General features: G+C 35.4%; 7 protein-coding genes across 7 annotated transcripts in view; 4 read left to right on the forward strand and 3 right to left on the reverse strand.

The window, feature by feature from the left end:
• Positions 1 to 2,020: 2,020 nt before the first annotated feature.
• On the reverse strand, positions 2,021 to 7,170 carry LOC123545767 (3-oxo-5-alpha-steroid 4-dehydrogenase 1-like). Its single transcript, XM_045332077.2, has 5 exons — positions 6,799 to 7,170; positions 5,277 to 5,443; positions 4,785 to 4,886; positions 2,758 to 2,908; positions 2,021 to 2,306 (listed from the first exon to the last, which is right to left on the reverse strand). Exons 1-5 carry the CDS (start codon positions 7,125 to 7,127, stop codon positions 2,240 to 2,242), a joined length of 816 nt encoding a protein of 271 aa, XP_045188012.1. The 5' UTR covers positions 7,128 to 7,170; the 3' UTR covers positions 2,021 to 2,239.
• LOC123545766 (uncharacterized) lies at positions 3,136 to 4,772 on the forward strand. The gene is made up of 2 exons (XM_045332076.2): positions 3,136 to 3,422; positions 3,841 to 4,772. The coding sequence occupies exons 1-2, from the start codon at positions 3,263 to 3,265 to the stop codon at positions 4,737 to 4,739; spliced, it is 1,059 nt and encodes a 352-aa protein (XP_045188011.2). The 5' UTR covers positions 3,136 to 3,262; the 3' UTR covers positions 4,740 to 4,772.
• Positions 7,171 to 10,548: 3,378 nt separating the features above from the next.
• LOC123544892 (actin, cytoplasmic-like) lies at positions 10,549 to 15,445 on the reverse strand. Its single transcript, XM_045331019.2, has 8 exons — positions 15,284 to 15,445; positions 14,783 to 14,922; positions 14,389 to 14,628; positions 13,891 to 14,029; positions 13,449 to 13,556; positions 12,996 to 13,187; positions 12,161 to 12,280; positions 10,549 to 11,812 (listed from the first exon to the last, which is right to left on the reverse strand). The coding sequence occupies exons 2-8, from the start codon at positions 14,915 to 14,917 to the stop codon at positions 11,607 to 11,609; spliced, it is 1,140 nt and encodes a 379-aa protein (XP_045186954.1). The 5' UTR covers positions 14,918 to 14,922; positions 15,284 to 15,445; the 3' UTR covers positions 10,549 to 11,606.
• Positions 15,446 to 22,852: 7,407 nt separating this feature from the next.
• On the reverse strand, positions 22,853 to 69,056 carry LOC123544891 (uncharacterized). Its single transcript, XM_045331018.2, has 15 exons — positions 69,025 to 69,056; positions 63,496 to 63,639; positions 63,165 to 63,273; positions 52,327 to 52,365; positions 47,521 to 47,732; positions 44,054 to 44,137; positions 43,043 to 43,098; positions 42,044 to 42,112; positions 40,357 to 40,528; positions 39,996 to 40,122; positions 36,950 to 37,072; positions 36,241 to 36,359; positions 33,675 to 33,785; positions 31,235 to 31,351; positions 22,853 to 29,451 (listed from the first exon to the last, which is right to left on the reverse strand). Exons 2-15 carry the CDS (start codon positions 63,568 to 63,570, stop codon positions 28,042 to 28,044), a joined length of 2,823 nt encoding a protein of 940 aa, XP_045186953.2. The 5' UTR covers positions 63,571 to 63,639; positions 69,025 to 69,056; the 3' UTR covers positions 22,853 to 28,041.
• Positions 69,057 to 75,471: 6,415 nt separating this feature from the next.
• Positions 75,472 to 115,555, forward strand: LOC123524296 (sulfide:quinone oxidoreductase, mitochondrial-like). The gene is made up of 10 exons (XM_053540846.1): positions 75,472 to 75,776; positions 77,382 to 77,552; positions 83,179 to 83,232; positions 85,031 to 85,228; positions 96,097 to 96,200; positions 98,525 to 98,633; positions 99,342 to 99,531; positions 104,066 to 104,133; positions 111,537 to 111,715; positions 112,395 to 115,555. Exons 1-10 carry the CDS (start codon positions 75,591 to 75,593, stop codon positions 112,453 to 112,455), a joined length of 1,320 nt encoding a protein of 439 aa, XP_053396821.1. The 5' UTR covers positions 75,472 to 75,590; the 3' UTR covers positions 112,456 to 115,555.
• A 6,193-nt stretch (positions 115,556 to 121,748) lies between these two features.
• LOC123524292 (putative inactive carboxylesterase 4) lies at positions 121,749 to 126,671 on the forward strand. Its single transcript, XM_053540855.1, has 2 exons — positions 121,749 to 123,681; positions 125,700 to 126,671. Exon 1 carries the CDS (start codon positions 122,149 to 122,151, stop codon positions 123,421 to 123,423), a length of 1,275 nt encoding a protein of 424 aa, XP_053396830.1. The 5' UTR covers positions 121,749 to 122,148; the 3' UTR covers positions 123,424 to 123,681; positions 125,700 to 126,671.
• A 6,259-nt stretch (positions 126,672 to 132,930) lies between these two features.
• Positions 132,931 to 144,179, forward strand: part of LOC128557951 (nephrocystin-1-like) — a 13,495-nt gene continuing 2,246 nt past the window's right edge. Inside the window, exons 1-4 of the mRNA XM_053546840.1 lie at positions 132,931 to 133,107; positions 135,757 to 135,845; positions 141,571 to 141,631; positions 143,412 to 143,486. Of these exons, the coding sequence (XP_053402815.1) occupies positions 133,045 to 133,107; positions 135,757 to 135,845; positions 141,571 to 141,631; positions 143,412 to 143,486 (288 nt within the window). The 5' untranslated portion in view covers positions 132,931 to 133,044. The remainder of the gene's footprint in view (positions 133,108 to 135,756; positions 135,846 to 141,570; positions 141,632 to 143,411; positions 143,487 to 144,179) is intronic.

The raw sequence follows: 144,179 nt of genomic DNA on the forward strand, positions 1-144,179 counted from the left end.
GTCGAAACAGCAGGATCTTGGGGTAGATACAGGTCTAGTTTCCAGTTTGGCGGACCCCACTGACTTCAATTGTTGTTGTAGCAGGGTCGGTCTTTTGTACAAACATTTTTAACAAGGTAGTGGAGTTTAAAGACAACAACCCATGAATTAAAGAAGTAGGGTTGCAACATTTTTAATGTTTTGGTGTCACGATTACTTAAGTCGTGACATCAGTACATTTTATTTCTAGGCTCGGCTAAACAAGAAGTTGATTTTGCAGAAATGTGTAGAATTATACAACCCTTTCTCCAAGAATTGTGAAAGTTGGTGTATTTGTAGGTGGTTCCAATACTCCCGCTTTCATAGCCTTGGGTATTGTTTAATCACCCCTTGGATATGGTGCCTGCTTTTTAATTTTGTCTTTTGACTGTTCCTGTGATACGCAGGCTCCATAACCTCAGATCCCCTTCCTAAATTCCAGTTTGTTTAGTTCTGTCCATTGTTTTCTCGTTTGGGGCAAACCCTTTATTTTATCTGCGGACCAAACGCCGCTCTTCGTGGAATTACACGCCTCAACACGTGTATCATTGAATGTTCCATGTTCATCATCGTTTGAATACATCTGCGGATGTCTCTAAATTGCTTTTTGTACTTTTAGCATGTGTAAATGTTGAGTTCTGCTCAACCCGGGGCTAGAGGGCGTGGACGGTAGCATGCATTTCCACTACTATCCATGAACAGGCTCAATCAAACCGAGCCTGCAACATTTTCGTTTTTGTTGTGTTGAGCGACCTGTGGAGTTTCCACTATTTCTATTTTAACATGTAATATCGTGTTAAATTTTGGGGAAAAATAAGATTTTTCTATTCTACTCAATACTTTGAACACAGCTACATAGAAATACTTTTTAAAGCATATCTTCTAGCTTATAGACTGAGTTAAGAATAAGATTCTTATTTGTCAAAACATTATTCTATATATCTGAAAATAGTGTTTATGATTTGTGGAAGTCGACAAAATGGCTCTTCTTAATAAGTAGCATTATTTTTAATACATAACGATTTGTCAAGAAAACATTCACTCAAACATTATATGTACAACAGACTTGTGAACATATAAAATAGTATTGATTAGGTCAAAAATGTGTATTATTTGTTGTTGCCTGCTGCCAACTGTATATTTGTTCTTTAGTTTTCGAAACGCTATAACATACTTTAATCCAAAGACCGACACGCAGAGGTACATCCAAGATGGTATACATGTGTAGCTTTTGAATTCTTAACCTTTCTAGAAAAGCTCTCACTTATATGCCAATCCTACTAGAACAAATCATAATTCTCGTTTAATTATCTATTACGCCTCACAATTTAGCAACTGTACCAAAAAAAAAGGCATATAACGTACTTTAAAACATCATTTGACTTCACTTATATAACGGTTCTTTGATGTTTTCCTATAGTTTTGACAAGAAGTAGAATGATCTACTATTGGTAAACATCCAATGACCGCTTGTAGAGAAGTGCGACTCCATAGACGATATTACTGTAAAAAATGACTTGCCGTCTTAGCGGACTTGCCGTCTTAGCGTATTTTGGATTTTTAAAAAGTTTTTAAAAAATTCTGCTACATTTTTGTCAATTAAGGCCTCCCACAGAGCCGGCATTAAATTCCTGTGAATCGGTAATACGTGCGACACCTCTGATGTGTACAATCATCCGTTTTTCTGTCAAAAAAGGCTCTTGCTTGCCGTCTTACCATGCTCATTTTCTCTAAACAAAACAGTTTTCCCGTTTTCAGGCCAAAACTGTTCATCTGTTGATAAAACCGTTTACTTGTGAGTGAAGTACTCACTTTTTTCCTTAGCCTGCGCTTTATTTGGTCATATTTGATCAAGAAATAAAGAACTTACGCCACTTTGAAGAATCGAATCGACGGAATTTGGCTTGCCGTCTTAGCCATAAAATGACGTCAAAGTCACGTGGTATGGGCACACTGTATCAAATATTTGATAATGTTAAAAAAAAAACATCGACGCAGTACGACGACTTTGTTAAAACATTTTATTGCAAAACAAATCCTAGGTATGAGACTGGCTTGTAAAGAACAACGAAAAACAGAAAAATAATTACAAGTAATTGAGGATCACAAAGCGTGTCAGACTAAAAGAAACTTCAGTGGAGATATTATGTAATATCAGACAGTCCAAGTTCCAACGAGAGATCACAAACATGAATACACAGTATGACAGTTGACTATATGTTCATAAAATAAATGGAATCACAGCTTTACGATCTTTGGGATAATCTTCAAACTTCTGTAGGTAATACCTGCAAGAATAAATGCATGTCTAATTATCTGTATGCGTTTTCTCAAATTACCTTTTAGAAAAAAAAGAGATTCAAGCTTAACTTATACTTACATTTCACCATTTAAAATATGATATTGACATGATTACTTTGAAAGGGATAGTTTAATAAGAAAATCAAATATATTTATAATCATTTTTAAATGGACATTTCAGGCTTTAAAAATTGATTTCATTTCTAATGTACAGGCTGTCAGTCAAGCTGAATATTTCTTTTTATTTCAATATTGTTTCTAGTTTTATATTTGCATTAGAAAGATATTGAGATATTTTTACAATCTGAACCAAAACGCAAGTTTAAAATTGTGTGTAGCTTCCGAATTTATTCAGCACAAATAAACCGTTCGGCTAAGGGAGGTACTAAGAAACTGGCATTTCTAATAAATTTCTCCTAAATATATATCTACACTCACTTATGATGTTGCCATGCACGTGGGCCAATGTTACAGCACGTGAAGAATGAGAACGCTAACGCTGGAATAGACCACGTGGCTACTGCAAATCCCGCCCACTCTAACATTTCACCGAAAAAATTTGCTCCGGAGACGTAGTTAAACATTCCTCCTGAAAAAAAAACCGTTACAATTAGCCCTTTTCAGATAAATGTTATTAAATGGTAACTCCTTAACTTAAAACTTTATCATAACAATACTATTTTGTATTAATCTTGGCAACTTCACCGTATAAAATTGTTTGAACTATTTGTGTACACTGTTCTTATAATATACGTGCACAATTACAATTAAACAAGAAAAGGAGTAAAGCATTAATATTGTTAAACCCAGGAGACGGGGGAGGTGCGAGGCTGTGGGTGCTGCAGTACTAATACCCTAACACAGTTTGTGGACAAACTTGTTTTTCTCCCGTACTATAAAGAGCGTTTGTTTGGACTTTCCAAATTGGAATTAATCTTATCTGATGATAAGAACACCGACATTATACAGAGGATATTTCAGAAATATGGTAGACATAAAACTTTCTGTAGCAGTGTTTCTGTTACAAATATGCTGCTCTTTCGCAGTAGACGATAGTTGGTTCACTGAACTTCAACGACGGATGGACACTTTGGAAAAACAAGGTTTATTTTCATAATTTTGCAAGTTGTATATACATTGTAAATTATGTAACATAAATTTACAATTTTTAAAAATCAAAGTCGGGTCTTGGGATTTGTGTCTGTAAAATAACCTTGCAAAGATGGATCTTTGTTACGAAACAATGCCATTTTCATCATCTAATTAATAAAAATTTCATCATTTAGCTCGATCTGCATTTGCCCTTCATTCACTCGAATTTTGAATTGATTTTTTCTCATGCTATCCATGACTTTTTCATATTTGCTCAGTTAAGTTTGATATTTGCCCAATCTGTTTGATAATATATTTAATATACAATGTACGTATTTTCTAAAAACTTATCTATAAGATCCCCATAAAATATTTGCACCCTAAACGCTGCACAACTTTAACCTAGGAGATGTGACTGTACTGTTTCAGGTGTCGAGCAGAGAGCAATAAATCTCCAACAACAAGAAATGCTTCATGAGCAGGATCGACAACTTGCACATACAAATAATCTGGTTATTGAATTAAAAGAATTTATAGCAGCTCAAACGTTAGAGTTGGAAAAGCAAAGAAACGCGACTGAAAATCTCAACGAACATATGAATAAACTGTCAACACTGGTGGTAGAACGTGACGCGGAGGTTAAAGTCCTTACGGCTGGTATAGCTGATCTGAGAGCTGAACTTGAAGTTACCAAGGTCACAAATGTGAAATTATCTGAAAATGCTTCCAACAAACTAAAACCTGACGTTTCACCATTTGATGAAACACCTAGTGAGATCTTAAAAACCCTGAATAAAGACACACCAGTTCAAAGTAATTCTAAACAGACTACTGTTAAAATTAAAGCTAGTCGAGAAGATACACTAAGTTTCAACAGCAGCTTGATGAATCGTCAGAATCGGTTAGTTTTGAATCAAGAAGGACCATTTGCATTTCATGCAGTCAGTGACAAACACGAAATCCCACACTTACAAATAGACCAGAGCATTCTGTTCGAAACAGTCTTGTTAAACATCGGCGGGGCATACCACTCGAATCACTCCTTGTTTATAGCAGAAACACCAGGCGTGTACTTATTTTCTGTATCAATTTTAAGCTTTGTAAACGACCGCTCAGAATACACGGCTGCGTTAGTGAAGAATGGCGGGAACCTCGCACTGATCTACGGGCACGGCGACAGTGGGCGCCACGACCAGGGCAGTGTCACCGTGGTTACACAATTAAAAGCTGGTGACGAGGTTTGGGTAAAACTTTTGTCGTCGGCTGATGACTCGATATACGGTGGCAGATATACAACCTTCAGCGGTGTGATGTTGTATTATCTGTAAATGACTGTAAGTAAATCTTGAAATAAATTTGAAGACAAACGTTACCTTTCGGTATTTTGTATCCAGTTTCTCCGGGCTTTCTGAGATTCCTTAGAATATGATCAGAATGTATATTGACAGCCATTCCAAACACAAACATCGCTGTCCCTAAAAAGCAGATAAACGTTGAAAAATTAAAAAATATCTTAAGAAATTCTAGTAATAAAGTGCCAAGTTACAAATTTCTACATGCTCTCCGAATCATACGTATGTTTGCATCAGTAACTTCACCTCTTATGTTTTTCTTTAAAGCAGTTTCATGTCTATTTTATATTGCTTCACTCGGCACCAGGACTTATCTCGGTCAGCTAGTCAGCAAAAGCACTGAATAATCAAAGGAAGTGCTCCACGACAACTGACTAAAGACATTAAATCTAAAATGGCGCATCCCTCGTTTCAATGCCATACAGAGTAACTCGTATCGGTTGGTACGAAATCTAAACAATCTGGTAAACTCGCTGAATGTTAAAAATCCCAACAGACAAAAACATACATTACCAAACCAGAGATGAGGCCTGGTCAACCAATCTGGACCGTAATCAGCGTGGTAGAGAAGGGAGGCACTTTGGAGGTATCCGTTAACAAGACAAAACACTAGAGCCATAATGAATGGAACGAATGGTGTCGGCTTCCCCCCTTTTATCAGAAAAGGAAAGATACATGCTCTGAAAATGATATAGTGATATAAGATATAAACATATATATCTGCAAGTAATTTACAAATCATTTTCTTTATAACCAATACATATACTTTTCTGAAACATAAATCATTTAAACAAAGTTAGTTCATGTTTTGTGAAATAAAATCGTTTTAAGTTAAAAGTTGTGGGCGGGTTTTGCAATATGCTGAAATCTCACTCCCAAAGTTGAGGACCATGTCCCATTATTCTAGTCTAATCTATGGGTGCCATTTCAATATTTATTCACTATTTCAATGTTTCCTAAATTCATTTATAGATATAACAAATTCATTTATGGATATCCTTAATTCATTTATGGACATCCCAAATTCATTTTGTAATATCATTACTATAATTACGCATTTATGGATATTAAAAAATTCTATATATATAATTCAATTGTATTTTTAATTTAATCAGTTTTATTCTGTGATATCTTAATTTCAATTTAATGATATCTTTAATTCTACTTTTTGACAAAAAGAATTTAAGATATCGTAAAAAACAGGCTGATTTTGTGGTATCATTAACTCGATTTTAGGATATCGTTGAAATAATTCTGATTATCTTAAATTTTGCATTACTGGTATTCAAAAATAAAGACTATTTTTGGACAATGTAAAATCAATTTATGATATCATTAAATAAAGTCGTACAATATAATACTTTTGTTACATTGTTTATGCACTATTGATAATTGGATATTAATAAACCGCATAAATTTAAGAAATCATAAAATCAAACATATTTTGAGAAATCGTTAAATGATTTATTGATATCATTAAATTATATTGTGATATCCTAAAATGATGTTTGAATATCATTAAATCATATTACGAATACGTGAAACTATTCATATTTAGAGATATTCATTCAATATTCTAGTTTGTTATAAATATCCTTAAATCATTTTATGGTAGATCTAGGGCTATCTTAAATTATCTTAGGATATAGCATTTTGTGATACCATTAAATGCACTCTATTTTAAGGCATTAAAAATGCTTTCAATGACATTATAAAGTGTAGCCTTGTTCTCTTAAAGATCTTCAATTTGATTGAGTTCGTATGTGGTATAAATACTTTTACTTTACCCTGTACTGAGCTATTTATAACGTTGTAAACATTACGAAACAGTTATTTGGCACATAACATGTATGAGAATATGTCTATCTATCTGTCTATCTATCGCTACCGCTGGATACTGCCAACCCCTCTCGCGAGTGAGTTTTGTGTTCCTTGCTAAATCACATAATTTTGTCTGTAGTTATTAAGTTACCACAAAATACACAAAAATATTTGTAAATTTTTATCAATTTATAAAACACATTGTTCGACTTACCTTTGGAAATAATGAATGGAAAACAGCATGAACAGGAACATATTCGGCATCATGTTAAACTTGGGCGCATGTTGATCATATATCAGGAACGCTACTGGGATTGCGAATGATGGTATTTCCTGTATAAACCACGCAAACTTCCCATTAACGAAAATACCCCACCCGCCGCGTGCATACCTTCCGTACGGTGCAGTTATCCCATATAATAGAATGAAAAACACAATAATTGCCATAACAACATATATACTTGAAAAAATATATAATAATGTTAAATCCCTGCTAGAAACCATTTCAATCATGTCTTTGTATAAACTTTCAGTCCACTCCATTTTAATTAACGTACGAGCATGTAATAGTACGATGTGTGCTACAGGTTAGTTCAAAACTATTGATCGCTTTAATACAGCACAGTATAACTTAGCGCATGAGGAGCGTCTAGGGGTATTGAAATTACGGGCCCGAATGAATGATTTTAATCGGCAAGTTAGTTTACTTTAAACATGATTTCTAAAAAGGGGGGGTGGGGAAGAGAGAATGAACCGGTTTTAGGCATAAATAGTAATGTTCTTAATGTTTTTAAGACAGAATCAGTTCTAGATGTATATGATCCAGGATTTCGCTCCTAAATACTCGAGTTGTTAAGCCTTTAAGAAATAAAATGAACTCAACCCTATCATACTGGACACGATTGATTCTGCCTTTGCGACCAGTGTAGATCATAATCAGTCTGCACGTCCATACAATCTGGTCATGATCTGAACTGTTCGCTTTTCAGCCTGTATCTTTTTTGTAAACACCCCTTCTTAACAGTTAATGGTACTGTCGAAATTGAAAGATGGACATGTTCATTAAAGAAATCAAGTTAGAAGGGTAAGGGTTAAGTAGAAGTGGTATTATTGTACAGATAAATGCAAAACTATCGGGATTCCGATGATTTCGTTCGTATCTGATTCGTATGTGGGGAAATTATCAGTTACTTTGTGATATCCAGAAACGCTGCTTAATTTAGGTTACCTGACCGCCGTTACATTACTTAAATACTTGTTAAAATGGCATTAAACCCCCATCATACCTGAAGAAACGTATAAGGATTATACTCCTGTGATATTTTAATTTACTTACTATGGTGGCTGATTTAGGACATTTCGTTATGTCGCGTTTGGGTGCGCCCGGTTTATGTAGCACATTTTGTTGTGTCGTCCTGGCGCGGGTGCCAACATCACAACGAAATTTTGATTTTTTTTTTTGGCGAGAGTTCGTTTTTTGTTGCTATTTTTTTTTACTAAATATTGACTGATTTTAATCAAAATTGAACACAATGTTGAATTATTGCGATCTGATAATAAAACATTTAACTACAATAACATTCGTAGGCAAATCTCTCGTAAGACACATAATCGCTAAACCACTGTATTACATTAGACAGATTTCAGGCTTTGTATCGAGTTATAACTTGAGCATTCTCCTAAATAAATCGGATAACCTCCTAACGGACACTTACGAAATAGATTCCCATGTCCTCTTTATAACCTCTTTTAGCTTTTGATAGGTGTAAGTTTGCTGCAAAATTATTTGATAATGTAGACGGCGTTTGTTTCCACATAGCGGCTAAGATGTTCTCATTTCGTGTCTTTTTTATTTTAGAATTACCCTATTTAACTGTCGTGTTCATTAAATTAACTTCCAATAGTTATCGTTATTATGTTTTATATAAATGAAATGTTTGTTAAATAATGTGTCCAGTTTTCATCAGCTGGTTATTTGAACATTTGCTTTGCAACACTGGCCTCTTTATCGCGTGATAAGTTTATCAGTTTTGTGTTCTAGAGTTTGACGAATGCAGTAGGGCCTCGCGATCGGATGATATTTTTATCACTAAATACACTGATTCTGATTGCATAACAACAATAATTTAAATTGAAATTTTTTGATCCAGTTTACGATGACCGCATTTTCCCATTCGTGTCACTCATTAACTAAGCATAACGGATAATGGAGATCATTCCATTTACTTTCTTTTCTTTTCTGGACACTGGTATGCACTAAAAAGGAAAAAAATATCGATCTTATTAATAAATATAAATCGTGTGAACAAAAATGCATTTAAATGCGACTTCGTTTTATTCTGTATGTACTAAGGTGTCCCTATACATTATTCCTCAGATCTTGTTTCTTTACTTCATTTACTGCATGCGTCGTTTGGTTATTTTAGTGTGCTTGCGGCTCTTGACATTTTTCATACAGATGAGTGGCCTCCGTCGCCGAGTGGTTAACTTTGCTCCCAGTGATGGGTGGGTTCGAAACCTCGACTGGAGTGTAGAAATTTTCTTGCGAGGAAGCTATCTACCTAGCTGCCCGCCTATGCCTGTAACAGTTCATATAAAGAAATATATCGTTTTTCAGTACTGATAATCAAAATACAAGGTTCGCATTAAACAACGTTTTACTTTTACCGCTCATATTTATACGGATATGTCATAGCCGCATGATAGTAGTAGTTAATATTCCATACACTTTGTACTCAAAAAGAGTGCTTCAGAATTTAAATTCAAAACGATAAAGATGCTCGAAAAAAATGACCAGTCAGTATCTGTAATAAATGCACGGATTCCCCAGGAAGCACAGACGGGCCCTATTTCCTGCCAACCACAACTGATTCATATAGAAAACCATGCGATCCTTAAATGGAATAAAGTTAACAAATATAGACACCTGTCTTTAAGATGGAACATACTTGAGTCTATTGACTTTGATTGATTTTACAGGTGTTATCTTCAGGATAAATACAGAGCACTCCCCGACAGTCCCTGTGTGCTTAAAATTACTTTGTTGCTAATGATAATTGAATAGTTGATCCTAAGAAAAACCATTAACGTTTGTCATGATTTTATGAAGGAAAATGATCCAGTATAATGAACGGCTTATGACATGACTTATTCAAACATCCGTATATTCTGCAATGAAAGATATGAAAATAGTGTAAAGAAGTATCTTGTATCTGTCTCACGCGAATAGCAATTCGGCAATCACTCTTTATTTTTCGTATCCAAAGTTTGTTTTTAGTCATACACTTTTTCAGAAACTGTCGCTAATGTCTCAAATGAGTTTCATTGCAGCGGCATTATTTCTTTTTTGAGCGGATGTTGTAACATAGCCATTCAAGAAAATGCTTGTTACTAGGGTGTCAGAGATCAAAGGACTTGAGAAGGTCGGATGACTGACATATGGTCAATTAAGGACCTCTTTGATTCTGTACGAAGGAAGGACTCGAGTCGAATCTCTCTCAGAGTTCCCATAGTGTCATCAGGAGAAAGACGTATTTCTGATAACATCATATCTTAGTTTTTACCTTATATTTTGGACATTTCTGATAAAGGTGACATACTTAATAAATTAAGAAAAACTATATATGAGCCCCACCATAAGAAAACCAACATAGTGCATTTGCGACCAGCCTGCGCATCCGCGCAGTGTGGTCAGGATCCATGCTGTTCGCTTTCAAAGCCTACTGCAATTAGAGAAACCATTAGCAAACAACATGGATCCTGACCACACTGCGCGGATGCACAGGCTGGTCTGGATCCATGCTGGTCGCAAATGCACTAGGTTGGCTTTCTCATTGTGCGGCTCATATATTATACGACACTTCATTACCTCTCACTTACGAACTATAGAGTGTTCAATTTCATGCTCGTTCCTATAATAATCATCTGTAAACTAAACAACTACCCATAAACTCCAAACACAGTCTGTTTTATATAATCATATTTACATACTGTCGTATTTTTATATAATCATATTTACATACATATAATATTATTTCAAAAAGTAAACACATAAATTAACCTTACAATTATGAAGATGGCATCATGACGAAAGTACGTTATAATGAATGAAAAACTATATATATATATATATATATATACATGTACAAAACAATTCAAACATTTTGGATGATTTCCTGTTAATATTTTTCTATACAATATACATTCAAAGGAAAACACAACATTTAACCAAACACTGTACTTTCGGATATTTAGGCCCTGCTTGATATTTGACTTTATTCACCGCCCTAACTGAACTACGAAAAAAAACGCGGAAAAATAGAGATTTTACTAGGGTACAATACTGAAATGAAAGACCTTTATAAGCTTTATAGCTTTCGGATCTGATCACACATTTATCTTCTGTATTGTATAATGTTAACTTGTATATTTCGTAAAAGTTGTTTGAAATAAATAATGTTTAAACTAAACAAGTTAAATGCCGAATATAACACAAACCATTTAGTAAAATTATAAAAAATCCTCCGAAGAGCAAAAATCAGATAACAAAAATATTGCCACAAAATTATTCACAGGAATTTACTTTGTAGAGAAAACAATGAAAAGAAAAAATGAAAAAGGCTGATATTTACACTTATTTGTGTTCAATTACGATTTTCACTGGTGATGATTTTAAAATGTATTTTTCTTTTCCTTGTTGCCTAACCAGTTTTATACCTGCGTGTATGTTAAAAAAATAGGTGTAAATAGTACGTAACCATGTTTAAGTGCACAGTGTATAAACAGTGAAGAAGAAAACGTTTCAAAAATAAAGATAAGCCATAGTCAAGCGGCGCAAATTACCACCACAGCCGTTGGTAACGCCTCACGCCAACCACATTCCTAACAGAATATAGAAAAGTGGAAAATGTCATAAACTGTCGCCTAAATGTGGATGACCACTTTCAGTTTTTACTGTTACCAGCGCTGTACAGTCACAGAATCTTTTATCTTTCCAAATGTTGCTTATAGACGCTCTTAGTTTTAGAAACACTTCCTATGCACAATTGAAGGTCCGCACTCATCATATTCCTGTTTGCTGATCCACATCTGTGAGAAGGTTGACAAGGACGCTAAAATCGAGCCCCCAATCCACACTGAGTACTTCCGTTCGGGTGGTGCAATAACCTTCACCTTCATTGTATTAGGTACAAGGTTGTCCAAATCTTTCTTCATTCTGTCAGCAAGTCCTGATGGGAAACAACAAGAGATAGATAAATACGAAGAAAGACTTGATCTTGACTTCTTTTCTACATTATCGCATTTATACCAATAAATGTATATATTAAAGTAAAATAAACTAAAACGGAATTTTATATTATCGTAAGTTGAAAGAGTCCAAAATGACAACTTTAAAGAGATAAATCCAAAATACATGCTGTAAATTGTTGTCGTAAAACACTGGTGTTTTTGGCTGTCGAATTACAATTAGTAAAAACCTAACATTAAAACGTAAGAAGTTGTCGCATGTCATGCGGTTATAAACTAAATGTTAAAGAAAACAGCAAAAAAGGAACTTAAAACCGTAATGTGTGTACCTGGAAACATGGTGGAGCCACCTGAGAGGACACAGTTTGCATACAGGTCCTTCCTGATGTCAATGTCTGACATCATAACTGAATTGTAGACCAGTTCACTTATACCTGGCTGTTCCAAACCTGAAATACACAACGCAGTCAGTAATATGAAACGCCATTTTATGCTTCGAGTCAGACTTCGGGTCGAAGGTTTGAATCCAGATTAGTTCACGAGTCATGACTATACTTCCATATGCGATATCAATACATGTTTCCCCACAGAGAAAACTTTACAAAGACTAAATTAGTACCAATGTTCGGAAGCTCAGACGTTACAAGTGTGCGTTTTTTTTTACTCGTTCCATCGATGGAGATACTTAACTCGTGGCCAGTCACGATATTAAAAAAAGACCCGCACACCTGTCACCTGTTTTAAAGCTCGTGGCCACGAGACACTTGATATTATCTCATGGCCACAAGATCCAGGATACTTACTTGTTTGAACGAAACAGGTATCTCGTGGTCATGAGATAACTAACTCATACGAAACTTCGGAGATAATATATCTAGTGGCCATGAGATACTAACTCGCAGGAAAGAGATGGTTTCTCCTTATCACAAGTTAAGATTTCGTGACCACGCGACAAAAAGCATACGTGTCACCTCGGAACTTCCGTACCAATGCTTCAGATGGTCCAAAAGAAATAAAACGGATAAACAAGGCTGGCGTTTTATGAGGGGATTCCATCTACAAATAGTCCGGCAATTATGTGTTAATTAAGACACGCATAATGAAACAACGGACTTTCACGCAAAGGACTGAACATCATCTGTTTAAGAATGAAAATTAACATACCCAAGAAAGATGGCTGAAACAAACTCTCCGCACACCGGAACCTTTCGTTACCAATGGTGATAACTTGCCCATCCGGAAGCTCATATGACTTTTCAATCTGTGAAGAGTTGACAGCCGTGTTCATTTCCTGTTCAAAATCTAGAGCTACGTATGCCAGCTTCTCCTTGATGTCCCGGACAATCTCCATTTCAGCTGAAAACAATGGATCTGTTGATATATTTTTGCCTTTTTCAAGTTAAACAATGCAATATGTGCATTACCTTGCTATGTAACGACGGTTTTTATTTTTCTTCCGAAATGAAATAATTTTAGCCGCCATGGCTAGTTCGATTAAATTTTAAACAGCTATAGTCAGTCACAAAGGTTATCATATACATGATACGAAGCTCTGAATTCTAATGAAATTGTACATAATCTTGTTCCTCGTTAGATTTATAAATACAAAGTTTTTACCCGAGTTAGTGAAGTTATAGCCACGTTCATGAAGAATTCTACACATATATTTGGTGAGATCTCTTCCAGCAAGGTCCGCCCGTTTGATAGCATGCGGCAGTGCATAACCTGTAAACAATACATAAACAAAACCTTACTCCACAACACTTTAAAACATTCAGTACACTTATTAACATTAGAACCGACTCGGCTCACTTTATTATTACTACTAGTATATACAAAATGATATATATTTGCATGTGCTCGATTGTTTTTTTTGGTAGTTTTTTTTCCCGAAATATGTCGATATAATGTAAGATCCCGTTTTTTCTGTATACAAATGTAGTAGAGCCTACGAAAGATAAAAATGATTTAAATTGTTAAAACATAATTTTTGTTTTGTATACATAAGAGTCTGGTACAAAAAACAACACGTCATTCTATACGTAAATCAGATACATACCCTCGTAGATAGGTACAACGTGCGATACACCGTCGCCAGAGTCGAATACAACACCTGTGGTTCGCCCGGATGCATAGAGGGATAGTACAGCTTGGATAGATACATAGAATGCCGGAGTGCTGAAGGTCTCGAACATTATCTAAAAGAAAAAAGCTCATTAGTAATATTTGATTAATCGGGACGTCAGCGCGTTCTGACGTATAGCAACGTCATAATGGCGGGTGAAAGGTGGTTGAAAGGTTTACAGATCAATTTTCAACTATTGATGACATTAGCAATTCAAATGATACTTGTACGTTTGTAGGAAATATGAACAACGAAAGTACCAAGAGAAGAATTAAGAGACGACATATAATAAAAATGTGAATAAACGACTCTGGTTTCATAAAGGACCGCGGGCAATTATGGGACCAGGAGTGCCACTATAGCAAGAAGGCATAACTTTCATCGTGACATCCGTGTTAAATTTGTGCAGAAAAAAAAACACATAGAAAATACCTGTGTCATCTTTTCCCTGTTTGCTTTGGGGTTCATTGGAGCCTCTGTTAACAGCACCGGGTGTTCCTCTGGAGCAACACGGAGTTCATTGTAGAACGTATGGTGCCAGATTTTCTCCATATCATCCCAGTTTGTAACGATACCATGTTCAACAGGGTACCGAAGAGATAGAATGCCTCGTTTGGCTTGAGCTTCGTCGCCAACATAGGAATCTTTGCCGCCCATACCGGCCATCACAATCTGTAATAATTCATTTAAACGGTTACTCGGTCAGTCCTCAAATTACACACAACGCTGTCAAAAACGTATAAATGAATCTTATTTTGGCACAGGTTACAGTGTGCATTAGGCATTTTTCTTTACACGAGACGATCAATTCAAAGAAATGACTTACGTCGTATCTAGGTCGTCCTGTAACCGCCGGAAATACGGCTCTGGGAGCATCGTCGCCTGCAAAGCCTGCTTTGCACATGCCGGACCCATTGTCTACCACGACGGCGGCAATTTCGTCTTCAGTGTAACTCGTCATTGTTGCTGAATATAACGCAAGAAATCCGACTTTAAACACACATACATATGTAAATATAAATTGCCCTGGATGTTTAAAATGAAATACTGGATTAAACTGATGAACATGATAAATTAAAACGAAGTTAGAAACAAATTATTACCAATTCATTAAAAGTATTTTAGTTTTTTTTATATCTTTGCTGGATTCTGTATTCAGAATGCAAAAGCAAATTCGATGCATAGACCTTTGTTCGGACAGCAGTTAAATAATTTCTGTATTTATATACAATTGTGTGCACAATATGCGTTTCTTATGCATATGCTTACATAAAATTATGCGTTGTTAAAGTTGAAAAAATATTTTTCAAACAAATTATATACTTACGTTATTAGTGGATAATTCCGCCTTACTTCGATCAGTTTTACTTTATATTTGGTTTTGGTCAGGCAATCCCTCAACGTTCTGTATTTATAGAATTCACACTGGTGCTTTTCCATGAAACTGAACTCTATTTCTACGAAAAATCTACAAATATGGACATGTACTGCTATCACAACCGTATTTCGTATTGTAAATAGTACCCGTAAATTAGTCATGAATATTCATGACTATAAATAATTTATACACATTTATGTAAGGGCAAACAAAATAACTCGGTATCCATTGGATTCATGTGTCGCGATCAGTTTTTTAAGGCAACAATATTTCGGCAAACACCCTTATCCGCCCCTTTTTCTTCTCATCCAACCGTGACTAAAACTGCAGTTTTAAAGAATAATATAAAATGTACATTTTATACTTTTACTAAAACAAATATTTCACTATTACTTTCTTAAATTCTGGCGAGGATCGGGCTGTCAGTAATACATTCTGCCAGGATTTGCAGGACCAGAAATAAATGCATCAGATAGATCAGTTAGTCTGGATAACTTGAAGACTGCTGACAAACCGCTAAACATCTGGACCTTTGACAACGGGTTACGAATTTGACCTACAGTTGATCCGTTTTGTCTGCCCAAATAAGCTCAGCCGTTAAAGCTCAATTTTACTACGTGTGGATCGGCCGTCAACCGTGGTGACTATAGACACGAGTCTGATTCATGTGGTTAAGAATCTAGGATTACTGTCTGTACGAGAGAACTGATATGCTGTTGGAAAAATATATAAAAATGAAATATTTTTATTAAAAAATGTTCCCCCACCCCTCCCCCACTTTTCTATTCTTTATCCGTTTTTGCGCTGCAACATTCAAACATATACGGTGGCAATACGATTTGGCCTAGAACAAATGCATATACTATAGTAGTCTATTATGTGAAAAAACTATTGACCTGAATTCATTTCCTTTTAAGGAAATTATACCTTTTATTCTAAATGTAGTGCTAGTTTGTCCATAAATGGAAATGTAAACATTTTTTTCTATTTATAGACATTACAGACAGCCGTAATATCTAAATCAATACTAATAAACTTTGATAATGTGGCAGTTGACCTCAATACAATTGACACTGTTTATTTTCCAATACAGGTAAATCCAATACTTGCTTTATAATGGATCTATGACGGATTATCTTTGAACACCCCTGGACTTATTGGACTCAACTGCCACGTTATCAAAGCTTATTAGTACCTCAAATGATAGGCCGATATACATTACAATATTTAGACGCAGTAAACTAAAACATACAGCACGATATAACGTTATGTATTATTTTAATACATGTATCATATAGCACCGATAAACTGTAATGATATGCTACTTTGTAAAAATTATTTATAGTATTGTGACCATACAATATTTTGCTAGGCAAATATATTCTTCAATAATGTTCTTCAAAATCAATTAAAGGTATTATTTTCTATTTTTTTCTAAACTATACTAAACACACTTTTCAGGTGTTTAAATCATAGAGCGCGATTTTGTAAAAATAAATGAATAAATAAATAAATAAAAAATAAAATGAAAATAAGATAAAGTGATACCTTAAATTTTGGCTACATTTTAAAATTATATATCTTTAATGGATGAATAAATAAATAAAAAAATAAAAAAATAAAATGAATATAAGACAAAGCGATACCTTAAATTTTGGCGACATTTTAAAATTATATATCTTTAATGGATAAATATCTCCCCGACGATATAATTATGAAAAAGCATACATGTCATAAAAACTTGCCTAGATGAGGAATTCACATATAAATTGGAGGTGGCGGACTCGAATCCTGGTTGTCACTTGTTTACAGATTTTTTCTTGAAAAAAAAATACAAGCAGCTAAACACAATGGAAAGTGCTTTTTAAGAAGTTTTTATAACCAGATGTTGATCCACCCTCATGTGCCTGTCCGAGTCTGAAATTATTCACGAAGGGACACCTGGGGTCTTTCTCAACCATGAAGAACTGGAAAGTCACTAATGACCTATAAATGTGTGGGTGTGATGTTCAACTCAACCAAAAACAAAAAAACAAGAGGGCCATAATGGCCCTATATCGTTATCATTGCACTTAAGGACAAGAAGGTCAAACAAGAGAGCCATGAATGCCCTGTATCGCTCACCTGACCTATTGGCCTAAAGATCATCAAGATTAACATTCTGACCAAGTTTCATTAAGATATAGTCATAAATGTGGCCTCTAGGGTGCTAACTAGTTTTTCCTTTAATCTGACCTAGTGACCTACTTTTTGACCCCACATGATCCAGAATCGAACTTGATCTACATATCATCAAGATTAACATGAAGATACAGTCATAAATGTGGCTTCTAGATTGTTAACAAGCTTTACTTTTGTTTTGACCTGGTGACCAAGTTTTTGACCCCACCTGACCCAGATTAGAACTTAATCTTATGATCATTAGATTAACATTCTGACCAAGTTTCATAAAGATATGGTCATAAATGTGTTCTCTAGAGTGTTCACTAGCTTTTTCTTTTATTTGACCTGGTGACCTAGTTGACCACATATGATCCAGATTCCAACTTGGCCTAAAGACCATCAAGATTAACATTCTGACCATGTTTCATGAAGATACAGTCATAAATTTGACATCTAGATTATCAACAAGCTTAACCTTTGATTTGACCTGGTGACCTAGTTTTTGACCCCACATGACCCAGATTTGAACCTGACCTAGAGGTCATCAAGACAAACATTCTGATCAATTCCCATGAGTTTCAAACTTAAAATTAGGTCTCCAGAGTGTTAACAAGCTTTACCTTTGATTTGACCTGGTGACCTAGCTGATGACCCCACCTGACCCAGATTAAAACCTGACCCAAAGATCTTCAAGATTAACATTCTGATCAAGTTTCATTAAGATATGGTCATAAATGTGGCCTCTAGAAAGTTAACAAGCTTTTCCTTTGATTTGACCTGGTGACCTTGTTTTTGAACCCACCTGACCCAGATTTAAACTTGACCTAAAGATCATCAAGATTAACATTCTGACCAAGTTTCATTAAGATACGGTCATAATGTGGCTTATAGTGTGTTAACTAGCTTTTCTTTTGATTTGACCTGGTGACCTAGTTTTTGACCCTACCTAATCCAGATTTAAACGTGACCTAAAGATCATCAAAATTAACATTCTGACAAAGTTTCAAGATATGGTCATAAATGTGGCCTCTAGAGTGTTAACAAGCTTTTCCTTTGATTTGACCTGGTGACCTAGTTTTTGAAACCACATGACCTAGATTCGAACTTGATCTAAAGATCATCAAGATTGACATTCTGGCAAAGTTTCATGAAGATAAAGTCATAAATGTGGCCTCTAGTGTTAAAAAGCTTTTCCTTAGGTTTAACCTGGTGACCTAGTTTTTGACCCCAGATGACCCAATATCAAACTCTTTCAAGATTCCATTGAGAGTAACATTCTGACCAAGTTTAATTAAGATTAAACCAAAACTGTGACCTCTAGAGTGTTAACAAGCTTTTCCTTTGATTTGACCTGGTGACCTAGTTTTTGACCCGAGATGACCCAATATTGAACTCGTCCAAGATTTTATTAAGGGTAACATTCTGACCAAGTTTCATTAAGATTGGGCTAAAATTGTGACCTCTAGAGTGTTAACAGTCAAATTGTTGACGACGGACGGACGACGACCAATGACGGACACAGGGCGATCACAAAAGCTCGCCTTGAGCACTTTGTGCTCAGGCCCCGTGTTCACAAAGCATTTTTTGGTCTCAGCTGAGTTTGAGTTTGAAATTTTAATATCTATTTTACTAATATTTCAAGGTTAAATTCCAACTGAGACTGGCCATCATTACTGAATAGTCACTTGAAAATTGTTATTAACTTAAAGTTTAGTTTTAATCATGCCATTTAGATATAAATGACAAATAAAGTTTCATTATCAAACTCAGCTGAGACTGAAAACGTTTGTGAACACGGGGCCTGGTGAGCTAAAAATCATAATCAAGATCAATCAAAGGAATTATGAGAAAATATAGTTGAAATTTTCTTAAGTTACTTCAAATAAAATTATTTTCAGATCAGGCCAGTAGTTTCATACAAGAAGTTTTCTGCATAGCCATATGGGAAAATGAGCCCCTTCCCCAGGTGGCCACTTTTTCAATGAATCAAAATTATTTGAAGGAATTTGGTAGAGGGTCGCCCAAGAAACATTTGTGTAAAATTATTTTGAAAACTGACCAGCAGTTTCTGACAAAAAGATTTTCAAAGTTCTATGTGGGCATATAGGGAAAATAAGCAAAACCCCTTAGGGGCCGTTTTTTGCTGAATCAAAATTATTTCAAGGAATATAGTAGAGGGTCACCCAAGGAACACTAGTCTTGTGTAAAATTGTTTTGAAATCAGTTTTCTATATAGCCATAAGTCCAAAGGACAGGAACAATAAAGGGAAGAAATTTAACCAAAAAGAAAAAAAAATTCCTAAAAAGTAAAGATATGTCAAAATACACCTAAAAATTGGAGGTACCATCCATGTTGTACCAGAGAAAAGTGGTCTCGGTTTTTCCCTACGGCCAATAATAAAAAAGTTACTAAATAAGCTATTTATAGTAACATAAAAAAGAACTAATTAAAAAAAAAATTTTTGTAAATGAACAAAACAAAGTTCTGCCAAACAAGAGGGCCATGATGGCCCTATATCGCTCACCTGAGTACCATTGCTTTAACCAAAAACAAAAAGAAAATTTTTTTACAAGGTACAGAAATGTAAAAATACACCTAAAAACTGGAGGTACTATCCATGTTGTACCACAGTTTTTCCCTACGGCAAATAATAAAAAAGTTACTAAAAAAGCTATTTATAGTAACATAAAAGGGAAGTAATAAAAAAAAATATTGTAAGCAAACAAAAGAAGGATCTGCCAAATAAAAACAAGAGCACTGCAATGCAATGCAAATGCAGAGTAATATTCACATAAAACAAAGTCATATGACCTTAGACCCCTAAGTGTGACCTTGATATTGAATTTAGCCATCCGAAACATGCGCTCTGCACATCCTTTCAATGAGTGAACATTTGTGTCAGGTTTCTCTGAAATCCATCAAGGGGTTCAAGAGTTACAGAGTGGAAGGGAAATTGCTAACCAACAGACAGACAGACAGGCAGACGGACACAGCTAGTTTTGACCCCTTCAGGGACCATAACACTGGAACCCATAATGGAATCTTGCCAGTTCCAGAAAGGAATCAAGATCTTATGGTGATACAAGTTGTGTGCAAGTTTGGTAAAAATCAAATCATAAATAAAGCTGCTATTGTGCAAACAAGGTCAAAATAGCTAATTTTGGGCCTTTCAGGGGCCATAATTCTGGAACCCATACTGGAATCTGGCAGGTTCCAAAAAGGAACCAAGATCTTATGGTGATACAAGTTGTGTGCAAGTTTGGTAAAAATCAAATCATAAATAAAGCTGCTATTGTGCAAACAAGGTCAAAATAGCTAATTCTGGCCATTTCAGGGGCCATAACTATGGAACCCATAATGGTATCTGGCCAGTTTCAGAAAGGAACCAAGAGCATATGGTGATACAAGTTGTGTGCAAGTTTGGTAAAAATCAAATCATAAATAAAGCTGCTATTGTGCAGACACGCTCAAAATAGCTAATTTTGGACCTTTCAGGGGCCATAACTCTGGAACCCATAAAAGAATCTGGCCAGTTCCAGAAAGGAACCAAGATCTTATGGTGATACAAGTTGTGTGCAAGTTTGGTAAAAATCAAATCATAAATAAAGCTGCTATTGTGCAGACAAGCACAAAATAGCTAATTTTGGCCCCTTCAGGGGCCATAACTCTGGAACATATAATGGGATCTGGCCAGTTCAAGAAAGGAACTGAGATTTTATGGTGATACAAGTTGTGTGCAAGTTTGGTTAAAATAAAATCATAAATGAAACCACTATCGTGCAGACAAGAAATTGTTGACGGATGCACGGACTGACGACAGACTAAGGGTGATCACAAAAGCTCACCTTGTCACTATGTGACAGGTGAGCTAATAAAAACAAGAGCACTGCAATGCAACGCAAATGCAGAGCAATATACACACAAAACAAAGTCATATGACCTTTGACCCCTATGTGTGACCTTGACCTTGAAGTGAGCCATCCGAAACATGCGCTCTGCATGTCGTTTCGATGAGGTGAACATTTGTGTCAGGTTTCTTTGAAATCCTTCAAGGGGTTCAAGAGTTACAGAGCGGAAGGGAAATTACTAACAAACAGACAGACAGACAGATGGACACTGAAGCGATAACATAATACGTCCCTTCGGGCGTATAAAAAGGAACCAAGATCTTATGGTGATACAAGTTGTGTGCAAGTTTGGTTAAAATCAAATCATATATGAAGCTGCTATTGTGCAGACAAGGTAAATATATATATTTTTGGCTCTTTCAGGGGCCATAACTCTGGAACCCATTAAGGGATCTGGCCAGTTCAAGAAAGGAACCAAGATCTTATGGTGACACAAGTTGTGTGCAATTTTGGTAAAAATCAAATCATAAATGAAACCACTATCGTGCAGACAAGAAATTGTTGATGCACGCATAATAGCAAATTCTGGCCCTTTAAGGGGCAATAACTCTAGAACCCATGATGGGATCTGGCCAGTTTTCGAAAGGAACGGAGATATCATGCCAATACAAGTTTTGTACAAGTTTAATTAAAATTGCTTGCAAAATGTGGTCTCTATATCGTCTTCACAAGAAATTGTGAATGGACGAAGGGAGATCACAAAAGCTCACCCTGTCACTATGTGACAGATGAGCTAAAAATAAAAAAACAAAAAATAAACATAACGTATTTGATATTCTGTGCTCAGCAGATGACTTCTGCTGTCATGAAGTCAAAGACCAAGTTCACCACATACTTAGTTAACTGGTGTACCTCAGATAGGCTAGATCATACAGTGAAATCATAGTACGGGGGTATACAGAAGTGAGCTTGTTGGTCGGTCTGTAAGGTCGGTCTGTCCGTCCGTCTGTTCTAACCTAAAATTTCAAGTTACCGAAGTCGAAATTTTGAGATACTTAACACAAAATTTCGAGATCCTAACTTCGAGCCTTATCCAGATGGTTTGACATAGCCCCGCCTGTTAATGTGGTACCTTCAAGCTTTCTCAGCTGACTTCACATCGCTCAAACCCTTTATGTGGCAACTTCAAGCCTTTCCTAGCTGACTTAACATCGCACACCCTATAAAGTGGTAACTTTGTGCCTTAATTACTCCGCTGATTTTACATCATGTGCTTACTTTGAGCCTTACCCGGCTGACCAAACCAAAGAATATTCAAGTTTGGTTGAAATTTGCACAGCAGTTTATGAGATTTTCTTTACAGAAATTGTGGATGACATATGGATGACGGACATCCTACAATCCTAAAAGCTCACCTTGTGCTCAGGTGAACTAAAACCTGGTGGAATAACTTTGTAACAGAGTATGTGAATCAAACAGTAATGATCTGTTTTGCAACAAAGCAAAATCAACAACTGCTGGATGCAAAAAAACACCTTTATTGTCACTGGTAACAAGCAGATCAAATGCCATAATCAACTAAAAATAACTCTTAACAAGAGGGCCATGATGGCCCTATATCGCTCACCTGTTATCATTGCACTTGAGGACAAGAAGGTCCTCAGAAAAAATATCTAAGTCCATAGGACCGTAACAACAAAGGGAAGAAATTTTAACCAGAAAGAAAAAAATTTTTTTACAAGGTACAGATATGTCAAAATACACCTAAAAATTGGAGGTACATCCATGTTGTACCACAGAAAAGTGGTCTCGGTTTTTCCCTACAGCCAATAATAAAAAAGTTACTAATATAAGCTATTTATAGTAACGTAAAAGGAAAGTAATTAAAAAAAAATTATTGTAAGTGAACAAAAGAAGGATCTGCCAAATAAATCTGTTGACATAAATGAAATTTCAGATCAGTATCTTCATTAGTTACAGAGATATACCCATTTTAATTTGAAATAAAGGGAGGTAATTTGACATAAAATCGGTCCATAGTTATCTACCCTCATTGGCTCAGTCCAACTAATGATAATAATGAAATTTCAAATAAGTCCTATAAGAACTTACTGAAATAAATCCATTTTGATTACAATCAGGGGAGGTAATCAGATACAAAATAACTCTGAACCTACGCTTGGATCTGATTTGTCATAGAATACAAGAATTATTGTTGTTGAAGTTATTTTGGAAGTTTGTATCAAATAAAACCGTAAATGAAGTCTCTATATGGCTGCAAAAGCTAAAATAGCCAATTTTGGACCTTTAAGGGGCCATAACTCTGGAACCCATGATGAAATCTGGCCAGCTCAAGAAAGGAACCAAGATCTTGTGGTGATACAAGTTGTGTGCAAGTTTGGTTAAAATCGAATCATAAATGAAGCTGCTATTGTGCAGACAAGGTCAAAATAGCTAATTTTGGCCCTTTCAGGGGCCATAACTCTGGAACCCATTAAGGGATCTGGCCAGTTTAACTAAGGAATCAAGATCTTATGGTGACACAAGTTTGATTAAATTCAAATCATAAATGAAGCTGCTATTGTGCAGACAAGGTCAAAATAGCTAATTCTGGCCCTTTCAGGGGACATACCTCTGGAACCCATAACGGAATCTCGCCATTTCAAGAAAGGAACCAAGATCTTATTGTTATACAAGTTGTGTGCAAGTTTGGTTAAAATCAAATCATAAATGAAGCTGCTATTGTGCAGACAAGGTCAAAATAGCTAATTCTAGCCCTTTCAAGGGCCATAACTCTGGAACCCGTAATGGAATCTGGCCAGTTCAAGAAAGGAACCAAGATCTTATGGTGATACAAGTTGTGTGCCAGTTTGGTAAAAATCAAATCATAAACAAGAGCTCGTCGAACACGAAATGCCCCCCTTGATGCATTCAGTAATTGCACAAGGAACAGAAATTATATGCTCACTGTAAACACAAATTCCTTTTCAGAACACAAAACTATGCAAGTGGTCCAAATTTGAAGCCTGTACCTTCAGAAATGTGGAAGTAGGTCACTAGGTCAATCTCAAGATCAATGTTCATTTCAGTACACAAAACTATGCTTGTGGTTCAAATTTGAAGGCTGTAGCTTGAGAAATGTGAAAGTAGGTCACTAGGTCAAAATCAAGGTCAAATTTTATTTTGGAACAAAAAACTATGCATGTGGTCCAAATTTGAAGCCTGTACCTTCGAAAATGTGAAAGTAAGTCACTAGGTCAATAACAAGGTCAAAGTTTTTTTCAGTACACAAACCTATGCATGTGATCCAAATTTGATGGCTGTAGGTACAGAAATGTGAAAGTAGGTCACTAGGTCAAGATCAGGGTCAACTCATGTCAAGGTTCATCTTGCCACTCAAAACTATACATGTGGTCCAAATTTGAATGATGTAAGTTATGGACATGAAGATTCTAAGTTTTTCCCTGTATAAGTCTATATGAACCATATGACCTCTGGGGCGGGGCCATATTTGACCCGAGAGGGATAACTTGAACAAACTTGGTAGAGAACCACTAAATGATGCTACATTACAAATTACCAAAGCCATAGTCTTTGTGGTTTGGACAAGAAGATTTTCAAAGTTTTTCCCTATATAAGTATATGTAAACCATGTGACCCCCACGGCGGAGCCATATTTGACCCTAGGGGAATAATTTGAATAATTTTAGTAGAGGACCACTAAATGATGTCATATACAAAATATCAAAGCCCTAGGCCCTGTGGTTTTGGACAAGAGGTTTTTCAAAGTTTTTCCTATATAAGTCTATATAAACCATGTGACCCTAGGTGTGGGGCCATATTTGACCCCAGGGAAATAATCTGAACAATCTTGGTAGAGGACCACTAGATTTTGCTACATACCAAATATCAAAGCCCTAGGCCCTATGGTTTTGGACAAGAAGATCAGAAACCATTTAACTGTTCCTGGCCAATGTAACCTTGACCTTTGGCCTAATGACCTCAAAATCAATAGGGGTCATCTGCTGGTCATGGCCAACCTAACTATCAAGTTTCCTGACACTAGGCCCAAGTGTTCTTGAGTTATTGCCTGGAAACCATTTTACTGTTCCTGGTCACTGTGACCTTGACCTTTGACATACTCACCTCAAATCAATAGGGATCATCTGCTGGTCATTACCAACCTCTCTATCAACTTTCGTGACCCTAGGCCTAAGCGTTCTTGAGTAATCATCCGGAAACCGTTTTACTGTTCAGGGTCACTGTGACCTTGACCTTTAACATACTGACCTTTAAATCAATAGGGGTCATCTGCTGGTCATTACCAACCTCCCTATCAACTTTCATGATCCTAGGCCCAAGTGTTCTTGAGTTATCATCCGGAAACCGTTTTACTATGCAGGGTCACTGTGACCTTGACCTTTAACATACTGACCTCAAAATCAATAGGGGTCATCTGCTGGTCATTACCAACCTCCCTATCAACTTTCATGATCTTAGATCCAAGTGTACTTGAGTTATCATCCGGAAACCGTTTTACTATTCAGGGTCACTGTGACCTTGACCTTTGACATACAGACCTCAAAATCAATAGGGGTCATCTGCTGGTGATGACCAACCTCCCTATCAACTTTCATGATCCTAGGCCCAAGCGTTCTTGAGTTATCATCCGGAAACGGATTGGTCTACATTCCGACCAACCGACCGACCGACCGACAGACCGACCGACCGACATCTGCAAAACAATATACCCCTCCTTTTTCAAAGGGGGGCATAATAAAGCTGCTATTGTGCAGACAAGGTCAAAATAGCTAATTTTGGCCCTTTCTGGGGCCATAACTCTAGAACCCATAATGGGATCTGGCCAGTTCAAGAAAGGAACCGAGATCTTATGGTGATACAAGTTGTGTGCAAGTTTGGTAAAAATCAAATCATAAATGAAACCACTATCGTGCAGACAAGAAATTGTTGACGCACGGACACATGCATGGATGGACTGATAAATGGCAAATTTGAATGATGTAAGTTATGGACATGAAGATTCTAAGTTTTTCCCTGTATAAGTCTATATGAACCATATGACCTTTGGGGCGGGGCCATATTTGACCCTAGAGGGATAACTTGAACAAACTTGGTAGAGAACCACTAAATGATGCTACATTACAAATTACCAAAGCCATAGTCTTTGTGGTTTGGACAAGAAGATTTTCAAAGTTTTTCCCTATATAAGTATATGTAAACCATGTGACCCCCACGGCGGAGCCATATTTGACCCTAGGGGAATAATTTGAATAATTTTAGTAGAGGACCACTAGATGATGTCATATACAAAATATCAAAGCCCTAGGCCCTGTGGTTTTGGACAAGAGGTTTTTCAAAGTTTTTCCTATATAAGTCTATATAAACCATGTGACCCTAGGTGTGGGGCCATATTTGACCCCAGGGAAATAATCTGAACAATCTTGGTAGAGGACCACTAGATTTTGCTACATACCAAATATCAAAGCCCTAGGCCCTATGGTTTTGGACAAGAAGATCAGAAACCATTTAACTGTTCCCGGCCAATGTAACCTTGACCTTTGGCCTAATGACCTCAAAATCAATAGGGGTCATCTGCTGGTCATGGCCAACCTAACTATCAAGTTTCCTGACACTAGGCCCAAGTGTTCTTGAGTTATTGCCTGGAAACCATTTTACTGTTCCTGGTCACTGTGACCTTGACCTTTGACATACTCACCTCAAATCAATAGGGATCATCTGCTGGTCATTACCAACCTCTCTATCAACTTTCGTGACCCTAGGCCTAAGCGTTCTTGAGTAATCATCCGGAAACCGTTTTACTGTTCAGGGTCACTGTGACCTTGACCTTTAACATACTGACCTTTAAATCAATAGGGGTCATCTGCTGGTCATTACCAACCTCCCTATCAACTTTCATGATCCTAGGCCCAAGTGTTCTTGAGTTATCATCCGGAAACCGTTTTACTATGCAGGGTCACTGTGACCTTGACCTTTAACATACTGACCTCAAAATCAATAGGGGTCATCTGCTGGTCATTACCAACCTCCCTATCAACTTTCATGATCTTAGGCCCAAGTGTACTTGAGTTATCATCCGGAAACCGTTTTACTATTCAGGGTCACTGTGACCTTGACCTTTGACATACAGACCTCAAAATCAATAGGGGTCATCTGCTGGTGATGACCAACCTCCCTATCAACTTTCATGATCCTAGGCCCAAGCGTTCTTGAGTTATCATCCGGAAACGGATTGGTCTACATTCCGAGCAACCGACCGACCGACCGACAGACCGACCGACCGACATCTGCAAAACAATATACCCCTCCTTTTTCAAAGGGGGGCATAATAAAGCTGCTATTGTGCAGACAAGGTCAAAATAGCTAATTTTGGCCCTTTCAGGGGCCATAACTCTAGAACCCATAATGGGATCTGGCCAGTTCAAGAAAGGAACCGAGATCTTATGGTGATACAAGTTGTGTGCAAGTTTGGTAAAAATCAAATCATAAATGAAACCACTATCGTGCAGACAAGAAATTGTTGACGCACGGACACATGCATGGATGGACTGACGACGGACGAAGGGTGATCACAAAAGCTCACCTTGTCACTATGTGACAGGTGAGCTAAAAACAGTATCAAAAGTATTCTTAGAACTGTTCAATATAACCTAAACTCAATTCAGCCATTCTCCAAATTCAATCAAAACATCATTAAACAAGTCATCCAAAGCCTGAACATTTTCTCTACCAGGATGTTTATTTTCAACATTAGAGCTCTTAATTTTATCATCATTTTCTACACTAGTAGTTTCCTTTTCCTCAGCTATTTCCATTCCTTTGTCAGGAGTGATTTTAATATGTTGCTTTGCATTTCCATGTAGATGATTGCTTTGTTTGTCTTTTACAATGCTATCACTTTGCAGAAGTGAATCTTTAATGGTACATTCTGATGCTTTGGACAGTTTATATTGAAATTTGTTCGTGAACTTCTGAGATTTTTCCAAACTGACTACTTCATCAACAAAATTTGAAACTACTTCAAAAGTTGGACCAAAGTCCTCAGAGTTTATTAATTCAGAATCATAATTAGATACATTTGATTGTGTTCTAAATATGGCCAAGTCCTTGTCTCTTACAATTTTTTGCAAGTTTAACACTGCTTCAGTTTTATCAACTTCTTTATTGCAGTCTGATGTAGGAACTAACCTGTCAACACTGGACTTTATTACATCTTGGTTATGCTGAACATTAGAGTAAGAATATGGATGAAGACCAACAACACTGTTCAAGCAGAAACTTTCTGGAAATCTACTATTTGGGACTTGGCTATCTGAGACTTTTTGTAAATGGTTTTCAGGTAGACATGGGTCTTCCTCACTGACTTGGGGACTTGATTGCCCTATTCTAACTTCACCTGCCAGTTGCTGGAATGGAGAGACATCTTTCATCCCCTGCGTGATCTTCGAGATATCAGGTGTCATGTCCATACCAACCTCCTGGCTGTCCTCAACTAACTGGTGGAATGGAGATAGTTTTTCCATACCTACATCTGGACTGTCCACAACTAACTGATGGAACGGAGACACTTTTTCCAAACTAACCTCCTGGCTGCTCTCAACTAGCTGATGGAATGGAGCTGCTTTGTCAATACCTATATCAGGACTGTCCTCACCTAACTGGTGGAATGGAGACACTTTTTCCATGTCCTCAATGATCTTGAGTATTTCAGGAGTCCTATCAGGATTAACATGTATAGTTTCCAGTCTTTTATTGGAACTTTCATTATTTTGTTCAACTGTGTCAGAGTTTACACGATTCTGAGTTTTGGTTGTGCACCAAACTTTCAAAGTTTGGCCAGTGATAACGTCACAGTTTCCATTTCTATCTTTGTTCCTGCTGTCATAGTTATCATCTGACTTATCCTCCAGTGTAGTATTAGCTTCAATAACACTACCAGTAACTTCTACCTGAAATTCTCCTGTTTTATTCTGGTCTAATACTTCTGCCACTGCTGTCTCAACATCATGTCTTGTACCACAACTTAGACTTCCTGTGGAGACACCATGTAAATGCTGCCCACTTACCTGTAATACAAATCTGATGATTAATGTAACCTTTGACAAGCTGTGTCCAGCAGTTTGTGTATCAATGTGTTTTCACATGATGCAACATATATAACTGAACCAAAGAAATGTATACCATAATGACATTTACAGATATGAATATTTAGATGTAGCTGTAGTAACTCTGAAACATTTTTTTTTTTTGTAAAAGACGTTCTTTGTTGTAAATTTGTCTTATAAGTTCATTTATTTTTATGTTGTAACTGACATTCTGTTTAACTGGTGATAAACATCAAATATTCTCTTTTAGTTTTTGTCATTTGAATATAGGTAGTTTAAGGTTTCGATGGAGGACTTGAGAAACAAAAATCAAACAACACCAAATCATAGAAAGAAAGAGTTGTTTGACATGAAAATTGAACAGCATGTAAAACATGTATATTACTTTACGAAACAAGTGTCAGTATACTGATATAAACATTGAATTCCGGAAAAGGGCTGCCTAAAGGGGCTCCACTTCCGGACAGTTAAACGCCTTTAAAAACTCACCATTTTCAAAGAACTGTTACACATGTTTGTTTTGATGCATTTGCAATAGCGTGCGAGTGGTGAAATTTCACGTAACAAGGTGGAACATAGTTTTCAGCAATTGTTTATCTTTTTTTCTTTACAAATGGCATTCATTTTCAAAGGGAGACAACTTTTTCTCAAAGATTACTTAAAATAATCGGAAAAAGTTGTTTCCCTTTGAAAATGAATGCCATTTGTACTTAAAATAATCGGGAACAGTTGTCTCCCTTTGAAAATGAATGCCATTTGTAAAGAAATAAAGATAAACAATTGCTGAAAACTGTGTTCCACCTTGTTATTCGAAATTTCACCACTCGCACGCTATTGCAAATGCATCAAAACGAACATGTGTAACAGTTCTTTGAAAATGGTGAGTTTTTAAAGGCGTTTAACTGTCCGGAAGTGGAGCCCTTTTAGGCAGCCCTTTTCCGGAATTCAATGTTTATATCAGTATACTGACACTTGTTTCGTAAAGTAATATACATGTTTTACATGCTGTTCAATTTTCATGTCAAACAACTCTTTCTTTCTATGATTTGGTGTTGTTTGATTTTTGTTTCTCAATGCCTCCATCGAAACCTTAACTGTATACATTTTAGAAATAGACATGTCTGTTAAAGAAAATCTATCTACTTTAAGGTATTATGATTGCCCTTAGTCTGTTGTCAGTTATCCACTATACTCCTTATTTCAGTCTGAGGGTCACTGTGACCTCACCCTTTGAAGTACTGACCTTCATAATTATAGATGTAATCTACTGATTATGGACAATTATCTTATTAAGTTTAACTGCAGCACGTCTAAGCCATCTGAAGTGAATGAACAGAAACTTTTCTCAGTTTCAAGGTATCTGTGACCTTGACCTTAAACTTAATGACACATTAAAGATCTACTGACCAAAGAAAATCATCCTGTAAGTTTATCCACTGAAGGCTAAGCCACCATCAGTTATTAAACAAAAGCCATTTCAAATCTAAAGGTCCCTGTGCTCTTGATCTTTGCCCTAATGACCCCCAAAATAATGGCAGACTGTCACTGCCTACAGCCTTTCATCCTATTAAGTCTGACCACTCCAGTTTAAAACCCTGACCACTCTAGGTTGAAGTGTTTTCCAGTCATTGATTGGAAACCAACAAAGTATCTACTGGCCAACAGATGGACTTGCCAACAAACATATACAAAACAACACTATAAAATCATTATAAATCATCTGGGGAAAAAGTAAAGTAGAGACCTTAGAATGAGAGTAATATTTCTCCAAATGACCCGCCCACACTCCTGGATGTTTTCTCTGACTTATATCCATTAGTTTATGATTCATCTCAACTCCCAGTTCCACTGTATCAGTAACCTAAAAGAGAGATTTCAATTCAACTCCCAGTTTAACTGTATCAGTAAGCTAAACAAGAGCACCGCCTTGCGGGTGCTGACGCTCATCTGATTTTTTTTGTATAATAGAAATATTGTCCTACCCATGATTTTCTAAGTCTAAAAAGGGCCATCATTCTTGCAAAAAGCAGGATAGAGTTATGTTTCTTGATGTACAGTGTCCACTTATGATTGTGAAAAACTGTTGCAAGTTTTAAAGCAATAGCTTTGATAGTTTATGAGAAAAGTTGCCTTCAACATAATACTCAACCAAGAAAATGATTTTCTAAGTCCAAAAGGGGCAATAATTATTGCAAAAAGCAGGATGGAGTTATGTTGCTTGCTGTACAGGGTCAGCTTATGATGGTGAACAAGTGTTGCAAGTTTCAAAGCAATAGCTTTGATAGTTTAAGAGAAAAAGTTGACCTAAACATAAAACTTAACCAAGAAATCTGATATTTTCTAAGTCCAAAAGGGGCCATAAATCTTGCAAAAAGCAGGATGGAGTTATGTTTCTTGCTGTACAGGGTCAGCTTATGATGGTGAACAAGTGTTGCAAGTTTTAAAGCAATAGCTTTGATAGTTTAGGATAAAAGCTGACCTAAACATAAAACTTAACCAAGAAAACTGATTTTCTAAGTCCAAAAGGGGCAATAATTCTTGCAAAAAGCTAGATGGAGTTATGTTTCTTGATGTACAGGGTCTGCTTATGATGGTGAACAAGTATTCCAAGTTTCAAAGCAATAGCTTTGATAGTTTAGGAGAAAAGTTGACCTAAACATAAAACTTAACCAAGATATCTGATATTTTCTAAGTACAAAAGGGGCCATAAATCTTGCAAAAAGCAAGATGGAGTTATGTTTCTTGCTATACAGGGTCAGCTTATGATGGTGAACAAGTCTTCCAAGTTTCAAAGCAATAGCTTTGATAGTTTAGATGAAAAGCTGACCTAAACATAAAACTTAACCAGGCAACGCCGACGCAGACGCCGACGCCGACGCCGACAACCGCTCAAGTGATGACAATAACTCATCATTTTTTTTCAAAAAATCAGATGAGCTAAAAAGATATCTGTAAGTCTATGCTTCATTCAACTCCCAGTACCACTGTATCAGTAACCTAGAAGAGATTTAATAGTCTCTGGCTTATCTCAACTCCCAGTTCTGTTGTATAAGCAACCTAGAAAAGATACTTGTTAGTCTATAGTTCATCTAAACTTCTTCCTCTGCTGAATCAGTAACCTAGAAAAAGTATCTGTTCATCTAAATACCCACTTCTTCTGTATCAGTAACCTATAAAAGACTTTGGCTGTACAAGTCTAAGATTCAACTCAACTCCCACTTCTATTATATCAGTAATCTAGAAAACATACTTGAATTTAATCTAGGAGTATATAAATGACACTGAACCAAAATGGCTAAAAGATCTTTCCTCTGCAAATATTTGTAGCATGTAATACAAATGACTTTTAGTGCCTTGGAGAATTTTTTCCCCCAACTTTTTGACAAAAAGTTCCACAACTGCACTTTTTCTGCTTTAAACATAGTCAGTGATGTTACAAATCAACTTACTGATGCTTTAAAGGTATAACCCCCTTATTTGTATTAATGTTTTGACACAAAAATAATTTCTGAAAAATCTCTTAATAAAAAAATAAAAAAAATTCCGACCTACCTACCCTAATTATTTTTAGCATGTTACCGGAAACAAAGAATATTTTTTTTAGGCCTTATTAGACATGAAATAACAGCAGCTTTTCTTCAGGGTTCTTTGCTGCTAATCTTCTTGCAGATAGAACAATTGTTCTAAACTGTTCGCCTGGCCCACTTCATACACTGCATTTACTTTATCATTACTTCTTACTTAAATAAACTGACTTTTATGGCTAACCTTCATCCACAGTATATACTGCTCATTACTACTTACCTTCATCTATTGTACAGCAGTTGTTTTCAACTGCTCATTACTACTTACCTTCTTCTATTGTACAGCAGCTGTTTTCAACTGCTCATTACTACTTACCTTCTTCAGAAGGGCAGTGGTCTGCACTGTCAACACTGCTTACTTTCATGCACTTTAGGGTTGTTGTTTTGACATGTTCATCACTACTGTAGGGCAGTTGTTCTAAACTGCTCATTACTGCTTACCTTCCTATACTATCCTTTACTATAGGGCAGTTGTTCTAAACTGTACAGTATGGCTTACCTTCATTACTGTAAGCAGTCATTCTACATTGTTCATCACCGCTTTCTATCATAATTATACTGTAGATCAGTAATTGTTCTTAACTGCTCATTAATGCTTACCTTCATACACTGCAGTGCAGTTGTTCTAAACTGTTCATTACTGCTCATGGACACAATGTCTGTCACTGCCTTACATATACTGTTGATACTTCTTATCACTAATGCTCTATTCTGTAAATACATATCTGTACATATGTAACTGTGATATATAACTGTAAATATGTTACTGATTTTTTTATCATTAGAATACATCTTGGTATTTTTAACAACATCATTGACAATGAACAGTCACTGATTAGTTCACAACATGTGGTTCTTGCATATTCATAAAGCAGGTTAAACCATAACAAACTTAAACAGTCATCAATTAATTAACAATAAAGTGGGTCTTAAATGTACATAAATGTATACTGATTTTAAATCTAACCGACTGTAAACATTCATCAATACATCACAGTATGATGGTCCTAGAAGAAAATGCATGTATCCTCATCCAACTTCATTTAAATTGAAAGGTTTTGGATTCTCCCTATGCCATCTTATTGAAACTGAAAGGTTTTTGATTCTCCCTATGCCACCTTATTGAAATTGAAAGGTTTTTGATTCTTCCTATGCCACCTTATTGAAACTGAAAGGTTTTGGATTCTCCCTATGCCACCTTATTGAAATTGAAAGGTTTTCGATTCTCCCTATGCCACCTTACTGAAACTGAAAGGTTTCGATTCTCCCTATGCCACCTTACTGAAACTGAAAGGTTTCGATTCTCCCTATGCTGAAAGGTTTTCTTTTCTCCCTATGCCACCTTATTGAAATTGAAAGGTTTTCGATTCTTCCTATGCCACCTTATTGAAATTGAAAGGTTTTCGTTTCTCCCTATGCCACCTTATTGAAATTGAAAGGTTTTCGATTCTCCCTATGCCACCTTATTGAAATTGAAAGGTTTTCGATTCTCCCTATGCCACCTTACTGAAACTGAAAGGTTTTCCATTCTCCCTATGCCACCTTATTGAAATTGAAAGGTTTTCCATTCTCCCTATGCCACCTTATTGAAATTGGAAGGTTTTCGATTCTCCCTATGCCATCTTATTGAAATTGAAAGGTTTTCGATTCTCCCTATGCCACCTTATTGAAATTGAAAGGTTTTCGATTCTTCCTATGCCACCTTATTGAAATTGAAAGGTTTTGGATTCTCCCTATGCCACCTAAGGTTTTGCATGTTTTTATATGCCACCTCATTTAAATGGAAAGGATTTTCATATAATGCCACTTCACTTTAGCATGCCTCTCCATGCTACTTCACTAAAATGGACAGATTTAGCATGTCTTTCTATGTCACTTCACTAAAATGGACAAATTTAGCATGTCTTTCTATGTCACTTCACTAAAATGGACAGGTTTAGCATGATTTCCATGCCACTTCACTAAAATGGACAGATTTTCCATGTCTCTCCATGTCACTTTACTAAAATGGATAGATTTAGCATGTCTCTCTATGAGACTTCACTAAAATGGACAGATTTAGCATGTCTCTCCATGCCACTTCACTAAAATGGACAGATTTAGCATGTCTCTCCATGAGACTTCACTAAAATGGACAGGTTTAGCATTTCTCTCTATGAGACTTCACTAAAATGGAAAAGTTTCGTATGTCTACTCATGCTATTTCATTTAAATGTAAAGGTTAACTTGCATCTGGCCATAGTACAAGGAGATGTGTTGACCTTGAACTGACTGAAAATTCTACTAGTTGTCTCATACTGGGAAATATTTGCTCTTTAATAGTAAATTGATTTTTTTCAAGGGTTATAAAGATATGTAGCTGACAAAATAATTTTGCTTGAACCATTGAAAGTTTCCTTCTGAATGTAGACTAATTATGGCAAACATTTGTGCTAACTTAATCGCTTGAAAATCCTTCAGAAATTCAAAAGATCAGGTAGATCTATTGTACTTGGACAATGTGAGATATAAACCTAATCTTTTGTAAAGTTCCTGGGTAATCTTTATGACCAGTATGATAAAAATAAAGGGGTATGATTGAAAAAATGAGACAAAATAGAGTTATGAGCCTTTGACATTGCAGTTCTCCTGTCCTCTGTAATTGTATACATGCATTTAACGAGTGAAAATATTTTTAAATGTAAGCAAGATATAGCATTATGGTTCTTGTACACATAACTTCCTATCAATATCCTTTGTCATTGTGAAGATTCATCAGAATCCAATCAATAATTATTAAGAACAACTTCAAATTACAGTATAATGTGCCTACTTTTAACATACATTCAATAATTTTCTTTAATGCTTTGGAAATGCAACTATTTAATACTTCTAAGAAGTTATATGGGTATATCTAAACAACTTTGAAATGTTTTTACACAGTAGGCTCTACCTCATGTATTGATGTAATACAGATGTAAAAGATAGGACAGGTTAAATACCTTCGTGTAAGGAGAGCTGTGTCTAGTGGTTAAGGTGACAGCCACTCAACTTGGAGGTCCTGTGTTCGAGCCCCATGGGGTCACAACCATGCCTTCTCATATGACACCAGTACCAGTTTTTCCAGGAGGTGGACTCAAAACTTTCATCACAAACAAGCTAAAATAAATTATTATAAACTAAAAACCTTTGCCTTGTTGAGGACAGGTTGTAGTAATTTGTCTAAGGCTCCCTGTATTACACTGATCACAGTGTGTCTATGTTCCTTCAACACTGACTGCAAATTCTCATTCACTTGCTGGTAATCTGAAAACGAACAAAAACTTGACAATTATTTTATCATGTCTACAGAAATGATTACTAGCAGGTTCTGTGTGTGTTTTATAAGCAAATTTAATTCTTATCAAATTAATAAAGTCATAAGAACATGAATGAAGGAAGGTGCACTTACACACTGTGTAACCTTAAAATTGAATTAAATCTGTAAGAAATCCTTTGGAAGCATAGAGCACAACCTATCAAAATATTATTAGGCTAAGTTTGATGGTGTCTTTTCATGAGAGTGATGAAAAGTACAACAACCCTCAAATTCTTTACCAATGGGCGAAGCACTGGCACACCCTTTACCAGCATTACCCTCTGGCACTGACTGAAGTTTACCTCTAGTTTTATTAGAATACAAAATGGTCTCCATAATACATAATTATTGTAAATCTTTAACAAACACTTTCATAATAGTAAAACAATAAATTTTAAAACTGATTCAGATATGGTAATACTTAATAATTAGAATGAAGGATTACACAATCTCTTCCCGTGACACCACTTTCGTTACAATGTTTCATTTTGCAGTGATTTTACAGACGTTATTGAGAGACTATACACAATTTAATTACCTGCTGCAATGTCAGTTGCATCAACAGTCTGTATTAGAATGAATACATGGATGGTAAAATGGTCCATATCGTAGCCACTCCGTGTTGACTTCAGAGTAACATTGGTGTTACATGGTAACAAGCCTGCAATACAAACAGCAACACTGGTAGGAGAAAATATGAGCAATGCCAATATAGAATAAACGTAAATCTGAGATAAACCTTCATGATGAAAAAGTAAGCAAAATTTTAGACTACAAGAGCTCATCGAACACGAAATGCCCCCCTTGATGCATTTAGTAATTGCACAAGGAACAGAAATTATATGCTCACTGTAAACAAAAGTTATACCATTCTGGTTTAATCTGACCTTGACCTTTAACCTAACAAGAGATTACAAAGTGATCTTGGTGCCATCCACTGAGCCATTTTTGAATGTTCCAAATTTCAAGACTAGCTCAAGGTCAAAATAAAGGTCAAATTTCATTTCGGTACAAAATAATGTGTACGTGGTCCAAATTTGAAAGCTGTGGCTTGAGAAATGTGAAAGTAGGTCATTAGATCAATATTAAGGTCAAAGTTCATTTCGGTAGACAGAAATATGCATGTGCTTCAAATTTGGAGGCTGTAGCTTGAGAAATGTGAAAGTAAGTAGTAGGTAAAAATCAATGTCAAATTTCAATTCAGAACACAAAAATATGCATGCGGTCCAAATCTGAAGTCTGTACAATCAGAAATGTGAAAGTAGGTCACTAGGTCAATCTCAAGATCAAAGTTCATTTCGGTAAACAAAACTATGCATGTGGTCAAAATATGAAGCCTGTACCTTCAAAAATGTGAAAGTAGGTCACTAGGTCAATTTCAAGGTCAAATTTCATTTCGGAACACAAAACTATGCATGTGGTCCAAATTTGAAGCCTGTACCTTCAAAAATGTGAAAGTAGGTCACTAGGTCGATGTCAAGGTAAAAATTTTTTTCGGTGCACAAAACTATGCATGTGGTCCAAATTTGAAGGCTGTAGCTGTAGAAATCTGAAAGTAGGTCACTAGGTCAAGGTCAACTCATGTCAAGGTTCATCTTGCCACTCAAAACCATACATGTGGTCAAAATTTAAATGTGGTTGGTTATTGACAAGAAGATTTTAAAAGCTTTTCCCTATATAAGTCTATATGAACCATGTGACCCCCAGGGCGGGGCCATATTTGACCCTAGGGGGATAATTTGAACAAATGTGGTAGAGAATCACTAGATGATGCTACATTACAAATATCAAAGCCATAGTCTTTGTGGTTTGAACAAGAAGATTAAGTCTTTCCCTATTTAAGTCTATGTAAACCATGTGACCCCCGGGGCGGGGCCATATTTGACGCTAGGGGGGTAATTTGAACAATCTTAGTAGAAGCCCACTAGATGATGTCACATACAAAATATCAAAGCCCTAGGCCCTGTGGTTTTGGACAAGAGGTTTTTCAAAGTTTTTCCCTATATAAGTCTATATAAACCATGTGACCCCCGGGGCGGGGCCATATTAGACCCCAGGGCAATAATTTGAATCATCTTGGTAGAGGACCACTAGATGATGCTTCATACTAAATATCAAAGCCCTAGGCTCTGTGGTTTTAGACAAGAAGATCAGAAACCGTTTTTACTATTCCTGGCCAATGTTACCTTGACCTTTGACCTAATGACCTCAAAATCAATAGGGGTCATCAGCTGATCATGATCAACCTAACTATCAATTTTCCTGACACTAGGCCCAAGCGTTCTTGAGTAACTGCCCGGAAACCATTTTACTGTTCCTGGTCAATGTGATCTTGACCTTTGACATACTGACCTCAAAATCAATAGGGGTCATCTGGTGGTCATGACCAACCTCCCTATTAACTTTTGTGACCCTAGGCCTATGCGTTCTTGAGTTATCGTCCTGAAAACCGTTTAACTGTTCAGGGTCACTGTGACCTTGACCTTTAATATATTGATCTCAAAATCAATAGGGGTCATCTGCTGGTGATGACCAACCTCCCTATCAACTTTCATGATCCTAGGCCCAAGCGTTCTTGAGTTATCATCTGGAAACGGATTGGTCTACATTCCAACCGACCAACCGACATCTGCAAAACAATATACCCCACCTTCTTCGAAGGGGGGCATAACAAGGAACCATGTCTTCACTAATTTTAGGACTGATCATCTGAATTTCAAAGCTCAATCAGGTATGGAAATACTCAAATGGATAAAAAAAACCCAAAGATTTTGATGAAAAGAAAACATTAATCTACAACCTGAGAAAAAATTGATAAAGATAAATATTTTGACCTAGAGACATAGTTTTGACCTCTCGTTTCAAACATTGCAAAAAGTTTATAAAGACCCGGATTAATGTTGAGCAGGTATAAATGTAGCCTTCTGAGTGTGAATAGAAATTTTCTATGATTTGACACTAAATGTGACCTAGTGAGTGTTAACAAGGTTTAACAACTTAAATATGGCAATTTTGAATAAATCAAGGGCCACAACTCTGGTATTAGAGAATTAATCTTGCTCAGTATCAAACCTGTGCTAGGTTTTGTAGTCATATACCTTCAATGCAAGTTACATAAGAATTGCCCAAGAATAGGGGCCATTAATGTGTTAATAAAATGAAATATGAGTATTTGACTAATTAAGGAACAGAAAGTTGATGATGGACATTGGATCATAAAAATTGTCTAACATTGAGTACAGAGTACTCTAGTGAGCTAAATGTCAACAGCCTGGAACCAAAGTTGGACAAGAGAACAACCAAAACTCAACTTAATATCTGCATCTATGAAATATAAAACACCTGAAAAATATTTTCTGACATACATTGCCAAAACATAGTATCTCGGTTTTTTTTTCAAATCATCATGCAAAAATGTTACTTTTAGTAACCGGTTATACAGGAAATCAGGAAGAGAATCAATAGAGACATTATCTGTAATGTAAGTGAAAGGATCCAATCAATATGTGACTCAACTGAAATACATTATTACTGCCTCACTGTACCAAAAACTAATGGAATCAACACTTATGTAGTGTACTTACCTTTGAAAGTTTTTGCTTTAGTCTCTCCATCAATTTTCAAGCCATACTTGCTCCATTCAATATCTTCAAGCAGTGTGCAGGCTACATTAACATCTAGTGGCAAATATCCAGGCCCGTAAAATGTCAACTTCTCATGTTAAAGATTGTATACAAAGATCTTTAGAACATTATATTCTGACTATAAAACTGACGTTTAGTTTGATATCATTATATGAAATTGAACACATCCAAACCAGTCCGCTAAAATTTTCACAAAATCGTAAAATCACAACAGTGAAGTCGGTACAGTTATTTTAATAATTCCTTTAAAACTCTTGAGACTGGCCAAATGACGGCTGCTAACATTATCCTCAAAGGATACTTTGCTATAGCTGGACTCTGATTCTGCTACAGGGATATATAATGCTACTGGTGACAACTTGATAGATGCATTCTTGTATTCATTCTGTGCAGTCAAGACTTGTACATTGATCAATGTAGGATCTAAACAACATGGTGTCACTGACTGTGAAACTGCTATCATATCACTATCCCTGAAACATAAAGGATCTCTACATAATATTATCTTGTGAAACTCTAATCATATCACTGTCCCTGAAATATACATGATTTACATGATACAATCCTGTGAAAATGCCATCATATCACTGTCCCTGCAACATAGAGGATCTACATGATACCATCCTGTGGAAATGCAATCATATCACTGTCCCTGCAACATAGAGGATCTACATGATACAATCCTGTGAAAATGCCATCATATCACTGTCCCTGCAACATAGAGGATCTACATGATACAATCCTGTGAAAATGCCATCATATCACTGTCCCTGCAACATAGAGGATCTACATGATACCATCCTGTGAAAATGCAATCATATCACTGTCCCTGCAACATAGAGGATCTACATGATACCATCCTGTGAAAATGCAATCATATCACTGTCCCTGAAATATAAATGATTAACATGATACCATCCTGTGAAAATGCAATCGTATCACTGTCCTTCACATAGAGGATAGACTTTGATAGTAAATAACTATTTTAAGTTTCAAGTCAAAAGCTTTGATAGTAACAGATATATCTGACTTTATCAAAAACTTTAACCAAAACATTCTAAGTTTAAAAGGGGCATAACTCTATCAAAATTCAAATCACAGTTAAGGGGATTGTTTCTCCTGGTTTAAACTTTTTCTAGTAAATTACTATTTTAAGTTTCAAGTCAATAGCTTTGATAATGACAGAGATATCTGACTTTATCAAAAACTTTAACCAACAGCGACGGTGATGGTGATGCCGGGGCAGGTGCAATAGCTCTACTTTTTCTTAAAAAAGTCGCTCTAAAAATAGGAGTTAGTGTTATGGTACATGCTAAATGAACTTGAATCATGATCCTTACAACCTGCTTTGAACATACAATACAATATCTTCATTGGTTTCAGAGATGTGCAAAGAAATCATCAACTGTGCCACATTTTCGAAGTCAAAAAGGGGAATAATTTGGTCAAATGTAAGGCAGTCATAGAACTTGATGTGTAAACTAACACAATGACATCAAATACTTGTGTGAAAATTTAATAAAATGCATGGATAAGTTTCAAAAACATTAAAAGAAATGTCAATTTGGGGAAAGGAGGAAATGATTTAAAACAACTAAGTGACTCAGTATGTACAATTGTCTTATGATCCTACAAACATACTGTAATATACCTGTATCGGTTCCAGAGATAGGACATGATGGGATAGGACAAAACTATTCCTACATAGCTCCCCACAAACAAAGTTTGGTGAGGGTTTATTAAACAGGATAAACAGAACATAAGCTTACTCTTTTCATCAATTTAAATTTAACTAATACACTCATTTGTTAATTGGATGTCTTTTGGTAATGGTAAATATACAAGCAGTTAACGTTTTAACTGAAAAACTATCTAATACATTCAATTACTTAAGTGAAAATAAAAACCACTAGACAAATCAAAGTAACTTAAAGTATCATTATATAGGTCATAATTATAAACTGAGAAAGATACTATTAAATACTCACTGCAGATAAAATGCAGAGTCTGTAACAACAGAAGGCAACCACTGTGAAAGTTTTTTCCTGTTTTCTACCCTGAAAATATACTTCAGGTAAACAATGCTATGGCAATACCAGATTTGCAATCCAGTTTATACATCATCTTATCTAAAATGCCATGATTTTATATCTCTTTTAAAAAAAGAACAATTTAATTGTCCAATATGCAAAACAACAGTAAATTCATTTTTCCTAGCACTTTTATGCCTAACTCTTATATTCTTAATTTCACACTATTAACATTTTGCCTTGAAGAATGTTACCTTGTTACATCTTTTGACTACAATAGGGATGGTAGAAAAGCTTTTGAGATACCATGGGAAATGAGCAACTGGTAGCATCTTTTGACTTACAATTTACTTACAGACAGTAAAATACTAGCCTGGCTCCCTGGCTGCATGGTTATCTTTTATATTAATACTGGAAACATTTTATAAGAAACTTTTAAACCTCTAAAATAGCACAGTTTTGTCTGATGGCTGAACCATGGGCAATAAAAAAAGTCAATGTAGAAACAACCTTCTGTAGTTACTTCCCTCTTAATGAAGAAAACTGACATATGTAAATAAGAACAAACATAGGGACGGGAGCCAGTCTAGTAAAATACTGTTGATTGCAATTCTTACTTACAGGTCACTGAGGTGCAATTCCTACCTACAGATAACTGATGACTGCAATTCCTAGACAAGTGCAGCTCATCATGCATATATTACACATTGTTATATGAAGGGTTAACCTTGTTCATATACCAAGGGTATAAATCGAATCACTTGCCCCTCTTAAATGTGGGTTGTAACATTCTTCATGTAATAAAGCCATCTAGCTTGCTTACTGAAGGTCAGTGGTTCTCTATCCAGCTCTACCTCCAGCATTAAAAGCTGAAAAATTCAACATTATGACTCCAAACCCAACAGAGGGTACAAAAGTATCATCTAATAGTAGAATACAAGCAAATGAATCTCTCACCTGAAGACTGTATGAGACACTGCCTCTCCAACTTTCATTGTAAAACTCATATCTACCTGTCAAACAATTATTGTACATAATTATCAAGATTATTAACAGCTGACTTACTAGCAATGTAACATTTAGATGCTTCACTGAAATAAACCTCTATCTACTGGTGAATTTTTAATAGATAAAGTGCACAAAAAAACAGGCAATTATAATTTCTTTTTTACTATTTTGTTCTGCGTTTTTCTGTTCAAAATTATTCATTGAGCATGTCCTTTAAACTAAACAACAGGGCCATCTTAAGTTGCACATCTGATCTTGACTGTTTGACCTTGAATATGTCATAATGACAGTCAAATATTCTGACCATTTCATTCATACAGATCAGGCAGAAAATATTATATAAACTATATATAGTATTTGTTCAGGGTATCATTAAAAGAAGTACACAGTTGTGAACCTAGCTGATTTATCTAAATTTCTATCATTCATTTTTTTTTTAAATGTCCCAATACAATTTCTCAAGCACAAGTAGGCACCTTGGTAATGCCATACATCTAAATACCATTTTCAAGGGAAGTCACTTGTAGCAAATATATACCAACACAACTTAAAAGAATAGTTTCCCTTGCACTATCGCATTCACCTAATACTAATAGATAAGTTTGGTTCAGGTATTAAAGCTAAAAATGTGTTTTGTGTGGTTTCAGGCATCATAGAAATGAGCCGCGCCATCAGAAAACCTACATAGTGGGTTTGCGACCAGCATGGAAACAGACCAGCCTGCGCATCTGCGCAGTCTGGTCAGGATCCATGCTGTTCGCTAACAGTTTCTCTAATTGCAATAGGCTTTGAAAGTGAACAGTATGGATCCATCCTGGTCGCAAAGCCACTATGTTGGTTTTCTCATGGCGTGGCTCAAATATTACTGCATTGATAAATTTTATGCTTACAGCAAATGAGTAAAAAACTACATGAGGTAAGAAGTGAATTATGAACCTTATATTTATGAGAAAGACAAACCTTTGGTCTGAAAATTCTGATTTGTGCCATGTGACTGTGTATATGTGCGCATGCCTTCATCATGTGTAACACAGACTGGTGAACCTAGAATATAAACAATGTAACAGTGCATGTGTGTATGCTCCTTCATTATTGTATGACACAGACCTAAAATATAAAACAGTATATCTGTGTAGAGTTGTACACTTCTTCATTTTATGTAACACATACTAATATTCCTAAATATAGAATAATTAACAGTATATATGTCTTTTATCAATAACGAAAACTAACAGTTCAGGAACCAATCTATGAATTTTTCCCTTCTTCCCAAATACAGCACATTTTATATTATTTAAACTTGCTACCTGCATTATGAAATGATGCAAAATCACCAGAAGGGCCATTCCATAAAAATATACATGCTATCATTAAAATAAAGTACACAATTGTGAAACTGATAGATTTATCTAAATTTCTACCATTCATATCTTTTATATGTCCACATGAAAATGTTGTTAAGCACGTCAAAACTCCATTTACAAGGGACGTCACTTTAGACAAAATATACCAATACAAGTTAAAAGATTTGCTTCCCTTGCACTATTGGTTAAGTATATAATAGGGTTATTATAACAGTAGCTTGATCTGGGACTTTGTATTCGGCTCGAGTGGATTTTGCCAGATCGGATATCACGAGGCGCGCAAGCGCCAAGTGTGATCCAACCTTGCAAAATCCATGAGAGCCGAATACAAAGTCCCAGATCTAGCTACTGTTATAATGACCATTTATTATATACCTTTACCATTTCGATTCTTGTTTTGTCTTTGAACGAAATCTCAATATTTATTGATATAAAAATGAAACTTAGTGAAGTTTTTATGTGCGCTATTTATAGAAATGTGTCGGGTCATGCATATTTATGAAAATAGTCTGGCAGCATACAATATGGAAGGTACAATACGGAGTTTAAAAGGTACAATACAGAATTTTTGTCTGTCCGTTCATATTTAATTGTGAAATACAACCCAATTTTTTACAGAATTTATATAGGTGTATAATAAATACATTTATTATAGCTCCAATCTCACATCCGTATTGTACACTAAATCCCATATTGTGCGTGTTGCCACACTACATTCATTCATTAATGCAACCCGACACAATTCTAAATAGTGCACACAAAATACCATTTCAGTCATATTCAAACATCGATAAACCTTGCTGTTACAGAAGCAAGCCTCTGTGGCGTACATGCTGCATATTTGCTGTGTATATGCCACGAACACAGTAGTACGCCAGAGGAGTACATTTTACATACACTGCATGCCGCGTACATGCCACGTACTATTTCGACGAGTACACAGCATGTACGCAGAAGGTCACTAGTACACTTCAAGTACGCAGTTCAGACTCTGAAAATTTAAGGAGTACACTGCATGTATGCAGTAGGGACTTGTACAAGAAAATAGTACACTGCATGTACACCGCAGATACTTTGAAATTTGTGCAGTACACTTCATATACGCGGGAAAGACTTGTACAATTTCTTTTGGCATTTATACTTAGTTTTTTTTTTTTATAAGCTAAAGTCTGAAGTAAACTTCATATACGCAGGAGGGACTTGTTCATTTTCTTTTGGTGTTTATACTTTGAATTTTTTTAGGTAAAAGTCTGAAGTACACTTCATGCAGGAAGGATTTGTACATTTTTTTTTTTTTTTTGGAAGCAAGAACTTGATTTCCGAGTAACTTTTATCTTAATAGCATAGAATAGTTCAGATTACCAGTATTCTGAACAATGAAAATTTGCCAAACTATTTGCAATGTTCATGTTTGAAGCTATAATCTTAGTGATTTCTGAGCTGCACCTTGCATGCAGTGTAAAAATATATTCTTTTTCATTTTGAATTAATCCTGGAGCTTTCTAACTTGGATAATTGAAAAGCCTTATTTGAACTTTGTTGCATTACATTTTAATACATGAAATAATTACCAAGATAATGCCTCAACAGCGCCCGAATGAGAAGAATTAATAGCTCTCACTGTTATTTGAATACTCTAAAGCAGAACACCATTCTATCATGTTTTATAAAGGCTTTAATGCTCATTATGTTAACTCATTAAGGCCTCACTAAACTAAAAAGTTGTTCATCGGATTTGCCGCTCGTATATTTTCAGAACGTTTTTGGCTAATTGCGCTCGCCCCACTGGAAAAAATCAATCCAAAATTTTTTGGTGCGATACTTTTTACGGACGTAAAAGTGTATAAATGCTTATATAATTCCAGTCCTAGATTGTTCTCAGATGGATTTTAATCAAAATAAATACATACTACGCACACATCGTCTATAATAAATCATAACACTTATATTTAGTTGCATTAAAGTTGTTTCCCCTTGATGCAGTTACGCCATTTTCTTCAAATGTTTACCAAATTACATGCTACAAAAATTAATTTATTTCATTGAAAAGTGGATGAAGAAAAGCATACTTATTTATTTGATAACATCAATCTACATTATTTTGGTAAGGGTAAATACTTATTGATGCATGTCACTTACCTTTTTTTCTGTTTTTTTTTCTGCCCAAATGATCAGCATTTGCATACGAAAGTTGGTGGGGTAAGGAATTTACATTATCACAGCAGTTTCGCCACAAGAGTACACAGCATGTATGCAGCAGGAGTACACAGCATGTACGCCGCAGGACTCGGGCCAGGAGTACACAGCATGTACGCCGCAGGGGTAGTACACCACAGGCTCATTTGCATGTGAAAAGTGTATGTGCCGCGTACATGCTGTGTACTATTTCCCGCATACTAAATTCCTCCAGCATACATCATGTGTACTATGTAGTCCACAGCATGTACGCAGCAAGTAGTACGTGGCAGAGCTCATTTGCATGTCAAAAGTGTACTACAAACGTACTATCGGTGTATGTGCGGTGTATATCCTGCGTACTATTTAAAGCCCTTGATTTCAGTACACATCATATACGCTGTATGTACACAGCAAGAGTACGCAGTAGGCCTTTTTCTCCTGTAAGGGTGATGTTTCTTGGTCAAACCAAAACAGCAGACAAAAGGTGGAGGCATGTCATAAGAGTTACTAGATCTGCAATATTGTACTCAACTCCTAAGGATTTTTACAGGCCAGATCACACTCGGCACTTCTGTGCAACATGTGACCTTACTTGGCAAAATCTACTCGAGCCAAATACTGTAACCCAGATCAAACTGCTTTTATATTAAACCTATTACATTTTACAAGTAAAATTATAGAATAGAATTACATTCCATCCACTTCACATATTTGGGCTACAATGTGGGATTTTCTAACAACTCTCTGTAATCACTTTTAACAGGGTTTTCTTTTCTTTTGCAATGACATCTACTAATTTAGATTTGAAACATGACTGATTATTTTATCTTTGATTAGGGCTGACAAGAACAGGTTATTCTAAGCATTTAGGTGTACATGTTTTACCCTTAAATGAAGTGTGGAGTCTTCTATCTGTTTTGACCTTTTGACCTCATGTAGCACTTTTAATCTTTCTCCTTCCAGAAGCAGGTTCTGCTGCACTGAATGGTGACCTTCACCTTCAAGGTCACATGGATTCTGTATACAAAGATGGCTCTCATTTTCCAGAGACTGCATGTATTCAAGTATGCTGTATAATGCTGGGTTCCTACATTTGCCTGAAAGAAATAATACACTGTTACATTTGTGGACTTTTGCAAGATTCATTCATTCATAACAATTTCAATTGTTTTTATAAAGCAAATAATATACTTTTATTTATACAGCTTGTGTTTCACAAATAAGTACGAAACATTGTATTCTGCTCCATTAAATATGGAAAAATATTCAACAGTGAGACCACTTGCCTTAGTCTCTTCATCAAATTATGGCATTAGATCCTGGTATCTTGATGTACCATGCATCAGAAAGTTCATCATTTAAAACAAGTTTTCAGTCTTATTTGTCTAAAATAATAGTCAATTACAGTGGCTATAAATATGTAAAGGTATTTAGTAAAAGGATAATTAAACAGTACTTTTCATCTGCAATTATACCTCTTTCTCTTGAGGATTTGCAGGACCAGATAAAACTTGGCACGTACACCTCATAGAATCCAGGTTTAGCAAAATGCACTCAAGCCAAAAACATTGAACAAAAACAGATAAAGGTACTGTATTAATAACCCTATTGCATTCATTGGTTTCTACAAAAGCTGTTTTAGTTCTAACATAATTTTCTGATTGATTTAATAAAAAGGTACTTTAAGAGAGAACAAGAGAGCGATGATGGCCCTATACTGCTCAGCTGGGTTATCGCTCAAACATATAACAAGATCCATACAGTATAAAATTTCATTAAGGCCTAAAAAAAATGCTTCTTGCTGGTAACATGACATACCCTGAAAATTTCCCGCAACTGAATGTTTTCATGGCTTTAGTAAAAAAGTCGATGTTTTCGCTATTTTTTATACTTTTCACTTTATGTTGCTCTTTCTTCACTGTAAAAAAAAAATCAAAAAAAAAATTGGGGGTGGGGGGGTGCATATTACTGGAAACAAACAATCTTTTTTTCAGGCCTAATGAGGAGTGTTGTATAATTAATTAAAGGTAGAATTTGCAGCACTTACCAGTACTTTTCCCTATTGTTTTTTGTTGGAAGATTACATTGAGGATATTGTTTGTTTCAGTATCACACTGGTTATTCGGGTACCTACTCGTGTGAGCGGTACCGCCCTCGTGTGATTTATGTACATGTATGTTGTTTAGGGTATATAAAAACAATGCCAACGTATGACACATATTTAAGAATGTTAACATTTTAAAGACAGATTCGTCCATGGCAATGCATTAATTCGCACTGGTGAAAATATCAATCCTAAATAATATTGATATGACTATAAAATTTGAAGAAATGTAGCGAAATTCACGTATTTTGACGTTTTGAGACGTATTTTTCTTTGTTCAAAGTTGAGATAACTGAATTTACCACTCACCTTTGTGGAACTATACATACTCAACTATAAAACGTTTGGATCATGTACCTGCAAGTTGTTTTTGTTGATAAAATTTCAATTATATGCATCCTGTTGCTGTTTTTGATGGTACCTCTGACGATGGATGAAAATAAACAAAGATACCTACCCGTTTGCATATGGGTACCGTCCTTGTTATGTCAATGAACATGAAGGTAATTGCTTTGAGGATCTGGAAATAAGAACTGGAAAATATGAAAGCCGACCTTTAGTAGATCTATTTGATTAGAATTTTAACTTTAAAGATGTAAAGAATGGGAGTGGACCGTGTTAGCAGTATTTCACCAATATTAAATCTTCCCTCACACCCACCCTCTATTCTACAGGGGCGTCGGAAGTGGGGCCGCAGGGGCCGCAACCGCGGCCCCAATAATTTGCCCAAAAACGATTTTTTGTAAATTCATAAGTTGGAGTCGCAGGTCCGCGGACCCAATATTTTGTATAGTATATTAAATTTTGCTTCGCGTTAAACAATACACGCTGTCCAGATTAGTGTGTTACCATGGTGACGGTGACACCATCGGGGGTGTTAATTGGAGTCATACACACGTGTCCGTGATTGGACTTAATTACGCATGAACAAATCAGCATGTTTTTAATTGGCATGTCTTTAGTCAATGGAATGTTTAATCTATACCCAGCCGCAAAGATCTAAGGTATTAACTTATAAAATTCAGAAAAAATAATTATCATGTTTTTATTTAATGAAAGAGGTAAGTGTTAAGATTTATCACACCGCTAAGATGTAAGGAATTAATAACATAAATTGTTTTTACTAAAAAAAAAATGGTATTTCAAACAAAAATAAGAAATGAATGTAACATGAATGATTATTGTTCAATACATTAAATACAAAAAAAAACATACATGCATTCTTTGTATTGCGTTATACATTATTAATTCTGATAAGAGTTTATTAAACTTTATTTTGCTTATAGCCATGTAAATAGTAAGAAAATACTGGAGACTTGAGATGCGATTCAGTACCCTTAAAATGCACAAGAACTCACCATTTATGATCCTGTTTTAAAAAAAATTCAGGGGGTTGCCCTACCCCCCTCGCGGCCCCAATATCAAACACCTTCCGACGCCCCTGTTCTATGCATTCTATCATCTTGCCTTCTTGAAGTTCTTCTTTTTCTCCTTTAGTCTCATTATGAAAACGACCAAATTTGTCGCACACCGAGCAAAAGTGCTTATGTTAAGACCTTTTTTTTTTCTTCCTGAAAGGGAAAGTGGATCCTCTCTCTCTCGACATGTATTCGTTTTGGGAGATGCTTCGGCTTCATAAATCTGCCTTTTATCGTATCTTGTAATATTCGCCTCTGTTCATAGGCGCACCCGCCATTAAGGTAGTGCTTATTAGGCGACTTGTTTACAAGTGCATACAATATACACTACTGTATAAGTGTCTTACAGGTGAGTAACTGAAGAAACAGAAGTAGATATGGAAGTCTGGGTATCAGATTCTATCTCTTTTTATTGTTTGTTCACACACTCCTCACAGCGGTTGTAAACGTTAAATGTACTGTACGTCTAGGAGGAAATCTGTGAGATTCAAGATTTCAAGATTTTATTTATAACTAGGCCCATACGGCATCAGCATTATAATAACAACAAATTTAACAAAACAAATAACAATGTATCATCTGCATAAAGTAACAAAAATAGCTTGAAGAACATTTCTGAAATATCATCACTTAGCAGGTCCTATGCATTGTTTGATAATTCCACTAGTCCTGAACAATAATTGGACATATATGAGACTAAATCATTCTAGAAAACAGAAAATAATATCGGTGATAAATTTTCACCTTGTCATACACCAGTTGAGTTAATAAAGAAATTTGATAGACTACTGCTACTCTTTACACAAGATTTGGCTTTATCATATATTGCATAATATACAGCTTTAAAGACTTTCCCATTAATGCTATGCTGTAGTAATTTATTCCATAAACACATACGATCGACAGAATCAAACGCTTTCTTGTAATCTACAATGGCAAAAGATAAGAGTAGATTGGTTTTTTATACTTTAACTTACTGCCTTTAGATTCATAATCACCATTTGCAATACAGAATTAGCAACAGATTATAAGACAGGTAAGATGATATTTTGCTAAAGTTTAAGTATCAGACGAGCTGTAATAACTTTGAAATAATGTACAAATGGTTACCAAGAACAAGCAAAATTTCTCGTCGCTTTTTTTTTTTTTTCATCCTAGCTGGTCATTGCATATTATCGCTAAATTTCAGAAAAGGGATCTGCGTCAATGTAATGTTCATTTCAATAACGAGGACGGTATCTGCTGGTTTGACAGAAACAACGAGCATGGTACCATGGTACATCATCAGAGGTATCTTATTTTCTAGACACTGTCTTCGAAAAAATCGATCTAATTTGACTGTGCTTCAAGTTTTTGTGAAATGAAAGCAATGACTAATACACAGAATGACTGCTTTTCATTTTCCTAACAAAAAAATCCTAATAAAATCCAAAATAATACCATTAATCGTGAAAATATATACCATCGCCTTAAAATATCTTCATTTCCGCGACAAAAAACGTATTTTTTTCACAGTTATTCAGAATATATGAGATAGATATTTGACATGGATATAATTAAGGTATGATCTTACACATTTAATACTAAAACTTTTCAAATCTTCAATAAAATACGGAATAATTACCTGTTATAGGTGTGAATTTCCTGTTCACCAACATGTACATTAATCACACGAGGGCGGTATCGCTCACACGAGTAGGTACCCGAATAACCAGTGTGAGTATGATATCAAAATTTATCACACATTTTACTGGGAGTGAAAAAAAGTCATTATTGTCCATAAGCATAACTCACTTAGGTGTAAAAAAAAATTATTTGTTTCCGATTTCCTGACCTACCCTAAATTTTTGGCCCGACCATAAATGTTTTTATTGGCTTGGGAGAATATTTTTTTCAACTTTTTAACAAAAAGTTGCAAACTGCAATTTTTATGCTTTAAACATGGCCAGTAATGTTAGAAATCAACTAACTGATGCTCTAAAGGCATAACCCCCTTGTTTGTATTCATTTTTTGACACAAAAGTAATTTCCGAAAAGTCTCCCTTAATATAAAAAAAAATCAAAAAAAAAAAAAAAAAAATTCAACCTACCTACCCTAATTTTTTTGAGCATGTTACCAGAAACAAAGAACTTTTTTTTTAGGCCTAACAACAAACAATGATAAACAACCTTCTAACTGAGTCCTGTCAATGGCAGACTTGGTGCTAACTGAAATTTAAAATAAATATTGATAATACAGACTTTACACCATTTAGAATTCAGAAGAAATTTGGTACATAATCAATCACCATAGTACATGCATGACAAGGTGAATTGCAGGCTATTTGAAATTAGTTACACTTAATGCTAACTTACATACAAAAACTTTACCTGAACCTCTTATTATACATATTGAAACCAAAGATGTGTGCAGAGCTTGAAAACGTTTATTAAAGAAAGTTTGTGAGAAACATGCTTACATATGATGCATTTTCACAAAATTTCTTTGTTAAGGTAGTTCTGCATGTTTGAATCGAAATTGTTTCTACAATGTAGAATTTGATTAAACTCTGATTTTTCAAAACTTAAGAATATACATGTACCTAGAAAATTCAGCAAATAAAAAAGATAGGGTGTGTGCTTGATTTTTTGCTAGACTGATTTAAAAAAATAGGGACCTCGCACAATATTTCATAATGGGAGTCTATGGGAAAATCATAACTTTCATAATATTTTCGCAAATAGAAATTTTTCTACAATGTAGATTTTGATGAAACTTCTCACAGTTGTAAATAAAGACATGGCCTATAATTTGATGAAATAAAATGTATAGGTCCGTGTGCTTATTTTTGAGATATTTAACCATGATTAAAGTAAACCAGTACTGTTGAAAAACGGTGTTAAACCCAAAACAAACAAGCAAATAAAGTAAACCAGACATTTCATGCTAATGTTAAGACTTTATTTTTTGAATTATTTAATACTCGAAGGATTACAAATAAACCATGCTTTATACCTTTTAATTACTACACGGTAGTATTTCATTTTTACAATGTTAATACTTTATATATCATAAACCAAACAAATAAACATTTACTAAAAAAACAAAATTTTTGGGTATTGTATGGCCGCTAAAAAACATATACTTGACAAGGTATCTCGCCAATTTGTGATAACGAAACCCGGGAAGGAACCAGGCGCGTCTTGCAAATATCGCAAACTATTACACAAACCTGCACTGTCCCAAATAATTTACACTCTCATTAAGTGGTAGCATACTGCTTTATTTCAACATAACGTAACTCTGTAACTGTCGGACATAGCGAGGTAGCAATACTTGACTAGCTTTAACATAATAGTGGCAATGCACGGCAACTTCGGGGCCAGTAGTCACGGCATGATATTTTTAACCAAAACACGATCCAGGTACCCGGGAAATGACGAGTCACCACATACCAAAACCACTGCGTGAAGGAAAGCAGTAAGTTGCATGCTAGGGGGTTGATAACGCATACAAAGCAATACGCAATACAAAACTAGATTCCCCAAGTACTATGGGCAAACCTATTCAACCCTAGCCACATAACATCATAAGAGTAACCACATAAGAGTAACCAACGCCGAAAATACAGTGCTTGTAACTTATCGCCAGACAATAGATGTATTAAACTTTATGAAACAATATTTGTTTCCATTATAATTATCAGTTTTTGTAAACAAAAGTAAGCAAAACACGCTGATCACCTCCGGGCCCAGAACGGGATCGAGTCGCCCACAACCCAGACATCTGAATAAACTTTTTCGGAGATAAAATCGAATTAATGAAAAAACATTACTTTTTGGAATGTAAATTACTACTGTTGTGAAACAGACTAACTGTATTGAAACCCTATAAGACCTCCCAGGCTAATACTTGTTCGAACATAGAGATTAACGCAATTGGATGTCCATCTACCAAGTTTCATTATGATTTCCGACGGGTATCCATCAGAAGCTAGATCAGTGGCTCTACCTATCCTAAAACTTGTGTTTTGTACGTGCACTTAAAAAGCCGGTTTTACTGATGGCTTTGCTAAGACTGCAGAGAATTGAGTCCTGGGTGTAACAGACCCACCCCGATGACAAAAAGTGGAGCTTGAACGTTTGGGCCTCACTGACAAAAATTTCCCTTTTAAATGCTTTGACTGGGCACAAATTGTCAGCTTGTTTTGGCAACTTTAAGTTTTACCGGTTTACTCCTTGATTTGTTTTATAACGGTGTAATCGAATGATTAAACAATCATCTTTCGTAACATATAAATCTTTCCCGCTGTAATGCAATTTCGACTGGTGTTTGTTTACTTTAAACAAGTTCACTGACCCGAAACAAACCCGGGAAATACGCTAAGGTAAAAAGTGCGTGAAATAGCTTTACTTCATAGTTGTCATAACATACTTCCGAGAGTGACCTACAAACAGCGAATAAAAACGGGCTTGGTCAGCGGAGCACGCTTATCTCGTGTAGTGCGACTCCTGTGAAAACCCTTTCCCAGCAATTTTTGACAATAAAATACTGTTAAAAATCATAAAAAACCGTGAAGTTTATGATAAAAATTGATGCCCCTACATAAGTAGATATTGATTTCGGTGAGAGTCCTTTCTCAAAGAAATAAGCTATAAACAGCGTAAGTTTGGACAGGAATAGGTAGTTGATTTTTTAACCCATAAATAGACCGAAAGTTCATAAAAAGCATTTACAGCTGTGTTATATTTTGACCTGGAGTTATATGCAATTCCTATCGAATAGCTGTCTAGCTCGACGTCGAAGATTTTCCATGGGAAAGTGTGGAACGGGACATGGCTCTTGATCCGCGTCTGGGACTATTTTTCTGAATCTGTTCAACTGAAAACGAGACAGTGCATCACAGATTTGGGTTTTACGACCAGGACATAAAAAGCTTTAATTAAGATATTTAGTTTTAAAAATCGTAGCGTCAATACCCCTGACCAGGCACATCACTGTTTCTGATTTTGAAGTTAATTTGTTCAAATTTGTACTACTGCCTGATTATCACAATTGAATTTTATCTTTTTATTGGAAAAATCTGCACCCCAAATATACAGTACCGCTAAGATTGGAAACAGTTCTAAAACTGTTATATCTGCCTAATTTACCCGAATCGTGCCATGCTTTAGGCCATTTAGCGTGCGACCAGTGACCTTGAAAATATATGCCGAACCCTAAGTTTTCACCAGCAGCGCTATCTAAAAACAGTTGGACATCTGCATTCGATACCCAAAAGCGGTCATGAAATACAGAAATTCCGTTAAAATTCTGCAAGAAAATCAACCCACATTGACAGATCTAAGCATAGTTCTTTTTTTTATCCTTATATGATGATATGGTTTCGTTAATCCACAGGTCGCGTTTATCAAACGACGGATAAAAGGGTCTACCCATAGTGATTGCGCGGCAACAAAAGTCAGAGAACCATAAGTGATTGTATTTTCTTTAGTGTTGTTTTTGGATTAGCAAAATTTCTTTAATTTTTTTGCATTAGTTCTTGGATTTTTGAAGATGGATACGAACGGCATTTGGTTGAGTCTAACTCCAGCCCTAGAAAAACTAATACCTCAGTCCCGGGGCCTCCCCTTTTTTCCTCGGCCAAAGGCACACCTAATTCTATCATGGTATCTCCTAAAACGTTTGAAGTGCAGCAGTACATGATACGTTTTATTTGTCTCCGCCCAAAAAATCGTCTAAATAATGTAATAGACCACCTGATTTGAGTTTCGATTTGACACAAAATTCAAGAAATCTTGCAAATCTTTCAAAAGTGATACAACTGATTGAGGCACCAAAAGGAAGCGCTTTATCAAAATAATATTTTTCTTCAAAACGAAGCCTAATAATTCAAATCAGTCAGTTTTATAGGTATTAGCCTATATGCACTTTTAATACAGTTTTTAATAAATTTTCAATTACGTCCCAAATCCTGTACTAATTCACCGCTTCGTCGAAGTGTGTGTATTGTACAGAACACAAAGTAGGGTCTATGTAATCGTTCACCGAATCTCCTGACGGATATGATAAGGATGTATCATTCGATACCTTTCCCGGTGTTTTCTTTGGCACTAATCCTATGGGGGAAATGATTAATTAGGTAACGGCCTTTTTTTGAATGGGCCAGCCACCCTACCTGTTTTTTAAATTTTTTTTTTGTATTGTAGTTTTTATGATATCGGGATTTAACAAAGTTTAACGCAAATTTTTGAAAACCCGTGCGATACGTGGACCGCATACTGTAACGAAAAACCATTCATAATCCATCTAATAGGAAATCTGCTTGGTGACGTCATAGTTTTTTAAATGCTTTTTAAGGGCGTTACGTTTACTGGTGTTTTGGGCCAAATTAGAACGTCCAAATTAAATCTGTTCGGTGAAGAGCTAGGTTTTGAAGAAATGTTAATTTTTTCTTGGGCCTCCGTAACTGCCCCCGTCTAACAAGGTCTGCCGCGAAAAGATTCGCTGTGTTGGGCGAAACTGCCCACCCAGTGAGTAACCAGACTGGTTCATTACAATGAACCTTGTTTAGAGCATGTGATGTCTGGATGGGGCCCCGAACATTTTGAGCATACATAGGAAATTTGCAATTTTGCCAAGTACAGTTGCCTCTGTTAAAGTCTTGACACGTGTACCGACCTACATATATGTATTGTTATGAGTGGGTTGCAGTTGCATGCAGCGCCACCAAGTCATTATTGATTTTTGACCAAGGGGCTGGGGAAATTGCTTGGCGAAGGCGAAATTGCTCATCATTTCGTTCTCCATGAAAAAATCGCCTTGGCGTAACACATTCTCTAATGTTAAACATGTAGTGTAACATTTCGTACACTTATCTGCAAAGTGTGCTAAGTAATGGGTGTATAGATTTTGAAAGCGTTCGTCCATTTCCTATGTTTGTAATTTTTTCTTTACATTCTTTGTTTGTTGATTCGATATGACCTTCGAATTTAAACGAAAAACGCTAACCCGAATAAAATCCCGATAATTCTACTGCCCCCTTTTAGCATAACGCTAGGTTACAAATTCCCCTTTGCATATTTTTTGTTTTAAAGAAACGGGACATGGTCGTCCTCGAGGTCAGCCGCAGGCCTTTTCTGGGCCTCTGGCGTCCCTGACCCTTTCTTTGACCTTGGGGCATTTTGCTCGTCTCTGGCAGCGTTCCTTCTCGGATTACGCTGAACATTTGGCGCATTTTTTTTCCTCCTCCCCCTGTTTTAACGTCTCTCTCCTGCTCGGTAATGCACGCTAGCCTGTGCCTGTCTCCGGCGACCGCGTGGCATTTTAATGGTTCTTTATAGCGTAGCCTGAAAAACTTTTCTTCCCCTGGCCTTGGTAAATTTTCTCTTGTCACAACCATGTGTAATGCAAAGTGAATGAAGAGCCACGGGTTTAGGCGGTATTTATAGTACAATACCTGATCATGCGTATTAAACTTGAAACCGGGTTTAAAAAATGTCGGTACCCAGGAGATAAAGAAAAGCTATGGAACCAGTTATAAATCTATATTGTTTTGCCCAGCAACCAATAACGTGATTTCTCGAAAATAAATAAAATTATTTTTATTCAAAATAATTTACATTATTTAACGTGTGATAAGTTTATATATCATATTTTGACTTTAGAAATATAGCAACAGTGCCATAGAATAAACTTATTCACAGTTTGTGATTTATTCATAAAATGATTGTCGTTTTCCGTACTCTGAATCCAGTCTTTATTCTACGTTTTCCGGAAAAATGATGTTATGCCATCAAACGTGCAGAACTACCTTAAAATGCAAAATTAAAACCTAGATTTAGATTTCATCAAAATATGCAAAATGTCCTTTAAGGTCATTCCATGATGCTAAAGACATGTGTGAAGTCTAAATATGTTTGTCCCAGTAGATTTTAAGAAAATTGCTTACATGCAAAAACTCTGACCCAACTTTTTAAGGGGGAATAATTTGACAAAATAACAGCTAGAGCTATTAACTTGTCCTTTGAGATCATTCGAGAAGCATGTGTGAAGTTTGAAAACATGTGACTTAGTAGTTCAGAAAAACCTGCTTATATGCAAAACCTTCGTGTTGCTGATGCCGACACTGATGATGAGGAAAGGGTGACAACAAAAACTCTACTACTTGTATTATGATGCACCTTTTTCCTTAGATAAAATTATATAATGCATCATAATTAAGTTACATATTTGTATCACTAAAATACACATTTTCTTAATTCTTAAGATTTGATAAGCATGTTTAGTATTAAAATGTTTGTCTTAAAGTCAGGATTTTGAATCTGTAGAGTTCGTTTTTCAATTATCAAATTTGTTCCAAAGACTTTGAAAAACTTCTGAAATTCATTGTTACAGTTTTAAATTATTGAGAAATATCTTATTTTTCTACTGTCTGTCAAACATAGTCATTTAATGGCCAGTTTATTTCTTTGTATATTGTCTTCAGTTGACAACTGTGGCCATTTTTAAGTCTGAATATGTAAGAGTTATTTACTCCTTAATGTAACACCTTTAGGCTGTAAATTGTCTGGACAGACAGAGATAGGTAAAAAGTCAAAAATGTAACCAAGTTAGGCATTTCTAAATTAAATGGACACTTCCCGCTCTAAAACGGTTGAAGTGAATCGTAATCGACCAATGGAAACTCGACATCTTTTTTCAGATGAACCAATCAGATACTCTTGGAAAGCAAACACAGTTTTAAATATATGAATTTTTCAAGTCCAGCCATCATTCTATGCTTGGACATTGAAAAATAAACGTTAATACTTCTTTTTAAAGACTGTGTTGTGCTATTTTCCAGGTATGTGAGTTTTACTATTTTTCCTTTTACTTAACTGTTGACTAAGTAAATTTTGGTATTATTTTGATATCTTCATTTAGGTGAATTTTTATAAGTAAATTTCTGTAGAAATGCCAAATGTATATTTTTTGTTTATAGAAGGAAATGCTTTTATTAATGGCATCATCAGACTTACACTTAATTTTAAATAATGTACATGTGTAACTGCTATATTCGTTTTGAGCAAATAACTCACTTATTACATTTGATTTGTTAACCCATTTTAGTTAGAATCAGAACTTAATGTTAAAATGTCTAAGAATTATGTTTAAGTAATTTGACAAGGGAAATGTTCAATATAACATTTAGAAGAAATGGTTCGATGCTTTGTGCTAAAATGGTGGATATATAATTACTTTGAAAGAAAGCTAATTATTGAAGAGAAATAATTGAGTCTATTTGCCAATCTGTTAATCTGTTCTAAAGTTATTCTAATATTCTATTTAGATCTTAATAAGAAAACAACATTTATTTAGTGTATTTTGACTTAGTTACCGTGTTGCAATAGTTAATCCGTAACTGATGTACCTCTTACAGCTTAGCGAAATTCCCCATTTCGTATTGAATGTAACAGGTTTTACAAAATACTCATAAAATGACTATGTCATATAAAATGTAACCTGTTACAGTGTTACTGGTAACTTTGTAACTTGTGTAACTTTGTAAATGCTTTAACATGTATTTCGTATATAATGTATCATTGTAAATATCATCATTCTATGCTTGGACAGTGAAAAATAAACGTTAATACTTCTTTTTAAAGACTGTGTTGTGCTATTTTCCAGGTTCCGACTTAAATAGGTTTAGCCTACATTACAATTAGTTTATACGAGGCAGAGTGGGAGAACATTATACTTGAAAAAAAATTCAAACAGCTGAGCTTAAAATAGATAGTTTTTCACAAGGCCCAAAAAATGTACAAAATGACTGAGACTCAAACCTCAGGAAACTGTTTCAATGTTCTACTTGTTCTACAAGCCAAACTAGAGTTGTTAGAGGAGTGATGAGTTATACCCCCACAATATGACCTTGTCACAGAACTAAGCCAATGTCAAAGCTTAACTTGCTTGACCTTTGACCTACTGACCTCAAAATCAATAGAGGTCATCTGCTGGTCATGATCAACCTCCCTATAAAGTTTCATGATCCTCGGCCCAAGCGTTCTCAAGTTATTGTCTGGAAAATGTTTAAATGACCTTTGACCTTTGGAACCCAAAATAATTATGGGTCATCTGCTGGTCATGACCAACCTCCCTATTAAATTTCGTGATCCTAGTCCCAAGGGTTGTGAAGATGTTGTCCGAAAACCGTTTAAGTGTTCCGGGTCACTGTGACCTTGACCTGTGACCTGCTGACCTCAAAATCATTAGGGGTCATCTGCTGGTCATAACCAACCTCGCTATCAATTTTCATGATCCTATACCCAAACATTCTCAAGTTATCATCCGGAAACTATTTAACTGTTTCGTGTTATTGTGACCTTGACCTTTGACCTTCTAACCTCAAAGTCGAACATAACCTGTATTTAATCATGTTACACCTGTGTACAAAGATTTAAGATCCCAGACCAAAGACTTCTCAAGTTATCATCTGGAAATCGTTTAACTGTTCCGAGTCACTGTGACCTTGACTTTTGACCTACAGACCTCAAAGTCGAACTTGACCTGTACTTCATGATGTTACATCTGTGTACCAAAAATTATGATCCTAGGCCCAAGTGTTCTCAAGTTATCATCCGGAAACCATTTAACTGTTCCGAGTCACTGTGGCCTTGAACTTTGACCTACAGATCCCAAAGTCGAACTTGACCTGTATTTCATGATGTTACACCTGTGTACCAAAATATATGATAATATGCCCAAGCGTTCTCAAGTTATCATCCGGAAACTGTTTAACTGTTCAGGGTCACTGTGACCTTGACCTTTGACCTATTGACCCCAATTTCTAACTTGACCTGTATTTTCTGATGTTACATCTGCGTACCAAAAATTATTCAAATCAGTCAAGCCTTTCGTGAGTTATCATCCGGAACCACCAAAACCAACTGACCGACCGACTGACCGCCAAGCAAACTCCTATATACCACCCCAAACTTCGTTTTGTGGGGGTATAACAAACATTTTTCTCTAAATTATAAAACTAGTTTGAAGTTACACATTTCAATTCTTTGTAAGTATAAATCACAATAATAAGTCAATTTGACATCCAATTAATTAACATCAATAAATCAAAGCAAAATGATTTTGTATTGAGATATTGTGCTTTCAGATTATGCTACAAGGATCATCTTGCATTTAGCTAAGATTTTTTTCTTCATACAAGTTTGATAATTCAATGTAGAAAAACACAGATTTAAATAGATTTTGATAGAAAATATTTAAGAAATTATTTGTTGAAAGGCAATGGGGGTTGGGAGTTCATGTAAAATGGAACTACAGAATATGACAGGCAAATTCAAGGATGGTGCTAGCAATTCATGGTTAATTTACTGATCCTATTCTGTTGTTTAATTTTGCATGAAATCCCACAAAAAGAACTTCATTTCTGACATTTATATTTCGTTTGTTAACAGGACTTTTCTTTTTACAAATTGCATATGTTTTGTTGTAATATCTAATATTAGAATTGGTCTCCAGGACATTTAGCTCACCAGACAGAAGAACTGTGATATATCATCTAAGGAATTTTATCCCCAACAACATGCAGGAATTATCTAAACAATTGCATGTTATCACTAAACAGTTACTGTAACTTTATTGTATTTCTTTGGCATTATTCCTTTAACAGTTTATATAGCTGTTTTTTTTTCACTATTCTTCTTGCATGGGGTTCCATCACATGTTGCCAGGGCCCGCCCTGGCCAATAATTGGATGTAGCCAAATAAAGAAAAAGCTGTTAAAATCATACAAAAATATGGTTAAAATTGCAAAATGGACCATTAAATTTGTAGCCAAAGTGGCATTTCATTAGCCATTAGCCATTGCAGAGCGGGTCCTGCATGATGTGAAATACTGGTAAGAATAAGATTAAGTCATGAAAGAAGGCCATTTTACTCAAAATGTACTGAGCTTAATTACATAAACCAGATCCCAATGTGCAACATGTTGAGACCACCCATTGACCCCTAATTGTGACCTTGACCTTTGAAATAGAGTCAGTCTCATTGAGTTAAACTTTCATGCAAAATATAAACAAGATTCCTCAATGCATGTCAAAGTTATGGGCCTGACAAGATCTGACATAGTCTTTGACTGTGACCTTGACCTTTGAGATAGGAACATGATGTTTGCGCATGACTCTCAATGAGGTTAACATTCACACCAAATATATAAAACAAGATTCCTCAATGTATGTCAAAGTTATGGACTGGACAAGATCTAACATGACCTTTGGCCTTCAACTGTGACCCTGACCTTTAAGATAGGAACCTGAAATTTGCACATGACACTCGGTCTCACTGAGGTTAAAATTTATACAAATATAAATAAGATTGCTCCATGCATGTCAAAGTTATGTTCCAGACAAACAAATGCGGATGCATGCACACACTTATGCACGCACATACACTGAACAGCCATTTGGACAACTATGTCTTTGATTCTGCAAGCAGGCTTGACAAAAACTAAGCTTATAATGACAATAAAAATTGATTTGAAAAAGTAAAGCACAATTGAAAAATTAAAAAATAAGCCTTCATGTTTAAAATGTCACACTTTTGGTGCACAGGGGACAAATTCAGCTACGTCATTCAATACAACTTAAAAGCTATCTGAACCATAAAGCTGAAAGTTTCACATCAGATCTATTTTCCCAAATACATTTTCTGAATTTGAACTGAATTAAAGTAAGATGAGAAAAAAGAAAAGACCTCATTATTTTGAGAACCACCCATCTTCCATTTCTCTGCACTCACTTTTCTCTTGAAAAACTGCTAAATCGAGCTTTTTTATTTTCCCCTAGCATTTCGCGCGTTTGTGAGTTTCAAATTCAAGCCCTGTTCACTGATACAATGTATTGCTGTATTATTTTTACCCAAACACACAGCAGTGTTTACACTCACAAACATGTTTATTTTAGGCTCACATGATTTGAGCATAATGTCTTTACTAAAGGCAAAATTTTGAGACTTTTTAAAATCATACCTTTAACATAGAACCATGATTTTCTTGGTGAGTTCTGGCTGTTTTTGGTTGATTTAATGCTGACATGAACACCTGTTCTCCGTGACTGGCATAAAACACTCTGTAAAATCTACAATTAACATTCAGAAAGTCTTACATCGTTTTGACATTCAGATAGAAACCAATGGGTTTATCTGTGTGTTGTGTTTTTGCTTCAATAAGTATTATGTCAGTACTATATATATATATATAAGTGCAAATATAAACAACTTGAACATAATATACTATTAGCTCATAGCTTTAATTAAAATATCTTCGGTCCACGACATCAGAAAAAAAGTGGATTTCTTACCTCCCTTACAGCAGCACACACATCTGGTTGTCTCAGAATGTCAACATCTTCCTGACTGGTCCCAATTTCTGACATCTTGTTACATTGGTTTTGCCCCAATTATGATGCTTATCAAGTCTGGTCTACTTCCTTTAGCTAGTATACCTTGAAAAAAAAAGCAGATGAAAAGAAAAATGTATTGAGCCACCTCTGAAATTTTGATTGACATTCTTTTTTTTAACAGGTGTATCTGTTTGCACATATGCTGACATACCAGACAGGTGGACATGAAATTATTACTTGGGATCTCAATGGTGTAAAGTGATATACCTGCTCTTTTAACCCATCCTTTCAGCGACAAATGTATAAAAATGTGTTTCATGTAACAAATAGACTAGCCTTTTGCATTGCCAAAAAGCACAGGAGCTTTCTACGACATTAAATTAGGTCCATTACAGGAATTAATGTGGGAAAGTGACAATGACACTGTTATACAGACCATGTCTAACTTAGAACAGGAAGCAGATGACAATGAGATTGACCCACTGAAGTAACTGCGACCAAAATATTCCCTGAAGAGTTACCGATAACAAGTGACAATGAGTATGAAAATCAAACTGAAGCTTAATCAAATGAATGAAACTTAATTTAACAGTAGGAGAAACTGTATTGTAAACACACATGAAAATGAAAACTAAGCTGGCTCAAATGTGAATGAAAATAAAACTGGTACCATCTGAAAACAAGCAGGCATGAAGACGAAAATGAAAACTTATCTGACTCAGAGTTACTTAGAAAGGGAATGAAACTGTAGTAGCAACTGGGCATGGAAACAAAGACATAACTGAAGGAAACGTGAATTAAAGTAACACTTAAAAAGTACCATATGTCTGAATACAACATTAATATCTCAAATAAATGAAAATGAAACTGTAGTATGTAAGAACAAAGACAGAGACAGTATCAAGGATATTTTTTTACCTCTAAATATAAAGAAGTGTGGCTGTTCCAAAAAGTCTAAATTGACAGTCATTGTGGTTCCTAGGAAAAGGCATAAACTAAAACGAACTTTAAAGTTTAACGTCCTTTTGACAAGTTAAACAAATCAGGACAGGCTAGGATCATTCATAAATGGTCAGTGGAACAACACATTATTACACGAGATGGCCATGAAAATCACCAAAAATGAAATTGTGGCAACATCACAATATATCAACACGGCGATTACGGTGTTGTGAATTAGACATCTGAACTTGTTAATGAACTGGTGGATGAGGCTAAATGTAGACAATGGGCATGCAAAACTTGCCTTGAAGTACTGGACACTAGATGCATAGGATGCCACTTTTGCTAAAGCTGGCAGCACTTCCACTGTGCCGAAATTACATGTGCACAGAAAACTAAACTGTGGTTTTGTCAAGAATGCTCAAAATAAACTACCGTATCAACCAACATTGAACATGCAGGCACTTAGTGGCACCCGTGTTGGGTAACCAGCCTTGAATCATAATGTAGAATTTTTTTGTAAATCTCTTGCATACTCTGGTCTAAAATTATGGAATGAAATGCTGCTTACCATCATCAACCAGAAACTCTTAAAACAATTTCAAAGTTTATACATTCAGTGGCACTTTCATTGAAAAATTAAAGCTATGGAGTCCATGTCAAACATGTACATTTTATTCAAATAAGTTCAGCATTGTTTTAATTGTTTGTATGGAACTTTTACAGCATTTCATTTTATTGTATCGTTGCTGTTTCTGTGTTAAGTTAGTCTGAATCTGTTATTGTGCACTTTATTTGACCTGGCGGGGCGGAGTTTCACGACGGTCCACTACCTTATTGTGCAGGGTATGTAGTACATGCAACCAATGTGGCGTTTTTTAGTTGTTGGCCACACCAAACTGAAAAGTTGTTCATCAGATTTTTTTATGAAAAAATTGAGGCGGCAAGCGAAAAAATTATTTAAATATTTTTTTGTTTTGAGAAAATCAGGAGCAAGCGAAAGAGCGAAGAAATATATCTGTCTTGTTTTGACTCTCAATTAACTAATAAAAACCTTGAAATAGAATGTATACCCTTTTACATTAAAAATAATTCACCAGTGATTAGGAAAACATGGGCACATTTTGGTTTGGGTACGTTTTGACCTGCAGGACACACCGCAATGAGAGTAGCCAGGATACAAACCAGGGGCCTTCACCCCCATAGGAAAACGTCTTAACCCTCTCGACCAGTGCGTCCAGCGAACTCGTGAAAAAAGTACTTAATAACTTTATAAACATAAAAGTTTGACTTTAAACTTGGCATATAGGTAGATGGCAATGAGAGAATGTTCACAGCGTTTGAACTGTCTCTGTAGGTCAAAGGTCAAGGTCACAAATTGAGCTGAAAGGTCAAAAAAGCCCATCATATTTTGTGTCCAAAGCATAACTTAAAATAACCATTCAAGGTAAGACTTCAAACATCATATGTATGTAAGTGGTGATGAGACGATGTGCAGTGCCTAAACCAGGGTGGTAGTTCAAAGGTCAAGGTCAAATCTGCCCATCATATTTCTTGTCCACAGCATAATTTACAATACATTTTTTATTTGGCAGATCCCTTTTTTGGTCACTTACAACTTTTTTCATGAATTACAGCTTGTCTCACTATTGACTAATTTGTCATTTTAGAAAAGACTCTTCACTTACATCTTAGTATGCTTCACTTGCACCAAATTCTCGCAAGAGGACCCTCGAAGTGAAACTGAAGTTTTGATGGCTCTGATTGGGAAGTTTGGAAACAATCTGTGATTCTCTTTCTTTTTGACAATTTTTAATACTGGTACTGATGATAAACCCGAACAGAAAATGAGGTTTTTTACCTGTAATTTTTTTATTTCTGCAAATTGAAATCAATGGTCGGTATCAAAATAAAGCTTAACCTTTGCTGAAAACTTTACATAATCCAAATTTATATTTAGTAAGCAAACTCACACGAAGTGAGGGCCTGAAAGGGGTATGTATAAAGGGGACTTTATGAACGTTGACTGATGATAAATTCGAACCCTTTGTCATTTATAACTTTTCTTGGTATTATTATATTGAAACTTTCCCCAAAAAGCTGCAACAGTCATTCCTGATAAAGTACTGAAAAGTTAACAAATGTCAGGCCTTCATGTTTCGACAGTGAGCATGCGCAAAAAAACACCCTCTTCCCCAGTAATTTTGGATAAATATTTTTTATACAAATTTATGTAAGTCATTTAGTTACACAGAATATTTACCAATTTTGTTTTTGTTTACACCAGTTGGTGTTGTAAGTGGAAACTATTAGATGGTGTGTTCAATTTTATAAATAACCGATTGCAATCGAATATTTTCAAGGTGTTCGACTTTATCATCTGTCCGGGTTTATCATCAGTACCAGTATGTAGAATTTTCATTTGCAAAATAGCGCTACCTGTGTGAAGGGGCGCTACCTGTGTGAAGGGAAAATCAGTGCTAAAATTTTATGCAGGATGAGCATTAGCCAATTCTCTAGTCTGCAATGAGTTACATCGATAGTGAATGGGGTCCGTTTATGATTCGGGTTTTCCCGTCGGATGGTAGTGGTTTCGTCAAACCACCGGTTCGTCATACTTAATTTATATAGTAAGTGAGAAGTGGTTTCGTCATACTTATTGTTATAGTGTAATAATGATTGTTTGTTGGTCGTTTTATTGTTGATGTACTTTGTGTGGCAAACAAGTTGTTAATTTTGTAAAGATAATTTCAAAGCTAATTATTTATACAGAAAATGAAAAGAAAAATAAATGATATAATTGCCGATCGATGTTTAAGATATATAGAGATTTAGTTTTTGTTAAACTAATTCTTATGGACGAAACTTATGTATTTATTACTGGTTACAAATGTTAAGTTCGACGCAAGACAATTTATTTTTCAAAATGTTAAATTTGAATTAATAAAAAATTAAGAATTTCTATTGAGAATTAAAACATTTTAAATTTATTTTGAAAATATGAATTTGATAAGAAAAAAACAAAACAAATACTATAAAAAGTAAAATTTAGATATACAAAATGTATATTTATAGTAGAAGAATTAAAATTCTTATCTTAAGAAGTTAGCGTAACTGTCCCCAAAGCTTAACTGATGATCGATGATTATTATACGGTACTTAAAATGTGCTAAATTCCTTGCATTTCTAGAATGTCAGTGAGGTGCTAATTGTGGCACATTCTGCTCATTAAATTCCCGACATTTCGTAGATGTTTCTAATTAGAAATTAATATATCATCAAAATGTATTTGCAGAAGAAAAACAAACCGTTTTATATTTTTACATTTATTTACATCATCACAAAAGACACACATTCAACAATGAAAATAAGAAGCACATTAAATACAAAATACAATTTTATACATTATAATACACATGTCAACTCTGAAAAAGAAAAAAAAAAGCAATCAATAGCACATTCAATACACATTACAATTTTATACATTATAATGCATATGCCATGTAAACTCTGAAAAAGAAAAAGAAGCAATTAATATCACAGTCAATACACAATGCACTTTTATACATATCATGACAACCCTGTAAGTTCCAGCTTCCATAACCAAACTGATGACAAACCATAACCAAATACAAACTAATAAGCGAGGATAATTACACATACAAGCTAACGATGTTCACAAACTTACGCGGGGATAATTAAACATACAAGCTAACGATGTTCATAAGCTAAAAACAACGTATAGTTTGCGTTAATTAAAGGCCGTAATTGAAGTTGTGTAAAATAAGTATTATGGCAAACAAATACTTACTCTACAAATACAAAATTATAAGAGTAAATGTGAAGATAGACACAATTTATTTCCATTGGTACATTTATAACATTCATATTTTAGATATGTAAATATATCTGTTTGCCAAATTTTTAATGTAATTTAATACAAGTCCGATAATTCATATTACCAAAATTGTACATATTTCTTACAGCATCCCTTAATTATCAACATCTTAATCGCAAGTATGTACCTGCATTCGCGACCAGTGCAGATCAAAATCAGCTTTATATTGTTCGCTAATCATTCATTTTTTTTCATGAAATGAAGTATAGATCGAGCCGTCTATTTCAGAAACGTAATATTTATCAAGAACTCGTTTTTAATACACAATAATTTTTAATAACTCATTTGCAATTTGAGTAACATTATCGATTAAGTATGTGCGAATTACTTTAACGCAATCATCGAGATTAACTGCCATTAAATAGGTGCGATCATCTTCCATTGTATTGACCTATTATGCTATTAACTATATAAAGTCTTTATGACGAAACCACTTCTCACTTACTATATAAATTAAGTATGACGAACCGGTGATTTGACGAAACCACTATAATTCTTCCCGTCGGATAAGCAGCGCCTAATTTCATATGATATCAAAAGTTAGTGTTTGTCGGTCAATAGCTATACATAGTTAATGTTGTCTATATATGTAATACCGATTTTAAATAAAATTTGTATCTTGTTTGAATCAGAGTTTGAAAAATCACCTCCTGGAAACTTTTCCGGACTCTTGTTGTTGTTGTTGTTGTTGATAACAAAATTACCCCAATGCACATTATTTAAACGACATGCAGACATTTAACCAAATGTCAAGGTGGTCGGAAAAAAACATCTCTTTGAAGAAATAATTTTAATGTAGAGACAGGGATTTTTAGGGATTTTTAAGAAAACTGAATGCAGTAACTATATAGATAACTTGTATGCATACATGTTGTAGCTACGAGTAACGAACTGGGACTAAAATATAGCGTGCAAGACCCAGACCACTACCTCAAAGGTCAAGCTCACACTTAATTAATGATTATAGTTTTTCTTATCTAAAATTTAAAAAATATGATAAATGAAAATTTCAATGATTTTTACGGTTTGTTGTTCTATATAACGTGACAGTTTTTTTTCGTTTAAATACTTCTGCACACGTGTAGTAATATTCCCCCCCCCCCCCCCCCCACGCCCAGTACCGTGAATGTAGGCCTCCATCATCAAATTTACAAGGAAAAAGGTAAAGACAAGTGCAAATCCATATGTTGTTCTTCATATGTATGCTCCTAACCTTATCCCTAGATGTTGAGTCTAAGCAATCCAGCTCCAGTCCGAGCAGAACAGTATCTTGAGGGAAATTCCACAGTGTTCCCCTGTGGAAACTGTCAAACTCCTGTAACATGGTATTGCAAAGTTGTGCAATGTGATATGTGTATGACCTGGTACCATGCAAACTGCCAAAACATTGACGACTCAATGTATCACCGACAAGGAGAACTGGGGTCTGTAAGTGTTCCCTTTGTGAAAATACTAATGCCACCATACATTTAATTCCTAGTTTAGATTCCCTTGAACATTCCAATCCCTTTGAAATCCTAAATCAATCAAACCCCAGTAATCTTTCGTTCTTCATGGCTCACACCTCAACACCAAAAGGAAAAACCCTGCCCAAAGTCACAATCAAAAACTGTCTATGAAAAATAACATTATCACTGAAGGAGAGACTGCATCAAAGCACAGAAAATGCCAGAGTTCCTGAACTTTGAAGATCTCTGGATCGAATTAGAGCTAACAGGCAGCAAATCATTGGTTATTGGTGCTTACTATCACCAAACCATTGGTTACTGGTGCTTACTATCACCAAACCATTGGTTATTTGTGCTTAGTATCAGCAAATCATTGGTTATTGGTGTTTACTATCTGCAAACCATTGGTTATTGGTGCTTAGTATCAGCAAATCATTGGTTATTGGTGCTTAGTATCAGCAAATCATTGGTTATTGGTGCTTACTATCAGCAAACCATTGGTTACTGGTGCTTACTATCAGCAAATCATTGGTTATTGGTGCTTACTATCTGCAAATCATTGGTTATTGGTGCTTAATATAACTATCAGCATTTCATTGGTTATTGATGCTTACTAAATAAAAAAGTGGAAAACCACAGGTCGCCCAACACGACATAAACGAAAATGTTGCAGGCTCGGTTTAATTGAGTCTGTTCTTGGACGGTACTGGCCTCAAGAAGTATATCCAAGCAGTTCAGAGGAATTTGCTAAATCACTGGAAAAGGTCAACAAAAAGCACAAATACAGGTATGTCTGGGAGGTGATCTGAATGTTCCAAACATGAAACGGGACAATATTAGCCGCTCCTCAGATTGTAAGCACCCTTCATACTACAGAAACACTTCCTGATGCAAATCTCAGTGAAATGGTAAACTTGTCACCCAGAGAACAACATTTGATACTTGGCGAGTGGCCCGGATAAGGTAAAGCCAATAACGTTTAAAAAATAGCTCAAGAATTCTCGCCTATATTAGAAATCTTTAAGAAGTCGAGGGAGTCATACCTCAACAATGGAAGTCTGCTAATGTAACACCAGTTTACATGAAAGGCGACAGGTCAAATCCAGCAAATTATAGACCTATATCTCTGACATGTTTTCTGTGCAAAAAAAAACAACAACACAACAACTTGAGCACGGTGTCTCCTCTTGTCCATACTAGTGTTTCTCTAAATACTCAGCCTTCTGTAAAGATGTACATGTGTTTTTCTGTCTCTTCGCAATGAAATCTCACATTTTGCAATAATTATGCTAGCAGTTAGGGGACTTTGTCTGCCCGGCATTTAAAAAAATGTAACTTAAGTATGTAGGCCTCGTGTGGTGATTATACGTATTTTATTGTTGTTTTCGTACACCAGTAATCAGATAATCCGATTAATCATGTGACAAGTTATGTTGATAGCTGTGGAACATAAGCTGTTTCTTTATCATACCTCACATAAATAACCAATGCAAATTTCACATTAGTTTAACTAGAATGATATATCATATTCTCCAGTGGTTAATATGTCATACGGAAAAATCATTGTACATTTTTTGTATTTGCGCAACAACGTTATTTTGGATTTTGACGAGACGCTTATAATAAAGTAGAATATATCATAGTCTAGTATTCATGCATGTGTGAACCCTGCCGATTTTTCTTTTTTTTATGATTTGCTCTTTGTGCCAAAAATTTCGAAAACTATGTTTTTCTCTCAAATTTTGCATTGAAAGTATGATCATCGGATAGGAAATTAAGAAAACTAGGACAATTAGTGCTCATTCTTCATTAAGACACAAGTTAAAAGTTATGGCCATTCCCCAATGATTTTGCTTAAGAAATAATATATCTCATCTAGTGATTTGTCGTAGACTAAATCATTGTTTGGAGTTCAGATGCGAAGGAATTATATCACGAGGGCGCAGCCCGAGTGATATAATAATACGCATCTGAACGACAAACAATAATTTATTTAAGAGCAAATCACTAAATGAGATATATTATTTTGATTCTAACACGTTACCAAGGATTTTTAAGTACATCCTTGACGACATTCATTAAATATTTGCCCGTTTTCAGCCGGTTTCTTTTCCAGCGCGCCGCTATGCCGTTTGACGCCATGACGTAATAATTGTGACGTCAGAACAGTGATTTGTTGTATAATAATTCACTGTTTTCTTCCTTCTTTGTTTAATAGGAAAATGAATCGGATCGTGTTAGAATGTAGGTTTCGACACGTAAACCGCAATGTAAACGTCTCAGTTTACAAAAATTCGCCACAGTAGCCGAGTGTTTTCTAGTAAAGACTCCTACTGTCTGTTAATTATCTACATTTAAAATCATTTAACTCAGTATGTTGATTTTCCAGTAAAATTTAATGTTTTAACCTATGTATGTTTTCGGTAAAAATCCCCCCCCCCCCCCCCCCCCCCGGGAAGTATGAATATAGACCTCGACTGACGCCTCAGTCGATATTCATGTATCTCGAGGTGAACATTTTTCAAATCACCCTCTCAGAAATGCAGTATTTATATAATATTACATAAGCAACCATTTAACCATTTGTTTGTTTGTTTTGGGTTTAACGCCGTTTTTCAACAGTATTTCAGTTATGTAACGGCGGGCAGTTAATCTTACCAGTGTTCCTCGATTCTGTACCAGTACAAACCTGTTCTCCGCAAGTAACTGCCAATTTCCCCACATGAATCAGAGGTGGGGGACTAATGATTTCAGACGCAATGTCGTTTAAATAATCACGGAGAACATACGCCCCGCCCGAGGATCGAACTCACGACCCCGCGATCCGTTGACCAACGCTCTACATAAGCGGGCGGGCTAAACAACCATTTCGACATAGGTACATTATATTGGATATGACAATTTAATATTCAGGCCACCCGTAAATAAAACATCAGTAGCACATTCGATGACTGATCGTATCATAACAGCGATGTCGCAGTAGCATTACATCGTTAATAGTGAGTATGTTTGCCGTCCAAACTGAATGCTGTTCTATCGTACGTTCAAATGACGTTTAGTATGGCCATGATGCCACGTTAAAAGTTTGTAGGTTAACCAGGTGCAGAAAGCATATTATATGTCGTTCTAATACCATGTCGCATGTGTGCTCAAAGAGCTATAAAAATAAGTATTTATACTTCTTTGGTGTGCTCTATTATTTTAGCGAGACAGTAGATTCCGGTAGCACAAATGTGGTTCATAATGTGGCACTGTACGTTTTAAGTGCGTAAGATATGTTCAGTACAGTGAATTCTCATTTAAACGTGAGTGCGCTAATAGAATAACCTTGAACTTCAACATCTTTAAAAGTAATTTCCCATACACCATTTGTAAATGCACAGGTCGCACGCTATGCCGGAGTTTTAAAGAAATAATACATATTACGATTCCCTGTCGTGCACTGGAACAAGATGCTGTCGTTTAGTCCACACAGGTAAGTCAATTTTGAATGTCGTAGTTCAGCAATGCTCTCAATACAATGACTTTTGATTATAAATGCCTTAGAAATCATAAATAAATATATAATTACATCGTTTTTTATATATATCATCGGCAAAGTCTAAATATTTTCGAAAGCTGTGGGTTATTTGGTGGCTAGAAATGTAAAGAATTCAAAATATAGAAGAAATACAATTTACTGTAACGGTCAAATCACGGCGGGAAGTCAACACAACGGCTTTATGTCCAGCCGTAGTCTAAATAATGAGACCTCGGGTAGACCGATTTTACATTCTGATATTTCACGTTGTCTACCTAGAGTTCTCGGAGGGGGATACCGACAAGTCAAAAAATATAACGATATTCAACTCTTGAGTACAATTATTTAGACTATGTCCAGCCGCAGAGTACCTGATTGGTGTCAGAGCGCCATTTTAAGTCGCATATATATTGGATACGACTTTATAACGTGCTCCAAAAAACAAGCGTGTGATAGATCTACAAGGTAACAAAACTGTGTAAAACTTTCATTTTATTCTCAGTTTTCAGAATCTCGGTTTTACAGCAAATATCAACAGTCATTACTCACAACAGCATTACATCATTAATATCGCGAATGTTCGCAGTCAGATAGCAAACGCTTTTCCTATGGGCCCCATGGCCAAGCGCTTCAAATCACTTGCCCCTCACTAATGTGGGTTCGAGCCTCACTTGGGGCGTAGAATTCTTCATGTGAAAAAAAAAACATCCAGCTGGCTAACGGAAGGTCTTGGTCCTACCCATGTACCCGACCGTGATGAAATGACGCCTGGAGAGGCGCCTGGGGTCTTCCACCATATATGCTCAAAATCATAGATTCATGTTTCACACAGCCAGCTGACATTCAAATAAAGGATAAGTGATGTATTAATCGTACTTCCCATCCCAAAATTAAATCCTGACTTTTAGTGTCGCACCATGTGGTTCGCAAGTAAACACAGTGTGACACTTTACCCGGTTATCTTGAAACAGTGTCTTGCGGTGGACATACATGACATAAAGGGACTTGTGACTTTGGCTGTTCAAAATTGTGTTTGTTATTCTTAATCAAATAATGTTACAGTTGTTTATGTTTATACGTTTTCTGTTAAAAAATATCTAGAAAGCCTTGGTGACTGATTATGAAAGTTGATCGTTGTACATGTTTCCTTCTATGTCGTGCGAACGTGACCCACTTCCAAAACGTTTAAATAATGTTCTGTGTTCAGTACAGTGAATTTTCTCTGTATCACAGTGTCCAAACGTTACTTTGAAAACCCGGATCAATAACGCATTATTTGTTTGTTTGTTTTGGGTTTAACGCCGTTTTTCAACAGTATTTCAGTCATGTAACGGCGGGCAGTTAACCTAACCAGTGTTCCTGGATTCTGTACCAGTACAAACCTGTTCTCCGCAAGTAACTGCCAACTTCCCCACATAAATCAGAGGTGGAGGACTAATGATTTCAGACACAATGTCGTTTATCAAATAGTCACGGAGAACATACGCCCCGCCCGAGGATCGAACTCACGACCCCGCGATCCGTAGACCAACGCTCTTACCTACTGAGCTAAGCGGGCGGGCTCAATAACGCATTATCTCGGATCAAATGAAGCGGTTTTAAGAAACTAGTATTTATCTGTTATTTTGCATTTTTGCAGTCGCTGATCCTGTGACTCCTGTGTTACCGATCAGCTCGATCATGAATTCGAATCGCCTTATATCGGTCTTCCAAGAAACTTATTCATCACTTGTAGCACAAACATGTTACAGGAATGTGTCAGTGATATCATGGAAATAATAATATAGTATGTTTATCGGAGAAAATACTTGAAATTATGCTTTTTCTGAATCACGGCATTGATTACCTGCTATATATTCGCACGATTTTCCAAAATGATTGAGAAAAGTGCTTAGATTTGCTAGAAGACAATAGCAACGAGTATTCCGAAATGTTAGGAGCACATTTTGCGCTATATGTCGTCCTTGACAATAATTTCCAAATAACTAAAAAATACAGATTTCTTACCCAAAATCACCAAAATCGTTCAATTTTATCACTGATCTGGTTTTTCAAAGTAACGGTTGGACACGGTGAAGTATATACGTGAGTGTATACTGATAGTGTAACCTTGAACTTAAATAGGTTTATATAAAACATGCGCGTTTTCGATCAGTTGTAACGAACAGGTCGTGTGCTATCCCGTGGTTTTAAATCTTCATTAAGCAAATAATAGATATTAAAAACAAAAATAGATATATAAACAATGTCTTCTCGTGCAGGGCGTGCATTATTCGTGCAACTCGTGCGCAAATACAGTAATGCATCAGGGAAGGATGTAAAACACTACAAGCTGGTGATAGCGGGAGGAGGGACAGGAGGATGTTCAGTTGCTGCACGTGCGTGTCGTGCACTGGGAGCAGGAAAAGTTGCTGTCATTGAGCCTGCAGAGGTAAGTGATGTTTTACAGATACAGTTCAAAAACACATTTTTCTCAATGTATAATCTGTATTTAGTATTAATTAGATGACTTATTTGATACAGCCTTAGTATGACAATACTAATGAGTAGAGCTAATGGGCCATATGGTTGCATAAACTTTTTTTAAATGATATATGTGTGCTTTATGGCAAAATAATCTGTTATAAAATCATGCAGAGACAGCTCAAACTTATGATTTTATGTTAGACTATTAAACAGCTGCCATTTAAATGTACATCTTATATAGGACATGACATCATAAAGTGCACTCTGGCAAATGAAACTAACAAAACAAGGTCAACAGCACATGAATGATCACATTATTATAAACACAAATTTATTACATATGATGAAGATTCTGTGCACCCCCCCCCCCCCCCCCCCCCCCCCACACACACACACACACCTTCCAGACTGCCCATCATCCCCTTTTTAGTCATTAACTTCATTTTGACTTGACAGTTTTGCTCCCTTTTAGAGATCTTACATTTACTTTTGACTTTTAAACCTTTTTTATCCTGCTAAGACTTTCTCCTTGAATTGATTACACTAAATATTACATATCACAATATTAAAGATCTGGTCATGTATATAGAGAATGAAATACATTTGAATAGTCTGATGCAGGTTATTGACCTTAACAGTTCAGATACTAGGACACGTTAATGCCCGTTCACAATCACAAGGGTGGATCCAGGACTTTAAGGTTAGGGAGGGAGCATGACCTTAAAGTACTTTTTAAGTTTAGTTTTATGTGATATTTAAGGAGACATTAAACATGATTGTTTGGCTCTGTTCCTTATGCCTGTGGTATAAATAATAATAAATGAAAATATTGACAGTTCAATCCCCTTGAAAAAATGATTAATAATGTTACATAAGCAAAAAGTTTTCATTTACATGTAATTTTAATGAATGATGATGTGCAGTGAAGCAAGAAGAACTAGTGTTAGCTATTTAATTTTGTTTTCATACATGCAAGGAGCATGTGCTTGTCAGTAATACAGAAAATTAGAAAAAAGTGTTAAAACATAATGCTAGACAGATTTTAAGGGATGTGCACACCAGATGCACCCCCACCCACTGGATCTGCTAGTGGTAAATACCTAGTTGACTGGTATACATGGTTTCTGCTATCTTAAGATGTTAAAGTGGAGGTCAAAAACAGGGAGTACAAACAACTTAAGATCTAGATTTAAAGGTGGTTAATCATTTTTGGATCATATTTGTTTTAAAAACTTTAACAACTAATCATTTACACATATTTGTGTCCACTGCATTCTTAATACATACGTTAGATTTTCACTGAAAGTATTTTATAAATCTGGTTCACTGCAGCCCAACCATTTAGATAGCCTTATTTTAGCACACGTATAAAGTTTGCCTAAAGCCTATATGTTATTAGACCCGTACAGAATCTGCTGCCAAATAGGCCTATACTATATGCTAATTGCCAGCCATATAGAATATATTGTATTGTTTCTTACTCAGCCAACATGCACCAACCAAAAAGTACCAGAAATAATTAATTCATCATGTGTAATTGCTTATTAATGTTGTATGTTGCTGCTTACAGTACCACTACTACCAGCCTATGTGGACACTGGTTGGAGCAGGTATCAAGAAAGTTGACCAATCAGCAATGCCAATGAGTGAAGTTCTCCCTAAACAGTGTGATCGTCATAAGGAACATGTGTCAGCATTTGATCCAGACAATAATACAGTCACTCTCAGCAACGGACAAAAGGTATGTGTATAGCTAGGTTTTTGTGCCATGTTACCTTTTGAACAAACCTCAACCACCCTAATTACAAGTTAGAAATGAAGAACCTGTGAACCAGTTAGTTGGCAAAGGAACGTAACGGTAAACAGACGAAGTACTCAAGGTGAATTGTTGTGACCGGTCATTGTCTCGCATCAGATGTCATCGACATGCGTCGTGTGCATCATCCATCAACATTTGCCTTGTTAACACTCTAGAGGCCTCGGTTTTACCCAATCTTTATGAAACTTGGTCAGAATGTTTGTATAGATGATCTCTAGGTCATATTTGGAACTGGGTCATGTGGGGTAAAAAAACTAGGCCAGTAGTTCAGATCAAAGGAAAATCTTGCTAACACTCTAGAGTCCCCAGTTTAAGTTTGAAACTGATGAAAACTGGTCAGAATGTTTGTTTTGATGACCTCTAGGACAAGTTAGGATCTGGGTCATGTGGGGAAAAAAACTAGGTCACCTGGTCAAATCAAAGGAAAAAATTGTTAACACTCTAGATGCCACAGTTGTGACCTAATCTATATGAAACTTGGTCAGAATGTTTGTATAGATGATCTCTAGTCAAGTTTGAAACTAGGTCATGTGGGATCAAAAACTAGGTCAGTAGGCCAGATCAACTCAGGTGAGCCATCATGGCCCTCTTGTTAAAGTGTTGGAGTCAGTTAGTTTGGACACCAACTGGATACTAACAGGATATTCCTCTGAAGTCTGGCTTTAAACTTATGAAATTTTCTATGTAAAGACAAAAATGTCCCTCCAAAAAGAAATCACAAGAACTTGATTAGAAGAGCAAAACAGAAAAATGATTAATTTGAGAAAAAAATACTCAGAGCCTGAGAAATTGCTTCAGTACAGTGCACACAAGTGGCTGTTATTACTGCAGTTTATATACTGAAAGATCAGATAGTTTCACGAGGCTGAATTAACTTTGCTTTTAATTTAGAATTGGAATTGATTTACATAATAAATAAGAACAGTTGCAGTATATGCTTACTATAAAGAGCTGTCTATGATCATAACATGATTATTTATTTTCCAAATTTCATAAGGTAGTATTTTTTATGAATACAACAAAAATAAACCCCTGCACATAAGTTTCTGAGTTTACAGTGTTATAGTGTGAGACAAGCCCATGGTGCATGAGATACGTAAATCATTTTTCACTCACTGCTGTCATGGAAACAGCAAATTGAAAATGTATGTTTTGTTCCTTTAAGAGGTTCCTGTCATTTAATACTGTAGGGAGTAAAAAACTATTACCAGTATTGCTTTATAGATATTTGTTGACTGGTAGTTGGTTTTGACATTGACTGTATAATAATAGCTGTTAATTACTGTAGAATCAGTCAGGCATATGGTCTGTCGGTACTATAAACTTGAAACGTGACTGACCTTATTATGACAGTGCACTTTTAAGGTTAGCAGAATTGAATTATAATATTGTAACATAAAAGAATTTTATCTTTTAACTGGGTTTGTATGAAAATATTTCAGTGTCACAATGAAGTTCTCAGTTTTTGTATAATTAATGTAAAAGTGATTTCTTTCCAGGTCTTTTTAACTGTGGATTATATATAGATCTAATTGAATAGCACAAAAGTTACATCTTGAATGACTTTTACCACAGATACTTGGGGTTTGCACCAGCTATGACCCTGCTCTGGTCTACAATTTGGCCAAATGCAAGAAAGACCATTGTCAGAACAACACCTGTTACAGCTAAAAAAAAACAACATTTTAATCAAAGTCAGTCCACTTTTTTTTAAAATCAAAGAAATACCCACTGATCTCTTATCTTCTACAGAGAAACCAGGGCAGGGTGGCAGCTGGTCCAAACCCCAAGTATCTGTGACTTTAACCAGTCAAGAATAATTATGAAGCTTGCTTGTGCAAATCATTAATATATCTGGTAGAATAATTATTGATAATCTTCAGCTTGAGTAATTTGGGACTATAATTCTTTCATAAAAGTAGTTAGACAATAAAATACTAGCTTAAACATTTACACAAATACAGGCTTTAGCTTGACTGAAGGATCTTATTTCTTTACCATGCTCTAGTTATATAAAAGATCTGAGAGATAAATGTGGAAATTCATTGCACAAATTAAATCATGCATTACTGGTAAATATGTGTACCACCACTGGTATAAAAACTCTCTTATACAAATCTGAATTTACATAATTGAGCCGTGCCATGAGAAAACCAAAATAGTGGGTTTGCGACCAGCATGGATCCTGACCAGCCTGCACATCTGCGCAGTCTGGTCAGGATCCATGCTCTTCACATTCAGATCCTATTGCAATTAGTGAAACTGTTAGCGAACAGCATGGATCCTGACCAGACTGCACAGATGCGCAGGCTGGTCTGGATCCATGCTGGTCGCAAACCCACTATGTTGGTTTTCTCATGGCACGGCTCAATTTATTATTATAAGTTCCAAATGTGTCTGTACATCTGTCAGTCAGTCCGAGTCAGTCTGGCACATAAAGTGGGATCCTGCGATAACTTTAGAAGTTTTCTGTCCAAATTATTCTAACTCTATTATATTCAAGGCATGTCTGTCTTACTTTGTGGTGCTGTTTGGTTAATCCTTTTTAGAGTGTTATAAGGAACAAGTTAAACCACAAAGTATTTTAAGTTGATACAGTCTATCAAAGTATGTAGAAAGAGGTCCTTTAAAGTTTAGCTATCCTTCAAAGATAGTTATATACCGGTAGATAAAAATGGGATGATACAGGGTTTTGATATACAATGCAAAAATTAGCACCACAAGGTTTGGTTATTTAAGTCTCATTTGATAGATCTTGTTTTTACCTACTTATACAAACAAGAGGGCCATGATGGCCCTATATCGCTCACCTGTTATCATTGCACTTGAGGACAAGAAGGTCCTCAGAAAAAATATCTAAGTCCAAAGGACAGGAACAACAAAGGGAAGAAATTAAACCAAAAAGAAAAAAAAATTCTTACAAGGTACAGATATGTCAAAATACACCAAAAACTTGGAGGTACCATCCATGTTGTACCACAGGAAAGTGGTCTCGGTTTTTCCCTACGGCCAATAATAAAAAAGTTACTAAAAACAAGCTATTTATAGTAATGTAAAAGGGAAGTAATTAAAAAAAAAATTGATTGTAAGTTATCAAAAGAAGGATCTGCCAAATAAATCTGTTGACATAAATGAAATTTCAGATCAGTATCTTCATTAGTTACAGAGATATACCCATTTTAATTTGAAATAAAGGGAGGTAATTTGACATAAAATCAGTCCATAGTTATCTACCCTCATTGGCTCAGTCCAACTAATGACGATAATGAAATTTCAAATAAGTCCTATAAGTACTTACTGATATAAATCCATTTTGATTACGATCAGGGGAGGTAATCAGATATAAAATAACTCTGGAACCTACGAATGGATCTGATTTGTCATGGAATCCAAGACTTATTGTTGTTGAAGATATTTTGGAAGTTTGTATCAAATAAAACCATAAATGAAGTCTCTATATGGCTGCAAAAGCCAATATAGCCAATTTTGGACCTTTAAGGGGCCATAACTCTGGAACCCATAAAGAAATCTGGCCAGCTCAAGAAAGGAACCAAGATCTTGTGGTGATACAAGTTTTGTGCAAGTTTGGTTAAAATGAAATCATAAATGAAGCTGCTATTGTGCAGACAAGGTCAAAATAGCTAATTTTGGCCCTTTCAGGGGCCATAACTCTGGAATCCATTAGGGGATCTGGCCGGTTCAAGAAAGGAACCGAGATCTTACGGTGACACAAGTTTTGTGCAAGTTTGATTAAATTCAAATCATAAATGAAGCTGCTATTGTATAGCTAATTCTTGCCCTTTTAGGGGCCATCACTCTGGAACCCATAAAGGATATTGGCCAGTTCAGGAAAGGAACCAAGATCATATGGTGATACAAGTTGTGTGCAAGTTTGATTAAAATAAAGTCATAAATGAAGCTGCTATTGTGCAGACAAGGTCAAAATAGCTAATTCTGGCCCTTTCAGGGGCCATAACTCTGGAACCCATAATGGAATCTGACCAGTTTAAGAAAGGAACCGAGATCTTATGGTGATACAAGTTGTGTGCCAGTTTGGTAAAAATCAAATTATAAATAAAGCTGCTATTGTGCAGACAAGGTCAAATTAGCTAATTTTGGCCCTTTCAGGGGCCATAACTCTGGAACCTGTAATGGGATCTGGCCAGTTCAAGAAAGGAACCGAGATCTTATGGTGATACAAGTTGTGTGCAAGTTTGGTTAAAATAAAATCATAAATGAAACCACTATCATGCAGACAAGAAATTGTTGATGCACGGACGCACGAGACGGATGGACTGACGACGGACGAAGGGTGATCACAAAAGCTCACCTTGTCACTATGTGACAGGTGAGCTAAAAAAGGAAAAAAAATCTGTACATTAGAATTTTGTTTATTGAAATAAAATAGAGTATTTATTTGATGTCAGAACATGATGCCTTTACATGACGATGTTTTTCAGTATCAGATATTGTTCAGATATTGTTTTTTTCAAGTGGGTTGTCTCCCCTGAATGTTGGTATCTCGAAATACACTGTTTTACACCATTTTAATTGTTGACACATACATGCATTTTTAGTATTGAGGAAAAGTATAAGATCTAATCATTTTGTATTATAAAAGATTGAAATTATCAGGTGTGCCTTTAAAAGTATGTTGAGAAGCGGAGAGGAGTGGACACAGTGCAGACAACCTATCTAAATCTGTCTTTGTGTTTAAATGGTATTAACGCTGATAGGAAGCTTATAACTATTAAGTAGTATGGGATGTTTAAGTAAAATATTAGTGCTCAGCCTATATACTAGAGCATACTTATAGGTTATTAGATTTCTAATGAGAGATATGCACAAGTTCTGCAGTGGAAATGTTATGTGACTTTATGAGTGCAATATTATTCCGTGAAAGAACAAGTGCATATTTCTTGATGCAAAACTAATATTAGTAACCGTTTTGTTACATACGCATCTACACTGATAATTATTTCAGAAATAATAAGTTCCAAAACGTGGTTTATCATAGAATAACCCGAGTTTTGAGTTCTTATTCGTAAGAATATATAACGAAGGCCGTAGGCCTGAGTGATATATTGTTTCGCATAAGAACGAAAACCTCGGGTTATTCTACGATAAATCAGACTTGGGAACTAATTATTTCGATTCTAACAGGACATTCTAGTATCAACAGTGTTAGAAAAAATGGTAACTATTTTTTACGACCGTGCTACACACCTGGATCGGATGACATCATTGCATGCGAGTGGTTTATTGCAGAATAACCCGAGATAGATTTTGCTCTACATGTATGTAGGTTATTTGCTGGTCGTGTTAGAATAGTATATAAATGATATAAATGTGTTCCTGAATATAAGTAATTTTAGAAATATCTCTGTTTAAATGTAGAAATTTTAAAGGCCAAACATGGATTTGATGTCACAAATGACATCACACACCCAATATGAAATTTATGGCAAAATATTGACATTTTAGGTTCCATTGTTACTTAACAGAGTTTATCATTCAGCATGTAATAATATTTCGTATCTGTTTTCAGATAAGCTATGACTACCTAGTTATTGCTCTAGGAATACAGATAAACTTACACAAGGTAAATATAATCACTTTCTGACTTAAAGGGTAAGGGAAGCCTGACAATAAGTTAATTCTGTATGAAAGCCATCCTCAAGACTATCATGACGCTGAAAGAATTTTTGAAATCGGACCACTATTGAAAAAGATATGGCAGTTTGAAATTTAAGAAAATGGCTGATCATGGAGTCAGTCATCTTAGTGTTTTTATGACATCATTTACACACTGCTGAATTCTTTATTTAGCAAAATTTAATAACCTTTTAATAAGATTAATTTTCTTGTTTCTTGAGTGTAAGGTGTAAAACATGATAATTTCATTCATTGTAGCTGGGAAAAGGAGAGAAATTATTTTACAGAAATAAGTTCAAATGTGTATTTAAACCTCTTAAAATCTGCCATTTTTGTTTTTGTTGCCATGGAAACAAAATGGCCGCCAATTTGACCAAATATTTAATTACTCAAAACTTTCTCATTTTTACTCTGATTTTGAAAATTCTTTCACTTCTTTAAATGTTTTAAGAAATCCCAGATGATGAAATTAACTTCAAAACAACGTTGCCTTTCCCTTTAAAGATTTTTTAGCCTGCCCGCTTAGCTCAACAGGGAGAGGGTCGGTCAATGGATCGGGGAGTCATGAGTTCAATCCTCGGATGGGGCATATGTTCTATGTGACGATTTGATAAAAGACATTGTGTCTGAAATCATTCATCCTCCACCTCTGATTCATGTGGGGAAGTTGGCAGTTACTTGCAGAGAACAGGTTTGTACTGGTACAGAATCCAGGAACACTGGTTAGGTTAACTGCCCACCGTTACATGACTGAAATACTGTTGAAAAATGGCGTTAAACCCAAAAAAAAAACCAAATTGAGTAAGAGTTGAGTAGATATGGATTTCATTTAATGTAAGTAGAAGCAGAATTTCAACATTGATAGAAGCAGTACTTCATTGTCTGTAGATTATCAATGCAGTATTTCAGTGTAGGCTGATTATCTATACAGTATTTTGATATAGGTAGATTAAATAATCATAAATCCAGAGAGGAATTCCCAGTTCCAGGGTAACAGTTCTGGTGGTAATGAAGCTCTGTCAAGTATTTTGATATAGGTAAATTTTATTATTGGTTGGTTATAATAATTTGTCACAAGTCATAAATGCAAATGGAAGTTTTCAGATCAGGGTAACAGTTTTGATTGTGCAGTGTTTCAATATAGGTTGAATATTCTTGCAGTATTTCAAAGTAAGTTGATTAATTTATGCCGCATTTCAATGTGGGTTTAGTTAATCAGTGCAGTATTTCAGCTCCAGATAATTGATTAAATTGTACAGTATTTCAAAATGATTAATGAATCTATGCTGTATATCAGTATAGGTGTATTTCAATATAGTGTTAATTTTTCTGTGTATTAATATACAGTCGAACCTGTCTATAAAGACCACCCTTGGGAGAGCCAAAATATGGTCTTTATTGGGAGGTGGTCTTTATTCTTTATTTGTTCAGCTATTCAGTGGTGGATTGTCTACACAGTATTAATAGAGCTTGAATTTGCCTTACGGCATTTCCCCCAAAAATGATGTTTTCAAGGGCAGATAACTCTTTTTCGAATCCAGTGACCTATGATTTTTATTGCATTTTTTTGTTTCTTAGATGATTGTCCTTCAATATCCAAAGTTTGAAGAAATTCTGTTATTGGGAAAATTTTCGCCCATCTCATATACAGGGAATTCTAGCGTACGCCTTTAATATACATTCAGCAGTAATTCTCTATGCAGTATGCCAACCAATTTAATGATCTTTTCTTTATGTCTATGAAGGTTGATGGCCTGGTAGAAGCTTTGAAGGCTGATCCAATGGTATGCTGTAACTATGTTCGAGACACGGTCGAGAAGACATACCCGGCGTTACAGAAGTTTCAGGGAGGCACGGCTATATTCACATTCCCAAACACACCAATCAAATGTGCTGGAGCACCACAGAAAATAATGTACTTGGCAGATGAGTTTTGGAGAAAGGTAATAAGTTAATAATTATATTGAAATGGTATGTTTAAGACTCTTTACTGTTAGGATTAAAATTTTTGCTTAAAGGTTTTGATATAAATATTTTTGTAATGTTGAGAAAATGTGAAACCAGTGTACAGTAAACCCACATAGAATGTTGTTGACAGTATCCTTTGTGCCTTACTCTTTTAAACATTGTTTCTCTACATGCTTTGAAAATACCATACCGTATTTTCCCGAATTAAGGCCCCCCCTCTAATTAACGCCCCCACCCATTTTGGACGGAAAAAAAATCAACAAGAACGGGAAAAAATCACCTACCTCATTTTTATAAGTCCACATAATAAGTAATTTACAGTACTAAAGTCCAATGTATTAAAAATTAAACACACTTTTAAACAGTCCATGTACCGTAAGTCCAAAACATTTGTACTAAGTACGGTATGTAACAGAAAATTAAACGGTAAATACATTTTTGATTTGTTTTTACACCACTCGCGCGCACGCTTCCTGCCGACTTTAAACAATCTTGCAGCAATGTGTTTACGATATACCCTTTTCTTCGGCAGTTTTAAGAACCTTTAATTTAAAAGCAGGCACAGCAGCGTGTCAAACCATTGACATTGTGTATTGCGCAATTAGCTACCCGCATGTACTAAGGAAAATGTTATCGGAGTACATAGCTGTTTGGGTCATGACGTAATGTGTAGTGTCGCGAGCGTGTCAAAAAGCCAGACATGGAATACACGAGGTACCGTATTTAAGGAGGTAGGTTACCTTGTTACAAGGGTAAATTCAAATTAGTTGAACTGCAGCATCTTTTTGTATTTCGTGTAATATGAAGTTTTAACTGCTAAAATCTCAGTTTCGTTTGTCTCTGTTCCTTCGAGTTCAATTTTTATCCAGGTTTGAAGAACATGATCCTCCAAAGGTATTTCATATTGAAAGAAGAAGGAAAATACGGATATTTAACACTTTTCAGTGTATTTTAGTTTCATTGATATCCGTAGAAGTCAGCATAATCTATAAGTTTACTAGTATGCACGTTAGCTTTCTAATATAAGCTTAAAATGTATATGTCACGGGGCTCGTGTTTCCATGGTAACGCATTTTCTCTAATTTTTAAACAACTATGTATAAAAATAGGGGTTTTCGACGGCTTCAGTACCATTCTGTTAATGACCAACATGTAATATCTGGGTAATATTATTAGCAAAATACCAAGCACTATACATGGTACCCTTTTTTTCTTAAAGTTTAAAGTAACCATGGCAACAGAGATGTTTAAAATGGCTTATATCTTGCTTTTTGTCGTAATTTCTTATAAAATAATATTGAATAAGATTATCTTTCTAGTTGATGTAGCTTTAAAACATATTATTTCTAACGTAAGTTATATTTTCGTGTTATCTGCATTTATTCAAACAAATTTCTAAGCTTAGAATACTTACAGCAGTACCCCTCGTCTGGCATTTTTCATGGAAAAATCGTTCAGCATGCTACTATTATTCTCATGGATATTGTTGAAATGAAAATAAAAAGCCGAAGCTGTGTTTCTTAAATAGACTAGTGTCAACGCTTTTGAATTTTACATTTAGATACATAGGTCACGGGCTTCGTTTCCATGGTAACATCAATTCCATTCAAGAAACAACAATTTTCTACTGAAATTTGAACAATTTTAGATCTTAGTTTAGTATATAAGTAACAAATTATCAACGGAACCTGAAAAATAGGTATAACAAATCAAACTGCTAGATTTTTTATTTGAAAATGGCCGTAACAAGTAACCTCTCACCCAACTGTATTCCAAATAACATTGGTTACCATCATCCATTTTCTTACATTCCGCATAACATTTCAATACAACTACATAAAAGAAGCAAAATATTGATTATTATTCAGAGCAAAAGACTCATAAAAAATATTTCAGCAAATAATGGTTATTTGAAAATACTTTGAGTGAAGAAAATGCACAGAATTACCTACTTTCAAGATAAAAGCTATTAATTTTGCGCGGTAACTGACACGTAACGTCATGACGTCCATGACGTCATTTTAAGGCAACATTGTTTTGAAGCGTTTCTGCGGCAATTTATTCATTATTTCTGCATTATCAAACCATAAAGCGTCAGATCGAAGACAGGTCTATGATTTGTTTTCAGAAGAATGAATATACAAACACATTTAGTTTGTCGTAAACGTCGTCGTAAATCGTCACGTTAGCTTCCGGTTGGACATGCGCACATACAAATATAAAGGTAACCTACCTCCTTAAATGCATAAAAGACACACTGCATTAAATTGGATGCCAAATAATTACGTTTTGGGGAGATTAAACAACACAGAAACACTTTACAGCTAGTTTGAACGATGTTTTTAAGTTTTGTAAAAATTTTCATTTTTTATTTTTTTACCTCAAATAAACGCCCCCTCTTTGGAAAATGTAACGCCCCCGGGGGCGTTAATACGGGAAAATACGGTATGTCAGTTGTATTATATCAGAAGCCAAAAAGAATTTTTCATACAATACAGACTAGAGGAGACATTAATTTTTTGCAAAAATGGCGTTGAGCCACTTTTAATGGTATGAAATAAAAAATAGATCTCACATTTGTACTTCTGTCTGCTTATTTAAGGTATCCAATCCACAAATAAGCAAGTTCTATATAACATTGTTATTTTGGTCCGTGGGCCAAGGCCAAAAAATTTTGGAAGTCGTAACCCAGAAATTAGGCAAAGGTTGAGCTATACCATGATGTTATACTATCATTCAGGAATGTTTTAAGGGTGGATGTCGGTCTGAGCGACATGTCAGTAAAATTTAATGACGATTTTAAAAACGTTGGCAATCTGACTAAAGTACATCTCCTATTACGCTACGCATAGGATCTGAGAACGACCTATTCATTGACTCGTTCTGACGACACTTTCGCTAGCCAATCAGAGCCTAACTTACAACATCTTGCAAATCTACCTGTAGCCTTGAATTTTGATATTTACAAATCTTATGTCGTAATGTATCAGATAGCCGCCTAGCTCAGTCGGTAGGCCACTTGCTTTGTAAGCGAGGGGTCCCGGGTTCGAGCCATGGAATGACTGCACATTTTTCTTACTCTTTGACATTCGAACAAGTCGTCTGATTGGATAAAATAAAAATAGCAATACTGGAAATCCAAGATCTACAGAAGACGAATGTGAATGGGTCGTTCTCAGATCTTCGTTTAGAAGATCAAGTACTTTAGTCAGATTGAAACGTTGGTGTCTAATAAATATAATTTAGCATGGCATAGGGATATCGCTGATTTGGATGGTAAAAGAGACATTCATGCGACATTTCTTATAACAAATCTTATCTTTTAATGCCTGAAATAATCAATAATTTACTTTTGTTGTCAAAGAATGCTACGATATGTATTATATTCTGAATTTAATGTAAAAAGTAGGGATTGGTGTACCCCACCCACTACATTAGTACATATACTTATGCGGGAAATCTTTAAAACGTTTAATCCTTTATAAAGGAACAGGATCCTGTTTACAGTAAAGAAAACGAAATGAATGAATAATTAACTAAAATTTCAGACACCTTTGCACTTTAATGTCAGTTGGCTAAACCTATGGTTTGTGTTTCATTTTAGGACAAATTGCATACTGACAGACCTATTTTTTGCTAGTGCAGTAGAAATGATGAAAGTATTGCAAAAACTAAAACGACCGCAAAAGTTTTATTTTGTACGTAGTTATTAAATCACCCAAAATTTATGTTTGTTAAACTACCAACAAAATAGGTTATTTAGTTACACAGACTATTCAAATTAAGATGGCCACCACTTTCCAAATTTCCAAATAACTGCTTTAAATTTGATCAAACATGCACATATAAAAGAGGCGTAGCTCTTTAAAAGTCAAAACTATAACAGGAATCACCTGATATTGATTAAAACATGTTACAGAGGAGGATTTTATCGCTCACAAAATGACCACCTGAAATCGGTTACAAGTACAAATATTGATGAGCTGCTTCTGTTTAAATATTCAGTATTATAAAACAAACCAAATAAGTTTCCAAGGATTGAAGTTTGGTTATCCAGATCAATCTAATAAAGATACTGTCCTGTCATTTTTAAACTGGTCGCCAAAAGTAAGTTTGCAAACATACATATGGATAAGATCTAAGTAATCTCTGCTGTAACAGAAGTTAAAATAATTTCAATTGAAAACCACGTTACCATTATGAACTACTTCTATTGTTTTAATCAAATGCGTACCATAAAAGACATAACAGTAATATGATTTAAATACTGCTTTTATTAGCCCACCATTATCAGATGGTGGGCTATTCAAATCACTCTGCGTCCGTGGTCCGGCGTCCTTCCGTCTGTCCGTCCGTCCGTCCTTCCGTTAGCAATTTCTCGTTATCGCATCTCCTCAGAAACTACCAGGGGGATTTTGACCAAACTTTTTCAGAATGATGTATTGGTACCCTAGTTGTGTCCCCCTGAAAATCAGACTGGTTCAACAAATTTTTAGTAAGTTATGGCCCTTTGTTTATTTCTATAATTTACATAGATTTATATAGGGAAAAACTTTGAAAATCTTCTTGCCCAAAACCACAGAGCCTAGGGCTTTGATATTTGGTATGAAGCATCATCTAGTTGTCCTCTACCAAGATGATTGAAATTATTTCCCTGGGGTCTAATATGGCCCCGCCCCGGGGGTCACATGGTTTATATAGACTTATATAGGGAAAAACTTTGAAAAACCTCTTGTCCAAAACCACAGGGCCTAGGGCTTTGATATTTTGTATGTGACATCATCTAGTGGTCTTCTACTAAGATTGTTCAAATTATCCCCCTAGGGTCAAATATGGCCCTGCCCTGGGGGTCACATGGTTTACATAGACTTATATAGGGAAAAACTTTACTACAAAGCCTAGGGCTTTGATATTGTAATGTAGCATCGCCTGGTGGTTCTCTACCAGGTTTGTTAAAATTATCCCCATAGGGTCAAATATGGCCCCGCCCTGGGGTCACATGGTTCATATAGACTTATATAGGGAAAAGCTTTTAAAAACTTCTTGTCAATTACCTACAACATTCAATTTTGGACCACATGTATGGTTTTGAGTGGCAAGATGAACCTTGACATGAGTTGACCTTGATTTTGACCTAGTGACCTACTTTCACATTTCTGTAGCTACAACCTTCAAATTTGGACCACATGCATAGTTTTGTGCACTGAAATAAACTTTGACCTTGACATTGACCTAGTGACCTATTTCACATTTTTGAAGGTTCAGGCTTCAAATTTGGACCACATGCATAATTTCGTGTTCCGAAATGAAATTTGACCTTGATTTTGACCTAGTGACCTACTTTCACATTTCTCAAGCTACAGCCTTCAAATTTGGACCACATGCATGGTTTTATGTACCGAAACAAACTTTAACCTCAGGGCCCTCTCTACATTTTGGGGGATTGGGGCCGGGGCCTTTGGAGGGGGGAATTTCGCGTCGTTTTCAAGGGAGGGGGGAATTCACTCTGGAGATATGACATCTGATCATAACCCCTTAACTTAAGGTCAGTTGAGTATTACAGATATCAAACTAATGTGAATATATCTGAAGTATTGTACAGAACATAATCTATTAAAAACAGGCAACTTTTATTTTCTTTTATTAAATCAGTTATGTGATATCCAAGCGAGGTTCACATGTCGTCATTATCGGTAGCACTAGCAGTATCCACGGACATTGTCTCAGCAGCAGCCGGAGCAGGGTCCAAATTTTGAACGGTCCTTTTTCAAAATACAAGAGTCCTGCCCCAACACATCAATACAATTGACTATATTTTCTTATAAAGTAATACTAAGTAATTAATAGCTACTAAAACCAAGAACATGTTACATCATAATAACATAATAATAATTTCTGTTTCAGGTCATATAATCTGATATTGTAAATAAATTTTTATCAAAATTCATTTTAATTTGATGAGGTTTTTCTTCCATATTTTTTTTTTGTTAGCAGAAAAGTGCTAAAACACTGTAAAAATGTATCCAAAAAAGTACTATCCGGATACTGGTACACTTTTGGAATGTCCTCTGAAATGTTGTTTTTGCCAGTAAACTTGGTCCACTAAGGTAAACCAGAGATAGTTCCTCAAATAATGATGCTACTTTTCATTAAAACTTGCACTGAAAGTCAAGTTTTTTTAGTGAATTTTGGAAAAATTGCATATGTCATCGGGTGTAATTAGAATCGTGAACGGACATTCTAAACTTATTTTTACTTTCCAAATCCATTTAAATTTGTGGATTTTCTGGTTGATATTAAGGTACAATCATTAAACAATGAGCTAATTTAAAGTTTGCATGAAGAAATCTCGGTAATCAGCTGGTCGCTTAATTACGATAATTTAATAATTGGCGCCTTTTTTGACAGTATGCAGGCTCAATACGGGTACCGCTTTATCAATTAATGTTAACACTTCATTGATTCTCATTACCTATGTTCACTCGCCGTGACGTAACTTGCTGATAAAGAAAAATCAGCGTGGCATGTCCACATGATAAAGAGCGGGAATTTAGCAGAAGATCAAAGGCAGGAGGGCATGACCGCGTGTGTTTATTTTGAATACACGCGTTTATCGTGGATATAGTTTTACTGTAGAAAATGACTGATAAGAGGAAGGAGTAAAACTTTATCAGGCTCATTAAGTTACGAGACGCTCCTAAGACTATCGGGTATCGATTTTTTTCTTGATTTTTTTTCTTTCGAGGGGGAATTTTTCTATACTTCGGGGGAAAAAAGCATACTATTTCGAGGGGGGAACGGGGCCGAATTTCGGCCCCAAAAATCGGCAAACGAGGGCCCTGAACCTTTACATTGACTAGTGACCTACTTTCACATTTTTGAAGGTACAGGCTTCGAATTTAGACCACATGCATAGTTCTGTATTCCAAAATAAAATTTGACCTTGATTTTGACCTAGTGACCTACTTTCACATTTCTCAAGCTACAGCCTTCAAATTTGGACCACTTGCATAGTTTTGTGTACCGAAATGAACTTTGACCTTAAGATTGACCTAGTGACCTACTTTCACATTTCTGTAGCTACAGGCTTCAAATTTAGACCACATGCATGGTTTTGTGTACCGAAATGAACTTTGACCTTAAGATTGACCTAGTGACCTACTTTCACATTTCTGTAGCTACAGGCTTCAAATTTAGACCACATGAATAGGATTGTGTACCGAAACAAACTTTGACCTTGACATTGACCTAGTGACCTACTCTTTCATTTTTGAAGGTACAGGCTTCAATTTTGGACTACATGCATAGATTTGTTTCTGATGTGAAATTTGACCTTGATTTTGACTTAGTGACCTACTTTCACATTTCTCAAGCTACAGCCTTCAAATTGGACCACTTTTGTGTACCGAATTAAACTTTGACCTTAAGATTGATCTAGTGACCTACTTTCACATTTCACAAGCTACAGCTTTCGAATTTGGACCACATGCACAGTGTTGTGTACAGAAATGAAATTTGACTTTGAGCTAGTCAGTAAGTCTTGAAATTTGGAACACTCAAAAATGGCACCTTGGTGGGCGCCAAGATCACTCTGTGATCTCTTGTTTTTTTTAAACTAAACATGTTACTCTCAATTTTCATTCAAAGGCTTTTGAATGTAGCTAAAATGTAATATTTATTTGTATCAGAATGGCTGCCTGATAGATCTTACATATACAGTGTATCCTAGTAGAATAACGAGAAATGGAGAATGGAACATATAATGAAATTGTCACTTTCTTTTGAGGTCGTGAAAGAGATCATTATACAAACACTTATGTCTTTTTAAAACATTTAAAAGGATTTATAATGTTTATGTTTAAATGCAAATTGCATATTTCTGTCACAGTCAGCTAAGTATGTATGACCTCTTTTTGAAGGACAGAGCACTTTCTAATTACACAAACAGAAATGAGCATATACAGTTCTAAACCTATCAAAGCAATTTAAGATACATATATATTGATGTACCTTTTGGTTGTGCTTGAACGTTATATTTGTTTTGATTGAAATAGAAATTGTCAGATATATCATACATCATTCAACAAAATCCTTTCAATGCATATTCCTCTTAAATAGTGCCAAACTATTATGAATATATCTATAGTCATGCATTTGCTTGACATAATGAACAGGTAGTACAGAGCTTCGCAGCTATAATTTGAGCAAGTCCTGGAATCAAAAAGTCGTGTATCGTATCTGTTTTTTTATTTGGTTGTATGAGTATTAATTATTGGTATTGTTGTAATTAATATTTAAAGTAACGTATGTTTCAATCCCTTTTAGGATGTAGCTTAATGATTTTACTACGGAATAAACACTTAACTAAAAAGAGTTTTTACAGATATGTCATAAAGATATCAATATACCACTGACGTTTTCCAAGCAAATAGTACATACATTGTAAGTATGTACATATGCATTTATACGTATATGATGAACTTATTCTGATACTGATACCAAAAAGTGACTCCTCGCAACCTCTCATATCAAAATTTAGTGTATATTTCTGTCATATGGTGTACATCAGTGTTATAATGTGTCCTCTTGTGTAGTTCTGAAACATACGTTACCGAAATTAGATTAAGGTAGTTACTAGACTTAATGGTTGAAACGCAGTTACATACCAAGGTAATCTAAATGTAACAGTTGAAATACACCAATTTTTTAACTTACTAGTTTCTTTGTATTTGTTAATAGTTTTGAAAATAGAATATTGAATTTTAGTAAGAACGCAGAACTGACAATAATGATACCACAACCAGGATATGAACAAGGAGTCTTATCTATGTTTTCATTAAGGGATTGTAATATGAATTCGTAGTTCAGTAATTCCGTCCCACATTTTAAGTGATATTTGAAAATCATTATGGTCAAAGAAACAGAACTATTTTAAGAAGCATGTTTTACCAAAAGTGTCATTTGTTTCACTACATGTACCCATGTTGTACTGTGTATGTATGATGCTCCATCAGTTCAAAATGTGCCATGTTTATTTACTTCAGGAATTACATCAGCAACTTTGAACACATAATGCATGTAAACCGATAATTTCAGTGATGAATACATCTTACCTTCCGTGAATATCAAAACAACGCATTAAAAATATAAAATCCTCTGTCTTGAAACCGCTTAAGTCCATCGAAACCCCACGACCATGACCTCTCATATAGCACCAGTATTGGTTTTTCCAGGAAGCGGACTCAAGAGTGGTTTCAAAAAGCTTGAAGCTTTCATTACAATCGAACTATAACAAATTAGTATAAACTAAAATCTAGGTAACGTACATTTGATTCTTAGATACCCTCATGTTCTGTGTTTATTTTGAATGAAAGACAAAAATATTCAGACTGCGTACAAACTGTAACCAAGTCTACTGTTAATTATCAATATGCTATCTTTTGAAGCAGAAGCCATGAAAATGCTTTTAAATCTATGCTATCTATACAGTGATGCTGAAAGAGGCACCGTTGTTTTACTGTAGTTTGTCTACATCCTATAATTGAGAATAGTTACAGGGTCAAGTCCAACAAAATTATAACGGTCATGTGTGCATGTTCAGTAAACATAGTTTGTTTCAATTAAAGGCATACACATGCAATTGCTGGAGTATTTTCAATGTTGCTAATTCTTCAAGGTAAAAAATTTGAGTGGCGGCTGTTACGTATGTTACATTTTAAAGTGTCTTTATCAAATAAAGGTCACAATTATACATGTAAGCTTACTTTGACATCTAAAATAGAAGAAAACTATTGGTACCCAAAACCTTTCTGAATGAAATCAAATACGGTAGGCTGGATTTATTGAGAAACAGCATGTGATTTATATGCATTACATTTGCATGCACGTTGTCTATAACCTAAACTGATGAAAATATATAAAATTGTGAATCTTAGCACAATTATTTGATGATGTCTTGTTAAAACATACAGTAATTTTGATAATTTTATGAGTAATCTAAAATGGCAAAATGTAGCTCGGGTGGGTGGGGTATTTTGACCCCTAAATTTTGGTAGAAATCGTCAAGATTTGGAAAACATTGTTACAGTGAACCTTTAATTGATTTAGAACAGTTACATAAGCAAAACTCTAATATCTGAAAGTCAGTATTAAAACAATCTGTTAAGAATTCGTGTGTAGCCAACAATATTTCCAAAGAGAGAGAGTTCCGCATTTTTCATACACAAGGTTTACTAAAATGAGTATAATTTTTATTTGACATATGGTAGAAAGCGACATCCGGTCTTAAACAATCCCAGAATGAATGTATAATGGCTGAAGTGGATGAACCTTTGCCTAATTTCTGGGTTACGAAATCGAAAAACTAGAGGACTTACAGAAACTGGCCCACAGACCATTTAAAGATATATCAAATATTGATGCCTGGTAAGCTCATATAATTTTTGTGTCATTTGAAAGTGTATTTTCTACTGAAAAAGAAAATATAAATTACATGACAAAGATATGTTATAAAAATTTTTTTTTTTTTATAGTCTTCAGTAATACTTCAGCAGAAAGCCAGTTATTATAGTGTACGATTTATCATTTCGCATTTAAAAAATGACTGTAATGAGTCTTATATGATAAATTATTATTTATGATCATCTTATTTACTAATTCTTGTTCTGGAGACACAACCTTTTCAAATGATACCAAAAAACATGTGGTCACCAGGCATCAAAATGTTACCTATTTGTGGGTCAAATATCTTAAATGATACTCCGAGGATAGCAAGACATTTTAATAGCAGATTTTTACATATTGATAAAACATGCTTGTTTCAGCAAATTGGTCTTGATTTCAGAATGGTGTGCGAGACAAAACAGAAATTCTGTATAACACATCTTTAGGGGTGATTTTCGGAGTTAAGAAATATGCAGCAAGCTTACTTGAAGTTGCCAAGAAAAAGTAAGTTTAGAAGTTGTACCAGTTGATAGTAGATTGAAATTTGAGCCGTGCCATGAGAAAACCAAGATAGTGCGTTTGCGACCAGCATGGATCCAGACCAGCTTGCGCATCCATGCTGTCTGGTCAGGATCCATGCTGGTCGCAGTTTCTCTAATTGCAATAGGCTTTGAAAGCGAACAGCATGGATCCTGACTAGACTGCGCAGGCTGGTCTGGATCCATGCTAGTTGAAAACGCATTGTGTTGGTTTTCTCATGACATGGCTCATTTATTATACCTAAGCATTCGTTATTAGATTAAAATAAATGCCTTTATTATGTACCTATATAAATTCTGTAAAAACATTGGTTTGTATTTCACAATTGAATATGAACAGGCAGAAAAACATTACATAACGTACATGTACCTTTTGAATTTCATTTTGTGCCTTTTGTATTGTATGCTGCCAGACTACTTTCATTAATATGCATGACCTGACACAGTTCTATAAATAACACACATAAAAACTTCACTTATTTCCTTTCAATATCGATAAACATTGAAGATTTCATTAAATAACAAAACAACAAAAAAAAGGTAGAGGTATATAATAAAAGTGTCATTGTAACAGTAGCTAGATCTGGGATTTTGTATTTGGCGCTTGTGGATTTTGCACGGTCTGATCGCACTCGGTGCTTGCGCACATCATGAGATCTGATCTGGCAAAAATCTACTTGAGCTGAATACAGCATCCCAGATCAAGCTACTGTTACGATAGCCCTATTTTACATGCAGGGTATACTTTGACATTGTTATGTGACTATGTTGATTTACTTGTTGCCGCTGTCACTTTAGGTTCAGACCCTGTTTTGGATGAAGAAGTCTTTCGTATAAAGATTTGGTAATGATAGCTTGCTGAATGCCAACCAGATACAAGTATTATGTCCAGAGAAACATTTGTGGTATTGTTCTAGCAATAACAATAGAAAGTCTCTGAAATTATGTTGATATCATATAAAACCTGACTGAATAAATAAAAACTAATTGACACTGCTGTATTTACAACTTTATAGTGCTTGCATGCATTTACTTTATAGAAAAAGTTATTATATTCACCTCAGTGTTACATGTATATTTGAAAGTGCCATTCAACAGGTTTTGTTTAAATTTGCTCCAAATATAATTGAGCCGCGCCATGGGAAAACCAACATAGTGGGTTTGCGACCAGCATGGATCCAGACCAGCCTGCGCATCCGCGCAGTCTGGTCAGGATCCATGCTGTTCGCTAACTGTTTCTCAAATTGCAACAGGCTCTGAAAGCGAACAGCATGGATCCTGATCAGACTGCGCGGATGCACAGGCTGGTCTGGATCCATGCTGGTCGCAAAGCCACTATGTTGGTTTTCTCATGGCACGGCTCAATTGATAATCTGACAAAAATAGACCATAATGAAACATCTAGCATTCCCTGTATATCTTTCATTTTACTAATGGTACATTTCTGAAACTTTTCACTTAATTAATATGTAGAAAAAGATGTTGAAAATAACATTATAAATTGAGAACAATTTTAGTCAAGGGATAGTATGACATTATCTATTTCAACCTGATTTTAATTGACAAAAATACAGATATTTATAATTTAGAAATGAGTGAATTTTGTTATAAGGCAGGAAACGCATGACAAAAGCACAGCATGACAAAAGTACAAAAAAACTAATTTAGGAAAGAGTTGAAATTTTGTTTGATATTTAACCATCATATGTGAAAAGTCAGTGTCTTCTGTGTGTCCTTATAAATGACATTTGCTTGCTTTATAAAAAACTGCATGCATATGTATTTTTGTCACTTTTTGTATGCCCAAGGGACGTATTATGTTATGACGCCAGGGTCTTGTCTGTCCATTAGCAATTTTGTGTCAGCTCTAAAGTCTTGAACCCCTTGAAGGATTTTGAAGAAACTTTACACATACGTTTATCACATCGAGACGACATGTGGCAGATGACACGTTTCAGATGGCTTGCTTCAAGGTCAGCTTAGGGGTCAAAGACCTTCGGGCATATATTGCTCTGCATTATGGTGCTGTTGTTAAAATTTGATAGAGGTCATAAAATGAACGAAATGATACCTGTTTCCTATGCAGTTTTGTTAAAATTTTAATATTATGTTATCAACAGTATATATTTGCTAAATATATATGAATGTGATAAATGTATGGCTAGAATTATTGAAGATGTTGCCAAAATTAGCAAAGAGGCATCTGAAGTTTCATTTAGCATATTAAATCTTGTGTGAGTAAACATTGTTTTAATTTTTCCCAGAAATTGATTTTCTTTCATTTTTCAGGGACATTAAAGTGAATTACAAGAGAAATTTGGTGGCTGTAGATCACAATAAAAAGTTAGCAACATTTAAACTGCTTGAGAGTGAGTCAGGAGAGGAGGAGACATATAAAGTATGGCATTGCATATTTACGTAGATTTTATGTTGCAGTCAAGTTTATTCTAAAGAAGGACAGCTTATTGTAAAGCAAAATTTCTGATCTATTTCGTAATGCTTTTATATACATTTAAACACAGAATGTGAATGTTCAAGTTACACATATTATTGAAAAATTGTACACGTAGAATATGTTAGTGGATCAATCCCAGGTCAATATATACCTGTAGTACATTTTCATATATCAAAACAGCCAGCTTCATTTCATATAATTAGAGATGAGGCAGGGGAATTATAAATACGAGTTAACCAGGTTTATATAATCGATCTTAAGAAAAAATAGGAAGTAAAAATCGGCCAAATTTCAGAATGAGAAGAACTATGAATGTAGCCCTCTTAAAAACAAAAACATACAACTTAGATATCAGATATGTACTAAAAGTATTTAACCGTTATCATGCTGGGCACGATTGATTCTGCCTTTATGACCAGTGTAGATCATGATCAGCCTGCACATATGTGCAGTCTGATTATGATCTGCACTGTTCACTATTCTGTCAGTATCTCTTTAGTAAGTACCCCTTTTAACAGTCAATGGTACTGTCCAAATTAAAGATGGACAAGTTCATTAAAGAAATTTTAGGAAGCAGGGTAAGGGTTAAATGTGTAACAGACGGAAAGCTTGAAGCTTAGTATAAATTGTTTGTGGTTACTGTTTTTGCAGTATGATTTCCTACATGTAGCACCCCCAATGTCGGCCCCTGACACATTGAAGAATTCTACATCACCTATCACAGATGCTGCTGGATTTCTGGATGTAAACAAAGAGACACTGCAACATAATAAATACCCGAATATCTTTGGTCTCGGAGACTGTACCAGTGTTCCTACATCTAAGACTGCAGCAGCTGTTGGTGAGTGTGATATACATTCTAGTGTCATTATTATATATACAGTCATACCTTCACTCACAATCTAACATCTCTCAAACTAACAGCTTTGTTTGTAATAGATTTGAATCTTATTGAAAAGAGAATTCAAGCAAACTAAATGTAATGATATATCTGAGACTTGCCATTGAACATCTTGTTGCACTTTAACATTACAAACAGCTGTAAATGCAGATGATTTAGCAGAACACAGTTTCAAGAATTATATGTATGATAAACAGTGTGACTGTTATGTACAAGACATGAGTTGCATAGTAAGTGACAAGGTTTTATGAAATAAAACGATGAAAAAATAGGAGGTAAATGAACTTCTATCTCCAGCATATGAAATTGTCCATTGCTCACTGTCAATCAGTTGTAAGTGGAGAATTTAATCAGATGGGAATTTTCAAAGTGTTTTCATGTGCCCCCCCATGAGTGGTGGGGGTATATAGATTTGCTCTTGTCCGTCCATCTGTCCGTCCTTCCGAGAATGTTGTGTCGCGCCTAGCTCCAAAAGTATTTGACGTAGAGTCACAAAACTTTACAGGAATGTTGGTCAGCATGTGTAGTTGTGCACCTGGGGTTTCACGTCCGGATTCATTCAGTCGTGTAGGAGTTATGGCCCCTGACTTTGTAAATATTGGTCATTTTAATGTTGTGTCGTGCCTAGCTCCAAAAGTATTTGATGTAGAGTCACAAAACTTTACAGGAATGTTGGTCAGCATGTGTAGTTGTGCACCTGGGGTTTCGCGTCTGGATTCTTTCAGTATTGTAGGAGTCATGGCCCCAGACTAAGTAAAAAATTGGTCATTTTAATGTTGTGTCGTGCGTAGCTCCAAAAGTATTTGACCTAGAGTCACCAAAGTTTACAGGAATATAGGTCAGCATGTGCAGTTGTGCACCTGGGGTTTCGCGTTCGGATTCATTCAGTCGTGTAGGAGTTATGGCCCCTGACTTAGTTAAAAATTGGTCATTTTAATGTTGTGTCGCGCATAGCTCCAAAAGTATTTGACTTAGAGTCACCAAAGTTTACAGGAAAGTTGGTCAGCATGTGCAGTTGTGCACCTAGGGTTTCGCGTCCGGATTCATTCAGCATTGTAGGAGTTATGGCCCCAGACCTAGGAAAATATTGTCATTTTAATGTTTTGTCACGCGTAGCTCCGAAAATATTTTACCTCCAGTCATTATTTCACTACACAAGACCAGACTTCTTGTCCGGACTTACTCAAAAAAAAAGTTTGTTAAACATGTATGTTAAAATGTACTTGACCTAGAATCATAAAACATTAGAGGATTGTTTTACAGCCTATGAAGTGTTCTCTTTAGGATTTTACTCAGCTAGGACAGAGTTATGGCCAGCTAAGTGAAAAATACACATAAGGTTTTTAAAAGTTTGTGTTGCAAACATCTTAAAAATTGTTTAACCTGAGTCATTAAACCATGTTACAGTGGCAGGAGTGGGGGGCACCTGTGTCCTATGGACACACATCTAGTTTCATCTTCAAATAATATAGAACTTGTATATTTCTAGCAATATGTACAAGAAAATATGCACAGTCATCCATGCTAGGAATGTCTTGTTATCCGAAACATTTATATTTTTCCCGGAGTAACTTATATTCTAGATTTTACACTCTGATGGCCCTTGCAGCTGGAATTGAAATTTTGCAAATGACATATTACAAAGATCTCTGAAGACTATTATTTGGCATTTCTATCATATAGTACATGTATAATACATATTTACATGTATATTACATAATTTATCATTTTTGGTAACATATTTTCACCCTGTTTTAGTTAGATGCAAGATAATGATTTTCTAAAAATAGATAGTACAAAAGTTATTTTGGAAACTGATATTTGTTTTCATTATACCACCTAGATACAATGTATAGGAGTCTATATTGGAGTCAGGCATGTTTGTCCACTGATCAGTCGGTCCTTGAGTCCATATTTGTGTCTGCTACCTACCTTATTAACTGCTGGGAAGATTTTCATAAAATCTGCATCAGTTATTAACCTTGTCAAGACAATGTGCAGAGCTTACAGCCCAGAACACTAGGTACAAGGTCAAGGTCTGAAAGATCAAATACCTCAAAATTTAATATGTGTCTGCTGTAAAGTGTATGTCTGCTGTAAAGTGTCTGCTCTGCTATGTCTGCTGTAAAGTGTATGTCTGCTGTAAAGTGTATTAGCCTCTTGAAGGATTTTCATAAAACTTAGCATCAGTTCTTAACCTCAGCAAGACAACATGCAGAGTGCACAGCCCAGGTCATTAGGTTCAAGGTGAAGGTCAACATGCAGAGTGCACAGCCCAGGTCATTAGGTTCAAGGTGAAGGTCACACTTGAATGTCAAAGGTCATGATTACATCATTTTGCTTACCCTGTATCAAAGTGGTGCTGAGGCATTTAATTAACTTTAGTGATATCTCTAGTTTTATTAGCCCACCATCATCATGATGGTGGGCTATTCAAATCACTCTGCGTCCGTGGTCCATCCGTCATTCTGTCCGTCCGTTAAAAATTTCTTGTTATCGCATCTCCTTAGAAACTACTGGGGGGATTTCGACCAAACTTTGTCAGAATGATTTATTGGTACCCTAGTTGTGTCCCCCTGAAAATCAGACTGATTCAACAATTGTTTAGTGGGTTATGGCCCTTTGTTTATTTGTGTAATTTACATAGATTTATATAGGGAAAAACTTTGAAAAGTTTCTTGTCCAAAACCACAGAGCCTAGGGCTTTGATATTTGGTATGAAGCATCATCTAGTGGTTCTCTACCAAGATGATTCAAATTCTTTCCCTGAGGTCTTATATGGCCCCGCCCCGGGGGTCACATGGTTCATATAGACTTACATAGGGAAAAACTTTGAAAAACCTCTTATTCAAAACCGCAGGGTCTAGTGCTTTGATATTTTGTATGTGACATCATCTAGTGGTCTTCTACTAAGATTGTTCAAATTATCCCCCTAGGGTCAAATATGGCCCTGCCCTGGGGGTCACATGGTTTACATAGACTTACATAGGGAAAAACTTTTAAAATCTTCATGTCCAAACCACAAAGCCTAGGGCTTTGGCATTTGTAATGTAGCATCATCTAGTGGTTCTCTACCAAGTTTGTTCAAATTATCCCCCTAGGGTCAAATATGGCCCGGCCCTGGGGGTCACATGGTTCATATCGACTTATAAAGGGAAAAGCTTTTAAAATCTTCTTGTCAATAACCTACAACATTCAAACTTGGACCACATGTATGGTTTTGAGTGGCAAGATGAACCTTGACATGAGTTGACCTTGATTTTGACCTAGTGACCTACTTTCACATTTCTGTAGCTACAGCCTTCAGATTTGGACCACATGCATAGTTTTGTGCACTGAAAAAAACTTTGACCTTGACATTGACCTAGTGACCTACTTTCACATTTTTGAAGGTACAGGCTTTAAATTTGGACCACATGCATAGTTTTGTGTTCCGAAATGAAATTTGACCTTGATTTTGACCTAGTGACCTACTTTCACATATCTCAAGCTACAGACTTCAAATTTGGGCCACATGCATAGTTTTGTGTACCGAAACAAACTTTAACCTTTACATTGACCTAGTGACCTACTTTCACATTTTTGAAGGTACAGGCTTCAGATTTGGACAACATGCATAGTTCTGTGTTCCGAAGTAAAATTTGACCTTGATTTTGACCAAGTGACCTACTTTCACATTTCTCAAGCTACAGCCTTCAAATTTGGACCACTTGCATAGTTTTGTGTACCGAAATGAACTTTGACCTTAAGATTGACCTGGTGACCTAATTTCACATTTCTGTAGCTACAGGCTTTAAATTTAGACCACATGCATAGGATTGTGTACCGAAACAAACTTTGACCTTGACATTGACTTAGTGACCTACTTTCACATTTTTGAAGGTACAGGCTTTAAATTTGGACCACATGCATAGATTTGTGTTCTGAAGTGTAATTTAACCTTGATTTTGACCTAGTGACCTACTTTCACATTTCTCAAGCTACAGCCTTCAAATTTGGACCACTTGCATAGTTTTGTGTACCGAAATAAACTTTTACCTTAAGATTGACCTAGTGACCTACTTCCAAGTTTCTCAAACTACAGCCTTCAAACTTAGTGTACATGCATATGCATAGTTTTGTGTACAAAGAACTTTGTCATTGAAATTGATCTAGTGACCTACTTTCACATTTCTCAAGCTACAGCTTTCGAATTTGGACCACATGCACAGTGTTGTGTATGGAAATGAAATTTGACCTTGAGCTAGTAAGTAAGTCTTGAAATTTGGAACACTCAAAAATGGCACATTGGTGGGCGCCAAGATCACTCTGTGATCTCTTGTTATATATTAAAGATAGATGAAAGCCAAATATTTGAAATTCATTTCTTACAACTGATCCCATGATTTCTCTTTTATTGCTCATTTTCTTATGCATGTAATTTAAACATGATTATGTATTTATTGCTATTTACACTAAATTGAACCTTTTTCAGCTGGCCAGAATAAAATTTTATACAGAAGTTTAAAACAAGTAATGGCAGGGCAGAGTCCGGATGGACAGGTATGTTGGGACTATAATGGGATTTATGTACATATGTAGGGTGTTCCCATTACAGTGACATTTGTGCATTATTTTACCAAAATCATGCAATCAGTATTGGAATCAGCACAAATATCTTGGATTTTTTTATTATACATGGACAGTTCACTGTCCAGTGCATGTCTTTATAGTATAATAAGGTTATGTTATAATGCATACAAAATATTATTGTAAGATCCGACAAATGAATATCAAAAAGACTGGTATTGTGATCCCATTTCTTGCTTAGATCATTTTCTCTTTTATATATATTGGTGGTGAAAACATTTTGTTATATTGAAAGAAGGTTGTGTGTTTGCAAATATTAAAGACAAACTGTTACCTTTTGAACAAACAGATTAAAGATGAAACAGGTGGATATTTTTTCATTTAGTGTATGGATATTGCTTTAAATAGTCTATTGATATTGCTTTATTTATTGTATGGATATTGCCTTATCACATTTATGAATATTGCCTTATCTGTCTTATCTAGTGTATTGATATTGCTTTACCTAGTGTATTGATATTGCCTTATCTAGTGTATTGATATTGCTTTACCTAGTGTATTGATATTGCCTTATCTAGTGTATTGATATTGCTTTACCTAGTGTATTGATATTGCTTTATCTAGTGTATTGATATTGCTTTACCTAGTGTATTGATATTGCCTTATCCAGTGTATTGATATTGCCTTATCTAGTTTATTGATATTGCTTTACCTAGTGTATTAATATTGCCTTTTCTAGTGTATGGATATTGTCTTATCTCATTTATGAACATTGCCGTATCTGTCTTATTTAGTGTATTGATATTGCTTTACCTAGTGTATGGATATTGCCTTACCTAGTGTATGGATATTGCCTTACCTAGTGTATGGATATTGCCTTACCTGTTGTATGGTTATTGCCTTATCTAGTGTATTGATATTGCTGGACCAGTTGTATGGATATTGCCTTAACTCATTTATGAATTGAATATTGCCTTATCTGTTGTATAGATATTGCCTTACCTAGTGTATGGATATTGCCTTAACTCATTTATGGATATTGCTTTACCTAGTGTATGGATATTTCTTTTTCTAGTGTACAGATATTTCCTTATCTGTTGTATTGATTGCTTTACCTATTATATGGATCTTGCCTTAATTCATTAATGGATATAGCCCGCCCGCTTAGCTCAGTAGGTAAGAGCGTTGGTCTACGGATCGCGGGGTCGCGAGTTCGATCCTCGGGCGGGGCGTATGTTCTCCGTGACTATTTGATAAACGACATTGTGTCTGAAATCATTAGTCCTCCACCTCTGATAATTCATGTGGGGAAGTTGGCAGTTACTTGCGGAGAACAGGTTTGTACTGGTACAGAACCCAGGAACACTGGTTAGGTTAACTGCCCGCCGTTACATGACTGAAATACTGTTGAAAAACGGCGTTAAACCCAAAACAAACAAACATTAATGGATATTACCCTTTCTAGTTTATGGATATTGCCCTTTCTAGTGTATAGATATTTCCTTATAAAGTGTATGGGTATATCCTTATCTGTGTCTGTATATTGCCCTATATAGTGAATAGATATTTCCCTATCTAGTGTCTGGATATTGTCCTATCCAGAGTTTGGATATTTCCTTATCTATTGTATAGATATTGACCTATCTTGTATATGGATATTGCCCTATATAGTGTACAGGTATTTCCTTATCTAGTGTATTGATATTGCCCTATCTAGTGTATAGATATTCATTATCTGGTGTATGGATATTGCTGTATCTGTTGTTTAGATATTTCCTTATCTGGTGTATAAATTTTGCCCTATCTAGTGTATAGATATTTCCTTATCTAGTGTATGGATATTGCCCTATCTAGTGTATAGTTATTTTCATATTTAGTGTATTTATATTTCCCTATCTAGTGTATAGATATTTCCTTATCTAGTATATGGATATAGCCCTATCTATTGTTTAGATATTTCCTTATCTAGTGTAAAAAAAAAGATGTATTTATCCTGATGAAGGCGTAAGTGCCGAAACGTTGATAAAAGATAAATATTCACGTGTTGTTGTTGAATTTTACCATCTTATCTAGTGTATGAATTTTGCCCTATCTAGTGTATAGATATTTCCTTATCTACCTCGTGTATGGATATTGCCCTATCTATTGTTTAGATATTTTCATATTTAGTGTATTGACATTCCCTCTCTAGTGTATAGATATTTCCTTATCTAGTTTATGGATATAGCCCTATCTATTGTTTAGATATTTCTTTATCTAGTGTATGAATTTTGCCTTATCTAGTATATAGATATATCCTTATCTAGTGTATGGATATTTCCTTATGTAGTGTATGAATATTGTACTATCTAGTGTGTGGATATTGCCCTTTCTATTGTATAGATAAACCTTATCTAGTTTATTGATATTTCCTTATGCAGTGTATGAATATTGCACTATCTATCTAGTGTATGGATATTGCCCTATCTAGTTTATGGATATTTCCTTACGTAATGTATGGATATTTCCTTATCTAGTGTATGGATATTGCCCTTTCTGGTATATAGATATGTCCTTATCTAGAGTATGGATATTTCCTTATCTAGTGTATGGATATTGTACTATCTAATGTATGGATATTGCCCTTTCTATTGTATAGATTAACCTTATCTAGTTTATGGATATTTCCTTTTGCAGTTTTTGAATATTGCACTATCTAATATAGTGTATGGATAATGGCCTTTGTAGTGTATGGATATTTCCTTATCTAGTGTATGGATATTTCCTTATCTAGTGTATGGATATTGCCCTATCTAGTTTATGGATATTTCCTTATGTAGTGTATTGATATTCCCTTATCTAGTGTATGGATATTGCCCTTTCTAGTATATAAATAAACCTTATCTAGTTAATGGATATTCCCTTTTCTTGTGTATGGATATTTTCTTGCCTAGTGTATGGATATTGCACTATCTAGTGTATGGATATTGCCTTTTCTAGTGTATAGATAAACCTTATGTAGTTTATGGATATTTCCTTAACTAGTTTATAGATATTGCCATATCTAGGTTGTAGATATAACTTTATAGAAAGTACACTGTATTAGTGTTGCAGTCATTTTCAGTAAGACAGAGTATATTTTTGATCCACTTTGAAGAAGATGGATATACTCAGTGTCAGTTTGTCTGACTGTTGGTCCTTCGGTCTGTAGACCATCTGATTCTGGTTATGTATACAGAATGCTTGGTCTTACAATGGTCAGTTTTAATATGATGATTGCCTGTGGTCAATAGAGGACCCCTACCATTTTGGTGATTAGTAGGTTAAAGGTCAAGGTCACAGTGACCTCTTGACTGAAAACAGTTTCTACTCAATAACGAAAGAACGCTTTGTACACTAATTCTGAAACTTCATAGGATGATTGCCTTTGGTCAGTAAATGATCCCTGTAGTTTTGGGGATTAGTATGTTAAAGGTCAAGGTCAGAGTGACCTTGATTGAAAACAGTTTCCACTCAGTAATGAAAAAAATGTTTTGTCCTTTAGTTATGAATCTTCATAGGATGTTTGCCTGCAGTCAGTAGATGATTACTTTACTTCTGGAGTTTTGTAGGTCAAGGTCACAGTGACCTCTTGTCTGAAAATGGTTTCTGCTCAGTTACCGAACAACAGCCATGAAATTTCATTGGATGATTGTCTACGGCCAGTAGATGTCCAGTACTGTTTCTCGTTTAGCTCACCTGAGCAATGCGCAATGCTCAGGTGAGTTTTTGTGATCGCTCGATGTCCGGCGTCTGTCTGTCTGTCTGTCGTCTGTCAACATTTAGCTTGTGTATGTGATAGAGGCTGTATTTTTCAATTGATCTTCATGACATTTGGTAAGAATGATTTCCTTGATGAAATCTAGGCCAAGTTCGAAAATGGGTCATCTGGTTTCAAAAACTAGATTACTAGGTCGAATCAAAGAAAAACCTTGCGTATACGATAGAGGCTGTACTTTTTAATTGATCTTCATGAAAGTTGGTCAGAATCATTGCCTTGATGAAATCTAGGTCAAGTTCGAATATGGGTCATCTAGGGTCAAAAACAAGATCACTAGGTCAAATCAAAGAAAAATTTTGTGTATGCGATAGAGGCTGTATTTCTCAACTGATCGTCATGGAATTTGGTCAGAATGATTGCCTTGATGAAATCTAGGCCAAGTTCGAACATGGGTCATCTGGGCACACAAAGTAGGTCACTAGGTCAAATCAAAGAAAAATATTGTGTATGCGTAGAGGCTGTATTTCTCAACTGATCGTCATGGAATTTGGTCAGAATGATTGCCTTGATGAAATCTAGGCCAAGTTCGAACATGGGTCATCTGGGCACACAAAGTAGGTCACTAGGTCAAATCAAAGAAAAATATTGTGTATGCGTTAGAAGCTGCATTTTTCAATTGATCTTCATGACATATAGTCAGAATGATTGCCTTGATGAAATCTAGGTCGAGTTCGAATATTAGTCATCTGGGGTCAAAAACTAGGTCATAAGGTCAAATCAAAGAAAAACATTGTGTATGCGATAGAAGCTGTATTTTTCAATTGATCTTCATAAGATTTGGTCAATATGATTGCCTTGATGAACTCTAGGTTGAATTTGAATATTGGTCATCTGGGGTCAAAAAGTAGGTCACTAGGTCAAATAAAATATAAACCTTGTTAATGCAATAGAGGCTGTATTTTTCAATTGATTTTCATGAAATTTGGTCAGAATGACTGCCTTGATGAAATCTAGGTCAGGTTTGAATATGAGTCATCTGGGGTTAAAAAGTAGGTCACTAGATCAAATCAAAGAAGAACCTTGTGTAAATTTGAATATGGGTCATCTGGGGTCAAAAACTAGGTCACTAGGTCATATCAAAGAAATTACTTGTTTAAACTCGAGACCACATTTTTTATCCAATTCTAATGAAAACTGGCAAGAATGTTTCCATGAAACCACTAGGTCAAACATGTTTACACTGTTATGGTGTGTTTCTCAGGTGAGCGACGTAGGGCCATCTTGGCCCTCCTGTTATCTCACCTGAGCAATGCTCAGGTGAGTTTTTCTGATCGCTCGATGTCTGGCGTCTGTCGTCTGTCTGTCTGTCGTCCGTCAACATTTAGCTTGTGTATGCGATAGTGGCTGTATTTTTCAACTGATCTTCATGAAATTTGGTCAGAATGATTACCTTGATGAAATCTAGGCTGAATTCGAAAATGGGTCATCTAGGATCAAAAACTAGGTCACTAGGTCAAATCAAGGAAAAACCTTGTGTATGTGATAGAGGCTGTATTTTTCAATTGATCTTCATGAATTTTGGTCAGAATGATAACCTTGATGAAATCTAGGCCGAGTTCAAAAATGGGTCATCTGGGGTCAAAAACTAGGTCACTTGGTCAAATCAAGGAAAAGCATTGTGTATGCTATAGAGGCTGTATTTTTCAATTCATCTTCATGAAATTTGGTCAGAATAATTACCTTGATGAAGTCTAGGCCGAGTTCGAAAATAGGTCATCTGGGGTCAAAAACTAGGTCACTAGGTCAAATCAAGGAAAAACCTTGTGTGTGCGATAGAGGCTGTATTTTTCAATTGATCGTCATGAATTTTGGTCGGAATGATAACCTTGATGAAATCTAGGCCGAGTTCGAAAATGGGTCATCTAGGGTCAAAAACTAGGTCACTAGGTCAAATCAAGGAAAAACCTTGTATGCGATAGAGGCTGTATTTTTCAATTGATCTTCATGAATTTTGGTCAGTAGATAACCTTGATGAAATCTAGGACAAGTTCGAAAATGGGTCATCTGGGGTCAAAACTAGGTCACTAGCTCAAATCAAAGAAAAACCTTGTGTATGCGAAAAAGGCTGTATTTTTCAACTGATCTTCATGAAATTTAGTCAGAATGATTACATTGTTAAAATCTAGGCAGAGTTCGAAAATGCGTCATCTAGGGTAAAAAACTAGGTCACTAGGTCAAATCGAAGAAAAACATTGTGTATGCAATAGAGGCTGTATTTTTCAATTGATCTTCATGAAATTTGTTAAGAATGATTGCCTTGATGATATCTAGGTCGAATTTGAATATGGTTTATCTGAGATCAAAAACTAGGTCACTAGGTCAAATTAAAGAAAAAACTTGTGTATGCGATAGAGGCTGTGTTTTTCAGTTGATTTTTATGAAATTTGGTCAGGATGTTTGCCTTCATGAAATCTACGTCGAGTTTGAATATGGGTCTTCTGGGGTCAAAAACTAGGTCACTAGGTCAAATCAAAGAAAAAACTTGTGTATGTGATAGAGGCTGTATTTTTCAATTGATCTTCATGAATTTTGGTCGGAATGATTGCCTTTATGAAATCTAGGCAAAGTTCGAAAATGGGTCATCTAGGATCAAAAACTAGGTCATAGGTCAAATTAAAGAAATACCTTGTGTATGCGATAGAGAATGTATTTTTCAATTGATCTTCATTAAATTTGGTCAGAATGATTGCCTTGATAAAATCTAGGTCGAGTTTGAACATGGGTCATCTAGGGTCAAAAACTAGGTCACTAAGTCAAATTAAAGAAAAAGCTTGTGTATGCGATAGAGACTGCATTTTTCAATTGATTTTTATGAAATTTGGTCAGGAAGGCATAATGAAATCTAGGTCGACTTTGAATATGGGTCATCTGGGGTCAGAAACTAGGTCACTTGGTCAAATCAAAGAAAAACTTGTGTATGTGATAGAGGCTTTATTTTTCAATTGATCTCCATGAGTTTTGGTCAGAATGATTGCCTTGATAAAATCTAGGTCGAATTTGAACATGGGTCATCTAGGGTCAAAAACTAGGTCACTAGGTCATATCTAAGAAAATGCTTGTTTAATCTCACGAGACCAATTTTTTGGTCCAGTCTTAATGTAAATTGGTCAGAATATTTGTTTCCATGAAATCACCAGGTCAAACATGTTTTACACTGTTATGGTATGTTTCTTAGGTGAGCGACCTAGGGCCATCTTGGCCCTCTTGTTTTAATAAGTCATAGGTCAAGGTCACGGTGACTTTAGACTGAAAACGATTTCAGTTCTATATTTAAAGAAAACTTTTGCTGTCAGTTTTCTTAGAACGGGTTGCCAATAGCTGGTAGATGACTCCCGATGTTTTTAGATCAGTGTCATAGGGTAAAAAGTTACGTACCTACTTGCCTCCGACAGACCCTCAAAGTTCATGTTACTGCTTGGATAGCTGTAGAATAATACATATAACCTATACTTGAAATTTGCAGAATTATAAATGATAAATACATGAAAACCTCTGTGACAGATATAATATAATTGTTTTGGTTAACAGCACAAGAAATAACTTGAAGTTAAATAAGTGCTCAATTTTTCCATTACAGTATGATGGCTATACATCATGTCCTCTGATCACTGGGTACCATTCCTGTATCCTGGCAGAGTTTGATTTTGATGGCCAGCCACTGGAGACTTTCCCATTCAACCAAGGCAAGGAAAGAAGATCAATGTTGCACCTGAAAAGAGACGTCATGCCGGAAATGTACTGGAGAATGCTTCTTACGTAAGTAATAGATTTTCTTGGGAGTGCAGAGGCACTACTCCTGTAAGCAGTTTAATATGGGCAATATTCAGTATATCAAATAACGTCAAGAATGATATTCTCTGTGCTAACATTTTTACAAGTAGGAAGTTACAGACTACATGTAAAATTGATAGAAGAGGTGTTAAGAAAACACGTTATGAAGTACATTTTGTAAATATATATCTTGTAGTTTCAGTAGTAAATGAAAGTGACATTGGTATCTGTTTAACCCAGATGCGACCAAAGGAGTGCATATGTAATTAAACAAAACATGTATATTGTTACTGTTATCTGGAAAAAAAAGAAACTCGACCACAACTTGTTTAATATACCATGTGTTAACAGTTTCTATTTAACTTCATTCTAATTATGATGTTGTTATATACTATTGACTTTGTAAATCTGTAAGTTAGTGATACTCGGACATCACATGAACAGGTGTATCTCGTACTAAATTTTGTAACATTTTTGTGCAGTTGAAGGAGACCCTAAATGTATAAGAAAATTAAATGATTGATTACGGATCAGAATGTCAGGTCTTAACCAGAAATGTTGTTTCCTTCTGTCCCAAAACTGAAGTTTAAAAGTTAACTTGACATTTAAAACTGATGAATTTTAGTTCTTTAAGATAGTTATAGAAGATGTGTTTGTCTTTCAGGGGACGCTGGGGTGGACCAAAGCCTTACAGGAAGATCATGCATCTTGGAATGTCAAGATGAACAGGTTGTCTGGCATTACGTTTGCCTTCACTACTAATGCTATATTATCCACAAAGTGGCAGAACATTTAGATAGACTCTATAATACAACTGTCTGCAGAAAATGATCTCATTTGAGGCAGACTTAAATATGTAAAAAGAGTTGTTTTAAGACTTATGTACATGCATTTTGCAGTGTTATATTTTACCTTTGTGTACAAAGATACACATGTAACAGCTAGCGTTTTGAAGCTTTATATTTTGGCTGACGCAATATATTCTTATTGACCACAATGGTTTTTGGACATCAGGTGTATCCATGATTTATTATTTAAAGGTTGTCTGTTTAGCTAAGGCTCTTGTACATAACTCATTATATCTCATGGTTTGATGGTCTGTTGTCAATTTGTTATACAAATATTGTTTTTAGATTAAAACCTGAGCTACTATCACTTCATATTTGGAAAGTGTAACTGAATTTTGTTTAACTTTATCATCACCTATATTCATCATTAACCTTCATGTATGTGTTTATTGTGAGGTTGCTCTTACAGACCTAAACAGTTCGGGAATGTAGGACAAAAACCCTCTCAGTGATTTTAACATAGGCAGACAAAAACCCACCCTAATTATTTTCCAAGTGGACTAAAACACACCCTATATAATTTGTAAGCAGACGAAAACCCACCTGTGGCAAAATATTCAAGGCAGACGAAATTTCACAATCCATTTGCTAAAAGTGCTACTTTTTTATATAAAAGTGCTATGATCTGAAGTAAGTAAGTAAGTAACGCTGCTTGTGTTTTGTAAATATTATTAATTCTCCACATGACTGGTATACATGCATTCTTCAGTTAGATTTACTTTTTTATCAGATTCAACTCTTATATTTTGTTTCGATAAGGGTTAACATTTAATATAATATTAATTCCTTATTTTCGTTTGAATCTGATTATTATATCATTTTAAATCTATTTCTGATCATGTTCAACTCATATAATTATATCATTTTCATAAGAGTTTATGTCCACCTATGTAAAAATCACTGGGTGGATTTTTGTCCGTAGGGTTTTTGTCCATCCACCGCAGTTCGGACAGGTACCCACTGCAAAGAAGATGTTATAAAATACATCTTTTTTAGCTCACCTGTCACAAAGTGACAAGGTGAGCTTTTGTGATCACACGGTGTCCGTTGTCCGTCGTCCGTCCGTCCGTCCATCCGTAAACTTTTGCTTGTGACCAATCTAGAGGTCACATTTTTCATGGGATCTTTATGAAAGTTGGTCAGAATGTTCATCTTGATGATATCTAGGTCAGGTTCGAAACTGGGTCACGTGCCTTCGAAAACTAGGTCAGTAGGTCTAAAAATAGAAAAACCTTGTGACCTCTCTAGAGGCCATATTTTTCACAAGATGTTCATGAAAATTGGTCAGAATGTTCATCTTGATGATATCTAGGTCAAGTTCGAAATTGGGTCATGTGCCATCAAAAACTAGGTCAGTAGGTCTAAAAATAGAAAAATCTTGTGACCTCTCTAGAGGCCATATATTTCATGAGATCTTCATGAAAATTGGTGAGAATGTTCACCTTGATGATATCTAGGTCAAGTTTGAAACTGGGTCACGTGCCATCTAAAACTAGGTCAGTAGGTCAAATAATAGAAAAACCTTGTGACCTCTCTAAAGGCCATATTTTTCATGGGATCTGTATGAAATTTGGTCTGAATGTTCATCTTGATGATATCTAGGTCAAGTTCGAAACTGGGTCACGTGCGGTCAAAAACTAGGTCAGTAGGTCTAAAAATAGAAAAACCTTGTGACCTCTCTAGAGGCCATATATTTCATGAGATCTTCATGAAAATTGGTGAGAATGTTCACCTTGATGATAGCTAGGTCAAGTTCGAAAGTGGGTCACGTGCCATCAAAAACTAGGTAAGTAGGTCAAATAATAGAAAAACCTTGTGACCTCTCTAGAGGCCATAATTTTCATGGGATCTGTATGAAAGTTGGTCTGAATGTTCATCTTGATGATCTCTAGATCAAGTTTGAAAGTGGGTCACATGCCACCAAAAACTAGGTCAGTAGGTCTAAAAATAGAAAAACCTTGTGACCTCTCTAGAGGCCATACTTGTGAATGGATCTCCATAAAAACTGGTCAGAATGTTCACCTTGATGATATCTAGGTCAAGTTTGAAACTGGGTCACGTGCCTTACAAAACTAGGTCAGTAGGTCAAATAATAAAAAAAACCTTGTGACCTCTCTAGAGGCCATACTTTTCATGGGATCTGTATGAAAGTTGGTCTGAATGTTCATCTTGATGATATCTAGGTCAAGTTCGAAACTGGGTCAACTGCGGTCAAAAACTAGGTCAGTAGGTCTAAAATTATTAAAATCTTTTGACCTCTCTAGAGGCCATATTTTTCAATGGATCTTCATTAAAATTGATCTGAATGTTCACCTTGATGATATCTAGATAAAATTCAAAACAGGGTCACGTACCTTCGAAAACTAGGTCAATAGGTCAAATAATAGAAAAACCTTGTGACCTCTCTAGAGACCATATTTTTCAATGGATCTTCATGAAAATTGGTCAGAATTTTTATTTTGATAATATCTAGGTCAAGTTCAAAACTGGGTCGCATGAGCTGAAAAACTAGGTCACTATGTCAAATAATAGAAAAACGACGTCATACTCAAAACTGGGTCATGTGGGAAGAGGTGAGCGATTCAGGACCATCATGGTCCTCTTGTTTAAGAATGATGCCATGCAGTATAATGTAGAATCTAAACGAGAAACATGAACTCAGATAGTATTACATGTAATTATAAGAAGCAATAATTTGATTTCTAATATTTTCATAGGGTAAATATATTGTACCACCAATAATTTCTCATTTTATTATCTGTGTTGTTGTGATGCAGTTCATTTTGTAATCATTCAAGTTTGAAATTTTTACAACCTTGTTTTTTTACCCTGTAAAATATAGCTGCTCATTTAGAATTCATTCCATTTACTGTTGAAATATTTTAAGTACAATATAGTTTTATAGCAAATTTTGATCCCCATTTTATGTTAACTGTTTTGCATTTCTTAAATGAAATTTTAATAAATCTTTGTCAAACAGGTGTTGTTTTCTTATCAGTGTTTAACTCCACTCTGGTTTCAATATATTGTCAACAGTTATAGAATATATCATATTTTATCTTCAATTTGTAGGAAGGCCTAAAGAAAGTGGATTCACCAAATAAGCGAGGGGTATTGGGACCGCTTCGGTGTCCAGGGCAGAGCCCTGGTAGGGGGACAAGTAGGGCTAAGCCCCCCGGCGAAAAAATGGTTTGAAAAAGATTATATAATATTTCAAGCTCTTATTATTGATATTACTGATTGAACTTTGTACTTTATGGTAACTGAAGAAACCTTATAAACATAATTACACAAATTTTAAGTCATATATAGGCCATTTTTAGAGCATAGTGTTAAACATTTGGAGACAAATCCTTGCACCCATTTTATATTTCGGTAAAGATGGTCACCCGTTTTTACTAAATCATTTTTAACTATAATTTTAGCACCAAACTGTAAAGATATTTGGCATAAATAAAAATCAGAAATCTGAGTTTTTGTGTTTTCATTTTTCGGCAAGGCTGACATATCAAATATAACCAGTTTGTCAAATTTTACTCAGTTTTAACAAATTTTAAACTGTATAAACTTTAATCTAAATAAAACTAATAAAAGTTGGGCCAGCATTCTTTTATGTAAGTGTTGGGGACCTATGGTGGAATACAGCGCACAGTCCAGGACATCAGGTATATGAAAGAGGCCACCATAGGAAAGTCCAGTCGTGATGATGTACAGTACAAAACCAGGTGTCAGGAAGAAGGTAACTAAAGTACAACGAAATAGGTATTTTTTTAGTTCAACAAAACACTGCGAAATTAAGGCGTTACATACACAAAAAAAAAACGCGCGTAGTGCTTTCATTATTTGATATTATCACCTGAAACTTTCAGTACTGCTAGAAAATAAACATAGCTCGAATTCTATAGCAATTTTGATAAGATAATGGCAGAATGTTAAGCAAAAATATATAGAAAGAACCGATTTTTTATCAAATATACCTGTAATAGTTCATACAGCGTGATCGTTTCTATTTTCTTGTCCTTAATAATTATTTCGTTTTTATTGTAAATAAATGCAAAATACTACATGCATAAAATTCAGACATTCGGCAAGAAGATACCGAAAAACAGAGTGGAAAAACCTTTTAATAACTAGAAAAATGGCAGCAATTTAAAAACGTGTTGTCAAACAAATTCTGTTAAATAACATAAAGCTGTACTGTACTTATCGAAAGGAGCATGTTAAGTTTATGAATTTTAAATAAATCTTTTTTCTAAATTTTATTATGTTGCTTTTTAGTTACTGTAATAAAAAGAAGAGTATAGACAATAAATGGCCGTGGCAGTTGTCCACTTGGATGTTTTGTGTGAAACCACGTGTATCCTTGTGGATGAATTCTCAAATTAATAACTTGCAGTATACAGTGTTAAAACATTTTTGTAACTGAAACTTTTGACATTTGACCGGAAAGTAACACCTTAAGCTTACAAAAACAAAATAATCATACCACCACCAATACCCAGACATGTTCTAAAACTAACACCCAGGCTTTGAATTAAGACCCCTTTTATCATATATAGTACACTAATTACGATTTGGAACACATCCAGTCTAGATCTAGGAATAAGATGTAAAAAAAATGGCAAAGTTCTGTGGATTCACGGGCTATGCGCCTGAAAGTTTTGATGCACTTTCACTCTATCTCAGTTAATACTGAATGGATTTAATTCAAACTGAAAGTAGTTGTTCCACATCATATGACACAAGGTTCATAACTCTGGTACCAATATTCAATGAATTATGTCTCCCCCTTCTGGGGGAGATATATTGTTGTTGCCCTGTCCGTATGTCCATCTGTATGTCACACTTCATTTCCAATCAATAACTAGAGAACCATTTGACCTAGAACCTTCAAACTTCATAGGATGGTAGGGTTTATGGAGTAGACGGCTGCTATTGTTTTTAGGGTCACTCCATCAAAGGTCAAGGTCACAGGGGCCTGAACATGGAAAGCCATTTCCGATCAATAACTTGAGAACCACTTGACCCAGAATGTTGAAACTTCATAGGATGATTGGTCATGCAGAGTAGATGACCCCTATTGTTTTTGGGTTACTTTGTTAAAGGTCAAGGTCATAGGGGCTGGAACATGGAAAACCATTTCCGATCAATAACATGAGAACCACTTTACCCAGAATGTTGAAACTTCATAGGATGATTGGACATGCAGAGTAGATGACCCTATTGATTTTGTGGTCACTCTATTAAAGGTCAAGGTCACAGCGGACAGAACATGGAAATCCGTTTTAAGTTAATATTTTGAGAAGTATTTGACCTAGAACATTCAAACTTCATAGGGTGATAGGACTTAAAGAGTAGATGACCCCAAATGTTTTTGGGGTCACTCCATTAAAGGTAAAAGTCACTGGGGGCTGAACATAGAAAACTCTTTCCAATCAATAAGATGAGAACCAATTGACCCAGAATGTTGAAACTTCATAGGATGATTGGACATGCAGAGTAGATGACCCCAATTGATTTTGGGGTCACTCTGTTAAAGGTCAAGGTCACAGGGACTTGAACATGGAAAGTCATTTCTGATCAATAACTTGAGAACCATTTGACCCAGAATGTTGAAACTTCATAAGATGATTGGACATGCAGAGTAGATGACCCCTATTGTTTTTGGGGTCTCTCTGTTAAAGGTCAAGGTAACAGGGGCTTGAACATGGAAAACAATATCAGATCAATAACTTGAGAACCACTTGACCCAGAATGTTGAAACTTCATTTGATTTTGGGGTCACTTTAATAAGGATCAAAGTTACAGCAGACAGAACATGGAAATCCATTTCTGGTCAATATCTTGAGAACTATTTGACCTAGAACCTTCAAACTTCACAGGGTTATAGGACTTGCAGAGTAGATGACCCTTAATGTCTTTGGGGTCACTCAATCGAAGGTCAAGGTCACATAGGGCTGAATTAGAAACCTCTTTCCGATCAGTATAAACTTCAAAACCACTTGACCCAGAATGTTGATACTTATTAGGATAATTGGACATGCAGGGTAGATGACTACTAATTTTGGGGTCACTCGATCAAAGGTCAAGGTCACAGGGGCCTGAACATGGAAAACTGTTTCCAATTCATAACTTGAGAACCACCAGGCCAAAAATGTTGAAACTTAGTGGTATGATTGGACATGCCAAGTAGATGATCCCTATTGCAGCCAACCATCAGTGTCTCTTTGACTTTCCTTCCTGTCACCTATTGACTTCTTGCCTATAGGACTGTGCACTGGGGGAGACATGCGCTTTTTTACAAAAGCATCTTCTAGTTATCCTCTCTTTTACTTAGAATTTCAGGTCAAAGTTTTGATGCACTTTCACTCTATCTAAGTTATTACTAAAGGAATTTGATTTAAACTTTATACAGTTGTTCAACATCATCACTCACATCACATGACACAAGGGCCATAACTCTTGCACCAATATTTCATTAATTATCCCCCCATTTTTACTTAGAATTTCAGGTTAAAGTTTTGATGCACTTACACTCTATCTCAGTTATTACTAAATGGATTTAATTCAAACTATTAGATGTTCCACCTCATCACCCACATCATATGACACAAGGTGCATAACTCTTGCACCAATATTTTAAGAAATTTGCCCCCTTTTTGCTTAGAATTATTCTTATTTAGTGTTTTGATACACTCAAAGGTTACCTCTGATATCCAAGAAATGAACAACGACGGAAATAAAAGTGGCTGTATCTTGCTTTTTCAACCTTTGATAACGATCGTGTGAATTTAGTCACAAATCGTGATACGTGCATACTTTAGATGATATTAGTATTTTTTTCGCAAATTTTTTAGATGAGCAACTAGTAGCAGCATATGCAAAAATGCTTATTCTTCCTTCTTATCCGTTTGTCTTGACGAAGAATTTTTATGGCATCATTTAAAAGTTTCGCTTTCGCTTCTGACTGTCATAATCCACTAATAAGTTTCAGCACTGCTTTGATCTTTTTATATCTAACAACATTAGAGTGAAAGGTAAAAACGGTATAAATCTTTATGCGATAACTGTGTTGGTGTCGGCCTAATATACGACTGTCTAAGGCCAAATAATAAAGGCAATACAAAGTCATATTATTAAGGACTATTTTAGTAATTAAATTTATAACGTATCATATTTCAATATTAAATTGTGAGAAACTGTAATGTGAACTGCCAGTAACAGAAATTTTTGTAGGATTTCTGAATAAAATGGTCTGATTTATAGTCACAAGAAATACTCGGTAACATTAAATTTGGAAAAAAAAAATATAAAAAAAACATCGCAGTAATCCCAGCCAATGTCAACTCATAAAGTTGCACAAACCTTCTTTTGCTAACGGGCGGCCGTCCACAACCAAACAAACGCGATGTATGGTCAGTTTTAGGGGACGAAACGCCACAGTAGGCACTTGATTCATAACTGAATTCCCGTTTACTAAAGCTGCTGGCTAATACAAGGTGAACTCATCGTCACTTCTTACTTAATCCAGTTATTCCAATAAAAGTGATGTTTCCCGCTTTCCATTAGTTTTAATTTGTAATGTTTACTGTAGGGCTACTCAATGATTTGACATCTGTATTCATAATCAGATACTAGCACGGCTGTTCAGTCATTGGCGAAAATTAAACAAATCTAGATGGCGTTATTTTTCTGCCAATAACGGATATTTAACCTCTACTTAAATGTTCTAATTGCAAACATTAATGCTTTCGGCATTCAGTCCAATAAATAACGAATTGCCAAGTCCAGCATTTTTTACTTACTTTACTCGTTCTTCTATGAGAAAGATTGCCATGTGAAATTCAAAAACATCATGTGAGTGTACAAACATTTTATTCGTTCGCATATGCCCTTGGCAAACTCTGAAGAAATTAATACAGCCTCGTGTAAGAATACCTGCGGACCATCCTTCAGCTCGGCCTGTAAGCTGGCTCGATTTCATCATCTGTTATAACAGGAGTAGTGAAAACAACTTGAAAAGGCTAAGGAAATCATCAGTAGTTAAAAACAAGAATAGAAGATAGTACTTGAAAATTCATCAGTAGTAATAGAAACATTCACATGATAGACCGATGCGAGTATTAGCGACAAAAAATGTCGTTTCTTAAATGATTTGGGGCCCTTTGAACGATACGCTTGTCAAACTGCTAACTTCTTTCTTTGTTGTTCTGTAGCTCACGCGTGATTGCCCCGAGTCCGTGGTTGTCTGCTGTCGGTCGTCAGCACCAGTTGACTTTTTAACACTCTAGCGGTCATAATATGTGTCCGTTCTTTAGATGAAACTTGGTCAAAATGTTTACCTCAGAAAAATCTGGGAAGAGTGCGTGACAAAAAGTATAAAAAAGTTTCCAGGTTAATCATTAAAACATTGTTAACACTTTATAGGCAGTTTTTTATGGCCCCACCGCTTGAAGAGGCGCTTATAGTAATTGGACTGTCCGTCTGTCCGCCCGTCCTCTCAAGCTTTGTAGGCAGGCTGGTCTTGGGTCGGTTCTTCAAAAGTCACAGTCATGGTAACTTTGAGCTGAATGTCAGTCTCCAATCGATAACTGAAGAACTGAAGAACGCTTTGGCCTACAGTCAACAAACATTAATCATTGCCTATGGTGGATAAATAACCACTACTGTTTTGGAGGTTAGTAGGTTAATTGACCTTCAGACTAAAAAGGTTTCCGTCCAATAAAGAATGCCTTGGCATACAGTTGTCAAACTTTATGGGATAAAAGTGTGGTATGAAATGGTCTATATTATTTTCGGGGTCAGCAGATGGAAGGTAAAGGTCACAACAATTTCAGTTCACTAATTTAAGAACGCTTTGGCTGACAGCTCACAAACTTTGTAATAACTTCGATAATTACCCGATTTACACGAAATCTGGTCAGAATGTTTGTCTTTACAGAAATAGGTCAAGTTCGAAACTTGGTCGCTAGGTCAAAACCTAGATCACTAAGTCCAGTTATAGGATACAATGTTTACTCTTATCTTAAAGAAACCTGGATAGAATTATTTTTCTTTATAAAGTAAAGGTCAGATTCGAAACTTGGCCAGCTCATGTCAACATCTAGAGCGGTACTGCATATGATAAAAAAAATCTTTATAGTATATACCTTTTTAAATAAATGAATTAATCAAATATGTTAAATTTAAATACAGAATTTAAGCAACATAATGTTTTATGTCCTGAAACCTTATTTGTTGAAATACTTAAAGATTTTAGCTTAGAAACCTGGCAATATCCTGTTTAAATAAATGAAAACTTTGCTTTAAAGTTGTTTGAACATTTATAAATTTTAAAGCAGCGTTCGAGTTCAACTTATAGGACACATCCTACGGTCAGACTTTTAAAGTATTTAACATAATACCTCTTCAATAATTTTGTTAAAACGTGAAGTATTATATAGAGCGGACATGTAATATTTGCTTAATTTTTGTCTGAACTTCAAATAAACTCAGTTTATAGTTTCTTTACATTCACCTTTGACTTCAGACAGTGGTAGATGATATGATATTGGACTTGATAAACTGGTAATGGCAAACATGAACTTAAAACTATGCTCCGTTTTCATTTGTTTTATCGCGTTTGCCGTAGTTCTTGCCCAGGAAATAACTGTATCTACGACGGTAGGTGTTATAACAGGAACAACGGAGGCGGCAACGTTTGATGGAAATACTTACAACGTAAAACAATTCCTCGGAATTCCATACGCAAAACCACCTGTGGGGGAACTACGATTCAAGAAGCCGGAGCCATTGCCTAGACTGCAGTCACCATTTAGGGCAACGAAATTTGGATTTATCTGTCCACAGATCATTCTCCCGGGCGAACCATTAGTCGGCGTACAGGACGAGGATTGTTTACATCTAAACATTTTTATTCCGACTCAAGCACCTGATAACTCTGACGGGCATGCTGTGATGGTATGGATTCATGGAGGCGCTTTTATTCTTGGCTCTTCGGACGAGTATGATGCGAAAATACTGGCCGGTTTTGGAAATGTTATTGTTGTTACAATCAACTATAGACTTGGTCCATTGGGATTTTTCAGTACCATGGATTCTAGCTGTCCGGGAAACTTCGGATTATGGGATCAGAAGATGGCTTTAAACTGGGTACGTGACAATATTGCTCCTTTTGGCGGCGATATCAACCGTATTACAATTTTTGGTGAGTCCGCGGGAGCTATCAGTGGTATAATGCAAGGTATGTTACCAGAAAATAATAACTTGTTCAAGAGAATTATTGCTTCGAGTGGATCTCCTTCTGTACGATCAATGAACTGTTCTAGAAATACACTGACCGGGGCTACTTATATGGCGGGAAAAGTGGGATGTGCTTCCGGAGATACTTCAGCTATGATCGAATGTTTGAGGAAAGTCAGCTGGCAGGATTACATGGCGGCTATAAATGCATTAAACCAAAATTCGGATAGTATAGAATACTTAATATTTGATCCAGTGGTAGATGGAGACTTTATAAAACATGAACCAAGGGACATATACGAGAAGTCCAAAACAAGTACATACGATGAACTCGGACTCTTGAAATCATTTGATTTGTTAGCTGGAATGAATGAACATGAGGGTGCCTACTATATAATGTACTTCGTTGGCGATGTTGATCCCGATGAGTTCATGCCAACTCGAGAAGAAATGAGAAAATTCCTACTACCGGCAGCAATGAATCTTGTTTACAACAGAACATTTTCTGAATCAATCATGCGACTTGTAGAGAGCGAATACAGTTTGGTCCGATCCTGGCGATTACCACAATATCAGACTACAGTTTTCAAAAATATTTGGTGATACTGGTTTCGCAGTACCAACCGTCGAGTTTGCACGACTTCATTTAGCATTACCACCAACATCTAAGACATATGTCTATAAATTCATGCCGAGTCCTTCAAAGCGCAGTCCGGCTACACCTATCTGGACACCTGGAGCAAACCATGCTGATGATCTTGGTTTTGTGTTTGGGTTTCATAACCAACCAGATGCAAAAGCATGGGAGATTGAATTGTCTAAACATATGATGCGATACTGGACAAACTTTGCTAAAACAGGGTAGGTTTTAAAATGCTTCATTTTTTGAAACGAGTATAGAAATTAGAAGTATGTATAAGCCCACACTGTCCGCTGTTTCGATGATCTTCTTTTTGTTCGCTGTACACAGTCAGTCCAGATTGCAGAGATGAACTATTTTGTCCACGTTAACATACAGTTTTTGGTTGAGTAGGGTATCTGTTAGCCATATAATTTTTCCATGATAATTTGCTCTTATTCCCTATTTCTTGGAAGTAATTGAATGACACTACCCGAACGGAGTTTATCTGAATGAATCTCGAGATCACTGTTAAACATGATATAAATGCGATGGGGTCTAAAAATTAGCATCTTGCTTTACCTCTCACCTTTTTTTTTTACTTACAAGTTAAGATGTGCTTTATATTTCTTCTTTTCTTTCAATGTTAGTCTTATAATTTCTTACTTTTTCCTTTCTTCCTTAAATTGATATATTCTCCCTCATTCGCTATTACCAGATTACGATAATTGTCCTCTTTGTTATACGACTAGATGACCGCAACGGTATTTGTACTTGCTTGGTTATATTAGGATTATATACACATGTAGTTCGTCACTGACCCCAGAGTTTATTTTGAAAAGGTAGCCAGATGTTCAGACTTATCATATATCATTTGCAAAAAACAGTATCTATTGGAACATAAATGAATAGCTCAGTAGGTAAAATGGTCAGGTCTCAGCTCTACTAGTGTACAAATTCGATCCTGTTGAGTTCTATGTAATATTTTCATGTTTAGTACTTTCAATTTATTTAGTACATTTTTTTCCCAATCTATTAAAATTTACGAGGTTTTAGATTACTATTTATTTTCTATCTCAGTTCCAGTTTATTTACTTTCACTTGCCGTGTCTGACTCCGAGTAATGTTCAGTGTCGTGTTCAGTCTGGTAGGCAGAATTTGGTCTGCAGGAATAACTCCAGTGCGGCGTTTGTTTTCAACAGTGCGAATATTTTCCGCACACTTCCCCTACTCAGCAGCATTGGTTTATTGTATGCTAATCTCAAATAACCACTTAGTTATTTCAAAAATCCAAAACAAATATCTAAAAAGAAACAAGCAGATAGGGAAAACAACATGTCTAGTTTGTGATACTAGTATTACTTGTATCAATCGCTTCAGTGAGGTGACACCGTTTTAGAATAACGATGCTATTTTCTTATACATGTGTTATTACATTTACTTACATTATCGAACCATAATCAGGAATATTCTATATTTCAAAGTGCAGTCAATGCTCTGTATTACATTATAAATTTCACTGGTAAAGACCATCTTTAAAAAAGTGACATGAAAATAAACTATTCACTTCTCAAACAGCTCTTCCTGTTTCAGAGGAATGCCTTTACATTTTTACAACTTTAATGTTTTACTCACTGGAGTCATAAGACTTTTCCTGATCTTTTTTAGTGACGAACTATATACTTCATCTGTAATTGACCTTTCCTCCATGTCCGTCAGTGGATACCGTCATTAGATTTTTAATAAACAAACCATTCGTGGATTTTTCCAAGGACTCGATTACAAGTAGGATTAATATGACTTTATAGGAAACCATAATTACATCGTTTAACTAATTGTGTCATTCTGTCAACAAAATGCCAGGTGTAAATATAAACACTCAAAATATGAAAAACCTTCAGCAAAACTACTGCGCTATAGCGTTTTGCAGTGTATTATACACGCCGTATTTTAACCAACTATGGATTTACTTGTTGCTAAAATAAAATCAGTTCATGCAGAATTCACTCTCGTCTACACAACCTGCCATTGCACTATTATTTAAAGTAGGCTAAAATAAATAAATCAAAAAAATTGTTTCAAATGTCTCATAGTATACATTGTACAATGGGCATTTGTCATGCACGATAATTCATACTAATATATAGTAAGATATTTCTTTCTCGGCTTTTATCACTGTTTTTATAATTTACTCATGTACATGTAATACAAGTAACACAATATGAAATGTTCAGTAAAAATATGGATTTGTTTTCCCCAGAGATCCAAATAATCCAAGTCATCCTGGACCAGTATGGCACGAGTATGATCTAGATGATCAACATTACATGGAGCTGGACAAGACCTTGAGTGCAGATGGCGGGAAACAGTATGTGTTTGCGCGGGAGATTAATTTCTGGTTGGAGGTATTTCCGCCGCTTGTATCCACTATAGATGAGCGAGAAAGAAATACGGGGAAATGTTACGATGACACAAGTGCTGGGCACACTTCATATGTCAGTCAGGTGGTACTGCTGGGTTTTCTGTTGTTAGCTGTATTCATTTAACAACTTGACGCTTCCATCAACTTCCTGTTTCAGAGGAAAGCCTTTATATTTTTACATGTACAACTTTAATATTTTACTCATTGGAGTCATAAGACTATCTTTTTCTGATCTACTTTATGTTTTAGCTATTTAATGCAAATTTACTGACTTTGTACTGTAAGAATTTTTTCATCAGCAAAAATACTGTGCTATTTATTTGCAAAAATGCAAGCATCTGTTATATAATAACTGCTTGTATTCGATACTTACTATGAATATAGAACTGTTGAAGTTAAGGCAAACTGAATTCAAAACCGTCGGCCGATGAAAGGTAAACGTAATATCCACTGCATTTGAAAGCCATGACCTTTTTCACTTTCCCTTTCGTAATACCGTTACTATATAACCTGAACGTATTTGATTTACAAAGATATACAGCACAGTGTGTAATCTGTAAAATAGTTTACACTTTGTCTACTTAAAAAATATATAACAATATGCAATAGATTTTGTGTTATTTCATTTTTTCTATATCTTCTTCAAGGGTATATGAATTCGCCTAATCAGGGTGGGCAACAGGCATGTGTTTTCGGTATCGTTCACAAGGCGAAAATCGCCCGATTGCGGTAGCAGTTTTGCTTGTAAGTTCCATATTATCCCATATAAATTGTATAGAATCAACTGTTTTATGAACCTTACCTAAATTACAGGCCGTTCCTTCAGTAAAAGTACAAAAACACAGCAACTACAGCGGCCATGGGAAATCGTTATGGATAACTCCTCCAGCATTGGCGAATAAGTAATAGTTATAGTATGTGTGAGAGTGTGTTACCAGGATATATCAGAGCTAGGGGTACATCGAGGGTATTTTTCTCTGCACATATCGTCGAGGCCGGTAGGCCGAGACAGATATGTGCAGAGAAAAATACCGAGATGTACCACTAGCTCTGATATATCCTGGTAACACACGAGCATTACATATTATAACTGTTTTATCGCATAGTTTATCATTAAAATTTATATATTATTTTCATTTAAATTTGTTTATTATTATTTTTACTATTTTGATTCCCTTTCTGCGCCTCGCTGACTGAAACACTTAAACTTCTGTTTTAGAAAATGTGTTCCCCAGATAAACGTACCCAACAAATTTCTGCATTGGTTTTAAATCTTTGCATTTCATTGGCCAGACATATTGTAAAACTTGTTGTTTTGTTTGTAAAAAAAATCAAAGAAAAAGAAACATTTGAGAAATCTCAGAATTTCATATATTTCATGTATTTCTGAATTTGGCAAATAACTATCAAGTTTTTGAAATATTCTAGTTTATTTATTCTTTTACTTTATAAATGTAGGTTTTTGTGACAATTCTTTCTCTGTGAACTGTAAATTGGAGCTAAAATCATCTTTTCTTTGAAAGGAAAAAATTATACGCCCTTGATAGGACCTCAATAGAGAAAAAGTGTTCCGATATATATCGGAACAGTTTTACTGTGCTGATATATATCGGAACACTTTTTTTCTGATGAAACTCCATAGAGATTTCCGTGTTGATATATATCGCAACAGTTTTGTAAGATATCAGCACAGTTTTGTAGTAATAATGTGTGTTACTATGTATAACATGCTGCAAAGATCAAAGGAAAATTGCCGCACTATGCGATAATCCAAGCTACAGATGACGCTCCAGTTCCAGAAACTCCCCTGGTTCTTTAACGTCCCAGGTGTTAGGCACCCATATACGGGACTCATATCCAAGTGTTAGTAATTTTAGTTCAAGGACCGGGAACTCGAACTCACTGCACCTTGGTTTTGTAGTCAGACAGTGTTTCTATCAATGTTTGTTTGAATGTTTGTAAGATTATTTATTTCCACACCAGTAACCCATATCGGCGGCTCCAGAAGTTTTTTTGGGTTTTTTTTGTTTTGTTTTGGGTTTAACGCCGTTTTTCAACAGTATTTCAGTCATGTAACGGCGGGCAGTTAACCTAATCAGTGTTCCTGGATTCTGTACCAGTACAAACCTGTTCTCCGCAAGTAACTGCCAACTTCCCCACATGAATTATCAGAGGTGGAGGACGAATGATTTCAGACACCATGTCTTTTATCAAATCGTCACGGAGAACATACGCCCCGCCCGAGGATCGAACTCGCGACCCCACGATCCGTAGACCAACGCTCTCCCTACTGAGCTAAGCGGGCGGGTTGGCTCCAGAAGACTGTTAAAGCAATTTTTGTGGGAGGACAGTGCAAGATACAGAAGACATTCTTTTTTCCAGAAGTTTTTTCAACAAATCATTTATATACAGTTGCAATAAACTTCTTTTGACATTATATATGACCAAAGAATTAGTTTGTTTTGGGTTTAACGCCGTTTTTCAACAGTATTTCAGACGGGCAGTTAACCTAACCAGTGTTCCTGGAATCTGTACCAGTACAAACCTGTTCTCCGCAAGTAACTACCAACTTCCCCATATGAATCAGAGGTGGAAGACTAAGGATTTCAGACACAAAGTCGTTTATCAAATAGTCGCGGAGAACGTACGCCCAGTATACTCAGGACTCCGAGATCCGTAGACCAACGCTCTACCTACTGAGCTAAGAGTTAGTAAATACGTTTTTTTATTTATATGATACGACAGAACTGATTTTCTGTTGATTTCATAAAAGACAAACATGCATCACCCTCTAGATTGTTATTATCGCGAATGAAAGGGGACTTGGTTCTATAAACCAAAGAACTGTAAGAATACTTCTTTATACAGACACAGAATTTTATTGAAGTTTTTACATGCAAATAAGCTAAATAAGGGGATTTCAGAAGTTCGAACTAGTATATGTATTGCATAAAAGTATATACGTATTACTAATACATGTATATCTTCAATGTGCAGATCTATGTGTATTTGTCAAAGCTAATCAAACTGTAATTTAGAAAGCAATAGCCAAAGTTTACCATGAAACGTGCATAAATGTCTAAGTTCTAATTGGTATCATTTCATAGGAGGTATTGTGTTTGCTCCAAATAGAGCGTGTATAAAGGAGAAGCATGGAGAAAAAAATTTGAGTTTTTATGAATATTTATTATATGCATTTGTACAGATATTGATAAATAAATCATACCTTTACTTTCACGTGCCAGATGTTGTTCTCTTTCTGTTTTCTTTCCTACACGTTTCAAAGAATGCAATCAATAAATACCTTACAAGTAAATTGGCAAACCATCTGTACAATATTTCCCAACTTACTGGCTCAACTGAGAACCTAGGTTTTTATTAAGAAACTAGGTTCTGACCGATAATCAAGGTTCTCGTTTTCCTTAAAACCACCAGATCGCATGTTTTTGAAACAATTCATATATATGTAGAGATAGAATAATCTTGTACAAAGTACGTCATAGATATAAATAGATACAATTTAGAGTCATCATATTGTTGGTAAAGCCTTGAGGAAAACAAATATCTGCATTGTACATAATTATTCAACATATCAGAGGATCGTTTGTAAGCTTCTATAAACTCATTTTCGGCTGATTGCTTTTCCCATTTTGAACTCTTTAATATCAAAATGTATTTCCAAAACATTTCACCTAAGCTGCTCATCCAAAACTTTCATTGTGCTTACAGATTATGAAGACAAAGATTCGCTGTAAATCTTATAATCTGAACTGAGAACCAGGTCTTCTGCCAAGAACATGCAAATTCTTTTTTTCTGGTGATTATTGTACATCGCTTGAAAATCTAGGTTCTCAGTAAGTATGTGATCTAAGTACACAGGTTACAGCGATATGCACTCTCCATAAACTCAGATCTACTCTCAAAATTCCAGTTTGTTTAGGACTGTCAATTTTTCTTGTTCAGGGCAAAGCCATTATTTAAACTGGGGAAGCTTCCATGTGCACCGTCGTATGAACACATCTGCGGGTGTCTCTAATTTTACTAATAGCATGTGTAAATGTCGAATTCTGCTCAATCAGGGGTTACAGTGCTTGAACGGTAGCTTGCATTTCCGCCACCGTCCATTAACAGGCCCATTCAAACCTAGCCTACAACATTTTCATTTATGTCGAGTTAGGGCGATCTGTGCTTTTTCCATTTTTGGTATTTTAGGATTTGTTTGTGTGCAGATAGCTTACCATCAGCTACAATTGTCAGAACTTGCGAAAATATATATTGTCCTCAAATACTTTCGAAGAAAATGCGGATCCCAGTACTTGTATGTAGTTAAATTTGTGATCCTTTGGGACCATGTGGTCATTTTAGTTTTACTGTAATAGAATTCCGCTTAGGTCGGTGCTAGAGTGGTGTTGCGCGTTTGATTACATTTCATGAACAGACTTAGCCAAACCGAGTCTGCTATTATTTTGCTTCGTTGCGTTCTATGCTTCCAAAAGACCTTCTTACATATTTTACTTTTATTTAGGATATATTGTATTCGGTCTTATTGACCAAACGGCAAACGCTACGGAATTGTTTCATTTAATTAAAGTGTGTACAAACTTTACTCTTTTTCTATTCCCGATTATTGCGAAAATGACTGATTAAATGTTTATCAAAAGCATTACTATGTAAAATTCGTAGACTAGTAAGAAAAAAGGGGAAAAATAACACAATTTGTTTTGAGACACCGACTAGCATTAATAGAATATCGATATTCATACTTAAGATGTGATCAACTGATCTCATTTTTCATTGGATAAAGAACAGATTTCTATTACATCCAGGACACAAATATGTGTCTTTTTCAGTACAGTCCATACTGTGCTCTTCTGACAAGTTGCTGAGTATACGGGAATAATCATACCTCAAATTGGCTCTTTTCATATGTTTTTATGTTATTTAATCTGGCATTCTGCCAATAATGTAAAAGCCTTTCTCGACGGTGAGTTATTTTATTTACACTGAGTTGTCTATCTTGTTGAAAATATGGTAAGTGAGAGGTTGTCAAGCCCATATTACGTTTAAAACCCTCAGTTTCCTTTATATAGGTTGCTAACCTTTTCAAAGCGGTGCCGCTATTTTCAGGCTTGTTTTGTCCGTTTCGCATTTTACGTTACACATATTGTCTTGTTCGTTGTTTCTTTCCTCTTTCCGTCCACCCTTCAGCCCTGGCATTTGCACCCCCTCCCCTTTTACTATGATTTAGATTAGGTGGGCCTGCCATAGTTTCGGCTATCAGTCTTAATTCTATATTTTTCAACTAGTGTCTTTCTGTTGTGTGCCTACTTTGCGATACATGGCTCTCTAGCTATGTTTGAGGCACTCTTTGCTCCCGGGAGATCTATCCTTACCTTTTATATTTCATTAGCACAGTTCGGTGCTAATGACTTAGGCAGTATGTTTACAATAAACAGGGGTCATTGTTTATAAGAAAGACAATCAATCTGATAACGTTGCCATATTAAGTAGGAAAAAATAACAGTGTATTTCATTATAAAACTGTTATTTGATAGATATGTTTAAGTTTAAATTTTTATTATAGTTTCATCTATGTACATACAACGTCGAAACATAATATACACTTAGGCTACATTAATACATAGTACATAGCCATTCAATATAATAGAATTATAAGAGATTATCACAGTAAACATATAGACATCACTTCATATAACAGTAAAATGTATACACAGCATAAAGCTAAACAAGTGCTAACTGAAGAATAAAAAAAGCTACTAAACCCAACAAAGATACAAAAATGCAAGGATAAGAAACTGAAATAATAATATGAGCACTAATGTGCACATTAAGAAATATTTAAGAAAATCAGTTATCAGCCTCGATCAGATTGAGAGTGAATTAATCATCAGCTGCTTCTCAGTGGATATAAAACATTTTATAACTGTGTGCTATGTGTAAATTTATATTGTAATAATTTGTGATAGTCTCTTATTGTTCAAATATGAACGGTCATGTACTAACTTTATTCATGTATTGAAATATAATTTCATACCTGTGATATTTTACTATGTTGTAAAATAAAGCATGAAGAAGGCACATTTTATGCAGCTTATCATTAAAAACTGCATGTTCAATACACAAGAACCCAGTAATTTGATTAAAATTATCCATTCTTGATACAGTTCATAGCAGTGATTGCATGTTTTAGTTTTTACTGAATCACATTAATAAGAATTGTGTATAAATATAAAAGTACGCGCGCGACTACTTTTACCTGTATGTTCTTTTTCATTTTTATATTGGCATATATTGTTTGTCAATAAAACCAAATTATCACATTTTCACTATTAAAAAAAATATAATAAAACATAAATAAATAAATAAATAAATAAAATAATAATAATCTGTCATCAATATTCTACATTCACTGAAAGAAAATTAGTTTCTTTCAACTACGTTACTGGTTATGGGAAGAGGTTGGGCAGCCGTGATATTTATGACATAGCGGATGTATGTTTTTAATAGATAGAAGGGGAGCTGGAATTAGTATTTATAAGGCCTAAAAGAAATTCTTTTGTTTCCGGTAACATGCTAAAAAAGTTAGGGTAGGTTGGTCGGATTTTTTTTTTATTAAGTGAGACTTTTCGGAAATGATTTTTATGTCTAAAATGAATACAAATATCTGGGGGTTATGTCTTTACAGTAGAGCATCAGCAAGTTGATTCCTAACATCACTAATCATGTTTAAAGCATAAAAAGTGCAGTTTTGCAATTTTTTGTTAAAAAGTTGAAAAAAATCTCCAAGGCCATAAAAACATTTAGGATCGGGCCAAAAATTTAGGGTAGGTTGGGATATCGGAAACAAACAATTTTTTAGCGCCTTATGTAGCATACGGGAATTAAATGTACGGTATAATACGGCATTGTACAGGGAATATTATAAATTTGATGTTCAACATTTTATTATGAATTTTTAAAACGATGACACCTAAGTCAATATAAAGTCAAACAATAACATATAATTGCTTTTTTATACTAGTATCTTTCAAGTTTTGAAACGAATAAAAATATCTGCTGACAGACTATTTTGGATGTGCATCTAACTTTGTTTGCAAATGGCTGACTGCAGCTAAATTGACAAATTTCATAATTTTAAAGACGCATTTTGAGGCTTGTCATAATGGGTAAAGAACCAACACCACTAGAAAAAGTAACAAAAGATGGTGATTTGCTTCGCAAACAGGTAAATTAAATGCGCATCAATCAATAAAGTGTAAAATTAATGAAAAAACTACAGAAAAACATGTCTATTCATGAACATGATGAATGACAAATTTATATGTTGTACCAGATTAGCTAAAACGAGTCAACTTCAGAGATGTTACTTGCAGTTTTGGATCTCTGAGCTGAAATGAACCCATAATAAAACTTCAATAGTGCCAGTGGTAGATCGTCCGCTTCAAGTGTGGGTAGTTCAGTAACATTAAACTTGCACAGGGCGCCTTTTAATATTTGGACGTTCAACATGTCCCTGTGTCAAGTTTAATCGAATGTCAGCCATTTGCATAGAACAGATTACGACTTTATTTTATTGAAGTGTAATGTAGGAAAACTCTCAGACACGTGAAACACTGGTTTACTGTAACTAAAACTGCACCACCAATCACTTCCCCGACGCATTTCACAGAAACTTTAGCGTAATTTATTGAAATATCACGAACAATACAACACCGAATAAATATATAGAATCAATTATACATGCTTAGACGAAAACAAATACGTTTAGCCTACGACATTTGTAAAAAATCTGCGGCCATTATTTAACGCATGGGCACGCCGAACGCATGTGGACTAGCCTTTTAAACTGCTTTGATAGGACTTCACAATTAATTTAAGTAACTTTCAATAAAATTACAACCAATAAATGCTGATTACACCCATCGATTATAAACATATGCATACTGCATAGACAATACGTTAGTAACGGGCCGCATTTCTTTTCAGATCCGACCGTGAGAATATTTTTTCGTCTAAAATTAATCTTTATAATAAAGAAGATTTGACAGTTCGTGTTGTGTTGTGAAAGTGAATGGATGTAAATTTCATTTTCAAAGTGCGGACTGATCTTCAATATCTTCAGTAAGACAGTATGTTCAATGGATGTGTAAATTAGGTTTCTTTGTCCGTTGTTGGTATTTAGCTATCACTTTCAAGTCAATGCTATCGTGAGCTTGTAAAACCTTCCGCAAGAACTTTTGCGGAAAGCTCTACCGGGAAATTCATACTTTCGATAAAACGTCGGACTATATGAAATGTCAAAATCGTAAAATATTGAAGTCCGACGTTTATTTATAGAACTACAAGTGTGGGAGGCGTGGGTTCGATCACCGTACGGTCGTACCAAACAAGACCTTGGTATTACTTATGATACAGATCTGAAATTTAGGCAACATATAAATGATTGTTTAAACAAGGGTAATAAAATTGCTGGATTAGTGAGAAGAAAATTTCTTCATGTTACTGTTGAAACTTTCCGTAAATTATACAAGTTTACACACATTGAACATGGAAACATTATTTGGCATCCTCGTTTCAAAAAGGACATAAATGCTATTGAATCAATTCAGAAATGTGCTATTAAGCGAGTTAAAGAAGTGAGACATTTACCATATGATTATGAACAACGTCTAAAAACACTTGTTTATCGAAGATTTCATGGTGATATGATAGAGGCAGGGATCGAATTTAGCGGTTGCTAACTCATGGAATTCGAGTAAGAATAAAAATATGTGAGTAGATCATTATGGCACTCGAATATTTTCGTGATCATGTTCGAAAATCAGGGAATTCGTTTAAACTGTCCTTTTCTCCTTAAAAACTCCTTTGGGGCAGTAAATTTACCGATAATCACGTGACTGCTTGTAGACGCTTGTCCCTTTATACAAAAGTAATTATCAGATATCTAAGTAAGCGTGTAGGCAATATTTGTTTTCATTTTGGTCTATAATTTGCAAACTTCTGCGGAAATTGAGAGGACAAGAGGTCATGACTTTTAATTGAAAACTAAATCCTGTAAAAAAGAAATTAGGAAACACTTCTTCTCAGTGCAGGCTATTTCTGAATGGAATGGACTCCCAATCATTATTGTTAGTGCACCATCGATCAACAGATTCAAGAATAAGACTTGATACCTATATGGGAAATGCCAACTATACCACCCATCCGGAAAAGAACTGGGTACAAATCCATGAGGGGGTAATAGAAGATTGAAGTCTTGTGCGGCCCTAACAACAAATGTAAGATGTAAGAAGACGTGAAAAATGGAACCAGTAGCTTCGTTGCTTGGTGCTCAGCATTAAAAGGGAAACTGGCCTCTTCTCTCATACCCTTGGGTGATGGATTCCATTAGGAATGAGGTGTCGAGAGTGATAAGTTGTAGAACTTCCTTCACAATCGAACTGAAATAAATTGTGTATAAACTAATGAAAACTAACCAGAAATCTTGCCAGAAAACTGTTACGATGTAATTTTGTCAAAGAAGTGTCTAGTTGGGATCCGTGCAGTTACTGAATACATTCAAGGGGGCATTTCGTGTTCTTCAAGCTCTTGTTAATATCAAATTTCAATGTAGTGTGCTTGAAAGTTGGCTATATATTTTTATTGATTTAAAAGTGACTGTTCTGGTAGGTATTCTGAAATAATTCCTGAAATGCTACGGGTCACTTTTAAAAAATTTTAACTGCATTTACTAACTACATTAAGCCATTTTTTAAGTTCAAACAAATAGTCATAAATATAGATTTATGCAGCTTTAAGTTGAATAAAAAATCTCTGTATAGTTTAAGCTGAAAGCTGATTAATGCATATTTTGTAATTTTACATTCTACTGTAGGTTGACAAGATAACAAAAGAAAGTCTGAAAAATGCCAACAACAAGAAACTTAAAGACAAGGATATTAAACTAAGGGCAAATTTCCGCAGGTAAGAGAGGATGAGCATTTCTTTGTGTTTTGTAAATATGAGCATTGGGTATTAATTTAGTTTAAGGTACTGGACTTGTAATGGCACTTGCTAGTGGCTTTGTGATTACACATTGTTGTTATACATTGCTGCGTTCTATAGACATAAATGTTGCTCAATTCATTTCTCATGTGGCTTTCTGTAAAACCAGAGACTGTCAGAATCACATTAAGGAGAATACATAATATGTCCATTGCCATTATGACCCTACTACCTTAAATCATAACTGAATCTGTTTGTTAGTCAAAGTATCAGCAGAGTAGAATTAATGTACATGTTTGGATAAAAAACTGCCAGAGCAGTTTCTAACTTGTAGTTGTTTCCCAGTTGTATTTTCTTCTTTTCCTTCAATGTAGAGTTTAGTCTTGTTTATAAACACATAGAGAATAATTGAAACATTTATTTATACTAAAAATATATGTGAAAGATTTCTAGTTATATTATGAAACCCTTAATGTTACCGGTTTCAGTACTTATTCACTAATGTCATAAGGTGTAGAAAAAATGTTTGTTTCCGGTATCCCAACCTACCCTTAATTTTTGGCTTGACCCTAAACGTTTTTATGGCCTTGGAGAATATTTTTTTCTTTTTAAAAAGTTGCAAAACTGCACTTTTTATGTTTTGAACATGGTCAATGATGTTAGAAATCAACTTACTGATGCTCTAAAGGCATAACACCCTAATTTATAATTTGTATTCATTTTTAGCTCGACTATTCGAAGAATAGTCTAGCTATTCTACTCACCCTGGCGTCGGCGTCGGCGTCGGCGTCACACCTTGGTTAAGTTTTTGCATGCAAGTACATACAGCTATCATTTAAAGGCATATAGCTTTGAAACTTATTTATTCTTTTTCTAGGTCAATTACCAACCTCACTGGGTCAAGTTCCATAACTCTAACATGTATTTTGAGCAAATTATGCCCCCTTTTGGACTTAGAAAATTCTGGTTAAAGTTTTACATGCAAGTTACTATCTCCAAAACTAATGCAGATATGGAATTGAAACTTCACATGTGTCTTTGAGGTTATAAAACTAGTTGATAGCAGCAAGTCCCATAACTCTGACCTTCATTTTGGCCAAATTATGCCCCCTTTTGTACTTAGAAAATTTTGGTTAAAGTTTTGCGTGCAAGTACATACAGCTATTACTAAAAGGCATATAGATTTGAAACTTATTTTTTCTTTTTCTAGATCAATTACCTACCTTACTGGGTCAAGTCCCATAACTCTGACATGTATTTTGGCCAAATTATGCCCCCTTTTGGACTTAGAAAATTCTGGTTAAAGTTTTGCGTGCAAGTACATACAGCTATTACCAAAAGGCATATAGCTTTGAAACTTATTTTTTCTTTTTCTAGATCAATTACCTACCTCACTGGGCCAAGTCCCATAACTCTTAACATGTATTTTGAGCAAATTATGCCCCCTTTTGGACTTAGAAAATTCTGGTTAAAGTTTTACATGCAAGTTACTATCTCCAAAACTAATGCAGATATGGAATTGAAACTTAACATGTTTCTTCGGGGTTATTAAACTAGTTGATAGCATCAAGTCCCATAACTCTGATATGCATTTTGGTCAAATTATGTCCCGTTTCGAACTTAAAACTCTTTTGATATTTAACATTTTGGGTAATAATTTCCTGCTTCTGTGACAATATTTCGAATAGTCGAGCTTGGCTGTCTTATGGACAGCTCTTGTTTTACACAGAAAATAATTTTTGAAAAGTCACTTAATAAAAAAATATTCCCACAAATAAAATTTTCCGACCTACCTACCCTAATTTTTAGCTCACCTGAGCAATGCTCAGGTGAGTTTTTCTGATCGCTCGATGTCCGGCGTCCGTCGTCCGTCGTCTGTCGTCCGTCGTCTGTCAACATTTAGCTTGTGTATGCGATAGAGGCTGTATTTTTCAATTAATCTTCATGAATATTGGTCAGAATGATAACCTTGATGAAATCTAGGCCGAGTTCGAAAATGGATCATCTCGGGTCAAAAACTAGGTCACTAGGTCAAATCAAAGAAAAACCTTGTGTATGCGATAGAGGTGGTATTTTTCAATTAATCTTCATCAATATTGGTCAGAATGATAACCTTTATGAAATCTAAGCCGAGTTTGAAAATGGGTCATCTGGGGTCAAAAACTAGGTCACTAGGTCAAATCAAAGAAAAACCTTGTGTATGCGATAGAGGCTGTATTTTTCAATTCTTCTTCATGAATATTGGTCAGAATGATAACCTTGATGAAAACTAGGCCGAGTTCGAAAATGGGTCATCTAGGGTCAAAAACTAGGTCACTAGGTCAAATCAAAGAAAAACCTTGTGTATGCGATAGAGGCTGTATTTTTCAATTGATCTTCATGAATTTTGGTCAGAATGATTGCCTTGATTAAATCTAGGCTGAGTTCGAAAATGGGCCATCTCGGGTCAAAAACTAGGTCACTAGGTCAAATCAAAGAAAAACCTTGTGTATGCGATAGAGGTGGTATTTTTCAATTGATCTTCATGAATTTTGGTCAGAATGATTACCTTGATGAAATCTAGGCCGAGTTCGAAAATGATTCATCTGGGGTCAAAAACTAGGTCACTAGGTCATATCACGTAAAAACCTTGTGTATGCAATAGAGGCTGTATTTTTTAATTGATCTTCATGAATTTTGGTCAGAATGATTGCCTTGATGAAATTTAGACCAAGTTCGAAAATGGGTCATCTGGGGTCTAAAACTAGGTCACTAGGTCAAATCAAAGAAAAACCTTGTGTATGCAATAGAGGCTGTATTTTTCAACTGATCTTCATGAAATTTAGCCAGAATGATTACCTTGATAAAATCTAGGCTGATTTCGAAAATGGGTCATCTGGGGTCAAAAACTAGGTCACTAAGTCAAATCGAAGAAAAACATTGTGTATGCAATAGAGGATGTATTTTTCAATTGATCTTCATGAAATATGGTCAGAGTGATTTCCTTGATGAAAACTAGGTCCGTTTTGAATATGGGTTATCTGAGGTCAAAAACTAGGTCACTAGGTCAAATTAAAGAAAAATCTTGTGTATGCGATAGAGACTGTTTTTTTCAGTTGATATTTATGAAATTTGGTCAGGTTGATTGCCTTAATGAAATCTAGGTCGAATCTGAATATGGGTCATCTGAGGTCAAAAACTAGGTCACTTGGTCAAATCAAAGAAAAAACTTCAGTATGTGATAGAGGCTGTATTTTTCAGTTGATCTTCATGAATTTTGGTCAGAATGATTGCCTTGATAAAATCTAGGTCGAGTTTGAACATGGGTCATCTAGGGTCAAAAACTAGGTCATATCTAAGAAAATGCTTGTTTTATCACAAGAGACCAATTTTTTGGTCCAATCTTAATGAAAATTGGTCAGAATATTTGTTTCCATGAAATGACTAGGTCAAACATGTTTTACACTGTTATGGAGTGTTTCTTAGGTGAGCGACCTAGGGCCATCTTGGCCCTCTTGTTTCAGCATGTTACCACAAACAGAATTTTTTTAGGCCTAAAGCTTTTTCCATTAAAATTTTTATTTACTACTAGTATTATATTTGTCTATAATTTGCTATGCATTGTCTCTAATTCACTATATTTTGCATATGATTTAAAGGTCCATTACTAAAACCTGAACGAGTATTATATGAAAACCAGAGTTTGTAGCTGAGACTTCCTATTTACTGAAAATATGGCCCACTGCATCGGATCTGACCAAATAGTCATGAATATGTTCAAGAATAACTAACAAATAAACAAAAGATGTTGCCTATGTCAAACAGAAAGTATGTTTTCCGACTGCTTACGAACCCGTCGAGCATCTTCGGATTTTTTCGGAAGAATCCTCCGAAACGAGGCTATAATTTATAAAAAGATGCAAAATATATTATATGCCCAAACGTTAACGTGATTTTTACAAACTTAGCACATGGAATTCAACAATTTTGTAACTCACAAAAACTTCATGAAAATCATTCTTATAATACAGGTAATAAACAGCTATACTACAAGTTTGCGGGAGGACAATTCAGGCCCTTCTCGAATAAAAGTTTTTTTACAACTTCGTCTGCAAACTTTTTCAGTTAATCTCTTTTCAGTATAGTTTTAAGAATATAAATGAATAACCGTCTTACACTGCAGAAACAAAATTTGATTGAAATTTACCTAGATACACTGATTTATGTACATATGGCTAGAATCTACATTAATTTAATAAGATTTTAGACATTAAACACATTGTCTTGGCCTAATATATGTCACTGTCAATTTTAAACATAAATTTTATACATTTCATATTTTTCGTGCAGGTCATGTATAATTACCATCATGGAAATATAGTTATTTTGTCGCGCGTCTTTAAACGGATATTCGTTTGAAACAATTTTAAAATCACGTGATCCCGAAGAATTTCCGACCGATTACGGAAAAACGATAAACATGAAAGGAGGACAAAATGACCCCCCATGTCAGTCTAAGAAAATACAGAAACAATCATTAGTTTCTCTGTTCTTGTGTTGATTTCAAGGGACTATTGCACGGCTATCATAATGTTTAGTACTATATTTCAAAATGTGTAGTCTTTTTTAGCTCATCTGATTTTTTGAAAAAAAATGATGAGTTATTGTCATCACTTGAGGGGTTGTCGGCGTCGGCGTCGGCGTCGGCGTTGCCTGGTTAAGTTTTATGTTTAGGTCAGCTTTTCTCCTAAACTATCAAAGCTATTGCTTTGAAACTTGGAATACTTGTTCACCATCATAAGCTGACCCTGTATAGCAAGAAACATAACTCCATCTTGCTTTTTGCAAGATTTATGGCCCCTTTTGTACTTAGGAAATATCAGATTTCTTGGTTAAGTTTTATGTTTAGGTCAACTTTTCTCCTAAACTATCAAAGCTTTTGCTTTGAAACTTGGAATACTTGTTCACCATCATAAGCAGACCCTGTACATCAAGAAACATAACTCCATCTTGCTTTTTGCAAGATTTATTGCCCCTTTTGGACTTAGAAAATCAGTTTTCTTGGTTAAGTTTTATGTTTAGGTCAGCTTTTATCCTAAACTATCAAAGCTATTGCTTTAAAACTTGCAACACTTGTTCACAATCATAAGTTGACCCTGTATAGCAAGAAACATAACTCCGTCCTGCTTTTTGCAAGATTTATGGCCCCTTTTGGACTTAGAAAATATCAGATTTCTTGGTTAAGTTTTATGTTTAGGTCAACTTTTTCTCATAAACTATCAAAGCTATTGCTTTGAAACTTGCAACTCTTGTTCACCATCATAAGCTGACCCTGTACAGCAAGCAACATAACTCCATCCTGCTTTTTGCAATAATTATTGCCCCTTTTGGACTTAGAAAATCATTTTCTTGGTTGAGTATTATGTTTAAGTCAACTTTTCTCATAAACTATCAAAGCTATTGCTTTAAAACTTGCAACAGTTTTTCACCATCATAAGTGGACACTGTACATCAAGAAACATAACTCTATCCTGCTTTTTGCAAGAATGATGGCCTTTTTTAGACTTAGAAAATCATGGGTAGGACAATATTTCTATTACACAAAAAAAATCAGATGAGCGTCAGCACCCGCAAGGCGGTGCTCTTGTTTAAGATTTATGTCTATTCATTTGTCTTTATTTTGCACCTTTAATGTACCTTATCAATAATTTGCTTTACGTTACAGCTGTTATGAGCTAAAACCCCAGATCACTGCGATATTACAGAGGGCACAGGAATTGACAGAGGTAACATATATTCTGCCTTTTTTTCCCCCGGCATCTACTGATGCAGGAGGCATATAGTGGTTGACCTGTCCGTCAGTCTGTTGTTCGTCCGTCCGTCCGTACGAGGTTAACCAAATGGGACCGTTTCGTCTAGCATCAATACCCCTTACTAGAATGACTTGATACTAATGCAGATGTAACCTGTGACCATTCCTCATCTTCAGACATCACCTGACTTCAGTTTGACCTTGACCTCGTTTTAGACTTAGGTGCAAAATCTATCGACAAGGATGCCATCGGGGGCATCAAGCGTTTATTGAACGCAGCTCTTTGTTTCTGACAAAATGTCACGAGAATTACTAAATCATTTACTTTTTGCTTTGATTTGTAACTTTCATCTGGTATAATTCCAGTATAGATATACTTAAATGCCCTTGAGTGGCTTTAAGTTTTGGAATATTTGCATGTTGGAAGTAAGGGTGGAAAACTCCAATTTAATTTTTCTGTTACTTGTGTTTTTTTTTTTAAAAAAGAAATACAAAGGCTTGCTGCAAATACCAAAATATTGTCATAATGTACATAATTATGTAAAGTACATGTATATTATTTTGTATACAACTTTAATGGTCTTTAAACTAAAGTAACAATTACAGTATTGTTGCTATTTTTGTACCCCCCGACAACAAAGTTGTAAGGGGGGGTATACTGGTTTCAGGTTGTCTGTCTGTCTGTCTGTCCGTAGACGCAATCTTGTGCGCACCATCTCTCCTTATCCCCTTGACAGAATTTAATGAAACTTCACACAAGTGATCAGTACCAACAGTAGTTGTGCATGGGGCATGTTAGGTTCTTTTAGAAAAAAAATTTGCAGAGTTATGGGACTTTGTTTTTTTGTTACTATACTATATACATAGACACAATCTTGTGCGCACCATCTCTCCTCATCCCCTTGACACAATTTAATGAAACTTCACACAAGTGATCAGTACCAACAGTAGTTGTGCATGGGGCATGTTAGATTCTTTTAGAAAAAAAAATTGCAGAGTTATGGGACTTTGTTTTTTTGTTACAATACTATATACATAGACACAATCTTGTGCGCACCATCTCTCCTTATCCCCTTGACACAGTTTAATGAAACTTCACACAAGTGATCAGTAACAACAGTAGTTTTGCATGGGGCATGTTAGGTTCTTTCAGAAAAAAAATTTGCAGAGTTATGGGACTTTGTTTTTTTGTTACTATACTATATACATAGACACAATCCTGTGCGCACCATCTCTCCTCATCCCCTTGACACAGTTTAATGAAACTTCACACAAGTGATCAGTACCAACAGTAGTTGTGCATGGGGCATGTTAGGTTCTTTCAGCGACAAAAATTGCAGAGTTATGGGACTTTGTTTCTTGTTAACATACTATGTACATACAGTCTGCATATGCAATCTTGTGCGTGCCTAATCTACCAAACCCTTGCACACAATTTAATGAAACTTCTTACAAGTGATCAGTACCAACCCTAGTTGTGCATGGTGCATGTTACATTCTTTTAGATAAATATTCTGCATAGTTATGGGACTTTGTTTTTTGTTACTATGCTGTATACATACAGTCTATATACATACAGTCCACATAATTATGCAATCTTGTGTGCGTCAAATTGCAATGTACTGTATCAGTGCATGTGGGGGGTACATTCATCACCTTTAGTGATAGCTCTAGTTTTTTCAAGACTTGCTGAAACAGTTAGAATATTTATCACATCATTACTGTTGATTAACTATTTGAAATCTCATTTGTAGGAGAATGAAGGACCTAAAGTTAAAAACTTTGAACAAAAGAAGAAAAAAGAAACTGATAGAATCACATTATGGCAGGTCAGTATAACAAATATAATGGAAGTTTATGCATTTAAATGCTTCCAGACAATAGATTCTCAATTAATTGGCGTGACTAAATAAAGAGTAGGTAGAGCTATTGCATAAAATATGCTTGTTTGTTGGCATCTGTATACCTGTCCGGATTTGATTTTTGAATGTTTTGTATGCAAGCTGTTATCTCATTAATCACCCCCACCCCCCATGCAGTGGACAGGTTGTGTAACACCATTTTACCTTTTTCTCAGAGTAATGAAGCTAATGCCTCTTTACAGCTCATCAGAGAACAACTTGCCAAAGGTGAAATTTTGAGATCTATCACCGTCTGTTGCTAGCCAGTTAGATGGCTTGGTAAGATGAATTTTACATGGCATCACTACAGGTTTCCTAAGGAAGTGGTGTAGATGATGATATAAATAAGCTGCACAGTTGCTAAAATAAATTATTTCAGACACAACTTTCTTTGATACATGAAAATAGACCAGTTACACTGTTTTGTGGGAAAAAACCGAGTTCTTGTGAACTAACACTAGTGTGAAATATGTTGAAAAAGTAAAATTTTAAACATTTTAGACATTTCAGATCTAACTTCACTTACATTGACCAGTAACTTTATAGATTACTTTTTAACAGTCCTTTAACATTAAACATTACCCTGCTAAATTTCTAAAATGGACTGTTCCATCATTCAGT

The sequence above is a fragment of the Mercenaria mercenaria genome, chromosome 1 (genome assembly GCF_021730395.1).
Source record: "Mercenaria mercenaria strain notata chromosome 1, MADL_Memer_1, whole genome shotgun sequence".
Classification (NCBI taxonomy): domain Eukaryota; kingdom Metazoa; phylum Mollusca; class Bivalvia; order Venerida; family Veneridae; genus Mercenaria; species Mercenaria mercenaria.

Excerpts from the sequence above, each read along its gene's own strand:
- LOC123544892 (XM_045331019.2), bottom strand. The coding sequence starts at position 14,917 with ATGACGAGTTACACTGAAGACGAAATTGCCGCCGTCGTGGTAGACAAT. Across the intron at positions 13,557-13,890 it reads CGTTGTACCTATCTACGAGG|GTTATGCACTGCCGCATGCT; the intron begins GTATGTATCTGA and ends TATTGTTTACAG. Across the intron at positions 11,813-12,160 it reads TGGCTCCACCATGTTTCCAG|GACTTGCTGACAGAATGAAG; the intron begins GTACACACATTA and ends GTTTCCCATCAG.
- LOC123545766 (XM_045332076.2), top strand. The coding sequence starts at position 3,263 with ATGATAAGAACACCGACATTATACAGAGGATATTTCAGAAATATGGTA. Across the intron at positions 3,423-3,840 it reads GGACACTTTGGAAAAACAAG|GTGTCGAGCAGAGAGCAATA; the intron begins GTTTATTTTCAT and ends GTACTGTTTCAG.
- LOC123524292 (XM_053540855.1), top strand. The coding sequence starts at position 122,149 with ATGGCAAACATGAACTTAAAACTATGCTCCGTTTTCATTTGTTTTATC.
- LOC123545767 (XM_045332077.2), bottom strand. The coding sequence starts at position 7,127 with ATGGAGTGGACTGAAAGTTTATACAAAGACATGATTGAAATGGTTTCT. Across the intron at positions 5,444-6,798 it reads TCCATTCATTATTTCCAAAG|AGCATGTATCTTTCCTTTTC; the intron begins GTAAGTCGAACA and ends TATCATTTTCAG. Across the intron at positions 2,909-4,784 it reads TGGATACAAAATACCGAAAG|GAGGAATGTTTAACTACGTC; the intron begins GTAACGTTTGTC and ends TTTTTTTTTCAG.
- LOC123544891 (XM_045331018.2), bottom strand. The coding sequence starts at position 63,570 with ATGTCAGAAATTGGGACCAGTCAGGAAGATGTTGACATTCTGAGACAA. Across the intron at positions 40,123-40,356 it reads CAGAGTCCAGCTATAGCAAA|TTGACATTTTACGGGCCTGG; the intron begins GTATCCTTTGAG and ends TAACATGAGAAG. Across the intron at positions 29,452-31,234 it reads AATATTACTCTCATTCTAAG|GTAAGTGGGCAGCATTTACA; the intron begins GTCTCTACTTTA and ends TTTGTATTACAG.
- LOC123524296 (XM_053540846.1), top strand. The coding sequence starts at position 75,591 with ATGTCTTCTCGTGCAGGGCGTGCATTATTCGTGCAACTCGTGCGCAAA. Across the intron at positions 75,777-77,381 it reads CTGTCATTGAGCCTGCAGAG|TACCACTACTACCAGCCTAT; the intron begins GTAAGTGATGTT and ends TGCTGCTTACAG. Across the intron at positions 99,532-104,065 it reads TAAGACTGCAGCAGCTGTTG|CTGGCCAGAATAAAATTTTA; the intron begins GTGAGTGTGATA and ends AACCTTTTTCAG.